The 144,179-nt window shown below is 40.9% G+C and overlaps 1 protein-coding gene across 3 annotated transcripts; it reads right to left on the bottom strand.

The window, feature by feature from the left end:
* Positions 1 to 38,197: 38,197 nt before the first annotated feature.
* On the bottom strand, positions 38,198 to 125,764 carry SLC7A11 (solute carrier family 7 member 11). 3 transcript variants are annotated; one of them, XM_061584983.1, is made up of 12 exons: positions 125,017 to 125,764; positions 121,478 to 121,604; positions 113,382 to 113,497; positions 100,394 to 100,519; positions 96,354 to 96,453; positions 95,703 to 95,747; positions 50,334 to 50,457; positions 50,059 to 50,162; positions 49,212 to 49,308; positions 47,724 to 47,873; positions 45,889 to 46,066; positions 38,198 to 39,762 (listed from the first exon to the last, which is right to left on the bottom strand). In XM_061584983.1, exons 1-12 carry the CDS (start codon positions 125,291 to 125,293, stop codon positions 39,695 to 39,697), a joined length of 1,512 nt encoding a protein of 503 aa, XP_061440967.1. In that variant the 5' UTR covers positions 125,294 to 125,764; the 3' UTR covers positions 38,198 to 39,694. The 3 variants fall into 3 exon arrangements, with proteins under 3 accessions (XP_061440967.1, XP_061440968.1, XP_061440969.1); XM_061584984.1 differs by having other exon boundaries at positions 100,394 to 100,516; XM_061584985.1 differs by lacking the exons at positions 121,478 to 121,604; positions 125,017 to 125,764 and adding an exon at positions 120,974 to 120,989.
* Positions 125,765 to 144,179: the final 18,415 nt, after the last annotated feature.

The raw sequence follows: 144,179 nt of genomic DNA, 5'->3' as shown, positions 1-144,179 counted from the left end.
CAATTGTTCAGAAACACTGCATAAAGAGGAAGATCAGACCTATAAGGTAATGATTTGGGTTATCCCACAGTTGTAACCAGAATGCTTGTCCACATCATCAAAGTGATGTTTGTCTCCCATTTTAATTTGGGGGGGGGCAAACAGGCATCAAACGCTGGGAGAAACACTGAGCTAGGAATTTTGTCTGTCCAGTTTGAGTCAATGTCTGACATTACAAAAACCTGCCCTTTCATTCTGTAGTGTTGTGTGTGAGGGCAGTCAATCCACTGAGTGGACTTCTAGAAGTCCACAAAACACCAAGCAACAAAATAACCAATTTCACAGGGGGAGCAGACCAGGCATTTCTTCAAGCTCAGAACATCCAGCACTTAATAGCTCACATAAGAAGAATAAACTGTAATTGAATTTTTATGGAAAAATAAACAGGTGGCAGATTTACTTTGGCTGTGGAGATAGTAGGGGATGAAATGCTGTAGCCATATTGACCTGTTTTAATGTAATAGCCTCTATATGCCTTGCAGAAATAAATAAATAAATAAAATGTGTGTCACTGGTTTGGCAAGCTACAATTGTATGCCAATGTGCTGAATGGGAATAAGGCATTGCCAGGTTCCATCTAGTTGTCGTGTTTATTAATTAAGCAGCTGGAAGTTTGAGAAACAAAGTTTTGGTCCAACAAGAAAGACATAAAGCTTTATGTTAAATACAGGAGGTAACTGGCACCCTTCCCTGCAAAGTCAGGACGTTTTTTTTTCCATGATGAAGGTCTCAAAATCTCACACAGCCCTGCTACTTATTTAGTAGTTTTGCATTATGCTGCCCCCTAGTGGAGAAATATTGCCAAGACATCTGCAGTGAAAATTGTTCACATTATAGCCTCTTAATACTTTAATAACCAGTCAGAGGTTTGAAAAGATAGCTGGCCTTCTAGCCCTCAGACTAGAACATTTTCATGGGGAACATTTGCCTCCTAGCATTGAAAGAAAAAGAAAACATAATGTGTAAGGATAACATGGGATAATGTTACCAATTTAGCCTCTTTCATGCATTGTGAGAGTGAAGGAGCATCAACCATGTGAAAGAGGCTGGAGGGCCATGCTGCTGGCCCTTCCCCCAGTCAGCTTCCCCCAGTCACATCCCTGTTCCCAACATCCTTTCCAGAGGAAGACACAAGGTAATAGCCATGTCATGGGGTTGCTCTGTCAGTGCCATTCATGTGTGTGGCAACTGGGGTAGGCAAATCTGTCCATTTTGGTTTCTCTCCATTTCTAATTTGTCCAGTCTTTTTCCATTTCCATGTCAGTTTGCTTTTTTTTAAAGAAAAGGCCTCGAAAATTCATCATTCGGAGGAGTGTGCATTTCAAAAGATGGCTGTGTTTTGGTTTGCATCTTGTTTCAAACTAGGCAAGTTTGCCAAATTCAGTTGAATTTGTCTGCCATTCCTAAGTGGCAACTTAATGGCTCAAACTGCACAGTGTCTGCTATGGCTAGATGCAGGTTCGTATCTCCTTTTCATGGGACAACACGGGTCTCCCCTTCTGCCTAACCTGCCACGGGTGTCCTCTTACTGCATTCTACTCCATCCAAAGGCAAAACAGTCTCCAGGTTGCCAATATCTGAGGGCCTATTGCATTAGCTTGCTTGTCTACAGAGCCAGTGTAATGTCATTCTTCGCAGCTTTGTGTTGGCAGGCCAGTCCACACGTTTCATTCTGTGTTATTGTTCATATCACTGTGCCAGTGTACAAGTCCACATATCTTTTCTAAATCGTTTCTGTTCTAGGATTTTTGAGACATTGCCTTCTGAGCTGCATCTAGCTGAGCTACAAAAGCAACACCAAAAAGTGAAGTCTTCCAAGAAACACCATTGCCAGCTGTGCCTCAGTCATCTATTCCAGCAATGCAATTACTGATCATTTATTTAGAACAGTCTGCTGTGGTTTTCTTGCTTGCTTCTGGGATCCTTCTCTTTGAATGACCCATTTGTCATTTGGTATGTTTGGAATCTTGGAGCCTGATTCAGCATTGGGAGGAAGGATGAACGTCTAAAGAGAGCTCTAGTCTGCAGCTCTCCTTTCAATTTTAGCATTCTAAGAAAGGACCCTCCTGTAATAGTTTCTGTTCAGCTGTGTCATATTAAGAAATACACATAAAAGCTTCATAAATTTGGGATGGTCTGCCCTTCTCACATTTTAGGGATATATCCAACAGTGTCACTTAGCTGGCATTAAGGCTTCTGACAGCGGGACAGAGAGGAAAGCAATTTTTGGCAATCCCCTCCCTCTGTGTCGCAACACCCACAACCTGAATCTTCTCCAGAAGGTTGGGAACTCTCCACAGCAGATTGGGGGTGAGGAGCTGCAGGAGGAGAAGAATGGTTAGAAATTGCTTCCCTTCCCATTCAGTTGATAGGAGCCATACTATCAACTGAGCAATGCCATTGGATACAACCCCTAACCCTTCGTGTCAGCAGCTTTTCAGTTTTTATTATTTCTGCAATAGCCAATGACAGCGAGGTTGAACTCCCATTAGCTGGACTCCCAATCATATATCAAGAAATCATTTTCCTACATATGCTATTAATAATATAGATTCTATTGGCCAAATAGAACAGTTCCTGTGTAAAGATGCAATGCACTGATGCAACTCTGGCATTATAATAAGGATATATTGTTCTAATCTCATTAGAGCAAGTATGCACAAACCTGGCAGGAAAAAGAATGGAAAACTAGCCTTAGATCAACACAGAAATAACTGGTTGGATGCATTTGCAGTAGTCTAGGGGTTCCCAAACTATGGTCCATGGACCACCAGTGGTCTGCAAGCTTCATTCAGGTGCTCTGTCGTGAGCCTGTGCATTTGTGGTTGAAGATAGGAGACAGCACATCCATTAAATTAAATATTCATATAGTTTTTAAGTGTATTTCTTATGTTGTATTCTGTTGTATTACAATCTGAATACTCAATTTAAAATCATACAGCAACTAGCGCAGCACATTACAATGGCTATAAGAAGCAGAAAAATCGTTAAGTGGTCTGCCAGGACCCTCAGCAATTTTCAAGTGGTCAATGGGGGGAAAAGTTGGGGAATCACTGGATTAGTCAACACATGCAGTGTTGGTGGTCTCTGTCATGGCTCTACACACACATTGAGACAATGTGTAAGTAAAACGTCTAAATAGGGTTTTAGTGCTTCAGCATTTCAGATGGGTTTTGTATTCCTGTCAACTTTAGTTCTCAACTTGTTTTCTGTGCCTAATTTGTAAAGCAGGGTGGGAAACCTGTGGTCTTCCAGATGTTGTTAAACTCCAATTCCCACCAGCCCCAGACAGCATGGCCAATAGTCAGGGATGGTTGGGGTTTCAGTCCAGCAACATCTGATGGACCAGAGGTTCCCTATCCCTTCTGTAAGTTGTCTCAGATCCATACATATACCATTTCTTCTCTCTGCAGCACACACTTCCCCTCAAGCCAGAAGAGTCTTAGTTCATCCTGTTTGTTAATTTCTCTTATTAAATCAACAAACTTTGAGTGCAAGGTATGGAAGATAGGGACAATCAGTCAGAACCCAACATTCTCAGGTGCAAACTGGTCAGGGAAGTTGTCATTGGCTCTCACCCAATGCTTGTCCCATTTTCTTGCAAGAGTTCATAATTCCACTGCTATCTGAATCTTCATAGAATCATAGAATAGAATAATAGATTAGTAGAGTTAGAAGGAGCCTATAAGGTCATCGATTCCAACCCCCTGCTCAATTCAGGTAGCTATTATACCAGGCTTTCAGGCTTTTGCCACAGGCAGAAAATCTTTATCCAAGTCTGTCAATATCCCATAGTAAGTTAAATTTATCAAGACAATGAAACAATAAGAGTTAAAAGGAAATCTAAAAATGAATTTGGAGCATCCATATGGAACAACTCTATGTAACTGTCTCCTACAGCAGCTTTCTGAACAAGAGAGGTGTTTTGCAAAGTCTCTTCAGGTCGCTGACCTCTCAACTTTCTGGTGTAAGAACTATACTCCTCAGATTCTAGAGGTTTTCAAGGTTACAGCTGTACTAATGATGCCACCTTGTGGTCAACAGTGTCATAAAAATATGGAACAGAGAAGACAAAAATGTCATTCATAAAAGAACAATAAATGAGAATGGCTTTGAGCCAGACTTTAACAGCATACTCTGTTAGAAGACAAAGAAACATGCAAAAAAAAGTGGCAAATTATAAAGTTGAGAAAATTGTAATATATTTGAGATGGTCTTTCTTGAAACATATCTGTAAGTGGCAATACTTTTCTTCTGGAGATATGCTAAAATGTCAGTTTAAAATGTGCTTATAGTTTGTCAAAAAGTCAGATTTTAATACCACTGAAACATAAAATTCTCATTCCTGTAATTGGCAACAATAATGTATCAAATATTTTTTAAGTTCTGTCTGAATGAATGAAAGTCATTGTATTGAGGGCTTCTAGACCAAAAAGATCCACATTGGCAAAAAAAAAAAACTTGGTAAAAGTAGTTTGGGGGCAAACTGTGTTTTAACAGAAAAAAAATAATATTCAGCCTGATCCTACATATGTTTACTTGGGATTAAGTCCAACTAAGTTCAGTGGGGCAGACGCCCTTGTCGGATTGCAGCTTCAGTCTAAATAACAGTAAAACAGATGCAAATACAAACACACTGAGGAAAATTATTTGTATAAATGTCCAAATTGTACTTGCCCTTCATAAAATCATTTAAGTAGACCTAGCTGTCTGGAATATTTTCATTCTTTTTTTCTTTTCTTTTCTTTCCCCTCCCCCCATCTTTCAAATGGGATTTTCTATTTTGGCTGTTCAACATATTTCAGTTGTCCAATATTTTGGTGCCAGAATCCAAGTTAATGTTTTATATGAATTTTTCTCTTTTTTTCCCTATGGTATACGGTAGGGCCCCACTCATACGTCGGGTTACGTTCCAGACCCCCGCTGTAAAGCGGAACCCATTGAATAGAATGGCGCACGATGCCCGAAAACCGCCATAAAAGCGGAACAAGTGCCATATGAGTGGGGCTTTAGTCTAATTGCATCTAATTGAGACCGCTGTATTAGCGACTCTCTGTAAAGCGAAGCGCCATAAAGCGGGGCCCTACTGTAATGTATTTATGTTTTTTAAAGGTAAGTCACTTGGAGATCTTTTAGGTGGCAAGCAATTAATAAGTTTAACTAATAATAATATTGTTTCATAACCAAAACAAGATTAATTCAAATTGTGGCAAGGTGGTGCTTAGTTTGTTCAATCCTATATGCAACTCCAACAGTTAATTGGCACTATATACCCTAATGGGAAATAATTCTACATATACCAACTCCATCCCCGTCACCAATGGAGTCAGGCAAGGATGTATTTTAGCCCCCTTGTTGTTTAATCTGTTTTTAAATGACCTGAATGTCCGCTGCTGTTCCCCCGACTTTCACCCCCCTAAGGTGGCCGACCAAATCTGTCCTCTCCTACTTTATGCTGACGATGCAGCCCTCCTATCTTTGTCTAAAGTCGGACTCAAACGACTCTTTCGGGCCTTTATAAAGTATTGTAATGATAACCTTCTTTCAATTAACTACTCCAAAACGAAAATACTGTTCTTTTCCAAGCGTAAAGTAGTTTCCGATTGGACAATTAGCGACCAGAAGATCTCTCAGGTTAGACAATATAAATATCTTGGTGTCACCTTCCATTCCTCCCTTTCATGGATACCCCACATTCGTTCCGCAGTTCAGACCGCTCGCAACACATTAAAGAGTATTTTAAATTTTTATTTTACCAAGGGTGGACAGTATTTTCCAGCTGCCATCCAAGTTTTTAAAGCTAAAATCCTTCCCCAATTGTTTTTTGGAATATCACTTTGGATCCAGAGTTTTAATTCTTCAGTTGAATCTGTTTTATCTATTTTTCTCTGTGCCCTTTTTGGTGTCCCTAGGTGTGTAGCTGCAGCAGCCCTACGTTTAGAGTCTGGCATGCCTTCCCTCGAATCCGTCGCCTGGATTGCTGCCTTTAGATATTGGCTTAAACAAGTCTATACATCTACATCTTCAGACTATCTATCCTTTCTTTGGATTGATGCCTACCCAAACTGCTGGAATACAATATTCCAGCTTAAACTAACAAGTCTGGGTTTTTCTATAGAGTTCCTTGCCTCTCTAGACGTAGAATTGGCTAGACATTCCATCAAAACCCGCATCAACGATATAGATCTCCAAACTGCTTTTCCAATGGCTGCCAAGACCTGCTCCCCCACAAATTTGGGTCTAGGATTCACATTTCCTTTATTTGCTCGATATTTAGAATTTTTAGTCATTCCCAAATACCGCCTAGCCTTTTCTAAGGCTAGGTTTAACTGTTTATTCTCTGCACTCCTTGAAGGCCGTTTTCAGGGTATTCCCTTTGAACGGAGACTTTGTCCCTGTAACCTTGCAACCATCGAATCCCTATCCCACGTTCTTTTTGACTCCCCCTTTTATATTACTGAATGATCCAGGTACTTAGAATCTATAATTAAGAAACTCCCAGGCAAGTCACCTGATTCCCTGTTGAAATCCCTGATGTCTGGTTCTAATAAACCTCGTACTCTTATGGTTGCCAAATTTACCAATGCTGCCCAAACTATCCGTCAGAGAATTATATTGTAATTTATCCTTGACCATGTATTTTGCCATTCTACTTTTGTAAATATCATTGTTTTTATTCTTTGTACTTAACCCATTGTGCACTCTTTCCATTACGGGTCTGTGACCGCAATAAAGATACTGTACTGTACTGTACTGTACTGTACATATGACATCCCCCCCCCCAAAAATGTAGAGATAAACCTCCCCTCAAAAATGTAATTCAAGGACAAGTTCACCAAATATGGGGCAGTAAACACTGGGTTGTGAATATCTCTAAGATTTATCTCAACCACCATGGGCTCCCTCAGGAGAAAGGGTGGGCTATAAATCGAATCATCAACAACAACAACAATCATTCTTATATATTCTTTAAACCAAACAAGGATCACATCAAAATAGCATTTTTTAGTTGTAGTTTGGAATTTATACAGGGAGACCATGAGGGACATTTGTAGATTCTTGTAAGCTTTCCATAAGTGTCTGTTCACATGGGAAACAAGATGGTGGACTAGATAGGCCTTTGGTTTGATCTAGCAGGGCCTTCTTATATTTTGATGTTCTTATTATTTGGGACCCTTAAGTACATATGTCAAGCCCATATGTAGCTTCCCCATATATCTATGACTCAAACTGTAGCCTTCTATAAATATAAGAATCAGTTCCCAGCATTCCACTGCACACTGACATGACCAGAAGCACAATCTGGGCATGGTTGATGGGGAGAGACTGAACTTTCTCCAAACAGTGGGGCGGGCTGCACATTTAGCTGCCATCCCAGAGATGTGCCTGAAAACACCCATTTACTTGGCATCACACAAGTGAATGGATGTTCATTCATTTCAGTGGGGTAAAGTAAGCTGCAGCCCATATGGGTATAGTTATATGCCACTTCAGAGGGATGAAATGAGTCTCTGCATACAGAACACACACTGTATCCTCCAGGGCAAGCCCTATCATAAGGTGGAATGAGGCATTTCCCTCAGGTGGCAGATAGCATCCCCCCCATTGCCATCATAGTGCAGCCACCCATTTTGCCTGCCCACCTGCTGCAGCAAAAGCTGTTGCAAATGGTGTAATGTGATGAAGGCAGCTTCTGTGGCGATGGTGGCATGCCCACAACTGAATGCTGCTGCTCTGCAGCCAGTGGTGTTCCAACATGCCTCTCTAGGTCAACAACAACTCACTCTAATGGAAGAGTTCTTCTTCACAGCAATGCATTATGGGTGAGGTAGCCCCCCAAATCACCTGTGCCACTGCTGCTTCGCCATGACAGTGGCAAATTCTGTTTAAAGTTTAACAGTATAGCACCAACTTAGAAAAGAAACTGTATCTCATTCATTCATGAGGCAATTATTCATCTTGTCTTTCGACTGTCCCTTTTCTGATCTTTGAAACATAACACAGTGGAAGTAGATTGGACTATATTTCATGCCCATATATGGCTGGCACTAAGGAACATTCCATCTTTTTTTTCTCTCCTTTGCTTACTGATAAAAAAGGACAGGTTGTTGATGAGCTCTTTGAAGCAAAAGCCTCTTTCCGACAATTAGAATCTATAAATTATTCCTTTAGACAATATGCATGCATCTCTTACGCCAACACATTACTATTTCTAGTAAGCTAGAATTAGTTATACTATGCAGTTTTAAAAACACAAATAATATTGAAAGAGCTAGATACCCTTTTTTTAAAAGCACAACTAAATATATGTCCTATTACTGGGTTCTAAATCTGTATACCTTCCCTATAGTGTCATCCAAATATATTTACCACATAAACTGTCTATGAGGAATGCTAAAGGTTGAAGTGTTGCTGACAAAGCGATGGTGGAAGAATGGAAAGTGATCAATGTGCACAAGCTATAATGCTATAATGGAGGCCAGGGGCACAAGACAAGCACTGATACTCACAGACACATAGATCACAAATGTATTCCTACTTGTTTCCTACAGTGTTTAATACCACTAGCATTCTACTAGCCTTGGGAAAATGGGACAGAATGGGACACTTTTCTGGGCATTACAAAATGTTACAAAACCTGCCAATCCAAAATGATCGCAAAACCAGGATACTGTTAAAGGTGACATTATCCATTTCTAGTTCTAGGCAATATGATCAAGTATTTTTTGTTCGGAAAACGTGGTGCCTAAATACAGTGTCTCTGTTCTGAGATCAGTACATGAACTGAAAGTTAAGAGTGGTGATTGATCTGATCATTGCTTGCAGTGTCATAAAACATTTAAATCATACTTTTTGCATTATCTTATGTTGGTGTAGCTGTCAGTAGAGACAAGAATACAGTGGCAGCAGACCTGAAAATGGGTCCACTAGAGAAACACAGATCTCCAGATTCCTAATGCCTTTGAACACAAAGTCATTTTAGCAGCCTTCACGCATGAATTATATCAAAGGGTCATCATAAGATTACTAGGAGAGGGGTCACCAGACACCCATGCATTGACTTGGTCTGCCTAAGAAAAGTCTATGTGTGAACCACACAGATGTCTAGGGGCATGATTAGCAGTGTGCCTGACACCCAGTGTGGGGACACCAGCATGGACCCAGTCCCAATAGTTGGTGTCCCTTTCACACAAATAACAAAATGTACACAATTGGGTTTGTCAATCATTGTTCAATTTTTGCTTCTGGTACTGCTTTCCTTTTTTTCGTTTTGGAATTCTGTGTCCGTCTTCCTTGGTACCTTTAGGACATGCAGTTCTGTGTTAGGATCAATAGGGACTACTTAGCAAGTAGTAGCACTGCAAGCCAGCTCTTGTGCTGTACATATGCCATGTTCCTTCTTGATTCTCATTTATGCTGCTACAGAACAAACAGCACACATCTCCAGTCGATCTTCCACTGGGGAGTTATGAGACAGTCTGATCAGCCTTCTGTTATTTCCCTTTTACAGAAAGACATTTTATCATATTTTTCCTTCCTTTAGGAAAAAGCCACATTCAGAATGAGAAGGGATATAGCATACTGGCTTACAGTATAAGCTGGCAAGTCTTTGGTTCCAACACCACTTCAGCTACACACCTTTCTTTGGTCACTTCCAGATGATCTGTTTATTCAGCATTTGCTCTGATTTGTTTGCACAACATTTATGCAAAAGTTATATGACATCAGCATCAAGTGGTAGTTATCTCACACTTTCCATTACTTTCTCTAGTCACTATTCTTACAGCAAAAAAAATAAAAATCCATTTTAAAAAGGCAGATTTGTTGCACAAGAGTGCTGTGGCACTGCTGCTATTTATCACAACGTCCCCACTTTCTTGGGAATGAGTTATGAAGGTGCACTATTTCATGAAGGCCATATATTTATTATTTATTTACAAAAGCATTTCTGTACCACCATATCATAAAAAAACCAGGGTGGTATATAGCAATATAACATTTTAAAACAATACAAGCAATAATTAAAGTGGCTGGCTAATTAAATAGCTACAAAGGTCTGTCAGCACAGGAAGGTCTAGAGATGCCTAGGAGTCAAAAGTGAGAATGCCTGCTAAATCTCTGCTTGAAGAGTGTTCCACAGCATAGGAATAGCAACACTAAATGCCCAATGTCTAGCTGAGGCCAGTAGGACCTCTGTAATATTGGGGACAACTAATAATGCTCCTCTGGATGATCTCAGTGACTGAGCTGGAATATAAGGTTTAAGGCGGTTGGCCTTTTGGGTATCTTGGACCCAAGATCTGCATAGGATTGCTCTGCATATCCTTCCTTTCCATCTACATCCTTCATTCAGTGAAGTCAGCAAAATTTCCTGTTACTGCTAAATAATGTGATGTCTTCAGAGGCCGTTCTGAACTCCTCCCCAAATAATGCTTGGCTAGTCAGACACAATTATTTTCAGAATGTTTTTTTTAAGAATGTCAATAGATTCATTTCATTTGGCTGACTGCCTCAAGACAGACTTTCACAGAGGAACCAAACAATGGAAGTCTGTTGTCTGAAGCAATTTGTGCTCGATTATTTCCTCTATGCCGGGGGGGGGACTTGTGGCCCTCCAAATGTGGTTGGACTACAATTCCCATAATTTCTGATCACTGTTTATGCTGGCTGGGACTGAGGGGAGTTAGAGTCCAATAGCATCTGGAGGGCATCTGCCTTCCAAAGGAAATTATAGATTGCCTTTCAATGCACAGGGAGTTGTTAAAAGTGGGAGAAAAGCAATGAAGTTCTCAAGAACTGAAAATACCAGTAGTCTAGGTAACAAAGCATCAACTGATTTATGTTGTGGCAACTTTAGGAAGCTGTTATAATACACAAAGTTAATTATATAGAGCCCTTAGTCTGCAATCTTATAGAACACTTACTTGAGAGTAAATCCTACTGAATTCAGACAGCACCAGCCCAGCCAGCAATGTTCAGGCTCCCTGGTTTTGTTTCTCTACATTTTCATCTGAGATATGGTATAATTATAATATCCCAAAGTGCAATCCTATGCATGTCTACTCAGAAATAAGTCCTATTGAATTTAAAGGCCTTCTTCCAGGCAAGTGGGCATAGGATTGCATCCTATAGTGCACATACATCCTAAATGTTGCAATCCTAAATACACCTACTAGAGAGTAAGCTCCACTGAATACAGCAGGACTTACTTCTGAGTAGGGATAGAGGAGAAATTTAGTTTTCATTTCAAGGTGAACTTACCTAATCTGCACTTTTCAAAACAATATGCAAACTGAAATGATTGATTGATTTTTATTTACGCTCATAGACCAAACTGACAAACTGAAATGCAGCCATCCTTTGAAACTTGTGCTTTTCTGAAATTTGCAATACAATTTTTCAACTAAGTAAAGAATACAAAAATTCATATACAAGAGTAAACTGTATATAAAAATGAATATATTCACAAAATGTGTTATATTAAGAAAAATTGCTTTGCAAAAATGGTTATATTAGGCAAAATTGCATACAAATGTGCATATTAGGAGAAATTTACACTTAAATGCTGAATCTTCACGAATACTTATTTTTTTAAAAAAAATGTAAATTGTTATAGAAATGTGCAGAAGTGAAGTTGAATGGAAAAATGAGAAACTGAGTCTGGCTGCTTTCACATTGCACTTTATTCTGTAATTCCAATGATTTCTTAACTGGTAATTTGTGTATTTTATTTGATCTTTCATAAGACATAAAAGCTAGTTCCAGAAATCTAGTGGAATACAGTGGAAGTTTAGTGATCATTTCTGTGATAAATGATTCCAGAAATAATCCATTTGTAAGCTGGGTAACCCAGAATTCACAGGAGTTTTTGCTAGCTGCAGCCACTCATGTGACAGGTATTCCAGCATGCAATGCATTCCTCCTGTTTAGGCATGTGTCAATTTTTTTCCTTTTTTTTGCATTGGACAAAAATTATATGCATTCTGGTGTAGGCATGGGTAGCAGCATTCTCTTCTTCCCCCCCCCACACCCCTGTATCCAGACACTAACTGATGCAGTGAATTGTGGGCAACTACAGTGTGCATGTGTATAATGGGTGAGGGATGAAAACAAAACAATTATTGCAGCAGTGTAAAAGACATTTGCACAAAATGCCAGTATGCCAGCTGAAAAAGTTACAGTTCCATAGCACAACAGGCATGCCAGTGAATTAAAAAATGGCAGACACCACTTCCTGGAAAAAGAAAAGGAAATAAAGATTTTGCAACAAAGGTCCTTTTAACTCTTGCTAGTTTGCAGGCACACCAGGCTCTTCTGAAGAGCCCCTGAGACTAGCAGAGCTCAATCACTGTCTTTCTGCCATCCCCATACACCCTAATCCTTCACTTTTCCTACTTGATTTCCACCCCTCCACCAGTTTGCAACATGGCTGTTGCAGTCTAAGTCACCCAGGGAAAGCAGAGGAGCCAAAGTGTACATTTAATTGAGTAAACAGACCTGTTCTCTGAATAGACAAGGTTGTCCTCACTGCTGCTGCTGGGATCACTTATGTATGGTGTTCCAAATGTGCTTCAGGTGAGATATCACTCCAGGCAAGTATTCAAGAATCCAGCAAACAAAGATAAGAAAATGCTGCAACAGGATTGATTGGGAATGCTGATTGGGACTGTTCTATCTTTATGGTAATTCCTGTGTCCTGAAGGGGGGAGGAGAAAAAGAGGTTAACAGAGGAGTTTTCATTCCAGGTGCCCTGCCTAGACTTTTTCAATGTAATTGCTTTTTTAAAATATGCCCCCCATGCTGGCTGGGGCTGATGGGATTCATAGTCCCAAATATCTGGAGGGCATAATGGTTACGTCTGATGGACATAACACTGACCTGCCTTATAGGTCCATTGTAAAGGTTTCTGAAATAAAATATAAGAAACACCTGGGACACTTCAAGTGTAATTTATTTTATTTATTTATTATTTATTTATTATTTGATTTATATCTCACCCTTCCTCCCAGCAGGAGCCCAGTAATATATAAATGCTGGATATTATTAGAGTGTGGTTTTCAGGAACCTCGTAAGTTAGTCTTTACTCATTCAGGGACACCTATTTAAAGAAAATTCACAAATAGGCAAAAAACCTTGCTGTTTAAGAATGTACCTATAGCCAACAGGTATTTCTATCAAACTTTTAAAAGCAGGGAAATTGGGCAGCTATAGTGAATGCACCAGGGGAGCAGGAGACCTGACCTCCTCCCTGAGATATTGGACTGCCCTAAAAACTTGTAAAAATGCGTACACAATTTGAGTTGGTCTGTCACAGTCCAATCCACTTCCTGTGTAGCTTAGAAGGATTTGGTAACATGTGCCTCTGAGCATATGGTAAGTTTTTTGCCTGTTAGTGAATTTCCCTGCTTTTCAATCTGGGAGGTAAGAAATGGGCTCCTGTGCAAATTTGCTGAGAATGGATTGATCATTTGCATGCTTATTGAGTTCAGTGGGATTTACTTCCCTGCAATCATGCTTAGAATAGGTGAAACTGACCACAGGGGATGGGGAGGGGAGGAGGGGGAGGGAAGCAGGCAGGAGGTGAAGGAGGAGGGCAGGTCTGATCATTTGCATGCTTACTGAGTTCAATGGGATTTACTCCTGCACAATCATGGCTAGGATAGGTAAAACTGACCATGGGGGAGAAAGGGGAGGGAGAAGGGGAGGGGGAGGGAAGAAAGAAGGGGAGAGGGAAGCAGAAGGAGTGGGAGGGGGAAGGAGGGGATTGGAAGGGGACAGGTGAAGGAAGGGGGAGGGGAGGGGCAAAAGGGAGGGAAGGGAAGGAGAGGGAGGAGGAGGGGAGGGCAGAATTGATCATTTGAATACTTTTTGAGTTCAGTGGGATTTATTTCTGTGCAATCATGTTTGAAAATGGAAATGGACTGCCTTCAAGTCGACCAGACTTATGGTGACCCTTTGAATAGGGTTTTCATGGTAAATGGTATTCAGAAGAGGTTTTACCATTTCCTTCCTCTGAGGCTGAGAGGCAGTGACTGGCCCAAGGTCACCCAGTGAGCTTCATGGCTGCATGGAAATTTGAAACCTGGTCTCATAGTCCTAGGATAGGTAAAACTGACAGGGGAGGAGGGGAAGGGGAGGGGGAGGGGGAACGAGGGAATTAGAAGGGGAGGGGGAGGGGGAGGAGAGAGAGAAGGAGGAAATTGGATGGGAAGGGTGAAGGGAGGGGGACAGAGAAGGAGCGGATGGGAAGGGAATGGGGAGGAGGTGAGGGAGGGGTAAAGGGAGATGGAAGGGGCAAGAGGGAGGGGATAGGAGGGATAAGGAGGGGAGGGCAGGACTGAACATTTGTATGCTTTTAGAGTTCAGTGGGATTTACTCCTGTACAATGATGCTTAGGACAGGTGAAACTGACCTGGGAGAGGGGTGGGGGTGGAGGAGGGGAGGGGAGGGGAGGGGAGGAGATTGGGTTGGTTGGGCACTGGGCAGAGGGGAAGCCCCTTTCCTTTCCAAAAGGAAAACATTGTGAACAGTATTATTCTTTGTCAGCATTTCCCCCACTTTTTATTCTGCAGAAGGCACATGTAGCCACCCACCCAAATTTAAACCAAAGCTGTCCCTGGCCACATCCACACCACACCACACCAGACTGTTATTTCACTTTAGGCAGTCATGGCTTCTCTCAAAGAATCTTGGGAAGTGTAGTTTGCAGGGTACTGAAAGTTGCTAGGAGATGCCCTGTTCCATTCACAGAGCTTCAATCAGAGGGGCTGACTGTTAAACCACTCTGGCCACTGGAGCTCTGTCAGGGGAGTAGGAGTCTCTTCTCAGCACCCTTCACAAACTACACTTCCCAGGATTCTTTGGGGGAAGCCATGACTTTCTCACGTGAAATCAAATTCTGCTGTGGGTGTGGCCCCCTGATTAGACAAGCCCAGCAGCTGTGAGTCTGGCTTTTAGAACACTGACAGTTGGTTCTTACTGAGCATGCCTGACATTATCATTGAGTTCAAGCCAAATTTTCTTAAATTAATTAAAAATCAGCCAGGCATTTTTTTTTAACTTTAAAAATTCAGAAGATGAAGGTCAGAGTATGGGGCAAGATCAGTAACAGGATTACAGGTACTCTGTGAAAACAGCTGATTTTTAATTAATTTCAACAGATTATGAGAACTCTGACAGAAAATGGTCCAAAAGGGGTCTGGTTTTCTCTCTCTCTCTCTCTTTACACTTTGAACTCTCAATTCTATCTGACTGTTTTGTGTATCACCATGAAAATTTAGCGGGTTGTTAAGCAAGCGTTTTGCTATAAGTTTTGTAAGGTTTTGTTTTGAAATGAGATTATGGGAAGGATCAGAATGGCATGGGGGTATTTTCAATTTAACATTGCAGAATGCGAAAAATCCATGGTGACTACATTATACAGCCACTCTCATGGCTGTATAATTACTTGAATGGGAGCATGCTCTCAGTGTTTCTATTTCTAATTTGTAAACCCTGGTGGCAGTAACTAATTCTTGCTTCCACTGTCATGATGATGTTAGATTGCCAGCCAGTCCCCAATAAGGAATGAACCATCCTTTCTTGTGAGCCCTCTGTTTCAAGTTGTGTATCCCATGACAGACAGCTTATCCACAGGGCTGGGAAACATGAAACCAAGTTTGTAAGCAATCACCTTTGCAACCTTAGCAGGTATACAGGAGAAAGGCATGGCATGAAGTATCTAGATAAGGCTAGTCTTCTATCTTACAAATGTTTGACAGGTAGAAAATTAGATCTTTTATGTTTCTGTTTACCACTCCTGTCCTTGAGACAGCAGGAAGGTAAATGGCTAAGAAGATGTTTAATGTAAGGAATGAAGACATGAAAATGAGTTTTTCTATGGGAGTGGTTCTTAACTTTTTGGGGGGTCACAGACTTCTTTGAGAATCTGATGAAAGTTATGGACGCCCTCCCCAGAAAAATGCACATGAACACATACACACAAAAATTTGCATTCAATTTATTTTATTGCATTGGAAATTGATTTTTATTTTGTTGTTGTTCATGGACCCCATGAAGCCCATAATGGACCACAGGTTAAGAACCCCTGTCCAGGGAACGCATATGAAATGCTTTTAGATATAATCTTAAAGACAGTGAAACAGGCATGTTGCTTTTATGTCTCCAAGCCACATAATGTGTGTGTGTGTAATTACCTGTGCTTGAAATTATTCCACTAGTTGATTACCTAATATCAAAAACAAATCAGTGCATCTGAAATAGACTTGTCTGGCATACATATTGTTAATGTATGCCAGCCAAATCTATGGTCTATTTTAATGTTCCTCAAAGTTGCCTTACATACTTCTCTCTTGTACTGCCAACTTGTATAAGTGCTATCACTAATGTTTTAGGAGCATCTCCAAAGCAAAACAAGGGACTAAATTTCATTGCACTTGATAATGTACTTATTGGAAGTTTTCAGTATTTGCCTTAAATATATATATATATAATCTTGATTTGTTGACAGTGACATTGGTCAAGAATGAGATTGGTCACCTCAACTCAAAAAATATATTGCAGAGTTGGAAAAGGCACAGAAAAAGGTAACCAAAATGAGCAAGGGGATGGAGCAACTTCCTTATGAGGAAAGGTTACCACGGTTGGTCTTTTTAGTTTAGAAAAAAGGCAACTAAGAGGAGACATGATAGAGGTGCATAATATTATGCATGGTAAGGAGAAGACAGACAGAGACAAGGTTTTCTCTCGCCCTCATAAACTCAGGGACATTCAGTGAAGCTGAATATTGATAAGATTCAGGACAGACAAAAGAAAGTACTTCACACAGCTGTTTGCTTCTGAATACCAGATGCTGGAAGCCACAGGAGGGCGCTCTTGCGCTCAGGTCATGCCTGTGGACATCTGGATGGCCACTGTAAGAACAGGATGCTGAACTAGATGGGCCATTGGCCTGATCCAGTAAGCTTTTATGTTCTTATTAATAAGTTTATGGAGCTGAACTGAGGGAGCATTGTTGGGGGGGATAATTTCAGTCAAAACCTTAATACAGGTACTTCATAAGGAGTATATTTATTATTACTGTTATTGGTATGAATTTGAGTTGACTGTGAAGGACTCAACTGAGCACTTCTTGCATTTAAGCCATTGAAGAAAACTCTTGAGATCAAAACACATTTGACTAGTAGACTTTCCATTTATTGCTTTCACTTAAAACCACTCTGTGGTTTCATTATAACTTCTCGGAGTGCTTCTTAACAATATGTTCAGGAGAATAACATTGTTATACATTTTAGCTCAAATGGAGTTTTCTGGATAACTTTCAACTTTTGTTTCCTTGATTATTTTTCTTCACTGTTCATTTTGAATATTTTTTGTGTATGTTTTATATTGAGGTATTTTAGTTTGTGTGACCTTCACATATTTCTCCTGATTATTAATGGTTAGGGATATCCCCTTTTCTGCCCCTGTGCACTTACAGAGATCCCTATGCTTAGAACATATCCAAGGTGGATGAACATGCATAATCAACTGAATGTCTGTGTGGAAAATCAGAAAATCTTGAGGTAAAAATTTGACAGAATGTTATATAAATGTATAGGTGTGCTTACTGTCCTTTTAGTATGCGAATAGTTAAAATATTGAGGTTAAAATATGGGTAGTTTTTATATATATTTGAAGTACAATTATATTGTATATTGTGGCCTTCAGTTGGCAACTTGCCAAGAAGTGGCAGACCTGAGAGATATTGTTGCTTTAGGGAAGGAAGTCACTGTCACACTGTTACAATTATGTCCTAATGACTAGACGTCCTCTGTTTTCATATTGGATAGTGGCATCAAAAATGGGGGCAAAGGACTGATAGTTCCAGGGGTGAACATTCCATCATTCCTCACTGGTCATTTGGAACTTCCTCCTGTTACACCACAGACAGGTGTCATTTCTATTGTCTCTGTTTGGCACCTATTGAAGACCTTCCTTTATCTACAAGCAGTTTAAATTGAGATATTTATCCTAGTCTTTCAATTTGAAATTGTTTTTATATATGGAATTGTTTTTAATTCTTTTTAATATTGTATTTTAGATTTTGTAACGTGCCATGGGACGTACTGGTAAAGGATGGGCTAATAACAACAACAATAACAACAACAACAACAATAATACTTTCTACATAGGGAATTGTTTTTATTCTTTTTATTGATGCTGTTACTGTGAAATCTCTTTGAGAGATTTTATGGGCAGCGATTCTTAAATGTAAAATAATTATAGGCCAATGAATTATCAGTCAGTCAGAGTTTAACTTTTGAATATGGGGTCAGGCAAGGTCTGGCTGGAGAGCACAAAAGGCCAGGCTGAACCAATCCCTATATATGTGTGTGTGTGTTTGTGTGTATAATGTATTTTAATTGTATTTTATGTATTTTAATTTATTTTAATGTTTTTGTGGTTTTACTGTTTACAATTTTATTATGTACATGTTTGATTTTATTTTTGTAAGCCGCCCTATAGGGTAGAAGGGCAGGATAGAAATATTTTACATAAATAAATAAACATTTTTATTTATTTACTGGATGGGGTCAGGGAAACTGAGGAAGAGAGTGTGGTGAAAGATCTAGGGAAGAAGTCAAATGGAAGCATAAAGGAGCCAGAGAAAAAATCAGAGTGGCGGCAATGTCTCTGTTTGATAAGCAGTGGCTGTCCGGGGGAAGAGAATAAGACAGAAAGAGCATGAGAGAGTTGAGATCACAATGGCAGAAGCTGAGAAAGGGAACTTGCAGGGAGAGAAAAAATTCTGAAGCAGCTATTCAAGGAAGCAAAAGCCATGCCCATCAACTGGAAGCAGCTGAACTAAGAAGCTATGGTATCTTCAGGGATCTGCAACTGATGAAACCTCTTTTGTACTATATGACCTCTCTGTGCTGTGCGTTCCTAACTAGCAAGGAGATTTCAGGCTTAAACATCTGAACTAATCTGAGAGTGTTAACGAGTGAGGAGTTAGGATAAGGGAATGTGGCTGTTAGCATTGTTTAAGAAACGGATGTAGCTCAGGATGATAGACATACCTTAAGGGTACAGTAACGATTAAGCAAGCAAAACCTATTTTTAATATGCAGCCTGCTAAGTAATATTCATCTTATGTTGTAAAAAAAAATAAAATGAATAATTATTATTGTATTTGGTTCACTTTAATACATCTTCTGGTCTAACTCACGCCTAAAGCTTAACCAGGCTACTGTATAAGAGAATCAGAGATTTTTTAAATATATATTTTTAAAACAAGAAATGATTGGTGGGAGTGGAAAATAAGGGATAAGCTGAGCCAGTGCATTCACCACACAGGGTCGCATAGTGTATGGCTTATTTAGAAAAGGAAATCTACACTCAATTTATTTAGAAAAGGAAATCTGTAATCAATTTATCTTTTTATATCAAGATGGGTTGAGTTGGATCTTGTTTTTATGTTTATTGTGAGTAGTTTAGGATGTTTTTATTGTTTTTACATCTGCTTTTAATTTGTCCTTTGAGTTTATTTTTGAAAAAAGTTATTTATGTTAAATATAAATAATAATGATGATGCTGATAATAATATACATAAGGGTGATAGGAGAAGTAGGATTCTTCCACAGGCCTTGTATTGGCTCTCAACTGTCTTCATGGAGTCTCTGCATATACAACTGTGCACATGTATGGATCTCTTCCCATGAATGGGAGCCCTGCCTTTCCAGCATTCCCCATCATGTGGACTCTTCATTGTAGAGACTAACATCTGTGCAGCTGTACAGGTGCACATGTCATGAACCACTCCACCCGGTGCAGTCCCAGGACTCAACTCCCAAATCCATGGGAATTGATCCTGGCAAGACATAAACCCGTGCCTCCTTTACTGGAGCTGAGTATACCAACAACAACCCCGCAAGGTAGGTAGACTGCCACCACCCCTTAAACTGGTCACCCACTCTGGGCCAAGGAAAACCCAAAGTGCCAGAAATAGACCTGCCAAGGATTCCACAGACAAGAGCCAAAAGAGCACTCCTTGTCCTGGAGCCTTAGGCAAATAACCAAATATACGGTAGTCCGGGGTCAGTTCCCAAGGTGCTGTGTTTAGGGCCACACTACTCCTGCAATGAACACACACAGGTAAATAAGAAGTAGTTTTATTAAATAAAATATATGTGCACAAATATAGCAGCAAATTGGTTCCTTAAACCCACACCCTTGAGAGCCAGGTTAAAATACAGAGAGCTACAGTCACAGACAAAAATAACAAAACTGTCTAGCCTAGTCTATACTTACAAAGAGGTAAACAGCAAAATAACTTCATGATTCCACATCTCCCCAGAGATGTATAGCCTGGATAGCGATGGTAAGATGGAACCTCAACATCAGGTAACACCATCACATTGAAGAAAAAAAGCTAAGGTTTGAATCCTATACTTATGGAAAGATCCCCAGCAACAGTCAGGAATTAATTAGTCAATCAGGGGGTTTTCTGATGATGAAATGCTTTCTGGAGTTTTTGCGCCTAACTGTCATGTACTCCCCAAACCTTCCCAGGCCTATGGTCTTGATGTACCAGGCTCCACTGATAAGCAGGTGTTCTTGCTTGGGCCTAATTAACTAGCTTCAGCTGCAAAACTGCAAAGTCATTGCCTTCACAGAGGCCCCATTTCAGACAAGATGAAATCCCCATAATTCTTTGCCTCTGAGCCATTTTAGAAATTAGGCGTTCGTGGCAGTATGCACATAGACACCATACACACATTCAGTAGAACACAAGCATAATGTGGATGGGACCTACCACTGCAGTCTGCTCCCATCTCTATGCAAATTTATTTGCCTTCAATATGTCATGAGAAGAAAAACAAGAACAGCCAAATTGGGGAGCCTGAACTTGCAGTACTCTATTAACCAGGTGAAGACAGAAAAGCAGACTGGTAGTACTGATTATTTATTTATTTATTTATTTAATTAATTAATTAAGCTTATATACCGCCCGACTAGCAACAGCTCTTGGTCAATCCAGAAGCTTCTTACTTTTCACTGAATCACAGCTGTTGACTGCCCCTATTCCATTCTGCTCATGGAAGAGCTCTGAGGCTTTAGCACACGTAGTCCAAAGTAGCTCATTAGGCTAGGTTCATAGTTCATGCTCCAGACCCCTTTGTCATCCAACAATCTTACATTCAAATCAGTGAGATTATTCCTCACAAATGATGTGCACCATTTTATATTACATTACATTATTCAAAGCCACAGTTCTGATTTCCACTGCATAATTTGCTAAAAACAGAGTAGAACAGCCAAACAGGACATCTATATTACAGGGAAATCTATCTGTTCTAAAAGTACGTTTGAAGATCACGCCAGAAAGAACATGCCATTATAAAACTAGACAGAGAGATAAGCCATATGTAGTGACTGTAGGAGAGGTGATCTTACTGGAACATCTAATAAAAAGGGAAAAATCGATTGAAACAGGTGTGCTAGCACATATTCCCAACATAAGAACAAATTATAGATTTAAAGCTATTATCTCCATCAGCCTGTGCTCTGTGAGAAAGGTACAATTTTCATCCAGGGCAGCCTTCATGCTTCACTCTTCTCATTATTCCTTCAAGCAATGTACTCAGTAGAGCAAGGCAATATACCTTCATCATAGCTTTTAACCCCGAGAGCTCACCCCTGAGCCTATGACAAACTGGCATACAGGTTTGCTTTTGTGCCATGACAAGTTTCATCAGAAATTTAGCACATATAATTGTTGGGGGTGAAGAGAAACACACTATGTGGAGTAGCATTGTTACTAAAGACCAAACTCGAGTTAAGGCGGGGGATAATCAGTGCTCAGTATTTGTTTTGCTTCTTGTTCCAAAGGATCCATGTGGGTCTCCTAATTTGATCATGGCAGCAGCTGTAGGGTTTAAGTATTTCCTCCTATGCCATTCCTACATACTTCCACCCCCACTGAAGCTGCTTTTTGACATGTTGGGGGAAGGGTATGACACATGCAAGATTCCACATGATGCTTATGTGCTTTTTCCCATGCAAATAGAAAGTCCCTCTTTTAAGAAATGTTAAAATAATATAGAAAGAAATGAATTTATGCAAAACTGAATACAATTATATAAACCCTAAATGAATAAAAACATAAAACAAACTTAAAATTCTGAATCTCCCTGCAAGATACAACATTCTGTCATAAGAATGTCCCCCTCTCATCGGTTACTGCAGATAGAAAATGTGCCATCTTCACAATTGCATATTTATCTTATCCACCCAGTGGATAAATTATAGACTCATGGTCAGACATCGCCACATTTCTCCCCCAAATTAATCTCAAATATTGTTCTCTAAATGTTATAAACAGCGTACTATATGTGGTGCGTGTGTGTGCACACACGGACATTCATGCACACAAGGTCTTCAGCCTGGTTTAAATCACAAGGAGAGGTATGCTAGATTATGGCATATTTTGAATCTTCCTCATGAAACAGCTGAGGGCATCAGATTTAACTGGGCTTTAGTACAGTTCATCCTACCTCTCAGTTTCTGCATTCCGTAGTACAAGAGGAAGGTAAATTCTTACACAGTGGTGCTTTTAAAGAGACTGATACTAGTTGCTATGTTCATCTGAAGGGATACATTAGTAAATTCTATCTTTAAATTCTTTACGTATAGTTAAGAAAAGCATAGTTTCACCAGCAGGGATGAAACAAACCCCTTACAAGAGTGAGTGATCATTTTCTCAAAAGCTACCATAGCAAGGTCCACTAAAGATCATTTTTAGCTCAAAATTTAACCCTATTTTATATGCCACTGTCTGAATTGTTATAGCCAGTTCAGGTCTACATACATCAGAAGGGACTGATGGGGAGTGTAGGAACAGTGATAATATGCATTTGTTTTGAACTATCTCCAATGGACTTAAATTCCCAAGGTCCATACTTGGGCCCCATACCACAGCTGAGGAATCAGTTTATTATTACACAGTTCCAGTGCTGGTGCTACCAGATATCTGGTGGCGTATAGGGCATCAGTGTAGGGCAGGTGGGTGTGACATGGATTAACTAAATGGGGAAGCTATATGGAGAAATCTGGCAGGCCAAAGACCAGAGGTTCCTCACCCCTGGTACAGGGAGCCAGAATACAGAACAGAAGACCTTTATCTATTGGCAGCTCCTCAACCTTTTCCCCAAGTCATTCTGCCAGGACTGTATCACAAGCAGATCTGAGATCAGCAAGCACATATTGAACAGTAATCATTTGGGCTATGGAGTTCCCAATCGGGGACTTCGTAGTGCAGCTGAACCTATTGGGGCTTGCTTTGTAAGCTCCAATCACCTTGAAGCAAGACCACTTTGGGCAGCAATGAATTGGGCTGTGGAGTTCCCAGCTGGCAACTCTGTAGTGCAGCTAATCTTATTTAGGCTTGTTGTCACCACTGATCAGCTGATTAGCGCTGGCATCAAGCCTCACTTGCTAAGGAACAATAAAGAGCTCACTCCAACCTCTCACTCGTTCCTTTGTAACTGCAACTCTTCCTGCCCCATACATGATCTCACATATGACACGAGGTGTGAACATGGTTTGGGGGAAACTGCCTTGCAGGCCAAATTGAGACCCATGCTGGGTCTAATTTGGTCCACAGGCTGGAGGCTCCCCATCCCTGTTTTAAAGCATCTTCCACACTTCTGGGTTGAGACTTTTTTCCTTGCCTGTGCTTTACTTTCAGGTTACTAGAGAACTTGCATTTAATTGAAAGAGCATGATACATGAGCAATTAATGCTCTTAACCCCCAGCAACCATTGAAAGGTCAGTACAACATGACAACATAACTCCTGGTTTAAAACCAACATTAACCTTGACCCTGTGTGTGTTACTGCCTGCTGCTTAAAATTTATGGTAGCGAAATGAAGAGCAGTCCTTATGCTGAATCAGCAAGACGTACTTGCAGTGTGGGCGGAAGAGTGCCTTGGCTATTTTTGAAGGAAGAACATGTCATCTAAATTAATATAGCTGAATTGCCTCATAAGTCATCTCTACAGCTTCGTTGTGCAGTACTAGAGAGAAGACCAGAGTTCAATACAGTGCTCATTTTGCAGATGTAGTACCTATTCATCTAGCTTGGAGCTTCATATCATTTCATGCAGTTGAGCTATAATGAGAGTCAGATTAAGAGCCCTGCTTGAAGAGCACCTGAGCTAGGCCATTAAACCAGCCATAAAACTTGTGCAAACCCTTCTAGGAGCCTGTTTAACACAGGTAGTGGATTAGGCTGTACAGAACTATGACAAACAAGCCCCAACCAGCCTTGCTAGTGTGAATGTCCAGAGTCCTGTACATTTTACTAGAAGAAACATGTTAGTCAATAAAATGAATCATCTCCTCAGTAAACATCACTGACCTCCTCATTGGCATGAAAATCATTGTTCCAGTCTTTATAGTTCAATTCTACAAAAAATGACAGCATTCACCTCAAAAAGGACATCATACAAGCAGATGTGTTTCTTCATTGAATTTGCACATTTTTGTACACAAAGCCATTATGAAGGTGTTGCACTTCCTGTAAAGTGTGTAGATGTCCATTATGAGACAAGTCTTGCAGAATAAATCTATTAAGTTGATGCGTGCTCAGCTCCAATATTGTCTCACTGGAAAGTATTGCAGAGTAGATGGCTAAGAATCAGATTCAACCCTTGTGAAGGTAGCCAGAGGAAACAGCACTGATACTTGATGTCTGGGAAGGGGCAGGCTATGAGTGCATGTAAAAACTGATTGCAAGGAGCAAAGGAGGCTAGGGCTAGATATGATCAAATCAACTTTTATTACTAGTCTAAAACCATTTTCTGGTGTGTTACAATTGCATTCCTGTTGAAATTGGGCACATTGTGATTACTTCTCACTGTGTTCACACACACAAAAAAGCACACACCAAAACTTGGTGCATAATTTGGTGCAGAACTCCCTGCCAGTGGGGGTTCAACAAGAATCATCCCTGTCTCCTTTTAGACATTGCCTACAAACAATGTTATTTAGACAGACCTATGAAATGTGAATTTTCTTTTAACCAACTAGTATTTGTGGTTATTTTTATAATGTTTTCAATGGGTGTTTATTATCACAACTTTATTATATACTGCCTTGTTCTGTTTCTACAAAAGTGTAGTTGAGAAATATTTAAATAAACAAATAAATATTGCCAGATAGGCCATGTGATAACCAGAACCAGGAAGAAGCAGGTGGGATGGTTGTACCTGTTTCCAGTTTCTGGAGTGTGTGTTCTCCAAGCCATGGTGGACTGGAGGTGGCAATTTGAGGTTCAACAAGCAAAATGTACTGTTGACCAAGCAAAGGCAGAAAGCCAAGCTTGAACTCTAAAGAGGAACTTAATACCTTAATTAATCAGAATTGTACCATTTATATTTATAACTAATGCATCTTAACATAATTTGACATATTGCTAGATACTACTAGAGACCTTGTTTTGCTTAACATTGAAAATTTGGAACAGTCTCCTCAGAGTCTCCTCAGAGTTGTTCCCAGCCCTCACCAGCCTGCCTTCTTACTTATAACCATTCCAGACGATGGCACCATCTGTCAGCTTTCTCCTTTCAAGTCTCAATGTTACCCTTGCAGAACTCAGCATGGCAGAGGATGGGAACATAACTAGAATTAGTTGACTCTGTCATTGGCTGTGGTTGTGCCTGTCATTGGCTCTGGCTCTGCCTACTGTCAGTCCCCCTGCCTTGCACCCCACCAGTCCAAATGGACACCAGCCACCACTGCAGAGTGGCTTAATAACTTCACATTTGCAATTTACCACTTATTATGCAGAAAATAAATGTGAAGTTCATTTAGTTTGTCTGTAAGAAATCTAGAAATGAAGAGCCTAGGATGCTATAATATGTGAAAGAATATTTCTGCCATTGTAAGCTAAAAGTCTGCCATTAAATTAAAAAAAAGACTTATGGCAGAGAACAGGAAAGGAATTTAGCAAGCAAATTAAAATAATACTGAGATCATCTGACGGCAGGGACAGAAAATCTGGAAACCATTCTCAAGATTTTAAATTATCAGCTAGTAAACATGGATATGTTGAAGGCTAAGAGAGAAATGAAGAAGTATTACTAGGTTTCCTGACCCGTATCAAGTGAACATGAATTGTTGTTTGGAAAACCTATTATATGTGGCACATAGTTATTTATAGCAAAACCAGCTCAAACAGAGTTGCAGTAATCAATTCTTACAATAACAGACTCATAAATCAAAAGAGCAGCAACACCATGATACAAATCAGACCGATTGTTTTGTTAATGAAGAGAATGGAGTTTCTACAAAATAGGATGTTAATGCAAAATCCATAATTAGGCTTCCCTCACAGACCACTGTTACTGGAATGGGATCTATAGATCTCCTTAAAATGCTGTTCCCAAATGTGAAACAATTAAACTCATCTGTATGCTGGGTCTTATTTCTGAAAACATTACCCACTGCTGCAGTGATTTTGTTGCTTGCTTGCTTGCTTTCTCCAAGAGTTTGTGTGTTGTGCAGACACAACCACCACAACAAGGAATCTATCTTGGTTGCTTTCATAACATGGGTAATTAGGTTTGCTTTAGAATTTGGGATCAGACTTTCAAGTAAGCTAGCACTTTGAAATCAATACAGTCCATAAAACCAAATTACATAAATGAGCCAACTCTATCCCTAGATATGAAATCAGTCAAACCTATGCATACCGAAATGTATGGATTATATTTAAGGATGGTAACCTTTGGGCTCCTTGACAATTGCATTTAACAATTGTAATTAACCATTTCTCCTCAAGAATCTGAAAACCTTTGTCACCTTTGTTTATTCCCTCTGTGTGTGGTGTTTTCACCCACATCCTCCTCCATAGCAAATAGTGGACAGGAAGCATGCAAGATGCTGTGAGCAGTATGCGGCATGCAGAGAAGCAGTTGCAAGATGCTTAAAGGAATCAGAAATGGGCATTATTATTAGTAGTAAGATTAGTAGTAGTAAAAGTGGGTGAGAGCACAGATGAAATCCAATAATATGAGGGCACATATATAAGAAAATACAAACATGAGACCCTTATGCTCTGTGGAAAATTTTACATGTGAAAAATCATGTAAGCCTTCTTAGCCATTGACAAAGGCAGTGAATGGTTTCTACGTAGCATAAGCATACATAGTTAACTGGAATAAGCAGAGTGCATGTCACAAGATTTCAGGTAGCCATGATGGTCCATTAGGAAGATGATGACATTGAGCAGGACCTACAGGTCTGCTTAAGACCTTGACCATTCTGTCACAAAACTATTACAATCTGAAGATCTTTCCATCTTTCCCCTCCCCTACTTTTTTCCCCCTTGCGTAATTAGCCTGGGGAAGAGTTTTGATGAACTCAAAAGCTTGCTAACTTCTTTGTGACTTTTTACTTGGTATTGCAGGTCCAGTTTCACCCAAGAGTTCAAAAACTCAAGTTCTACTAATTTTACCACCGGGTGGAATATCAGACTGCAGCAGTGGCATCTCGGAAATCACAGAAGGGCTTAGGAGAAAATTCACTGATATTAGAGCTTTTACATGAAAGTTAAATGGGGTAGTTCACCGGCTGCACTGCAATTATTCATTCCCTGTAGAGAGTAGCCTTCAGCCCAGAATTAGTGTATACAATGTTGCTCAATGTGCATTTACTTCACCAGAAAACCATTTTCTCTCTTCTACATGCTCTGCTCTACTAGAAAAAGAAGTTTTATAACACATTGGAGGATTTTGTTTTATTTTTGAACAGGGGCAGTTCTGTTTCTAAAATATCCATATAATTTAGAAAAAGAGACACTTTAATGCAGAAACATATTTCAACTTCCCTAATAACATTTCTCCTTTCCCTGCAAAAATTGTTTTTATTGATTTTGAATCTTTGTGAGCTTAGTATTCATAAAAGAGGCCAAACAGCTAGTTGGCAGGACTAAAGGCCCACAACTTAGGTACATAATAGTACAGGCTGTACAAGGTAATAATAATTCCCAGTGTTGTCCCCCCACCCCCATGCACCATAAACCCTTTCTTGTACAATGACTATCAATCCAGTGATACGGAATCCAAAATTGTCCAAAGGCTGTTATGAGGTTAGCTCCCAGGCTGTCCCGAGGACTGCTGCAGCTCCCACACACTCCCACACACACACTGTTGAAATAATGGCTAGAAACAAAAATAACATTTCAGAATTAGAAGGGCTTTTTATTTTATTTTATTTTATTCCTCCCAAAGGGCAGGAAACACATCAATAATAAAAAACACAGTTAAAAATAAAATAAAAAACATGAAATTGTCTACAAACAATTAAGATCAGGTAAAACCAATCTTTAAACATCTAAAATATCTTTGTAAAAGCGTAATATGAGATATGATACACAAGTCCAGCTCAGATTTTCAGTTCACGGAGTCAATTAACATACATAGGGGAGAAAGCAGCAGGTTCCACACACACCCCGCTACATGTATTCAATGAACATCTGAACGTGGCCCCCACATATGCAGCTAAATGCCCATAAAACTGGTGGCAGATTTTGAGCATAGCTATGTCCTAAGGCTGGTATCACTTAGATGATGATGTGGAGGGAATCCTTATCAAATTTACAAATGACATGTCAGAAGACAGGAATAAAATTCAAAAAGACCTTAACAGAATGGAAAGCTGGGCTGAAATTATCAAACTGAAATTTTAACAGAGATAATATATATTGTCATATGTAACTTATATATAATATAGGGCTCATCCAAAAGGAGCGGGATAATCCACGTTTTCCATATCCAGTTTGTCATCTGACAGTCCTCACTTTGCCTGTTTGTTCGCTCTTTCCCAATAAAAAAACGCTTTTTTTGCACCCACACACGCAGCGAGAGGACCCGTACTTCTTCTCGCTTTTTCCAAGCTCCATCCATAACACTCCCCCCTATCAGCCAATTGGTCCGCAAAAATATGACATATGCTCCTCTCCCCCTTTGCAACAAAGCACAAGAAGGCACATGCGCTTGAATGTACGAGGGCGAAAGTTTGAATTTCCTGATGGTTTGGTAGTAGTGGCTGTAATGGAGTTCCTTGTCGCTCATCACTCTGGAGCAGCGCCGGCCAGGGGGGGTGTCTCCAGGTGCCCCAGACCATCCAGGGGGATTGTGGGCAGTGCAAGGGATCAGCGCTTGCAATCGCTGGGCGAATCCCCCTGTAACCTTTGGGCTCATTCACTGCAGGGTTCAGCCCCGGACTGTTATGCGGCTCGGCGGCAGGAATGCTGCCCATGAGGGAAGCAAACAGCCCCCCCACATGGGTGGCCGCTCTTGGCTTGGGCAGGGAATGTGGGCAAACAGCCCCGTGTGCTGCTGTGTCAATCTGCGCTGAAGCGACCAGCACAGGCTTTGCGGTGTTCCCTCTGATAAAAGAAACATGCAAACCACTTATATGCCTATAATTCCTGTATTTTTGTTTGTTTGTATTTGCAATATTTCACAAAACCGACTGTATGCTTTTCTACCTTTAACGTTTCTGGAGATACACATGATTGCAATTCCACTTATTTCTCCAGAACAGCAAGTAATGATGTGTCATGTCTAGGAAGATAGACCACCAGTCTCTATGGTTGCTCTAGCAAACCATATATATGCCAATAATTCCTGTGGGTTTTTTGCTTGTATTTGCGATATTTCGCAAAAGCAACTTTATGCTTTTCAGCTCAGCTGGGCTGAGGAGAACCTGCAGGCTGTGCCTGAAATTGACAAGACTCAAAGAGAGTAGCCTTGCAGGCAGGAAAGCAAAATTGACTAAGGGTGCGTGAGTGTCTGTAATCCAAGAGGAAAGCCTCTATTTCTTTTCTCACCCCCCCCTCCCTCAACTCTGGATGCCTGGAAGCAAAGACCAATATATTCAAGAAGGGCATTTGATGCGGGGGGTGAGGGGTGGGAGGTGGAGGTTAGGCAAAGATAAATATTTTCTCCCTTGAAAAAGTTTCCAAATAACCACAATTGCAGATCTCACCCTGAGCGGCTGCCCAGTTTGCAGGCTGGCTAAAAATTAACCGCTGTTGCTGCTTCTGCGCAAATGCGCTTTTTTGCATCTGCGCAGAAGTTGCAGCCCCCCCCAACACCACACCATTGCTCTGATAGGTTCTTTTTTCCCGGGCTTTCCCCGGACATTCGCACACATGCACAACAGTGGAAATACTTGATTGGCTGAGAATGAGAGAAGGGATATGGGGAACCGCCCATCTAACGCCCACAGCTGTAAAGTCTGCGGTATTGCATCCGAGCGCCTGAAGGTACAGCGGATCATTCCCGGTTTAAAAAAGCAAATCGCATGATTTGCGGTATTGCAGGAGCGGATTTAACCGCGCAAAAATGCGCAAAAGTGCACGGCATCATATGGACGACCGAAAAATAATGAAAACACAAAGCGATCATGTCACACATTTTACAGTCATCTGGATGAGCCCATAGTTAGTGAGTTGCTGTTCCACAAGCATGATTATAATCAGTGAGTTTCTTTATTCCTTTAGTGATCATGCACACGCATGTGTGTGCCTGTGTCATTTCCCCCTCACAGTTATAATTCTCACCACTCTTAACAAACTGCAGTTCCCATGATTCTGTGGTGGGATTCATGTGCTTCAAATGGGTGTTGAATGTGCTTTAAATGAATGGTGTGGATCTGCCCTAGGTATGATGTGCATTCAAGAGTGAATTGAAAAGAACAATTTTAAAAGATACTTCTTACTCTTACTCATTTCTCAGATCTCTTTCTGAAGTGAAGGGTCAAATCTGTAAAGATGTTTGGAGCAGCCACATTAAAAGATAAGGGCAGGGCATTCCAGGCAGGGGGTTGCCAACCCTGCTTGGATACGGATGTCTTTGTAGAGGAACCCTAGTCAAGGTTTACCAACAGCACAATCCAAACTATATCTACTAGAAGTCAGTCTTGTTGAGTTCTATGGGGCTTAGTCCCTTAGTAAGTGTGTTTAGAATTGCAGCCTTCAAGAACATCCATCTTTACTCCCCAAAGCTCCCATCTAACATCTCCACAACACTAAGCTCCTTTGTCCCTACAGTGACCTTCTGATGACTGGCCTGGCCTGAAGGCACTTAACCCTTCTTGCTGAAAGCAAGTAGGCTAGATTAAATGTTCGCTACCCAGGCTCCATTTTTTAGCTAAGATTTCTATCTATTAATTTCCAATCAGATTTTTTTAATTGTATGCTCCAAGCAACTGTGATTGATGCTTAATGTATCATGCTTAATGACATCACTAGGGCCCGCCCCATGACATCACTAGGACCTGCCCCTCAAATCTCAGGTTTTGGGATGCTTCTGACCTGGCAACCCTACACATGGAGGCAGTTGCACCAGAAAGATCAATGCACCCCAACAGCCCCTCTGAGAAGGAGTGCTCGGGTGCATGTGTGTTCTCTACAGTGACACTTAGTTCACAGAAGTAGGGTGCCCACCCCTCCTTACTTAAGCTGGGTGAGGGGGGGTGTCTAGTTGTTGCAACAATATCTGAGCAAAGTAAAGTCGTACCTAGTCTCTCCTAGTAATGCTGCTGAATTCTGTGTAATCTGTAAGATAATTCATGAAGCACTCTGAACCAAAACCTTCTATTAAAAGTACTAAAGAAAAGCACAGTTCCTTGTTCATGACTGACTTCAGGGTGTTCAGGCAGGACAAGTCCCTCATGGCATGTAGTTTCTCTGCACCAGTACTGCTATACCAGCAATGTGACTAATTGGCTTGGAGATTGTCAGGGAAAAAAAGAAGCAGGAACCCCACAGGATATAACCAGTAATGAAAAGATTTGAACGGGACAATAAAATGGCTGCCAAGATTTCAAAGCAGAATTTGAAAAGTACAAACAAGGGCAAATCATCCGCATACAAGCTCCCTGTTGTTAGACTATAGCTCTAGGGCTTGCTTCTAGTACTATAGGGCCATTTTAAATCAGCTGATTAATCTTAGATTGCTATATTTCCCATAGGCATTAGCCCTATTCATATACTACTTGAGCAGGACACTCATGGTCTGAAGCAGGAAGAGAATGTTGCATCCCTATGCTACTCCCACTCCCCAGAGTCTTAATGTTGATTATGGTTGTCTCCAAAGATTGTCTCTGTGTTGAGCATGGCTGCACAGGTATTTTCTTCAAGTGGAGCCTCTATGCACAAGCAACTGCTTTTCAGACAACCACGCTCAATGTGCAGATATCAAAGGGTGCCATTAGTATGGGAACCTAACATTGGGAGCAGTGTGAGAGGCACGGTCCCACTCCTGCATCAGCCCATAAATGCTCTAAATGTGTGGACAGAGCTAATATAGCCACAAAATGTAAAACATTGTCCTTACAGCTCTCTTTCCAGGTACAAGACCAATCAAGCAATTCAGTCACAGTACTTAAAAAAGAAGAAGCATATTTTGGTATTTTGAGTTTGCCATGTTTATAAGCAGTTCTATTTTCATTAAGGATTTTTTAGATGTGTTTGCTTGATACAGTAAAAAGAACATTTTTAGTTCTTTTCACTTATCTGTCTGGTTGAAAAGTTACTGATCAATATATATGCACTGTTTTGATTTGATATCATAATTAAGCTAGCAAAGCATGCTAATGGCAACAGTCTATAGTGTATTTTGAATCCTGTTAGACTATTTAAATGACCAAGAACAGATAATTTATTGCCTGCTAAGTTTTCCTCCCTCGCTCCCCACTTTCGAGTATCTCTCACTGAGACAAAGTGAGAAATCAGAAGGTATCTTGGATTTTTTTTAACAAACCTCTCCATTTTTGATGTTATAATATTTAAATCAGAAATAGGAAGATGAAATCCACCCAAATAGTAATAAAGGACAGCAGCACAATGGGCGGATCCACACCATGCATTTAAAACACATTCAACACACATTTGAAGCACATTAATCCCACCACAGAATCATGGGAACTGTAGTTTGTTAAGGGTGGTGGGAACTATAACTGTGAGGAGGGAAACTACACTTCCCAGGATTCTTTAGGGGAAGTCATGCACTTTAAATGAAAGTTGGATGTGCTTTAAATGTTTTGTGTGGATCTGCAATACATCAAGGAAATTCCATCTTGACTACTGCCCAACTGCTTCTTTAAATCTGAGGAGGCTATCTCAGGTTCTCAATATTAAGCAAAACAAGGTCTCTAGTAGCACCTAACAGTATGTCCAATTATCTTCAGATGCATTTGTTATAAATGGTAAGATCCTGATTAATTAGGGTATTACATTCCTCTTTAGAGATCAAGCTTCATTTCTTCAAAGAAAATTAGTTTCAAACTGACTATTCTTTACAAAACTGGTTAGCTTCCCCCATCAGACAGGGAGTTTGTTGAGGTGGCTTCCCATGTTTTCTTGATATAGTATTGCAGTCATTTTGCAGGCAAATCTGTACAGATGTTAGCTCCACTCTGAGGTTGTCAAATGCAGGGCACTACAAATACAAAAAGAGACTTGAGAGTACAAAGGCAAGTTGAATGTTCTCTTATTATCTTTGTGACATTAACAGGAAAGGTAATAAGAATAACCAGGGCTTCCCTACCATTTGGCAGAGTGAGGTAGCCCATTTGAAGTGTCATGAATGGATAGCAAATTGTGGTTATTTTATCATTAGTGTATTTCATTGCTAAAGAGGGGAAAAGATACTGGTGGGAGTTTCTGCCTTACGGTACAATTCAACTTGATTTTGCATTGGACTGGGGGGAGTTGGATGAGGCAGATCCCCGGCTGAGCTGGCAGGCTCCCAGTGCTGCCAGGCTCTGCCAGCAGAAACCCTGTCCTAGCTGAGCCACACCGCCACCAGGACCCTGCTGGAGCCGCCAGGTGTCTGCAGGGGATGGCCAGCCCAGCAGATACAGTGGAAGCCCTGAAAACTGTGTGTTGTGGGGGCATGACAGGGAACAGCCATGGGGGTAGACTTACGCAAGATCCAATTCCCCCTCTGAGTGCTTCCCTGGGTTCCAATCCACACAAGAATTCCACCGGCAAAAAGGCTGGCAGAGTAAATTACAGTGGTGGTCTACAGGGAGAGCATACTCCCCAGTAGGCCTATTCTTGGGAGCCAGCTCTTTCCATCCGGCTCCCACACACGGCTCCCAATGGAGCCTGCTTTCAGCCAGGCTGGCAGCTCCCAAGCAGCAAGTGGATGCCACAGAGCTTCCCGCCAGGTCCTCCGCTGCCGCCGCCACCCCTCCCGCCATCTACCTGTAAGTTGGATTACACTGTTAATTGCCAAAATAAGAATGCACCTTTACTGGGGGTGCAGTTGGTGGGGACCATTTGCTTGCCTGTCTCAGTCAGCAAAATATCTTGGGCTGATCCTGAAGACAACCCTGTCTTCAACCAATTTGATTTCTTGAGTTGAGCTCTCAGATTTCAAAGAACGTGGGCTCTGCCATATGCCAATACTGTACAGTCAAACCATAACTTGATCAAAAAGAAAGTACTTCATTTCATCCCCACTAAGAGCAATGGTACTGTATCAGTTTAAGGCACAAATACTCTGATTTAACTAGATTATGGATTGTGGTGGCTTCTGAATAAGAATTTACAATACTAAAAAAAAAATCACTTGATGAGCCCAAATCAGAGTACAAACAGCTAAAACCTCTGTTGTATAAAAATAAAGTATTTCTATATAATTACATTAAATAGCATGGAATCTCCTTTTCTTTTTTTCCCTGTTAGTGTTAGAAAAACATTGCTTAATTCAATCTGTCCTGTATATACACTTTGTGTAATGTATCTAGAATTGTATCTTCAGCTGCACAGTCAGAAGTTTTGTTGCATGCAAGAATATTATGAATGTAGACATGCAGAAGTTAAACAGAAATAGTATTTGAATTAATTTTATGCCATGCTAGACAAATGATTTCATGTAATCAACACACAATTCCTATGCAACAAACATTGGAATGGACAGGCATGGAAACAATGTTGGGTGTGCATATTTATTTATTTATTTATTTTGTTGTTTGCCTCATACCCAGAGGTTTCTCGATGACTTACAACACATTTTAAAAACATACAATATAAAACAAATTTAAAAACATACTCTAGTGCAAATACCTCTCCAAAATTAAGGTTCTGAACCTAACCACCGTTTTGTTGATGTGCATTCCATTAAAATCAGCAGAATTTACTTCTACTCAAATGCCTTTTGGATTAAAATGTAACCTGATCTGTAGCTTATGTCATTCTACAAGGAAAGGTTGTAGCTCAGTGATAGAACTGCTTTGCATGCAGAAGGTCTCAGATTCAGTCTCTGGCATCTCCAAGTAGGGGTGGGAAATCCAGGAGAGCCACTGCCTTACAGGGTCAACAATACTGTGCTAGATGGACCAGTAGTGACTCATGTGCAGAACTGGGGAACCACCATTCCAACACCACCGTCACTGCTGCACACTGAGATGGGATAGGGCCAGGCTGTGAGGTTACAGTTTGAGACCAATCCAGTGCTCCTGCCAATGCAACCACATGGTCCTGTCCTCGCTGCTTCCCACCCCAGCCCCATCCAGGTAAGTAGCGGTGACATTTGTGTCAAGAGGACAGCTCTGTGGTTTCATCCCACCACATGCACCACTACTGAGATATAATGAGTCATACAGTTGGTCTAAGGCAGCTTCCTATGTTCCTAATACTGTGGGTTGGATCCCAACTTAGCCATGTTTAGAGCAGATTCATTGAAATCAATAGGTCAGTTATGACTATCAGGTTACATTGATTTCAAGCATGACTAAGTCTGCATTCAATCCTTATCTATACTAGAGTTGCAATCCTATAACATTTCCCTGTGAATAAGTCTCATTGAACTCAATGAGATTTACTTTTGAATGGATATGCATAGGATTGCACTACAAATGTCTATTAATAATGTATATGTAGTTAATAATACTACTGGCCAATGTTTATAGTTTTGAACTTTGAATTACGGAATCTTAATCAGCCTTTGTATTTTTGCAGCAATGTTTTATATGGCTTTTTGAAAAGAAAAAGATTTAGACAGAGTTTGCTGCAACTTTACAGATACCTGTCACCTCTTACCATTTCTCACTGCATTATACCTGTAAAAACAAAACCAGAGTATACTCCATTACTCACTGTTGGTGACACATGAAAGTGAGATGGCTTCAGCAGTTATAGCAGAACATGATTCTAATTGCACTCTTGACCAACATGTACGCACTGTATAAGGCACCAGAGAATCAATAGGCAGATGGTAAATGGAGATGGACAGAACTTTGCAGCATTAGTTCTTCCCACCCTTCTTCAGCAGACTGGGTTCTAAACTCTTGGTGTGGATCTCTCTTGCTACAGTCCTGCATGCAGGCATTTACTTAGGGCTGTACAGATACTCAGTCCCTAAGTAAATGTGATGGTGGCAGACCTGCGAGTCTGCCACACAATTGTAAAGGAGGGAGTGATTTAAAGCAGACAAATGGCAAGTGGGACATGAGTACTAAATCCTTGTCTTGCCTGCCATTTTACTCCTAACAACCCCACCAACCATGTCTTCAGGCAAGGCTATGAGACTGATAGTAAGCCCAGCTGGAAGAAACAGGGTTGGTCAACTGGAGACAAAAATGGTGGTTGGAGGAACTTCTTCCACTCACCATGTCTCCACCTTGAATTACCTCATTCAAACCCCATTTTGGCTGTGGCACAACCCATACTCTAAGATAGCCTTCACCAACCTGGTACCCTCCAGATGTTTTGGACTTCAACTCCCATCAGTCATAGCCATCAAGGCTGTGTTCACTGGTGCTGATTGGAACTGTAGTCCAATGACCAGGGTGGTGAAGGCTGTTCTAATATATGGTTTGTGTTGCCATCACATGCAGTTAGAGACTTAGAACTCCAATCTCTAGCACCAAATTCCGATTTGTCAGTCTCTAGCACCCTGCTTAGCACTATCCAAGTGTTAGGATTTGTTGTATATGTGCAATGTAGTTTATGCTCTGGGCTTTGTATAGCTATACATTTCTTTGCAATCTACTCCCCTTGTTTTATCTTACAGTGGGTACTTCATTAATATGGCTCTGTATTATTATGATTGTAAATATTCATGCAATGGAATTATTAATTGGAATAATAAGTCTCCTGTGTCCTTTTCTAAAAGACACACTATTACTTTACAAATTATTCGTTGTGTACAGAATGTGCAGTTGCACAATTAATGAAGGACGCAATTTCTCTTAAGGACACAGAGCCTGTGAGGGTACCACTAATCCTATTAAAAAGTGATGTCTATAACAGTTTTTCTTAATGTTATGCTTACAAATGCAAAAGCAAACAAACAAGGAACTTTGGAACACAACAAAAAGAAACTCAACAGAATGCTGTCAGCATAAGCAACATCAATGATAACGCTTGCTACCCTGGTAGCTGCCTAATGATAACAAGCAGAAATGAGGCAAGTGTAACCTGTTGTCCTGAATTGGTCATCTTGTTTATAGTCATAAGTTTCTGGCAAAAGGAGGAAGGAAGTAGTTCTTCACACAGCGCGCATGGAATTTGCTACCATAAGTTGTAGTGATGTGATGGCCATGAGCTAGGATGGCTTTAAAGGGGGATTAGACAAATTCACGGAGGATGAGGCTATCAGCGGAGCTAGTCGACCACTAGTATCACAGGCTGAATGCCTATGAATCCCACTTGCTGTGAAACATGAGTTGGGAGAGTGCTGTTGTGCTCTGCTCTGCTCGTGGGCTTTCCACTGGAACTTCATTGGCTACTTTCCTGTTCTTAACATAAATCCTAGCTTGGACTATATTTAAATAGTTGAACTGTATGGATATTGAAAAGAAACTCTTTCTCAAACTCTTCCTCCTCGAGCCAGTTTACTTGCAGTTTCTCCTATTAAATATGCTTTCTTTCCCTCTAGTTTCCCCATTTCTTTCACATATAGTAATCTTAAGTGTTAACTTGAAAATAACAGTTATTTATTTAGCAAGCTTTATCATGCAACAGAGGTTTTAGTCAGACATTGCCGCTGCTTCAAACTAAATGCAAACTTCAAACTAATGCAAAGAACATATGATATTCAAAATGAATATTCATATCTCAATATTTTTGTAAAAGAAAGATAGGAAATGTTGGACTTTTGTGGCAGAGATTTATTCTGGATTCCAGTAGACATACTTTGATTAAAGCTTATAAGATATGGGATAGGGCAAAGGTACATAAACAAACACAAAGGGTTGCATACACCTAGTGGGTTGTGGATTTGGTTTTTGTTCTTATGCCTCTTTTTCAATGCAAAGTAAAGCCATGTAACATCTCACAAACTACTTTTTACTCCCCTGAGTAAACAGTAGTCCAAAGCCTTCTTAGGTGCACATAATTTGTTACATGGTTCTGTAGCTTCTGGCCATAATCCCCAAATTCCTAGAACGAAAATAACCAAAAGTCTGGTAGCTGCCATATTTGAAATATATTGGTAGGATTGGAAAATATTCCATATGCAAAAAGAAAGCAGACTAAATATTTTGTTATTAAGTTGCTTTACCACAAACATTGGGAAAATGCTAACCTCCTTTATGGCCCATGAGCTTAATTAAGTGTGCAATATCAGGCAGAAGGACTGCTGCAACAAAACAACAGCAGAAATGTTGCTGTTCTGCTAGGGTGGCTGAGGACAAGTTTGGAGACAATAAACTCCAATTCCCTAAAGGCTATTCAGTCACCAAAAAGAAATAAAGTGTCACCAATAATTCAGTTGCATCAGCACAATCCAGTGTATCTGAAATAATGAATTAATGTTGATTTGCAACCGAGAGACAGTACAGTGCAGCAACTTGCCCAAGTGACTTCACACGGGATGCTGCTGTAATTGTGTCAGCGTAGTTCATACAGAGAGTGCCTCTCTGTAACTCCATTGCTGTGTTCATCTAAAGTAGGGGTAGGCAAAGTGGGGCGCTCCCAATATTGCTGAACTCCAGTTCCCATCTGCCAAAGCAAACATGGTAGATGGTCAAGGACGATAAGTGTTGTAGCCCCACAATGTATGGAGGGCACCACAGTAGCTACCCCTGATATAAAGGATCAGTATTGCCATCCATATCACCAAGAACTAAGAAGGTAAATGGAGTGTACATATTTTTGTACGTGGTAGTGTTCTCAATGAAACAAGAAGGTGTGATATTAAAAAGGAATGTTGCATCGAACCACATTTTTTACTCCTGTCTTTCTTCAGACCCAATACACAGAATACAAACTTCATCTCTTCTATTATTTTTACCTCTCTTGAACATTTTTAAAACAAATGTTCATTTATATTACAGTACAAATAATCAATGTTAAAAAATGGATCCCTTCCCTTGTATGATAAAAGGGAATATCAGATCACATTGACTCTATTCTCATAAAAGAACATGCACTTTGTCCTACAAAGGTTTTGTAGCTGCTCCTTTCAAGACTGTTTCCTATGTCTATAGTACCAGATACCACATATAAAATTATTGACGCGATAAAACAGTTCCAACTACAGTCCATTATTTCTCCAAGTTGCCTAGGAAGGTAAAAAAACACTTTTCCTCAACTGATGAAGAAGCTGGATGCTTGGTCACACCACTTCTTCCAGCTATAGAAGATCATGATCTTGGACTCCCTTCTGCTGGAACAACTTCCAAGATAATTTGCAATGTTGACGTTGTCTTGTCTATAAAGGGCAAAAATATAGGAAAGGTTTTGAAAGGTTCTATGAAAGGGCCTTTTAGAAGAATAATGCAACATGCAAATTACTCAGTTGAATCTAGCCTAACAGGATAGCCCTAACCATGTCTACTCAGAAATGTCCTAGTGAATTTAATGGGGTTTATTGCTAAGGTAGTTGAGACTAGGATTGCAGTCTATATTAGTTGAATTTCAGTTCCCATTGAAATCAGTGGCATTTAAGTTATGATTTACTTGCCCCATCAATTTCAGTGGAACCCAGTGTAAACTAACTTAGGCCCAGTTTGAACGTAATGCTAAGCCAAACCTTGGTGTAGCATGAATGTACAAGTATATGGGCTCCCAGAGAGGAAACTGTGGTTCTTCTGTGCTTGTGAGCTAAGCTATGGTTTATTTTACTCCAGTCAAATCATGAACTGTAGGCAAGGTTTGTTCTATGGCTAAAACTTGGGTACAGCTCACATTTTGGCTGGAGCTAATCAAACCATGAGTCCAGGTCCAGACAATATGGCAATCCAAACTGTGGCTTAGCTCATAGCAACAGCAAGACCAGAGGAGGACCAAAGTGATCATAATCTCCTCTCTGGGAGCCCACATGTTCATGCTAAGTCATGGTTTGGTTTAGCCGATTAAAGCGCAGTCAGGCTGGTTCATTCCTGTCTGGAATCCTGGAGACCCGCTACCAGTCAGAGTAGACAATATTGGGCTACATGGACCAATGGTCTGATTCAGTATAAGGCAGCTTCCTATGTTCCTCTGTTCAGTCACTACGAGACAGAAAAATAATTCATATTCAGTAGCTTAGACCTTCAGAGACATGAAATCTAGAAAGACAAATTGAATATCCAGCCAAATATCTTTTGATGCAAATGTTTGTAGCAAAAGCCTTGTGGTCCATTTTATTTAACATGTATTTTTGCTCAGTAAAACAATATATTTAACAAAGCAATGCATACTTAAACAAACAGTAACAATGATATTTCAGTTAAAAAGGACAAAATATTTAAGCAAACTAGAGATATCCCAACAGTAAGCATCTACAGTGGAATAGACTAATATTCCAACAGGTTTATAATGTAATGGAGCTTTCAGTGTGTCCTCCATATCTTTATATCTACACAATAATCCCTTATCATTGTTAAACTCATCTGATGTCCCTTGCCCCTAAGCATGGAAAAGCCATTTCTGGTGGCAAGCAAGAGGGGTACCTAACCTTTTCCCCACTCCTCCCCCAGCAGGATTTGAAATGCATACATTTTAAATCCTGTTTTCCAGAAGGATTTTAAATGTATAAATTACAAAACCAATCAAGAACGTCTGAGTGCAAAGCCTGGGGCACAAAAATACTGTTGATAAACTGGAAAAAACTGATACAGGACTACTGTAATATAGCACTCTCAATATGAATAAATAGTCCATGAACCTTACAGAGTGTTATCTTCCTACCTATAAGTGCCTCTTTAACGAAACAGTCACTCCTAGGCTGCCAGTACTAGTATATTTATCAACATAGTGTTCTTAAGGGAATCATAACGACCAAATTAACAAGCTGTTTAACCCACTGAGTCATGTCTGTTAATATTATGTAAGCTGGGTTCGCAATGCACGTCTGTATCATGTACAGGTATTTGTTTTTTCCTGCCAAACAAAACAGTAATTTTTGTAGGCCTCAAAGAATCAGCTGCATTGTCACAGTAAGCAAAACTCAGATCTCTCCAATAACCACCTTGAAGGGAATGCTTTCTTTCTGCTTGAGAAAAATGGTTCAATACTGGCATCCTGTGGCCACAAAGATTTATAAAACTATGATTCAAAAGCTTTGGGAATTAAGTGAAAGATATCTCTTCCATTGCCTTATTCCCAGGCCGAGAAAAATAAATTGCTAGACATCAGTTTTAATTGCCGGAAGAATTCCTACAGAATACAACTTGCATTTTTATTTTAAATTCCTTGTATTCATACCAATGCTTTCAAGAAAAGCTGTGCAAATGAGCTATGGAGCTATGATAGCTACTAGTACCTAATTTTATCATGGTTACTGAAAATGGTAAAGGAGACAGATTCTTATTTTTGAATTTGCTCTGTAGAATAAAATTATATCACAAATTCTAAAGCTGATTTTGTTGAGAATTATTTTGCTCTGTATATCTCTTTAGTTACAGTAGGGCCCTGCTTCCCGGCATTCTGCTAACGCGGCGGCTTTCCTCCCCTCTTTAAAAGCTGATTTTGCTGCTTTTGCGGCATTTTCCCGCGACGTGCCCCATTAAAGTCAATGGGGTTCCGCCTTATGGTGATTTCCGCTTTACGGCGGGGGTCCGGAACAGAACCCACCGTATAAGCGAGGCCCTACTGTACAAGCAGAATTCTCTACCTCATACGCACTTGATTCTTGGTCTGCTTTTACGTAATTAGTTAATTGTGAAAGATCTAGTAGGCCTTGAAGTAGCATAGTAAGCAGAGAGGCTGAGAAGTTCATTTTTGATGAGTCAAATTTTGGGAACCCTCCCAACTTAATAATAGATTCTATTATACCAGTACATAGACTTCAAAAGCAAATTTTCACTGTGTTTTCACTATAGGGATGGCTAAAGGCACAATCCAACTCTTAGGAGCCAGTGCCAGCAAAGACAGAAGGGGGCACCATAGTCAACCTCTGTTTGGGCGCCACTGAGAGGGGAGGATGCTGACTGTGCCATAAGGGTATAGCAGAAGGAAGCGAAATGCATGTTTCCTTCCATCATCCCTTTTCCCAGATATCAGCTGCCAGGACAGAAGGCTGCAAGACCAAGCCAAAGGGGCTCAGGATGCAGCAGAAGTCACCCTCCCCTCAGTTCCACCCCCAAAAAGGCCCTTTTTTGGGCCTTCCACCTGCTCTACTTGCATTGGTCTCAGCTGAGCTATCTGGGTCCCAGCTGTGCCCAGGAAGGGGACTTCTGCCGGGGAAGCCCAGTGGCACCAACACCCTTACTCCTGCATCACAGCTCTGCCACATCCTGAAGCCCCTCAAGCCCAGCATATCTACCAGGTGGATTCCACCCTAAATTGATTCTGGGTGAGGCAGAATCATGAACCAGGTATAGATTTTTGTTTGTTTGTAAATTGCTTTTGGGAAATTGTGGCTGACACTTTTTATAATACTTGCCCTATTCCTTGCCACCCCTTTTTGTTTTGTGTTGCCTATTATTATTTATATATTCATGTTGAAGCTACACCATCTTTATTGTTTTGTTGTTGCTTGCTTTCATTGATTATTAGTGAAATTGTTTTATTGTGTGAATTATTGTGGTGATGCTTTTCAAAGCCATGTTATTGGCTTTAAAAAACAGTGGCCTCATCTGCATTACACTTTTAAAGCAGTATCATACAACTCTAAACAGTTATGGCTTCCCCTAATGAATCCTGGGAATTGTAGTTTGTTAGGTGTGCTGAGAGTTGCTAGGTTTCCTCACAGAGGTTTTTCCCAGAGTTTCCTGGGAAGAGGAATTGATTGTTAAACCACTCTCAGGACTGAGTGTTCCCCTCTGAGGGGAACAGGGGTCTCCTAACAACAGCACCCTTAACAACCTTCAGATCCCAGGATTCTTTGGGAAAGCAATGACTTTTTAAAGTGGTATGATACTGTTTTACATGTATAGTGCAAGTAACACCAGAAATAATTTGTTTTGCAATTTTTATATATTTATAAGACTACTTGTTAATTGAGATTAATTTTATTGTCAATTGGAATCATTATTGAATTCATTCTTGTGGTCTTGATTTTCTACATAGCTGTTGACACTATTTTGATAAGATTTTGTTGTGTTTTTAGTTTTGTATTTTTTGATATACAACCATGTTTTGTCACATGACTGTAATATTTTGCATTAATAGTGAGAGGTTTCCCCCCTTTTGTTAATGTTAACCACTTTAGATTTCCACCAGAAAAGAAAAGCAATTTATAAACAATGAATGAACAGTGGGGAAAATACCACTTATACAAAAAATCAGAATGATCAATATGACAAAATAACACCTGCTTTGGAACTCCCTGCCTATTGAGATTAGACCAGTGCCTTCACTGTATTGTTTTAGACGCCTGCTGAAAAACGTTCTATTTCAGCAAGCCTATTCAGACACATGGGGTTGTATTCAACTAAGTCCTACCCAGAGCAGACCCACTGAAATTAATAGACCTATGTTAGTTATAGCCATTAATTTCAATGGATCTACTCTGAGTAGAACTAGCAATGGATACAATCCTTAGGGCACAATCCAACTCACATTTATGCTGAGCTAAGGGGAGTTGGATGCGGCAGATCTCCAGCTGACCCAGCTGGGTTCTGGCTCAGCTGGGCTATGGTGGTGTAAGTCCCTCAGCCCGGATCAGCCAGGGCTCAGCCAGCGCAGCCGAGATTGGCATAAGTGAAGCCAGTGTAAGATGGCATAAGCCCTGAAATAGGGACATTCCAGGGGTGTGTGAGGGGAGGGGACTTAGGCCACATCCAGCTCATGTTCGGAGCGCTCCTACAGGTTCCAATTCAGGCAAAAGTTATGCCAGGAAAAAGCTCGGTCTAAGAAAATAAATACAATAGAAGTCAATGTAGGGTTTACTCCCCAGTAGGGGTATTTGGGAGAGCTGGCTTTTACTTCCTGCTCCCTGTGTGCAGCTCCCGGCTTAGCTGGTGTTCAGCCAACCCAGAGGTTCCTGAATGGCAATGGGATGCGGCAGAACTTTACGCCAGCTTCTCTTGCACCGGCACCACTTAAGCCAGCTTCCCTTGAGTTGGATTGCTCTGTTTGTTACCTATATTTGTTAAAAACGTTTTATTGATTTTATATTTCTTTTTAATAATGATGGTGTTATGTATTTTTTATGTTTATGTCGCCCTGGGCTGCTGCCGGGAGGAAGGGTGGGATATAAATCAAATAATAAATAAATAAATAAAATGTTTATGCACCACTTGAAGAAAGTTTTGATCAAGAAGTTTATACATTTTCTAAAAAACATCAAAAAAATCAAAGTCAAAATCCCAAGTCACTGCAGTTTTAGATGTTATCTTTTTACTGGCTGGTTCCTCTTTGTCCTTCTGCAGCATGTTCCAAGAGTTTTGCACCTTGTCACTTTGCTGACAGCACATACTTCTTCCTTCTGTGATTATTGGGTTACCCTTTAATTTTGAGAACATGGCATGTTTTTCTTTTTTAAAAATAACCATCTTGTGTCTCACAAAAGTATTGCTACACATGCAAAATAAATGAGGGGTAGTGCTGAAACCTTTGAGGGATTTTGGAATAGCCAGATATGCACAAGACTGGGTATAGAAAACCACACTTTTAAAAGTATTTGTTGGTTGAGGCTGATCAGCACTACGAGCTTGATTTTTTTTTTCAGTAAAAGGAAGAGGAAGAGGTATGAGATAAGGTCCAGAGTGAAGTATCTTTAGCACTAAGAATCCTGGACTTGGGCCATAAATCAAGCCTGAATGTGCCTTTAGGAATAATTTGCACAAATTTCTTGTGCTATTTAGTACTAACCAAGGATATATTAGCTTCTGTTGACATGTCCTAGCAAATTATGAACATTGATCAGACATTCATTGTATTCGCTTTACAGGGGCACATGGACAAAACACAATCAAAATGTTAGATATCAATACTTAGGACAATGATAGGAAAAGATTGGGTCAATGTAGGCTATAAGGGGGGAAATATGCCAAATCGTTCCAAGCATATGATCACATTATATGTAAATAAATTTTTTACAGTCAAATACTAGTTCAATATCATTTACTGCTTGGGCATGGAACTTGGTGCCATTGCTTCACTTAGATATATCCTACACTGGGCAATTCCAGGGAAGATTCAATAATTGGAAATAGATTTTGTTTTAAAAAAATATAAGTTATAAGTATTGCATTCTACTGGTACAGGATAACTTCCTAATAAGATGGTATTTATTTCAACAAACTGTACCATGTATACATCAAAATAACAAAGGAGATACCTTACTGTGCCAATGAAAATAGTAGATACAAAACCCCAAAATTAAAAAAACCTGCAGTTGGCAGAGTTGTTCTGTGGTTCAAAGAAAAAGACACAAAAATTGAATTATTTCCCATTGGCGTTCACTCACCTAAGAGATGTCTAAACCACCTTGGCTTCTTGTCCCATATGATAAAGAGGTAATAGGCAGGGACACCAGTCAGCGTAATTGCAAAACCAATGCCAGTATTGACAGGGTCAGCATAAAGTGATAGTGCAACCATGAAGAGGCAGGTGAAAGAAAACAGAGCAGGAATAAAGAGCGGCACCTGGAACACACACCAAAATACATTATTGCAGTACCCTGACCTTGACTATTGAATGACACTGGTATTTAATGTTCCATGAAATGTAAATCAGATAAAACACAGGGGCACACTACATGTCTTGCAGAAATACAGGTGTTCAGGACAGACAGTCAAAATGCAAGTAGCTAAAGAAAGCAAATTAAAGGCACTTTTATGCAATAGGCATCCCAACAGCTGCTTAATTACCCACTCAAACAAACACTACATTGCTATACACAATCTTTAAATTGGAAGACTTGTAAATGCATTTTCTAGTACCAAGTACCTTTCTCAGTCCTCTTCTGAAGTAGAAGACAGGAGCAGCTGCAGTAAAGATGGTGTCTTTTATAACTGCCCATTAGAATCAATTTTACAATCAAACAAGCTTCCTAGGTTATGGGCTGCCTTTTACAACTATTAAGTACATATTGACTTTCTTTCCCAAGTACAATAAATAACCTGGCAGGAGACTGCCAAATTAAATATCATTTCGGACATGGATAGTGATGGCTGATGGCATTATGCAACCATCATATACTTGGAAAAGTCTGTACTTTTGTCATCACAACTGATTTACATTATCTGAGGTGATTTTAAAATGAAGAAAAAGCTGCAAGGTTTAGATTAACAGCTTCAGTTTCCAATAGTAATGCTTTGCTTACACTTGTCACAACCACAGAACCAATTAAACCCAAATAAACTACCAAAAGAGCCAATTTGTAATTAGGAAAAAAATAGTAACAGCAAACAACATAACATCATAAAACAATTATCCACCAAGTGCTTAGGAGAATAAGGCAGTTTTAAATTGGTGCTGGACAGATTGTAGACTAGCAGCACGGGCTACCATTTGGTAAGCTGAGGCAATTGCCTCATGAAGCAGGTGTAGAGGGACACAGATTGGTGCCCCTCCTAGCTGACTGCTTGTCTTTGCTGGCCTAGATGGCCCAGCTGCCACCTGGCAAGGCTCTCTGCCTCCCCCTCTGTCTCACTCTAGGAAGGACCAAGGGGATCTGTCCTCCAAGCAAACCATTCTGGGTAGAGTGGCTGTGAGATTGCCTGTGCCACCACTGCAGCATTCTGCAACAGCAAAAAACTATGCCTAAAATGGGGGGGAGGATGACAGTCCCCCCAGAAAGCTTCACTCTGAGGAAGGACCCTGTTTGCCCCCCTTAGAGCAAGGAGAGGGAGGAGGTGGAAGTGGGTGGCCTCACTGGCACTAGTGCTGCTAAAGCAGCAGGAATATAAATCCTGTGGAGAAAAAACAGAAGTCGTCAGGGAGGAGTAAAGTGGGAGGATCACTGCCAGTGAAAGAAGATGAGGAGGGGTGGTGAGAGATGAAGAGGAGAAATGGTGAACACAGCAGCAGTGGTGACTCAGTTGGTGCAATCACTTGCACCGGTCCTGGTTGGTGCCAAATTAAACTTTTTGGGGAAGGCATTCCTTAACTGGGGCATCACCTCTCCAATAGCGTTTTTCCTGGTAGCCACCCACTTAACCTCTGAAGAAACTCAGAAGATGATCTTAGTAAATGGGCAAGTTTGCATGGGAGTAAGTGTGTTACTACAAAATAAAGTTTGTCATTACAAGGAAATCAAAATCATGTATTTATGTAGAACAGTCATATTACTGAAGTCACCTTGAATGGACGAGGCATCTCAGGGCGTTTGTATCGGAGATAAATCATGCCAGCAACTGCCAGTCCTATAAAAAGCCATCTGGCAAAACTGAGGAAGTTCAAGAGGCTGTAGAGATCACTGGAGAAGAGCATGATCATAGTCAGAGGGTGCTGCAAAATATATTAAAAAGAAAAGTGTGTTATTTTGTCCCAATTGTTGTTCCTCCCAGATTAGATTAGATTAGATAAGAGAGAGACAGACAGACAGACAGACAGATCTTATTGTGCTTCCATTGCTCTTAAACAGCTACACCTTTGGAACACAACTGGAAGACAGTGCAACGCAAAAGATTCAGAAAAGGGTGGTCGAGCCACAGGAAGCAAATAATATTTGCCTGATCTTTGAGAGGGTAGAATAGAGTAAGTTAGCACTGATATTTTATTCATCTGCAACATTTGAAGCTTGCAAAGGGGCACTGGTGAAATAGTGTTAACTGACTCTTATTAGTCCATGAGCAAACATGCAAGACCTGATTTCAGACTAATCATCACAAGTGATTGCAGATGTGGGGAGTGATTTATTTCTTAATTTCACTCAACCCCCCCCACAATGAATGCATTTGTGTGTGCAGTTTAAAAAGAGCTCTTTTGTGCACACTGAGTATTATATAGATCTCTCTTTGCAGACACTGTGTGCAATTCTGATTCTCATAGCCATACGTAAGTATGATTCCTCTGTATCCAGCATTTTCAGTCAGTTAAAAACATGAAATGCACATATATTCAAATTATATGCAAATATATACAAATTTGGAAAGTAGCACCATTAACTGTTGCTCCAATGGTGAAGATGTTTTTCTGATAAAAGTGAATTACAACCATGTAAACTGCATGTGAATTGTATTGTAAAAATACACGTGACATTTTACTTCAGCAGGACCAGAGGAGACATATGACCCAATCCTAAACAAGTTTATTTGGGCATGCTAAGGAGTATAGCATTGGAAAAAATATGGAAGAAATCAGAAAACAAACATTATTTTATAATCTGAAATCATTGCCCTGGGAGTGAGTACCCATTTATCTGTTACTGTTGTTTGCATTTTCTCTGCAAGATACTATCTATAATGTGACTTCAGGGTCTTCCTAGACAGTACACTTTTGTACAGTTTTTATGTAGAATTTTATTACTTCACATCTCTATATAGGAAGATTCATTCCATTGAGAGGAGCTCAGCTAATCACTCTCTTTCAACCTTCAAATAAAATGTAATGAGGTGTGATTTAGGTGCCAGCCTGAGAGTGTTAAATGCAACTAACATAGAGTCAAAAGGAGGCGTCTCTAGAATAGATCACCTCTGTTATTACTTTCCACCCCTCATACACAGTCAACCTGTGAAACAGAAATAAATAACTGAGATTCAACAAATATTTAAGTTGCATTTGAATCCTCCAATGCAGATTCATACTGTGCAGCCTTCTATAGGGACATTTGTTTGTATGAATTACCAAAACAATGACAGCTGGTAGAGGAGTGTGCTTGCGAACATGAATCATAGACAGAATTTCCGGAAGGTGACCCTCGCGGGATGCGACATAGAACATCCTGGTGGGAAAATAAATTTGGACAGCTTTTAAAGACACTCATTACCAAGATGAATGGAAGCAACTCACCAGAGATGTAGAGCACATTCAAAGTTATCCTCAGAAATACTATTTGTTACTATGTAAAGCATGCATCAGAAGTTCTGATTTTAAAGAATTTGAGAAAACAAATTCAGAAGCCCAGAAAACTGGCCGGAATATTTCTGTCTTCAGCCAGTCTTCAAAAACAGGTACTGTTGAGCACCATTTCAGTTTTATTTTCTCTCATTTAAGCTAAACTAGAATCACTGGCATATTACAGTGAGTAAGAAGAATTACCAGAAACGTCTCTTTAAGCTCAGTTGAAATGAAGTTCTATGGTAAATGTCCAAGATCATAGTTGTATTGTTGCCCTGCCTCTGTTCATTTCATCACTGAATTGTGATTAGTGATATCAAAGTCAAGGAGATAAAATGTGCAAAATCCCCTGCACACTAATGCTATTATTAGTGCTAATTATTAATAGTACTAATGCTATTGTTGCCACCCTGGGCTCCTGCTGGGGAAAGGGTGGGATATAAATCAAATAATAAGTAATATATATATATATATATATATATATATATATATATATATATATATATATATATATATATATATATATAGTTCGTATTCATTGATTTGTCCCCTTTGGAAAAATACATCTAGTGTACATGCTAAATCTTGATTTATTGCTTTACCCTCACCCACATTTATTATTATGTTGACTTACCTGGAGACAGCAAAGATACCACCATTCATAGATCCAAAGCAAGAGAGTGCAACAAAAATTGGGACAGCCAAGGAAAAATGTCCCAGCAAACGTTCAGCAAAAGTCTGCCAAAAGAGAGGAAAACATGAATCAACTTTACAGGTAGAAATGTTTAAATTCTTCTCCCATTCCGCAATTTTAAGGAATGTATCCAATAAATTCCATTTTCCACCATGGTCAAGGAAATTAATTTGAAATCTTTACTCACTTGCATTATATATTCTACTATGACTTACCACTGCCACTGCCTTGGAGGTGACCAGATCCTCAGGGCTAAGAGTTGTAAAATAGGCTACATTGGTTAACACATAGCCAACTGTGACAATAACCATCGAAGTGCAAATGGCAAGCGGTATATTTCTGAAAGACAAAAAAATTATTGTTCTCCATCTGCACTCCAAAACTGAAGCAATCTGGTTAGCAAAGATATTTGATTTATGTCATTGCACTTCTGTTGTGACTGGTGCTTTTATATACTAGATAAATCTTGACTACAAATATTAAATATTGCAGGTCAAATGAGCTTATTTCAAACACTGTAATATGAATAATCATGACTGAATAAATTGCAAACAGGACACAAATTCTGCCTTGGCATTATTTGCAAACACTATATCATGTGCCTGCTGTTGTTTACCCAGTGGAAAGGACCATATTAGGGTAAGGAATTGAAACTGGCCTTATTAGCCATGTCATTTTGTTAATATGGAAGGATGTGTAAGTTCAAGTTTCTCCTCAATACTTTTTTCTCTACAGGTAGCATAAGATTTGTTTCTGAGTCAGTGGGACATAGCCACTCTAAAGAATAATCTGCAAGTTATAAAATGAAAGGGATTGGATCTGGAAAGCCAGGATTAATATCTTAGCTCAGCTATGGGCCATTGGGTTGCCTTAGGCAAATCATTAGTGGCTTCAGTTCACCTTTCGAAAAATGTTAATATTTATCTCAAGGAGTTGCCTCAGTGATGAATGAGATGATGACTCTAAAGTGCTTGACACATTCAAAGTGCTCTATATAGATTATTAATAACACTATCACTTCCTGACAACTTAGTTGTGAATATTACCAGTCAGATATAAAGTAGAACTCTAATAAATTTCCAGCAAAATAAATGATTGGAAAATCAGGCCTGTGAGAAATATGTGTATGGTGAATGGGTGAGACCATATTCTAGAAATTCCAAAAGGGGCAGACACCACAGAATTAAAGACAAACTATCTCAGGGAGGAAGAAAAATGTTTTTGTGGTATTCAGGACAGTCTCATGGGTGCATCTCAAGAGTGCATGGATAGCACTGGACATAAGTAGGAAGTAGGAAGACACACAAAAAGGTGCCTATGACATTTCACTCTGGATAAGTATGATGATACTGAATGAACAAAATGTAAGCTCTTTTTGAAGTAGGCACACCCAGTTCACTGATATGAGCCCTAGAGATATTGTGGGGAAAGATGGTGGCCACAAAGGCTGGGCAAGAAATTTGATTCAAGATGAATCTGTCAAATCTGCAATTTCTGAAACAATTTGAGAACCAAGTTCACACCTTTTTTGAATTTTGCGATAGAGTTTGCCAAGCAAACAATGTTTACACGTTTGGGTAAAGTGTGCATAAAAATGAATGCATGAGTGAAAATAACATACAAAAATGCATTATATGATGAGAAATTGCTTACAAAAATGTGTTTATTAGGAGAAATGTGCACTAAAAGGTTGGAGAAGTTTCATGAGGATTTTTTTTAACCACACATTTATTTATTTATATCCTGCCCTTCCTCCCAGTAAGAGCCCAGGGCTGCAGAAATGTGGAGAACTGAATTTAGAATTGGAAAAATAAGAAACTTGAGAGGACTAAAACTGACAGATCTTTCCATTGCTAGTGGCCACTGAAGCCTCCTAGCCTGACACTTCTCTCGGTCTATGATTGTGCTGTGGGCAATGAACCTAGGTTGTCAGACTAGGGTTGTCATTAAAACCTGGAAATCCTGCCCATCTATTTAAAGCAGGGGTAGGGAACCAGCGCTGGGTGGGGCCAGAGACAAAAGAGAGTGAAACAATGAATGTGAATTTCATTTTTGTACAGTAGTTTCTACTCCTGCTCACACACTCTTCTCTATCATCCACCCAGGGAAGCAAGAGGCAAGACAGGAACACATGGCAAAACTGATGTGCCTAGTACAGCTTTTTTTCTTTTAAGGGCTCAGCACTGATAGAAATGCAAGGCCAGACAACTGTGGTAGCTGCCATCTTTTTTCTCCTAAATGCCCTGAAGTATGGGAGGGGAAGCTATCTGGGATGGGGCCCAAAACCATACTGGGGGTGAGAGCAGCCACTTCAGCCTCCCAGTCTAACACTTCTTCTCTCCCTGCTGGGCCCTGGCACTATGCCATGTGCTGTTCCTTGGGTATTATTTATTTACTTATATATTTGAATTGCTTTATACCTCCTTTCAAGGCAAAAACCTTCTCAAAATGGCTTACATGTAAAAGCCGTAATACAATAAAAATATAAAATATAACTAACCAGAAAGACCTGCACAAAACAATCCTATTTCAATACAAGACCCCCCCCCCAAAAAAAAGAAACTAGCAACAGTTATAATTCATAAAGTACAGACCAGGACCACTATTCAATTAAAAGCAGACTGAAACATCCAAATCTTTAACGCTTGTTTAAAACAATAAGAAAGGGAGCCAGCTGGAAGATGGCCGCACCTTTCCGACTATAACATCCAAAAGGAATCCACCTTTCATCTTGTGTTGCATCTGAGGGGAGGCTGTTAAATGTTAAACTCTGATTTGCAAGTTGCCAATAGCATTTGTTTGCACTGTAGTTGTTTAATGTCTTAATATTAAGGCATTCCATAAGAGTGGGGTTACCACTGAGGAGGCTATGTGTGTTGTGCTCCTGATGTTCTAGGGTGCAGCCTACACTTTGCTGAAGCTAAGCAGGTCTGGGCCTGGATGAGTGACCTCCTGGGAATCACATGTATGCCATTTTGGGTTCCATAATGGAAGAAATCTAAACTATAAATCAAAGACTTAATGGTTGGCCCTTGATCAGCCTCCATGGCAGTATTTCACATAAACTGATCCCAAGTCATTTAAGGTAGGTACTACCCTGAGGCATGCTTGTGTTTAGCCAGACCACTCTTTCAACTCCTTATCTCAGACTCTCTGCCCCCACATACAGCACATCAACCCCTTAGAGAACAAGCTCTACAGGACACCTCTAGTGCATACCTTAAAATAATCTCTACAAGGAAACGTGAATTTACAAATCAACTGGGGAGAAAGCACTCTCAGACTCTGTAGATATTTGGCACATTATGTTGAGGAGCACTAACCTTTGCGGATGAGGCGTGGGGGTACATAACTAGTCAGCAAGTGCCATTCATTACTCTGCTGAAAGACTGGGACTCTCAATGTTCACAGAAGCCTTGAGCAGAACAAGAGGTTTCGTGACCTCTGATGTACAAATGCTTTAATGTAAAAGTGTACCTTATCTGCCTTTTCCCACCTTTCCAATACAACTAAGCCCTTAGGGGGCTGCAATCCATTAGCATGTAACACCAGTCAGTGTTACTTGTTAGATGGTGGCACAGAGTGACAAACTGTAACAAAAATAATAATATGAAAGTCCGGGTTTCATGGTTACAGCAATGAGCCATCCAACCCATATTCATTTTCATCTAAAAAGCTATACTTTCAAATACTAGGCAATGCATTAGCCCACATTGCAGCTCTGGTGCTAAAATGCTGTCTAGCACCTTTAAAATACACTAATTCTGCCTCCTAGGTAGTAAATTGGCTAGTGTATACTTTGTATACTAGCACAGCCAGTTGAAGCTAAAATTCCCACCATCAGTTACTGATTCACCAATTAATTTCATTGGTAAATTTCTTTCTGGAAAGGGGAGAAAAAGACCCACATGTATGACAGGAAGGACTCAACTTACTTGGTGGTCAGAATAACCTTATCTAAAAAGGAATGCTTCTCTGCTTTTGAGGAGGACAAGGAGAAGAAAGCCCAAATGGAAGATGAATATAAAAGGGAGATCCTTATCACACAAGGTAAAAATTCTGGATGGATCTGCTAAGCCCTCATTTTCAATATTCCATTCTGATTATGGGCCTGGGCTTCCAAAACTTAATTAATACCCTGTGTCTCCAGAAGCATTCATACAAGTAAGTAATAAGTAGCACTGTCTGTTCCCTCCCAACCACCCTGAATGTGCATACAGTGGATAAAACAGATAGAACACTTGCTGGGGCAGAGGCTAAAGCCTCTAAAGGGAAACACAGAAACAGAAATTATGTAAAGAAAACTGTAAAAATGCAAAATACCTAGTTATTATCTACTGAACCACTTTTACAGAAACATGCTCTGTTCTGCATATGAGACCCAGTAACCCAAGCAGTTGTAAAATAAAATGGCAAGAACTACAGCTGCAGATGGTAACAAGTACATTTCCAAACTGCACAATAAACAGCTATTATCCCATGAGCACTCACAGTTTTATTATGGAGCTCTTTAACTTTACATTAAACTCACAGTATTCTGACACAGAAACCAGGCTGAGTCAAGCTTCAGCTCAACACACAAAGAGATCCAGGAGTCCTCCCCTTTGTTAGCTGCCACTTCCATACATTTTGCTGATTTACTTGTGTATAGGTCAAGAGACAGGAAGCCTGTGCCCTCTAGATGCTGTTGGATTACAACTTCCATCTACCCAAGTTAGCATAAAGCAGTGGTCCAGGATGATGGGAGTTGCAGTCCAATAACATCTAGAGGGCCACAGATTCCCCATCCCTGGGACAGGCCATTCTCAACTAATACAAGGCAAGTACATCTTGTAAATAGGGCCAGAGTCAAAACTCAGCATTGTTGGGCAGTTTCATGAGGTCCACAACCCAGTAGCTACTGGCCCTTGGAGCCTCCTGGCCCTCTGTTTCCACCTCTTTGCTCTTACTGCTTATTTACCTGCCCTCCAGTATCTTCCACTCTAGGCAATTGTGAGTTTTGGGTGCAGAGGGAGAAGGCAAGTGAATGAATAGTTGTGACAGTAGTAAAGAGGAGGTGGATCCACTTAGGGAGAGGTCCACTGAGAATATCTTGCCTAAGGGCTTCCAAAACCTGTAGCTGGCACTGTTCCATGATGCATGTTGAGAAGTACCCATATTGCTAGTTATGGTGCCATTCCAGAGAGAGAGAGAGAGAGAGAGAGAGAGAGAGAGAGAGAGAGAGAGAGAGAGAATATCCCTGTATGAAATCCCCAAAATACATTTGATAGGAATACAATCCCTCACGCCTTAGTGGGGAAGACTGCAACCAGATGAACTGAGTGCCTACTTGCAGGCTAGGTAGTGCTGATGGGCAACTTCAAGGATTCTGCTTCTCATGGTTCTTCAAATAGATCACTCTCTGCTGTAAAGGAGGACATGTGGCCACCCTATTGCTACTTTACCAACAGCACTTAGTGTCCCCCAATGGAAAATCTTGCTTTTCATTGCTATCATAAAGCAATAACCCATAGTCATTCAGCACTGGGATTTTAATTCCTGTTTTTAAATTAAGCAGGTTTGGGCTGATTACCCACTAAAAATTATTGAATCAATCTACCATGTCAAAATAAAACAAACCCCAAATAAATTGGGACAGTATCATTTGAGCTCTGTGGTAATGGCCAGAAGTTAATGTCACAGCTGAGTAAACCTTAATCAGCAAGCGTCTTATGCTCTTTCATGTAGCTACAATGACAGCAAATGAAGTCAGATTCCCATTATTCTGTACTTCCACACCATTTGCAACTTTAGTACATCAAAGAATTACCACCAGAGGCTTTTCAAGCTGTTTCGATTTAATATTTTCCTAAGGAACTTACATAAACTATCTGCAGAATCTTTTTATTATTATATTAAAGAGCAAGGCAACCATTCCTATGCACCATACATGCATATAAAAAAGCCAGCAAATCCTTCCCGCCTCACTCCCAATCATTCTAGCCAGAACAATGAAGCTATGATGGGAAGACAGCTCCATTCCTTTCTTGCAAAGAGGTACTATCCCAGATTATGGGCAACGAAGATGGAGGTCTGGGAACTGCCCGAGTCATTTTGACAAGAGCTGGTGGCAAGAAAAACTTCCTTGCCTAGCCAATGTTGATCTACTCATGCCTTGTTTAGTATCCTTTCAATTTCCCAGCAGAGAACACAAGACCTATAGGACACTGGCAAAGGACAGACCATAATCTGCATACAGTAGGGCGAGACACTAGTGTCTCATGTTCACACTAAAGTAACTATTCTGGTTAGTCAATCACTTTTTTATGTTCTCTTGAGCATTCTGGGTAGTGTTCAAAGCTACCCTCACTCTGGTTGCATCTGGTTTATACACGGGCTACCTGTAGAAACTCAGAGCAGGGCTTTCAGTATGGCTGCTCCTGTTTTGAGGAACATGCCTATTGAGATATGGCAGGTGCCCACTATTGGCACTTTCCAGAAACAACTGAAAACATGTTTTTTCAACATGCTTTCCCAGATGGGACTGCCCATCCCAGACTGCTATAAGTGTCAATTTTGTGTTGTTTTTTTGTGTTGTTTTGTAACTGTTTTTAGGTGTATTTTTCTTACACTGGAGGATCACTTCATGATAGTTTTTTGTATAGATAATTGTATAAGAATTTGTGTAAGTACTTGCAATAATAATAATTTTAATCACATATGTTGTCTGTTCATTCAATGCACCTTTTAGCTGATCAAAAACATCAATCAGTTAATCTAATGAATTAATTAACACCACAATCCTATGCATGTGTCCTCAGAAATAAGACTCGCTAAGCTCAATGGAACTTACTCCCAGGATAGTGTGTTTAGGGCTGCAGCCTAAATGTTGCAGCTCTAGTTTTGAAGAATTTTGAAATGTCTCTCTGAAAACTCTGTTCAACTGCTGCTAGGGCTAAGAAAGTATCAAGATTTAGATGAAAACAGAGCATAACACCAGCTCTTTTCAAAGCCTGCTATTCTGTCTGCACACAGAATTTCAATCCATAATTCTACCTTGCTTATTTACAGTAAAAGTGAGATGGCTCTCTGTTAGTCTAAAGTCTAAGCTCACTCCTTTAAAAGAGAATGCATTATGAAAGAAGCAATTACAGTAGGTACCATTCCTCCCACCCATTCTCTTGAGTAGCGTCTTTCCCCCTCACCTTTTGCAACAGTAAATTAAATGGAGTATGATCATGAAGGACATTAAGTGCAACCCTCCATGATAATCTCACACAAACGAGCTAGTTGAAAAGGAATGTACTGTGCATTTTATAAAAAAACAAATAAATCCCGAATTCCTGACCCTTCTTGTTGCATATTTGAAATGCTAATGTATGTATTTCCTGTATTTTTAAGTCTAGTGGCCTTAGGCTATAAGTGATTATTATTTTGATTATTACAAAAGTGTGAAAAGAAAAAAAACATTTTTCTTTTCCTTCAGTGACTGTCAATACGTTTCATTGCTAGCATAAAGGAGTTTTAAAGTACAATGGATGTTTATGGCCTTGTAACAGCTCATCCGCTCTTTAACTAAATTCAGGAGGCTGTGCTAAATAGCCTTTTCTTGCCCAACATGAAGAATACACAGAAGAGGGAAAGGAGGAAACAGGATTGCATATGTTGTTCCTACTTCCAGCTTCCATAAATTCAGTTGAATATACAGAGTTCAGGGGCAGCAAGTGTAATCCTGCCCTCTGTATGTCCACTAAATATGAACATGTCATATGAACAGATAGCAGCACTGGAACAAAAGAGGGGCAAAGAAAACTTTGAGCCCAAACCACTATGGCAGGGATGGGGAACCTGCAGCCCTCCAGATGTTGCTGCACTACAACTCCCATCATCCCTCACTATTGGGCCAAACTGGCTAGGGCTGGTGGGGAGTGGGAGTCCAACAACATCTGGAGAACCATGGGTTGCTCTGCTCTGCTGAAGAAGCTGCACATGAATGACATTACGTGCCTTCACCAGTGGGCTTCACATTTCCTGCATCCAATTAAATCTTGCTGTGCAACCCTTTTGCGTTGTGGAAGGCCACATCCAGACTATGCATTGAAAGCACTATGATACCACTTTAACAGCCATGGCTTCCCTCAAAGAATCCTGGGAATTATAATCTCTTAAGGATGTTGAGAGTTTAGGAGAACCCTATTCCCCCTCACAGAGCTACAATTGCCAGAGTGGTTTAATAGTAAATCCACCTTCCTAGTAAACTCTGGGAATTGTAGCTCTGTGAAAGGAATAGGAGTCTCCTAACAGCTCTCAGCATCCTTAACAAACTAGTTTCCAGGATTTGGAGGAGGAAGCCATGACTGTTAAAGTGGCTTTAAATATACAAACCACTAGTCTAGAGCTGTGGTACCTCAGGGCATCACCACACTCCCAGACACCCCTTTTGGCACCTGCCATGGACCTCTCTGCCCCTCTCTATTTTTTTTAAATGAGCCTTTCAGGGTTTGTTTAATTTGGTTGCTTGGTTGTAGAGGTGGACTTTTGGGGGGGTGTCTCCTTCTTGTTTGTTGCTCTTTTATTTGTTGGATACAGGGTGTCATTTTTTGCCTGCCTTGGAGCAAGTTCTGAAATTATTTTCTGTGAAATGGGTATTTTATGGTACCCACAACCATTTCATAGATTTCCAAATGTGCCCTCAGGTCCAAAAAGGTTGGGAATATAGAGCAAACAGATATAAAAGCTTTGGGTTGTATCCAACAAAGTTGTCCTGTTAGCATACTTCTGCCTGTGCAATGGGACTTCCTCTCCCTTTTCTCTTCCTGCATGTACCCATGCCCCCCCACCCCAAATCCACTCCAGAGGATTGGGAGAAACCGCCAAACAGATTGGGGGGGGGCTTAGGGTTGCGCAGGTAGAGAAAGAGAAAGTTCCATTGTGTAAGGGAAGTCCTTGCACAAATGGGACGACTTTACTGGATACAAATCATCATAATCATCTTCTAAGTGGCTTTGAGTTTCACTTTTCTGAAAAAGTGACTTTGTTATTGCTGTTGTTTACCCACCCTTCACTCTAAGGTCCCAGGACAGGTCACAACAATTTAAAAATATCTTAGCTGTCTTTATAAGGAAGGCAATCACAAGACTCTTTTAAACAGAAATGGGGCTTATATGTACAAGGATCTGGGAATTTTTTGAATAGATGCTACAAATGTCATATTTTTCCAATTCTTTTTCTTGATCTAATCTATAACGTGTTTGTTAATAAAGCATGTAAAGAACACCAACTTGCCTACTAGAAAATATTGTATGTATATTTCTTTTTATTATATGATTATTATATAATTTAGTGTTATTGTTGGAATTTTAAGGCTCTAATGTGAACTATATGTTTTTATGTTGTGCGTCGCCCAGAGTGGCTGGACAACCAGCCAGATGGGTGACCAATAAATTTAATAAATAAATAAATAAACACACATTTATATTTGATTACCTTTTTCTTTTTTGTGAAACCTTTATTAGCCATGACAGTTTTGTTGATCTGTTGTTACTTTTGTATTTGATTTTGTTTAAATGAAAATAAAAAATTTAAAACATGTTAGATACATTTAAAGGCACACCAATGGAGTAACTTATTATTTCCAGAATACAGTAATACCCTCTGCAACCTTCCTTTAGCAAGAACTTCTACTGTCATATTGTTTGAGGGGACATTCCAACATGATGATACATAAGCTTTTTCATTCAGGCAAAGCAAGGCAGGGCAGGGGAGCAATAAGAAGTTGTGTTGCAACTACCTGGAAGATAGTACTTTGCATCTTTAATGTATGACTAGCAGATTTCCCTCTCTATTATATTCCTGGTCAGTCTCCCAGATCTTTTGAGGACATTCCTCATATCACAGAATACTATCTTATGACATATTGAAAGTGGGCTTTCTTAGTAATGGCACCCACCCCCTCTCCAGGACACTCTCCCACATGCTGTTTGTGAGATGGAAACAGCGGCAAGTTTTAAATACATCTGAAGAATCATCTATTTATGCAGGCTTTCCTTGGCTCATAAGATTCACCACACTGCTCCATTTTGTTTTAATTGATGTTTTACTGGAACTTTTATTGATAGATTTTCTGTTTTACTTGATGTATTTCTTTGTGCTTTTGGTTATAATGCTGTGATACAGACTTTTAAAAATGATCTTATTGTGTTCTATGTAAACCTGATAGAGATTTTGAATATTGTTGTAGTTATGTGCCTTCACATCTGAATATTAAGTTGTACATAAATATTATTCATAAATAAATAAGACAAAGCAATTAAAAATAAGAGATGGAAATGGGACAACTGGAAATGCAAGATTTTGTTTTTTCAGCATACCAGAGGGCATTTTCATTGAAACACTACAATCAGGGACACAAGGATCTCAATCAACTTATCTACCTTCCATAGCCGCAGACTTGAATGCACTTAGTACCAGTATTGTGGCTTTGGTAACTTATAGTACACAGTATGATGGAAAGCTGGAATAATTCAGATATAAAGAGGGGAACCTATATATAAAAGGGGAACGGAATCTATAGTGGCAAATTTCCAAATCATTTCTTAAAGATGCTTTAGAAGTCCATAAAATTCAGACAATTAATCGAAACTGGATTAACCAGTTCTGGCTTTTCTACACTAAACAGCCCCAAGACATGGGGCTTCAAGCACAGATTTCCCAGGTCTTAAAAACAAATAAAAGTGTGGTGGCACAATTACAAAAAGAATGAAAGAGTGAACAGAAGGAGAAATATTTTATTGCACTAGATTCTCATGTGAATTTGGAATGATTAAGTCTCTGAGCACCTGATTTATGAGCAAGGATTACATTGCCCCTAGCCAAAATCATTTTAGTAGGGAGAGTGTTGGGATTGGGCAGGGGGAAAGAAATAGAAGCTTACTGAAGTTTAATATCAAACTTACCTGCAGCATTATATGAACAGTGCTAGGCAATGAACTGGCATTCAGTCTTGTGGACCTTAGAGGAGAAATAAGGGCATCTGAACTAGGGAAAGAGCAGATCGGGTCTCACAGCATTGGGAAGCTGAACCAAGAGAAACTGAGTGCCACATATCAATAATATCACAGCCAGGGGAAAGGGATAGGAGAACACAATAGAGGCGGGTGATCTCATTTAGAAATAAACTAGCCTGTCAGATTCCAATTTCCTGCTGCTGTAATTATTGCAACCCTTTGACTGCCAATGAACTTGTGACATAGACTGTTTTTCAGGTTGGATTTATCAAGGTAGTGTGTTTCGAATGTTTGTAAACGGCAAAACCCTAAACCTGCTCATTGTAATAGAAGAGGCTAGCTAGGCTGCTCTCTCTGAAAATGATTCGGATGGAGCTTTTGAGATTAGCAATGGAGATAGAAAACATTTTGTTCCAATGCAACGTAGTAAAGCAAAGAACATATTTCTTGCACCTGATCCTTCTCTCTTTCTTTATAAAAAGCTGCACTGTATTTTAACAACAGATTTTGATGGCACAAAAAAACCCCCACAATTGCTTGGATTCATATAAGTAAAAACAAAATGGAGTCACAGTTTTCCATTTTGTTACATAATGCTAGCGATGGGCTCCGTTTCTGCAATAATCGAATTTGCCACTGGATTATTATACAGCCACAAGAGTGGCTGTATACTATAGCCAGCATGGATCTTTCACATTCTGCAATGTTAGATTGAAAATACCCCCATGCCATTCTGATGCTTCCCATAAGCTCATTTCAAAACAAAACCTTACAAAACTTATAGTCCTGAACTCAGAAACGCTTGCTTAACAACCCTCTCAATTTTCATGGTGATACACAAAACAGTCAGAAAGAATAGAGAGTTCAAAGTCTAAAAAGAGAAAAACCTCAGAGCCCTTTTGGACTTTTTTCTCAGAGTTCTCATAATTTGTTGAAATTCATTAAAAATCAGCCATGTTCACAGAGTACCTGTAATCCTAATACCGACCTTGCCCCATAGTCTGACCTTCATCCTCTGCAATTTAAAAGTTAAAAAAATGCCTGGCTGATTTTTAATTTATTTAAGAATTTTTGGCTGGAAGCCTATGATAACGCAGGGTATGCTCAGTAAGAACCGTCAGTGTTCTAAAAGCCTCACAGCTGCAGAGTTTGGCTAATCAGGGGGCCACACCCACACCAGACTTTGATTTCACTTGAGACAGTCATGGCTTCCCTCAGAGAATCCTGGGAAGTGTAGTTTGTGAAGGGTGCTGAGAGGAGACTCCTATTCCACTGACAGAGCTCCAGTGGTCAGACTGGTTTACCAGTCAGCTACTCTGATTGAAGATCTGTGAGGGGAAGAGGGCATCTCCTAGCAACTCTCAGCACCTGTCAGGCCCAGGATGTGACTCAGGAACCAGACCAACGGCTATAGTTAATTCGTGTTTTATTAGGGTAATGTCCAAACAAAGATTGCGTTTTCTCATGAAGCAATACAGGGATACAGGTCCTGCAGCATTGGGAGAAAGTTGACAGAGCAAGGGACTTCTTCCCACCTGTTCTTTAAGAAGGGGCCAAACGGGCGTGCAATCTTTCACTCCTCCTTAACTGCCCCTCAGGTACTGCGCGCCTTCCCCCCTTCTCTCCTGTCTTTTCAGCTGTCTGCGTGTGCGCGGTGAGGGGGGAAGCATCACCCCTCCTCTTCTGAAGTTTCCGATTCCAGGATGGGGGATAGGGGAGGGGCTGATGGTAAACTGCCTCCCCGCTTTTCGGCTGTGAGCAGCCCTCCCTCTTTCCCCTCTTGCTCTGAGCCTGAAAGAGGGGGAGGCGTGAGAATGTCCAGGGAGGGCTCAGGCTCCCCGTCGCTAAGCGACCTTATCACTGGCAGTTCCTCTGTTTCGTCTTCGCTCCAAAGGGGGGAAGTTCCTCCCCCTTCCCTCTGCCATCCATCCGAATACTCTTCTCCCAACTCTCCGGGATCCAGCTCCCCGGAATTGGGACCCCAGCTCTGCCTTCCGACAGCACCCTTCACTAACTACACTTCCCAGGATTCTTTGAGAAAAGCCATGACTGTCCAAAGTGATATAAAGGCCTGGTGTGGATGTGGCCAGGGACATCTTTGGTTTAAATTTGGGTGGGAGGCTACATGTGCCTGCTGTAGTATAAAAAGGTGAGGGAAATGCTGAAAAGCAATGATACTGTTCACGATGTTTTCCTTTCGGAAAGGAAAGGGTTTTCCCCTCTGCCCAGTGCCCACCCACCCAATCCCCTCCCATCCCCGGGGTCAGTGTTGGACTAGGACCTGGGAGACCAGGGTTCGAATCCCCACTCAGTCATGAAGCTGACTGGGTGACCTTGGGCCAGTCACTGCCTCTCAGCCTCAGAGGAAGGCAATGGTAAAACCACCTCTGAATACCATTTACCATGAAAACCCTATTCAAAGGGTCGACCTAAAGGCAGTCCATTTCCATTTTCAAACATGATTGCACAGAAATAAATCCGATTGAACTCAGAAAGTATGCAAATTATCAAACTAGGGTTGCCAGGTCCAGCCTCCAAGAGGTCTTCTGTATCTTTAAAAGTCATGCGGGGGGAAGGAAGAATTTTACCTTGAGGTTTTTCCCGTTACAGTGTTGCAAGAAAACCTGTATTTGGCTGAATCAATCTCAGGCCCTGAGCCTGGCAACCCTAGATCAAACCCACCCTTCCTTCTTCCTCCTTGCCCCTTCCCTCCCCCTTCCTTTGCCCCTCCCTCCCCATCCCCTTCCAATCCCCTCTTCCCCCTCCCCCTTCCCCATGGTCAGTTTTACCTATCTTAAGCATGATTGCACGGAAGTAAATACCATTGAACTCTATAAGCATGCAAATGATCAAACCTGCCCTGCCCTCCCCCTTTCTTTGCCCTCCTCTAAAATTCTCCTTCCCATTCCCCCTCTCCCTCCTCCTCCCCCATGGTCAGTTTTTCCTATCCTAACCATGATTGCATAGGAGTAAATCCCATTGAACTCAATAAGCATGCAAATGATCAGACTTGCTTTTCCCCTACTTCACCTCTCCTCTTTCTTCCTCCTCCCCCCTCCTCCTTCTTCCTCCTCCCCTGCCCACTCCAGCCCTCCCTCCCTCCCTCCCCCTGGTCAGTTTTACCTATCCTAAGCATGATTACATGGGAGTAAATCACACTGAACTCAATAAACATGCAAATGATCAAACCTGTCCTCCTCCCCTCCCCCTCCTGCCTGCTCCCATCCCAGTCTTCCCCTCTGCCTTTCCTCTCCTCCCTCCTCCTCTTTCTCCTCCTCTCCTCCCCATCCCCTGTGGTCAATTTCACCTATCCCAAGCATGATTGCAGGGGATCAATGCAAATGATCAATCCATTCTCACGAAGCTTGCACAGGATCCCATTTCTTACCTCCCGGATTAAAAAGCAGAGAAATTCACTACTAGGCAAAAAACCACTCACCATATGCTCAGAGACACATGTTACCAAATTCTTCCAAGCTACACAGCAAGGGGATTGGACTGTGAAAGACCAACCCAAATTTTGTTTGCATTTTGACAAATTTGTAGGGCAGTCCAATATCTCAGAGAGGAGGTCAGGTCTCTTGCTCCCCTGGTACATTCACTATAGCTGCCCAATTTTCCTGCTTTTAAAAGTTTGATCGAAATATCTGTGGGCTATAGGTACATTATTTTGCCTGTTAGTGAATTATTTCTAATATTCTCTATCTTTGCGGAGAGAATTTTGAAGTAGCAAGTCTCCACACCTGGTTTCTGATTCATTTTTCTTTTTTTTTCCTGATTTTTTTTAAATTGCTTTGAAATCATCAATAGTGTGAGTGATACTTTTACCGATCTACTTTCTATGTGAACTCTTCAAATGTGTATTCCCTTTCACTGATCTCAATAAAGTGTGATTGTAACTGACAGACAGAAAGCAGTGTAGTAATTATTAGTTCACTTTGAAATTGAATTAACTGTGCTGCATTGATAAGCATCAATTTAAGGGGGATGGATTACATTGAAATGGATGGATTAGGATGAACTTTAACAATCAAAAGGCAAAGAGGACTTAGAACTATGATACAGAACGTGCTGTTGAACTGCAATAGGAACAAGCCTTTTAAGTAGAGACCTTATCCTAGTCTGTGTCTGTGTTGGAATTGCTTTTTAATATATTTTTAAAGATGCTTTGTTTTAATATGTTTTAAAGAATGTTTTGTTTTAATATATTTTAATGTCTGTTTTTATGTTTTAGAGTGTTTTTAGTGCTTTTGTTTGCTGTCCTGGGCTCCTATGGGAGGAAGGGTGGGATATAAATCAAATAAAGAAATAAGACAGCTGTCAAGACACCTACACAGTTTCCCCACTGAAAGCCTGCCACAGGCTTCTATTTTCCCAAAAAGGTGTTATTTATTCCAAACAAGAGTGCATAGTAACTGAAAGAAGGGGGCAATAAACCATGGGAAAACCACTATGGAACCCCAGTCCAGATCAGGAACATTATTCACATTGGGATCCACCCAGAAGCTTTTCCTTTAAAATCAAAGTAGCCAGCTTAACCACTTTTTATTTATAAAAAAATGCATAATGTAATATGTATTTTACTGAAACTCCTGGCATGAGAATAAGCACTCAAAAATACATCCTATTGAAACTGATTCCGTGCACAAGAATGATACACACATTTGGATGTGCGTACAAATGCATATATACTGTAAATGCAGATTAAATTTCTCTGCAGTTTTACTTTCAATGGATGCACATCCCAATGTGAGGAAGGACTAGTCTTGTTGCCTGCTTCCCTAAAATATGGAAGAGTAAAATGTAAGGGTTTTTCCCACTAGCAATTTTTCACTCTTTAAAATGGCACCTTCTGTACCAAAAGTGGAACTATACTAAAATCCTACTGCTTTTTGTAGACTCCATGGAAACAGAAATGTCATTTACCAAGAAAAAGCAGTTGCAATGAAAACATTTCAGATTAGAAAAATGGCGACCACAGATGCCTAGAGGGGTGTTTATTAGTTAGCATTAAAAGTGGTTTCAAATGAAATGAAAGCAAAATTTCTTAGTAATAATGGGCAGCAGTAAAGGCACCCATCCAGCAGACAAATAAATAACCCTGAGCCTGAGAAAATGACACTTCAGACATTTTTCAGCAATTATGATGTAGAATTATTCTGTTCAGAGCACAATGAAATAAATTTTGCAAGAAACACTCCGCTTTTTTCACAATGCACAACTGCCAAGAAATTCCAAGAGCAGCCTACTATATGCTCAGGGAATTATGATATAGAATTAAGTGAAATATAGAGTATAGCATACATTGGACAGAAATATGCTTTAATTTTAAGGAGTTGCCAGCTTTCTTTGTGAGTCCCTTTCCTGTTAGTATTTTGCAGCATTGCTAAAAATGAAGTTTATAATGAGCCTACCTCAGTTCAATTACACATGTGCAATTACTCTTCACAAGAAGCAGCATAGTTGGCTGGGACAGAAATGTGGTCCTTTATTCAAAATCAGAGTGTGTAAATGCTGTTGAATCACACACACATGCACACACACCCATTTTGACCCTTGGGAACAATAAGATATGATGCAGCAGTTCTAGTATTAGGATTTCTCACGGGCGGGGCGGGGCAGGGCAGTGGGGGTACTTCCATGCTGGATAATGCAGTATAGATTAGAACAGCTGGACATTTTGCTATTTATAAAAGCTTCTGAGATAACAAAATAATGATTAATTGTAATTATACAATTCAGTTTGCAAGTTTTTCGCATCATGTCCACTCAAAAACTAAAAACTGATTTCATTGACTTGTAATAACATTCCTGAGCAGCACAGTCAAGTCTGCATAATATCAGCCCATGCAAAACACGATTGCATTGGAACCAAGGTGAAGCTGGCTGCTGTTTTAGAACAGGGCTGATGAGCCATAGGAAATTGTGAAGAGGGCTCCATGTGTTTGTGTTCACAGGCTGACATTAATGCCCTGTAATTCAAGCAGATTTGGAGACCTGGCAAAGTAATGTATTACCAGTTAGTTATGGAGTAAACTGGTAATACATTACTTTGCCAGCTCTCACATCTGAGAAAGACAGGACATGTCAGCTGTGGCGGTCTTTCTTCACCAAGATCAGTGAATCAGTTATCAGTGGCTTTCAACTGATGGGTCACTGTGATCCAAAACTGGATTACAACCCAACTACAGGTGGGTCACACCAACAATACAAACACTCTGCTGCTATTTGAATAAAAAAAGAAAGACAGAGGGAGGATAAAGAAAGAAGGGGGTGGAATTAGGGGAGATGGAAGAAAGAAGTACAGTTGGGAAGACAGAAAGGGAGAAAAAAATATGAGAGGAATTAAAAAGCAGGTCCCCATGCCAAGGCTGGATTTAAAAGATGAATCACAGGTCTGAAAAGATCAAAGGCTACTGCTGTAGTTGGCCAACACAGCAGTAGTGATCCTTATGTTATATCTGTCATTGATAGTATTATGAGATTGTGATATGAATATTGTGTGGGTGGGACTATCACTATGGTTTCCATGACGTAACCAAAGACTGGAACTTTGCAAAAGGAAAGCTAATGTCTTCAAATGGTTGGTTGATGTTTTCTCAGTGGAAGAGATTCTCTGGAAGGTTGGGAATGGAAAAAGCCATCTGATGTGTGGAGAAAGGGGCACACCTTTCCTGTCCCCCTCCCCGCCCCCCCCCGCTAAAGATGATACTTACAGATCTGTATGAAGAGAACAACAGAAGCATTTTAAGAAGAGAGACAAAAAGTATGAAGCAGAGAGCAGGGAAAGGCAGAGTTTGTGAACTGAAAGCAACGGTATGTTTGCAGGCATTTCTCTTTGAGGATCCGATGTGGAGTAATAGGTTTCTGCTGACAGGATTGCTTAAGCTGTTTGCTTGCACTTATGTTTGACATATATAAGTAAATAAACCTAAATATGACAAAAAGCCGTACGTATCTAACAATCTTCCCTTCGAAGGAAACCAAACACTGGAAAGCACTGCCCCTGAGATTTCTCACTACTTGGGGAACATGTAATAATAGTATTATTTTGTTTGCTGTAGCTACCCCTCCCACCCTATAGATGCACAATAAAATAGTAAAAGAGACCCCACCCACCAAACCTAATTTTCCTTTTCCCATCTTTCTTTGGATGTCCAAAAATGAAGGACCAATTTTTATATAATGGTGGGGGTTTGCTTCAGTAAACCATTACAAATAAATTTAAGAATAAAATAGACACCAGTGCTTGGATTACAGGGCACTAATGTCAGTCCCTGAACACACATGCAAAACATATTGAACTATGTATACGACTCAGTTATATCCTCTGATGTAATTAAAGTTCAAAAAAAACAGAAGGATGGGGAAGAGAAGGGCAACTGTGGAGAGAGTGGGAGGGGAGGTTTTTTCTTTGTATCATGAATATAGGGAACAGATGCGTAGAAAGACCGGGTTCCTGTACTTTTAAGAATTGCATAAAAGAGGGAATTTTGTTTCAGCAGATGCAGACTTTCTCACCTGTGTGACAAGCTACACCTGTCGAAAAGCTCCTTTGCTAGACATCTGTTAAAAAGATTTAAAAGTTAAAAGTGCAAGTACAGAAATTGGAATAAAGAGGCAGGTCCTCCTTTGCACCTGATCAGCATATACTATTGGGACAGCTGCTCCAAGCTCTACAAAAATTAACAGATTCGCAAAAGCTATCAAATATGTGATATTTATTCCATGTAGAGCAATGCATAATCTCTCCAGAAAGCGACATAATAGATAATAGTTCTTCCAAGAAAGCCTTCTTATTTACCACCCCTTCATTCCAAAGTAAGATTATACAGCCACGAGAGTGGCTGTATACTATAGTCAGTAGGGATTTTTCGCGTTCTACCATGTTAAATGAAAATACCACACACACACCTTTCTGGTGCTTTGCATAGTCCCACTTCAAAACAAAAACTTACAAGTCTTATACTGTTGGATTCAGAATCGCTTGCTCTGCAACTCTGAAAGTATTCTTGGTGATACACAACCCCCCCCCCACGGAGAATCCACAGGTTAAAGTGAAAAACGGGAGAGAGAAAAACAAGAAGCCGTTTGGACTTTTTTCTTGAGAAATTTTCATAATCTGCTTCATTAAAACTCAGAGATGACTGTAAGGTATCTCTAATTAAATCCCTGAGCTTGCCCCAAACACAGACCTTCATCTTCAGTAGGTTTAAAGTAAAAAAACAGCATGGTTTGTTTTTAATTAATAGATTAAAAAATGCATTACCGTGGGTGATAACGTCATGCAGGCGCAGTAGAAACCAGTTCTTTCGTTTCACTCCTCCTCCCCCCTCCCCTTCCAGTTACTTGGAGGAAGCAGGGGAAGTCTGCTCCTGTGATCGGTGGGCAACAAACATGTGATTCACACTGGCCTTCTGGTCAGCGTTGCTCTTCCCTCATGCTCTGTTTAAGGAAGCACGAGGAGGAAATGGACAGCCAGACAGGAGAGAGAGAGAGAGAGAAATGGACGGTGGAGGGAGAAAGCCAGAGGGCAAGGATGACGGAGAAGGCAGCAGCAGAATGGAGGTGAGTGATGGTGATGTGTGTGTGTGTTCCCACCCCGCTGTCTCCCGCAGCCTGCTATTTCCACTGGCTCAATCGCCCTGCCACCCCCCACCCCCTATCCTTAAATGGGTTTATAAATTACAAAAGCTCAAATACTTTTTGTCTGCAGTGTGTGTGGCTGTTTGACCTGTGCTCATAACATTGCTGTAGTTATTTTGAGATTGTATGAGACTCTTTGTTTGTAACACTTTAATCCTGAATTTAGCTCTTGGTTCTTAAATCTCAATCTCTCACTCTCTTACTCACACACACATACACACAATCATTAGTATATGCATAGTGCAGCAGTAGGGAGGGGTGGATATATGCATAGGTTACAGCAGCCAGGTTACAGCAGCCCTGCAAAGTAGCCTAGTGTGGCTGTACAGATATTGGGGGGGGAACTGAGAGGGAATTGTGTATGACAACCCTGAAGTGTAGTCCAGTGTTGTTCAGTCTCTTGGTTTTGTGTTTTTTCTTTTTATTTTTTGAAAAGAACTTTTAAATTGACTGAAGCAGCAGATTTATTTCTTTAATTTATTTAATTTATATCCCACCATTCCTCTCAGAAGGAGCCCAGGGCGGCAATGGGTGGAGGGATCATTGCTTTCCCACTCATGGGAGAAAAATAGAGGCTTCTTGTGTTTGGGTTGATGCTGGTGGTATAAATCCTTAAATGGGTTTATAAATGACAAATGCTCAAATACTTTTTGTTTGAAGTGTGTGTGGCTGTTTGACCTGTGCTCATAACATTGCTGTAGTTATTTTGAGATTTGATGTGACTCTTTGTTTTTAACACTTTAATCTTGAATTTAGCTCTTGGTTGTTTAATCTTAAATCTCTTTCACTCACTCACTCACTCACTCACTCACTATCTGAAATTAGTCCTGTGTTGAAGCCCCCATCTGAAATTAGTGGTGTGTTGGCTACTGCCTCCCACTTTCGTGAAAGCCTTTGCTGTATAGGGAAGAGGCATTTTCCTCTTCATCTTTTGCAGATAACAGAAGGTCTTCATCAAACATTTGCAGGGGCATCAAACATTTGCAGTTAGTGTAATACCATATTACACTAGTGAGATGGCAAAGTGGTTTTTCTGTTTGTGACCAGTAGTGCAGTAGCAAATTAAAAAGTGCAGGGTTTCTTCATGATAGTCACAGCCATGCCCCTCCTTTTTTTGCTGCTGGGTTGAGAATAAGATCTTTTAATGCCTTCTCCTATAACAATAGGCGTCCCTAGCTCAGTACTGACTGACAAGGTTTCAGATAAGGATCTCTCCCAGCCCTAATTGGAGATGCTGAAAATTGAATGTGGGGACTTTTGCATGCAAAGCATGTTCTGTGCCACTAAGCCATGACCCTCTTGTAAAAGTAAATGCATTCTTGATGGTAATATAACATTTAAAATACACTGCTGAACTATTTCTGTTACTGCTGGTGCTAACTTGCACAGGATCCCATCTCTTACCTCCCGGATTAAAAAGCAGGGAAATTCACTAATAGGCAAAAAACCTTGCGGTTTAAGAATATACCTATAGCCCACAGCTATTTCTATCAAATTTTAAGAAGCAGGGAAATTGGGCAGCTATAGTGAATGTACCAGGGGAGCAGGAGACCTGAACTCCTCTCTGAGATATTGTACTGCCCTACAAATTGGTCAAAATGCAAACACCATTTGGGTTGGTCTTTCACAGTCCAATCCACTTCCTGTGTAGCTTGGAAGAATTTGGTAACATGTGCCTCTGAGCATATGGTGAGTGGTGGCAACACCTGCAATCAGCCCAAAGAATAGAAAGAAGACATGTGCTGTGCTGATCTTGTTTTAGCAGGGAGGAAGCAACATTATTAAGATAGTTGATATAGTTCAGATGGTCACTTTGAATATGTCTGATTTCCTTTGCAATTTTAGTGACGTTTCCTATAGGAAATCATTTTCTTTTGTTTCTATTTCTGCGAATATGTGAAGTACAGCAACACTTTGCAAAATTTACACTAAAAAAACTCCAAACATAATAATGACACTGACTTCTGCAGAATAGTCTCCAGTGGACCTCAGGAGTGTGTCCATTTGCACAAGATAAAACAGTGGGAGGTGAAATATATTCTAGCAAAATGCTAGGTGCGCTCTATGTTTTTAATTGACCTTGCCCACCTTGCCTTAAATGAAGTGGTTTAAACATAGCAGGCTGAAAACATGCATCCTCTTTTTCCCAACAGCTAGAGTCATTGCTGAAGGAGCAACATATTGGGATCAGTCTGATTTTACATCAAACTACATTTTCAGATTCCACTGTTAATGCACCCAAAATAGAAATAGAACATAACCTCCAATTTGAAAAACAAAAGGCTGTCTTCACCATCATATGACACTGACCAATAAAAAGGCTTTGAAATTAATAAAAATAAATTTGACACAGATTTGCCAATTAGTGAATTCTTCAATGATCAGTCCTTCTCCTTCTCCCTGGCATTCTTAATCTATACTCATACCCAATGAAATTATCCCGAAGAACCCAGCAGGATCATAAGCTTTCACCTAAAAGCACTGTTAATTCAGTTTAGCCATTTATTCCGGTCTCTCTGAACCTTCTTCATCTTTTGTATCAGGGAGTTAGGTGTTCCAAGTTTGGCCCAATCCTGCACTAGGGATTGCATAGCTGAGAACTATCAGAAATAAAAAAAAAAATCCAGGAGTTTCATAATGCCAAGATAAGAACTATTTATCTGTGATCGGCTCAGCATAGTTGAGAGAAACTTAGCCTTCGCTGTTTAAGTGAGAGAGAATAGCATGGCCATGGGCTCTCAAGGGATAAAATATGAAGTCACCTGTCCTTCAGTAGTCCAGTGCTGCTGTATAAAACCCAACAAGTAACACCAAGTTCCCTTTTTAAATGGATATTCTCAAAATCCAGACTTTTTTTCCCTTTCTGTGCAAAATTTATAGCAGCAAGTCATCAGGCACATCCTGCTAGGGAAAATGAGAGACATGGAACATAAGAGGTTGTGTTGTGTTTGGCTGTACACTTGTGCTTTTACCAATCCTGTGTGCAGCACTCATGCAGTGGTGGCCAAGTAAGTGATTCACTAGGTCAGAGGTGGGGATGTTATTGGAATCCATTGGCCTTGGCCTATATGGCCAATGGTCAAGGATGATAGGAGTTGTAGTCTGGCAACATCTGAGAGGTTCCTTGCCCTTGCACTAGATGAGACTGCTACTGGCCACCTCATACCAATGGAATTGGGGCAGAAATTCCTGAGCTTGGGTGGTGTTCACTTTTAGTAAGATTCAAAGTCCATTCACTGTAACAGGTTTTCTCTTGAGTGTGACCGATGTTAGATATCACTCCTTACCTTTAAGTGTTAGGAGACAGTAGACCATCGGCTATGGGGCGGTATATAAATAAATAAATAAATAGCTCAGCAGCAGAGCACATACCTTACATTCAGAAGGTCCCCGATTCAGTCCCTGGTGTTTCTGTCTGCCAAGTCCCTGGACAGCCACTGCCATTCAGAGTAGACAACTCTAGGTCATGTGGACAAATGGTGTGACCTGACTGGTGGTGTGTGTGTGGCAGGGAGCAGAGGCAGTGGTGTCCTGGCAGCGGTGGCACAGTTCTCATTGGGATGAGGATGAGGTGGGATGAGGCAGTGGCAATAAGGTCGAGTGGGAGGCTCCAGGTCAGTGGGTATATCTGTGGGGCGGCTGCCTGGAGCTCCCCCAATGTTGCTGCTGCCTTGCCCCACCCCATCCCTGTCCTGACAAGGGATGGCACTGCTTCCACCTCCCCTCACAAGTTGCCAGTGTGACCTGGGATAGGCAACTTCCTATGTCTGTTTCTAATTGCTGTATAGCAATTGTTGGCAGCTTTTGAGTTGAGCAAAACTACCCTCCCAAAGTTCTTCATGCTATTTCTGGGCAGAAAGATTGTAGGGCAATATTTCCCATAAATGCTGGGGGGGAGGTGAAATTCTCTCCCCTCCCAAAAAAATCAGCATATTCTCCTTTGAGAAATTACAGCTTGCTTTATGTTGAATGAAACTCTATTTTTATCTGTCCTGTGCTGAAAATGACTTTATTAACTACTATATATCAAAAAACAAGAAAAGAAATTGCATTTGAAAATTATCAAAGTAGAGAGAAGCTATCCTTTGTTCTTTTTAAAAGCAGTTTTTATACCTTTAAAGAAATTGGTAGAGAAAGATGCTTTGCAGAGGAATTACTTCACAGAAATAAAATCAGCCAGTGTACAAATCCTGTGGCCTCCCTGTCTTCCTGTTCTTCAATTAAACCTCAGTGGAAGACCTCATAATTCCCCCATGGGATTTTTTCAGATCAGGAAGCACAGGCAGCCAGAGAGGCCACAGAATACTGGAGAACTGCTTAATGGGATGAAAAATGCACACCCCTCTCTTGGCCACTTCGCAACGATAAAGTAAGCTCAATGTCAAGGTTTCGTTCCAATCAAGCGATATATAACATTCGTTAAATAAATAAACTCAGTGTCCACTGAAATGATACCCTGCAAATGTGGCAGGAAAACAGAACCCTTTTTTGCAGGGGAAGAAAACTCAAGAAATTGGAAGCAGGGCTGGTGTCAGAGGGCGGCCAGGTGAGGCCCTGGCTGAGGGCCCCTGGGTCCCAATGGGTCCCTGAAGGGCCCCTCCTTAGGGTGGATGGGTAGCGCTCCCCTTCCATGATCCGCAGCACAGATCGTGGAACAGAGCTCCCACATACCCCCCACTGCTGCACAGGCCCGCAACAGCCACCTGCAAAATGCTCTGCCTACCTCTCCCTTCACGTCAATGCTGGTTGCCAGGGCCAGCGCCAGGCATGCTGGGGCCTGTTGTGCTGCAGGTGCAAGCCTGCCATCAACCAAGATGGCAGCCAAGATTTCCCTAAGGGCCTGATGCCTCCGCTACCATCTTGGAGCATGTTGCAGGTGGCCGTTATGGCCTGCATGCCAGTGGGGGGGTGCGTGGGAGCTCCCTCCCACAATCCGTGGTGTGGATTGCCGAAGGGGAGTGCTATCCATCCACCCTATGGAGGGGCCCTTCAGGGATAGGTAGGTTGGGCGGGCGTGTGGTGGGGCCTGAGGTAGGCTGGTGCCCAAGGGCCCCGGAATGCCTGGCGCCAGCCCTAATTGGAAGGCAAGTTTCAGCATAGCACTAATTGGTAGTTCATGTTGGTGGATGAAAGAACTAATGGACTAAGAGAGAACTGGAAGAAGTAAAGGTCAAGCCCATTGCTTTCTTGAAACAATTTTTATGTGTGCATATGCGTGCATGTGTGTGTACAACAATAGTAAAACAGAATCCACAGTTACATGCAAAATGTATTGATGGCAAAATTAGAAAGGCTATTTCACTGAATATTCTCCAGGGGACTGAAATTTTCCAGCAGTTCAAGAGCAAAGAAAAAAAGAAAAAGTTTGTCCTAGCAAACTACTCACTGACTACGAACAACCACAGGAGCAGTGTGACGTTTCACTACAGCAGCTCAAGACCAGAAGTCAAGCTTAGTGTTCCCAGCTCTCTGAATTTTACCCGAAAACTCTGGGGATCCACTCCAATCTCTGGGGAAGGGAGGGGGTCACATGAGGGGTCACACAACCCCACAACCTCTTTCGTGACCTCTCACAATCTCGCACAATTCCATAACCTCGATCCATCTGAGTGACAGTAGCAGCAACAAGTGAGTGAGCCCAGGCTTCCCTGAAAGGTGAGTGCGAGGGAGCCCTAGTAAGCTCCCACTGCAGGGCACCGATGGAAAAAAGTGGTGAGGGAGAGTAGGAAGGAAAGTGCCTGGGGAAGTGAGTGAGTGAGGTGGTGGGAGTGGGTGGACTGGATAGTGGGTGGGAAAGTGAGTGGGGTGGAAGTGGGTAGGGAGGTGCCATGAGAATGAGTGGGGGGCAGGAAGGAAAGTGCCTAGGGGAATGAGTGGGAGTGAGTGGGGTGAGGGTGGGTAGGAAGGTACCAGGGGGAATGAGTGGGTTGGGTGGGGGTAGGAGGGTGCCAGGGGAGTGCCATCACTGGGGCCCCTCTCCATGACGACACTAGGACCTGCCCCATGATGTCACTTTGGCCTGTCCCTGAAATTTCAGGGTTTAGGGTTGCTAAGTCACAAGCAACACAGTCAAGCTAGACTTACACAACAACAAAAATACTGCAGAGGTTCAAAGTTGGCCATTTTGGACCATTTCACACATTAAAGCAAAAGCAAGCTTAGCTTTGCTACAAAGTGTGCACTCAGCAAGGAACTGCAGCCAATCACAATCTGAGGAATTGTTATACATGCCAGGGAGAAGAGTTCTAAGAATTTGCTTGCTAGAACAAATTCAGTCCAGCATGGTACAAGAGATAATGCAGATGATCAATTTGTATGTTTGTTTTTCATTTAAACTATTTGCTAGAATCCACCACATCTGCAGGCAAACAGGAATTCAAACTAAGGACTGAGAGATGCATACACAATATACAGAGTCATTTATTCATTGAAAGAGTGCCCAGGCCAGGGTTCAAGGGTCTCTGCAGCAGCTTAAGGATGTTGCCTGCTGATGCTAGCTCTGACTGTGAGGATGCAGTTCTTCCCTGAACTGCTGAATGTTGCAAATATTGGACACTTACCAAAAGGTGTGTGCATAGGAAGTTGCTTGCAAATAAGGGACCACTTTTACAAAATAAAACTTTGTGGATGCCCATGCATTTGACTATTATTTGGATTAATGAATGCTGTGGGACATGATCTTGTGGTTTTTGACTGTCTCAGTTGCATACTATTACCATGTTTCCAAAATGTTTTAATCTTGTATGGACTTGTTATCACTGAAACAAATAGATCTTGACTGAAATGAATATTCATACAGCCCACAGTTTACACTGATCATGGACTAAAGATTGGCATGGTGACATTTGCAACCTTGGCAGGCATACTCAGCCTTTGTCACAGATAGCTCATACAGAGGCAAACTATCTGTTTAAGAGAGCCTACCCGCCTGTAATTTTTGCATTAAAATACAGAGACAATTGCTGTTAAAGCTGAAAACAGGAGGTTAGAAAGTCATCTGATCTTAAAGTGCTTTGGGCTCTTTTCTCAGAAAACCAATTCAAAAAAAGAAATCATCGGTTTTTCAGAAGGTACCCTCCAGTGACTGAGATTACCAATCCCTTAAAGCTGTGGCTGGAGATAATCTCCATTTCCCATGGTATGGTATTACAGCAAATTACTCTTTACACAGGCATGTTTCCAAAAAATCCAGAAAAGGAAAGCAGAAATCAGGAGAAGAAAACAGGAAAACAAACACATTTAATAATCCCAACTAAATATTATTGGCATATGTCAGGTTTGCTCAAATTGTGACCTGCCAAGTCAAAACAGCCCACCAGCTGTACACCACATCATCCTGCCAGGGCCCATCACATGCTTCCTTTTGCAATATGAGGCAGGCAGCAACAACAGATGGTTTACTGAGCTTTGCTGGATCACCTTGCATGGCAAGGGGGCCATGTTCAACTTGGTGTAGCACAAGTTGTACAGGCCTCTTATAAGACATTTCTATAGTGCCATTCACACAGAGACAGGGTTATGATGCAGGGCTCAGACTCCCCATTCTCAGGGGAAAGAGGCTTGGACCATAAGGAGGATTTGCCCTCAGAACCCAAGTGCCTTCTCTAGCACTGTGAAGCCTTCTTAGCATACTAGGGAATTAAGGTCAATGAAACAGGCTGGATTATGGCTGTAGTGCAAGTGGTGCAAACTGCACTGCAAAGCTGACCAAACATGAGTAAAAGCACAATTGTGCCTACTGTGTGGCAGTCAGGACAGCAATGAAAGCCCACTTCTCCATCTCCATTGCACCCTCAAGTAGCCACCCAGCAGAACTTTTTTATATTGCCTGTTAATATCTATTTCAGGGAATGCAGAATATCACCATCATGTTATGCCACTGCTAAAAAACATGCAATGGCTGCCAATTAGCTACTAAGTTAAATTCAAGGTGCTGGTACTAGTGTACAAAGCCCTACACAACTTGGGACCAAGATACCTAAAAAATATTCTCACCCTTTGTATACCCAATATATAAGGACCTCCCTGCAGATATCATCTCATCAAGAAGCTAATTCTGCACAATGTAGGAATTGGACTTTCAGTGTGGTGGCACCTATCCTTCGGAAATCTCTTTTATTATTTATCAGACAGGCAGCATCTTAATAGTCTTTTCAGTGACCGTTGAAGATCTTTGTCTTCCAATGAGCCTTTTAAGTGGAGATTTTTGTCTCAGTCTTCATCTGCTTTGGTCTAAAAATTGTACTTATAAGTTGTTTATTGCTGATGTCTTTATCATCAAATTGCCTCAGGCTGTTTCATGTGAAGAGACTGATAAATGAAATTTAAAAAATGAAATAAATGAGTCTGTGACATTTCCAGCATCAGAGGAGCCCATGATGCCAGCACAACTCAGCCTGATGAGGTCTTTTATCTTCCTCAAACTTTGAGGACTCCAGCTCAGAGGCCATAGAAGATCCCCAGCATCCACTATCCCACCAGGGTAAAGGGATCATGACACAGGTTGAAAGCCTTAAAAAGTAGAGCCGCCACTCCGCAGAGGAAGGGCTAGGTGGAAGCCACAGTCCTACGTTAGGCTCAGGCTCAGTTTGCTTACTGTTGGAGCAACATTCAAACCTACCTTATCTGATTACCAGCCTAGGCTCTTCTTGGAACTCTCCAGGGTGCTACCCACTTCGCTTATTTGTCTTTTGGAACTCAACTTCTGCGTTACCTAGACCTTCCCTCTGCATTGTTTTACTTACCTCACTGAACCTGGATCTCTGCTTCACGTGAACCTGCTCATCGGGATCTGCTTCAGCTCATTTGCTTTTGCCCTGCTGAAACCCAACCTCTGCTTGACCCAACTTTGATTTTTGGATCTTCAACTGAGACTAGCAGTGCATAACTTTGCATCCCTGAAATCTATGCCTAGTGCATGCCCCACTTGGTAGAACGCCCCCTCCCAGCTGAGATCATTGTCTGGAACAACATACAGACATGGGAAAGCTCACAATGCAGTTATATGTGGCTTAGGGTCATCTGTGAATTACTTGATCAGATGGGCATAATGGATCATGTTGGTTTTGATTAGGCAAGTGGTACTAAATTATGAAGAGGACCTCCAATGCAGCTGTGCATGGAGGATACCTTGATCCTTCAATAGGTGCATACCCAGCACGAGACAAGGACACCAGTTCAAGTAGACTGCAAGGATCTGACTGTGCCTTGGATGCATAACAAATTCCCCCTCTGAAATTGCCAAACAGATGCACCCTAAAGATACACATTCTGGTCAAGTGGGCATAGCAAAAACATTTGACTCTCCTCCCAATATGCATACGCACTACTTTCTCCCTAATTTTGGTTTTCTTGTTTTGTCATGCTAATTGCCCCATCAAGCTTGCCCATCTGGTTTACACAATCTGCTGTAATTACAGTTGCTGCCATTGGCACTAAGTTGTTGCCACGTCCATCTGTGCTGTAGCATAAACTACCACTGGCTCTTTCTATTGCCTGAGTAGGACAAAAGATATATTTTTAAGTGCTTAATCTTTTTTTAAAACCAATAGTACAATGTTCTCCTTTCTTGAAGCAACAGAGCTACATAGGAAAATTAAACTCCCTGCTTTCTCACATTCTCTTTCAATACCAAAAATGAACACAAGCACAAAAATATTAAATACTTTACCAATGCTACACAGCTTGTGTCACACTAAGGCCACAATCCTACATTGGCAGGATTAAGCCCCATTAAATTTAGAGGAACTGACTTCTGAACGCACATGCCTAGGATTGTGCTGTAGGTGAAATTCAGCCCACCAGCCATGTACTGTGCTGCACCATATGCTTCCCCCTATCTGTTTTTTGCAGCCCTCCCAAAATAGCAAAATAGGCATATGGAGCCTCTGGTAGGCGGGCTCCATTAAGCTTGGAAGATCTCAAGTTGTGCTGGCATTGCTTACGCACAGCACTAATGGTCTTATCAGCACCTTGGACTGCTCCTTTAAAGTTTAGACTAAAACCCAGGGTGGATCCCACTACCTCACTAGCATGGAGCTATCAGCCGCCTCTGGCTTTAGATGATGGTATTAGAATCAGAATAAGAGGAGGCTTATAGGTCATCTAGTCCAACCCCCTAAGTGATACAGATAATCCAGAGCTAGAGCATCTCAAGCAGACAGTTGTCCCATCTCTGCTTAAAAATACCTACTGAGGGAGAGCACAGCACACCCCTGTGTAATTGGTTCCATTGTCAAACTGTGTGGAGATATTTTTCCTAATGTACAACCAAGCTCTACCCCCTTGCAACTTAACTTCAATCAACACACTCCATTTTTACTAGTTTGTAGACTGTCTTGGTATTATTGTTGCCCCTATAGTCAATGGCACTGAAAGTTTGGAGTACTCATAACAACACCAAGCAAAGCCCAATCAGAACATCAACCCCCACAACATGCAAGAGGCCTTTAAGCATGTGTGATGTTAGGCTGATGAAGGTGAGAAGATTTCAGAGCTGCTGCATAACAGAAGTTCTATTCTGGCAGAGGTATAGCTGGAAGCCAGTAGTGAAGTGGAAGGGGAAGGGGGTTGGGGCATAGTTCATTGATGGACATTCTTTGCTCTAGCAAGTGAATGAGGTGATAGCAAGGCTTTCAAGTTTGCTTGTGACAGATTAACATAGACAAAGTCAGAGAATGAGGAAAATAATCAAGCATAGGCTGAATACTTCATTCCTTCTCTTTGATGGGGATCCTACTTCACACCAGTGCTCTAAATGGTAACACATCTTTACAAGATTGTTCGCATTTTCAGTTAAAAGGCAGAAACTGCACTTCAACATGCTAAAGATCTTTTATTATTTAATTTTTAGCAGTTGAACCCATGCAATAAGAAATGAGCATCACTGAATTAAAGTAAGTATGCATAGGATTGCAGTCATACAAATGCCAGTGAATTGACTATTTTGCTGGGAGGGTTAAAATGGATCAACACAATTTTCTTTATGCTGAATCGCTGTAGGGCCTTATCTTGACAGTATGGCTCAGTACTGACAGTGGGAATGGTATATGATCATGCAGTCAGAAATAATTGGTTTAAAAAGATACTGCTTTGTGCTATCATCTAAAAAATTTTATGGAGTGTTTAATCCTAAACTGGTCTATGTTTTGGATTAGATGGTCTACTCTAAATGTTACATTAAATTGCACTGAAGTACATGAAATCTTAAATTAACATTACTGTAGTCAGTTTTCCAACAAATTATCTAATCTCTGGTGGCCTTTTAAAAGGCCAGTTGAAGCTCAGATGCCAACTTGCAAAAGGAGTTTATTGGTAAATTATAACGTTCTAAAGATAGAGAGCTGTAATAGAAATGCAAACAGATCATTAATATCGCTGGTATTGGGCCACCTGCCAAGTCTGTTGAGCAAAAATATACATGAATGCTCCTTTTGGAAAGAAAGATTTTTTTATTTTAGCAAATTAGTTTCACTTGCTCAGTTTCCATTTGCACAGCTATATATGAGCATACAATGATCAATAACAATGACCCAGTTATATAGGGAGAAAATGTACTTGCCAAGATAATCTGCTTTGTTTATTATAATAGGCAGGTTCTCTTTCTGGTTACTATATTACAGGTACATGAAGACCTGGCCACTTGTGAAACTTCAGTCAAAGCCTCCTTGATTTCTTATGATTTCAAGACTATTCATCTTCGATCAAAAGCTGGCTTTTTATTTTTAGAAGTCAAGCAATTAAAATTATATTTAAACTATAGCCCTCTTCAGACATTAGGAAGAGGGCAGTGTACACATATGAGAGGACAACAGGGACAAGCACACTAGCCCCAAGTATGCAGGGTTCTAAAAAGCACAGGGGGCCTGCATGGATATAAACAGCTCCCAACTTCAGACAGTTAACTTCCATGAACTGGAAGGCAATGAAAACAGTGACGGGGCAGAACTAGCATGCTCCTCTCCACTGCACCCCTCAAGTGTTTGGTTTATCCTCTTGCTAACGCTTCAAGAGGGCTGGGTTGAATCCAGACTGAGGGAGCAATCCTATATTGAGGAAGCCGGCATAACTTAAGGGCACAATCCTGTAAGGTTAACTCAAGCTGACTTAAAGTACACCAGATCCTAACTCCACTCAGGATCCCTTGGGAGGAAAGAACACTGGCTGAGACAGCAGAGCTTTTTTCAGCATAACTTATGGAGGTCACATGACCAAGCTGAATGGATGCAGGATACGGTGCAATTCCCCTTCCCCTCAGTCCTGACGCCACCACACCCCAAGAACACCCTTTTTTGGGGACTTATCCCAAGCATAACTTATGCCAGTCTTGGCTGAACCAGGATGAGGCACTTAAACTGGCTCAGCCGGAGGTCCACCACATCCTGTATCTTCTTAGCCCAGCATAAATACCAATAGGATTGCACCCTAGATTAATCAGAGTTATGTCACATTGAAATGAATGTGAAAAGTTAATTACACTGACTTAAGTCCCATCAATCAATGGGAACTAAGTGCTGCTAATTTAGGCTGCAATCCAATACATCATCATCATCATTATTAAAATTTATATCCCACCCTTCCTCCCAGAAGGAGCCCAGGATGGCAAAAAACCACTAAAACATCTTAAAAATAGACTTTAAAATATATTAACACAAGACAACTTTAAAAACATCTTTTTAAAAAAAAACGTTTAAAAACATCTTTAAAAAAACGTTTAAAAACATCTTTTTTAAAAAAAAGCTCTAAAAACATCTTAAAAAGCAAGTCCAACACAGACACAAACTGGGATAAAGTCTACTTAAAAGGCTTGTTGAAAGAGGAAGTTCTTCAGCAGGTGTCGAAAAGATAACACAGATGGTGCCTGTTTAATATTTAAGTTGTGCGAAATGGACCTCCTGATAAGATGGTATCTGCGGGAGGCCCTCATTGCAACCTTAGTCTGGATCCAATCCCATTGACTCTTGGAAGACTACCACAACTTGTGGTAGTCCTGAAATTACCCCACCCACCATACAGTAGGACAGGGATAAGAGTGGTCAAGATTCCATGCCTTAGGACTATGATAGAGGCAAATTGGATGCATGTTTTATCCCTACAGGAAGCAATCCAGATACTGCCTAAGAATGTTTGTATAATCCATCGTCTAGCTGTTAAGGGCCAGTCCATGGTAACAAGGATGTATTTTTCATCCAAAATTCTACATAAAACCTCTCCATGACAATACTATGAACTCTAAAATAACAGCCCTGTCATACAGACTTTCTGACACCAACAAACTGTGCCTGCTATTGTGAAAAGTGCCACAAAAGTCCCTGTAAAATTAAATGAAGTTTTCAAAGGCCCTGCTCTGTGTTCCATCAGCAAGGCATCTGACATTGGTGGGGATGTGGGACCAGGCCACCCCAACATATTTTGCTGCCTGATGCAAAAGACAAAAAATGGCTCTGTGGGTAAGTGAATCGGTTAGTTTTGGTTTCTCTCCATTCCAATCGAAGTTCACATTTCCTTACCAGTTTGTGGATTTTTTTAAAAATTAAGTACTCATGAAAATTCATCAGTGCTCCAGTGCAAGTTTCTAGTAATATACATTTCTAGTAATATACATACTTCGTATGCAATTTTGCCTAATATACACATCTTTGCAAAACAATTTTCCCTAATATAATGCATTTTTGTCTGTTATTTTCACTTATATGTATGTTTTATGCACATTAAAATGCACTCAGTAAATGCATTTACGTACACATTACTTGACTGGGCTCCTACTGGGAGGAAAGGTGGGATTTAAATCTAATAAATAATATATAAATAAATAAATAAATAAACTCTTGCAAAATTCAGAGAAGTGTGAATCTCAAATAATGGGGTGTGTTTTGGTTTGCATATTATTTTGGAAAGTGTGAATTTGGTAGCCTTGCTTTTAAATGTGAACTGAATCAAATTTCTCCGCCAAAACTAGATGGCACTCCCATTCATTCCATGTACAAAAGCAATGTACAGGATTAGCAGTTAAATCTTACTTCAACACTGGTGAAAGGACAGCATCCTCCACTACATCTGAGGGCAGCATTCTAGCTTAGGGGACACACATCAGGCTGTAAGGGACACACAGTTCTGTATCCAACACCACATTTTCATCAATTACCATCCCCCAAAACAGGCCACCTCAGGTGGCCACTTCACTCTGCCTAGTGGAAGGGCCAGCCCTAAGTGGGATAGGGCCTTTTCAAAGGCAGCGCTCTGAAGAACACCCTACAAAGGGAGATTAGACTAGCCCCTTCTCTGTAGTCCTTTAGGTATGTGTTTAAGATATTCTTGTTCCACCAGACTTTTAATGTGTTTATCTAGAAGTAGTTATTTATTTATTTTATTATTTTATTTAATTACACTTATGGCCTTGTTAACTGTTTTATTGTGACTTTGATGCTCTTCTTAAGTATTTTGTTGTTGTAAACCACTTTGAGTCACTTTTTAGAGCTAAAAGGTGTTTTAGAAAGGTTTATAAAACAAGATAAAGTATATAAATATATATAACAATGTTACATTTACCAAACAGAACAAAACAAAGGTTGGCCTGGTTTGCACATAATACCAAGCCATGCTTTATTAAACCATGCCTTGGCATTATATGTGAGCCCTGCCCAGAAGCTTAACTGTAGCATACTTACTGTCAACAAACCATGATTTGAATCCATGGTTTGTTTTTAATTACAAACCTTGGTTTATTTTAACTATGGCTTGGTATTATATGTGAGACTAGCACCTTTCCTTAACCATGGTTTGTTTGACCATCCTACTCCATATGATCACCACATTACAAAGGCACAAAGCAAGAACAGCTCAAAAACAAAACAAGCCTTAGAGAAACAAGCCATGGTTTGTTTGATTGTCTATGGGACAACTCATGGTTTGTTAAACAAGCCATGATTTCGCCTGAACCACGCCTTTTTTTTTGAGTCTAGGGCTCTGATAAAACGTCATATAATGGTTTAGGACAGTTCCATGTGTGCCACCTAGGTGACAGTGGACATTAAATTAAAACATCTATGTGAAAGCTTTTTGCTTTTGTTTTGTTTGATAAAAAACGAGTTATATCCAGTAGGGTAGTTGCAAATTCAGAAGTGCAGGGTCTCTTCATGTTATTCACAACCGTGCCCCCTCCCCCCTTTTCTTGCTGCTGGGTTGAGAATGAGATCCTTGTTAATGCTTTCTCCCACAACAGACATCCCTAGTAGCCAATAAGCATGAAAGGGGAGAATGTTAGCTACTGAGAAGACTCTTCTCAGTAGTTGACTCACCTCTTTTCACTCCATTGGCTCCAACCAGCAAGGACAAGGAAGCATGTTAGAAGACTCTTCTCAGTGGCTAACACACTCCCCTTTCATACTGATTGGCTCATAGGATGCTAGAGACATACAGACCCTGCTGGGACACTGCTCCCAAAAAAGTAAGCGGTCTAAGACCCCTGCCCCAAGACCCTGGATGACTACACCCCTGGTTATATCGATCATTATATTAAAACCTAAAATACCATAATCTGTATTGAATAAAAGTAGAAGGAAATACTGACACAGCCTTGCCCTTCAATTTTATTTGAAGATACCTGGACACCTTTCACATTTACATGAGCAAATGAGCTTTAGAATAGCATTTGAGGGATTAATGTATGTCACTTTTGATTACCTCAAGATAAAATATTACAAAGTAATCCTACCATTTCTGCACCACTTACTTGGCATTATGGCCTTAGAGGAATGAACAAATTGACTTTGAGCCAAATATAAGTTTTATGCATATATGAAGCAGAACAACACACACAAACAAACTAAGCAAAAGGTACTCCCTTTGTACCTTAAGAGAGGACACTGCAGTCTCAAAAAGAAGTTAAAAAGGCAAATATATATATTTGATGATAGCTCATGGGTAGCATGAATATTTAACACATTATGCATGGAAATGCCCCTTATATTAAAGGCATTAAGAAAAAAATAGCTTGCTCCTTTCATCAAACATTTCAATAGGTAACTGGAAAAGGAAAAAATAATTTTGTTCATTAAAGAGCAGTTTATAATTCATGTTATATCCAGCTGATATTTGGTTTATATGCTCAATAGATAAGAGTAATATTTTCTTTTTGGAAAACAGTAAACCAAACTGTTAAAGACATTTATAGGGTTTTATCTATACCTGCTTAACTCTCCCACTTAAATCAATAGGCCTTACAATCCAATCTTATACATATCGACTCAGAATTAACTCCCATCAGGTTCAATGGGACTTACTTCCAGGTAAGCAGTGATAGGCTTGCAGTCTTGGTGAAGTAGTTAAGAACATAAGAACATAAGAAGAGCCTGCTGGATCAGGCCAGTGGCCCATCTAGTCCAGCATCCTGTTCTCACAGTGGCCAACCAGGTGCCTGGGGGAAGCCCACAAGCAGGACCTGAGTGCAAGAACACTCTCCCCTCCTGAGGCTTCCGGCAACTGGTTTTCAGAAGCATGCTGCCTCTGACCACAGCCATCATGGCTAGTAGCCACTGATCGCCCTGTCCCTCCATGAATTTGTCTAATCTTCTTTTAAAGCCATCCAAGCTGGTGGCCATTACTGCGTCTTGTGGGAGCAAATTCCATAGTTTAACTATGCTCTGAGTAAAGAAGTACTTCCTTTTGTCTGTCCTGAATCTTCCAACATACAACTTCTTTGAATGTCCATGAGTTCTAGTATTATGAGAGAGGGAGAAGAATTTTTCTCTATCCACTTTCTCAATGCCATGCATAATTTTATACACTTCTATCATATCTCCTCTGACCTGCCTTTTCTCTAAACTAAAAAGCCCCAAATGCTGCAACCTTTCCTCGTAAGGGAGTCGCTCCATCCCCTTGATCATTCTGGTTGCCCTCTTCTGAACCTTTTCCAACTCTATAATATCCTTTTTGAGATGAGGCGACCAGAACTGTACACAGTATTCCAAATGCGGCCGCACCATAGATTTATACAACGGCATTATGATATCAGCTGTTTTATTTTCAATACCTTTCCTAATTATCCCTAGCATGGAATTTGCCTTTTTCACAGCTGCCGCACACTGGGTCAACATTTTCATCGTGCTGTCCACTACAACCCCGAGGTCTCTCTCCTGGTCGGTCACCGCCAGTTCAGACCCCATGAGCATATATGTGAAATTAAGATTTTTTGCTCCAATATGCATAATTTTACACTTGTTTATATTGAATTGCATTTGCCATTTTTCCGCCCATTCACTCAGTTTGGAGAGATCTTTTTGGAGCTCTTCGCAATCCCTTTTTGTTTTAACAACTCTGGACAATTTAGTGTCATCAGCAAACTTGGCCACTTCACTGCTCACTCCTAATTCTAGGTCATTAATGAACAAGTTGAAAAGTACAGGTCCCAATACCGATCCTTGAGGGACTCCACTTTCTACAGCCCTCCATTGGGAGAACTCTCAAAGAATTCTAATAGGATACTGAGACAGGACTTTCCTTTGCAGAAGCCATGCTGGCTCTGCTTCAGCAAGGCTTGTTCTTCTATGTGCTTAGTTAATCTAGCTTTAATAATACTTTCTACCAGTTTTCCAGGGACAGAAGTTAAGCTAACTGGCCTGTAATTTCCGGGATCCCCTCTGGATCCCTTTTTGAAGATTGGCGTTACATTTGCCACTTTCCAGTCCTCAGGCACGGAGGAGGACCCGAGGGACAAGTTACATATTTTAGTTAGCAGATCAGCAATTTCACATTTGAGTTCTTTGAGAACTCTCGGGTGGATGCCATCCGGGCCCGGTGATTTGTCAGTTTTTATATTGTTCATTAAGCCTAGAACTTCCTCTCTCGTTACCACTATTTGTCTCAGTTCCTCAGAATCCCTTTCTGCAAATGTTAGTTCAGGTTCCGGGATCTGCCCTATATCTTCCACTGTGAAGACAGATGCAAAAAATTCATTTAGCTTCTTTGCAATCTCCTTATCGTTCTTTAGTACACCTTTGACTCCCTTATCATCCAAGGGTCCAATCGCCTCCCTAGATGGTCTCCTGCTTTGAATGTATTTATAGAAATTTTTGTTGTTGGTTTTTATGTTCTTAGCAATGTGCTCCTCAAATTCTTTTTTAGCATCCCCTATTGTCTTCTTTCATTTCTTTTGCCAGAGTTTGTGTTCTTTTTTATTTTCTTCATTCGGACAAGACTTCCATTTTCTGAAGGAAGACTTTTTGCCTCTAAGAGCTTCCTTGACTTTGCTCGTTTACCATGCTGGCATCTTCTTGGCCCTGGCGGTACCTTTTCTGATCTGCGGTATGCACTCCAGTTGAGCTTCTAATATAGTGTTTTTAAACAACTTCCAAGCATTTTCGAGTGATGTGACCCTCTGGACTTTGTTTTTCAGCTTTCTTTTTACCAATCCCCTCATTTTTGTGAAGCTTCCTCTTTTGAAGTCAAATGTGACTGTGTTGGATTTTCTTGGCAATTGGTCATTTACATGTATGTTTAATAGCACTATGGTCACTGCTCCCAATCGGTTCAACAACACTTACATCTCGCACCAGGTCCCGGTCCCCACTGAGGATTAAGTCCAGAGTTGCCATCCCTCTGGTCGGTTCCATAACCAACTGGTCTAGGGAATAGTCATTTAGAATATCTAGAAAGTTAACTTTGACTAGATCAGGAATGGCGACCTTGGTGTCCTCCAGATGTTGGACTCCCAACCTCATTTCCCCCAGCCATCATGGCTAATGGTCAGAGATGCTGGGATTTGTAGTTCAGCAACACCTAGAGGGCCAAAGGTTCCCCAACCCAAGACTAGATTGTTACCTCATTTATTATCATCATCATCATCATCATCACTATCAGTTTCACTATCACTATCACTATTTACATTCAGAGAGAACTGAACAAAGAAAGTGAAAGGGTAGTATGGAAAGTCTCAGTGAATAAGTTTTACCCACATGCCAAGTCTGAATGATCAGTGTTATCTGAGGCTGAAAAGAATTTCCCTCAAATTAATTTGGTTAGTGACTGACACATTTAAAAAGTCTTGGCTCGCTTCTCTTTAGCATGTGACTGGAGCGATTTGCTCTGCAGGTACTTGTATATAGGGAACCTTTATTCCTATGGTTTACTGTGGTCTTGCCTTGTGACAAGGGGAATTTTAGTCTTTTCTATTGTATGAGTTTGTTGCCAACACTACTTCTCACTATAGTGAGCTGACATCTCACTTTACTAGCTGGGTGAGGATACATACAGACCTCCATGTAGGAGCCAGTGTCTGAAGATAGAGTGGCAATATCTGACAAATTCCTCAGAGGCAGTCACAGGAAACTGCAGAGAGGTCTGAAGAGTTGAAGATAGTGTTGCCAGGTCCATGGCCTGAGACTGATCCTGTATCTTTAGGAGAAGAGAAGGTCAGCCAAGTGCAGGTGTTCTTGCAACTCTGTAATGGGAAAAACCACAAAGTGGAATTCTCCCTCCCCCCTCCACAACCTTTAAAGATACAGAAGACCTCTTGGAGGCGGCAACCAAGAGTGACTCAGACAAGGGAAACGCCCTTAAAGTTTGACTTGCAAGCAGTAATTGTGGTCTCTGCAATGTTTACAGTAGTCCCCAAGCTAAAGGTTATTAATTTTACAACTGTGCCCCCAAACAGGCATGTCTACAGAAGCAGAGTTATGTCCACACCATACATTTGAAGCATGTTTAAATCACTTTAACAGTCATGGCTTCCCCCCAAAGAATCCTGGGAACTCTAGCTTACCCCTCACAGAACTAATTCCTGGCACCCTTATCAAACTACAGTTCCTAGTGTTCTTTGGGGGAAAGCCATGTGCCTTAAGTGTGCTCTAAACATGTTTTAAGTGAATGATGTGGATGTAAGTAGAGAAAAGGCAGAATGTTAAGCAAAGTAGTAATGGACAAAATATTCCTTCTCTGTTCTCAAGCAGCCAGTTATGCATTGCTAAAAAAAGAGGATTTGCAAAATCCAAAAAGGAGGAAAAGTAGTGCACAAATATGCATATTGACATTTATAGACACAAATTTAGAAATTACTATAATTTACATAGGAATACATCACATCTCCCCAAAATAGGAAAATCACCAGGTGACTTATGTACCTGCTCAGTCTGCTGACCAGGTGCTGTTGTTGATGGGCAACTTCAAGGCTTATCCTCTCCCTATAGCCCTCAAGTAAAGGACACCTTCAAATTAGAGAACTGTCCTCTGTACAGTAGGACACTTGGCCACTCTACTCTTTTCTGGCAACCCCATTCCAGCACTTGCTACTGAGAGCGTCCCGTAGCTGAGTGCATGTGTATAGAAATTAGGCACTAAACTGCTCCACCCTCTTCCCCCACATCCATCAAATATGTGATGACATGGCTCCAATTAGAACTGCTGTAGTACTTCTTTGCCCAATGTGCTATTCTTAAGCAAGATTTATTTGCAGCGCTGGGCTAAGACATTTTGGTGCCTGAGGTGGAGCCCAAATGGCACCTTCCCCTTTTTGGGGACAACAGTTCAAAAAGTCTTACTGCATCAGTTCCTGCCTTCTGAAACAGATTGCTTCACCTTGTTGCATGGCAGAGCCATCCCTGTTTATTTGCATCCCTTCACATAGGAGCCCTGCTGCTGCATCAGGCCTAAAGCCTATCTAGTCCAGCATCCTGTTTTCCACAGTGGCCATTCAGGGATGCATCCGGAAAGCCCACAAGCAGGACATGAGGGCAATAGCCCTCTACTGCTGCACTTCCCCAGCTATTTATATTCAGAAACATGCAGCTAACACCCTATGGAACTCTCTCCCGAATGATCTCTGTCATGCCCCTTCTGAGATGACCTTCCGCCGGACTTTGAAGACCTGGCTCTTCAGGAAAGCTTTTAGGATGGGTTAGGCTTTTATTGTTATGTTTTAAATTTTAATGCTTAATGTACAGTTTTTATCTTGTATGTCGCCCAGAGTGGCTGGCCAACCAGCCAGATGGGCGACTAATAAATTGAATAATAAATAAATAAATAGTATAGAGCCATCCTGACTAGTAGTAACCTTGTTCGCCATAGGCCCCTATATTCAAAAGAAGTCGTAATCAAACTTTACGTCCCCAAAATATGAATAAATCTTCTAAAGGCAATCTATTACCGGTCAGGCTCCAAACTAAATGCTGTTTCTAAAACACTGAGCACCCAACAGTTCCCATTCTGGCACTGCCCACCTTTCAAGAGAGCTCAGTGCGCGTGAGCAAAGTTAGACCTATGAGACTTGATATTTAAAGCAGCATGTGAGTTATTGATTTAACTAGGAATGAATGTACATCAAATAGCAGCATGCCAAAAACTTTAAAAGGCTGGAATCCACCATTGTTGGATGCGCTGTGACATTTGGGAAGCTGTTTGCCTCTCATTTATCTGTGTCGGCATCACCTTCCTTAAGTCTAGAAATATCGTCAGTCTTATGCCTCATCTTTTCATTTCTCATTGAGTCAAGATGTTTTGACTTTCAGACCTTAATTAATATAAATCGGAAGCAGACAGTGCATTAATTAAATAAGACACTCAGATTATTTAAATCTGATATTTAAAAAACCACAAAGATTATTCAGGCCATTCTGATATTCTGCTTTCCCAACATGACTGATTATATCAAGCCTGGCAACTTGCTCCAAGTCTGCTGCATCTTGGCTCCAAAGAACAGGAGGAATAAATGAAGTGAGAAGAACACTGGAAAAGTCTAATAGACAAACTGACTAATCTCAGACCCCAAGGTCATAGCAAAGCAATTCATTCTCTGTATTCCAACAGGCAGTAGACATGATTTATCAATCTGAGAGTAGGCTTACAAACACTATACATCTCAATAATACATTCTTTGCACAGTGTAACTTTTTAAACAATGATTGATCACCTGGGTGGCCTCAAACTTATTTAACAAATGGAAACAGAACATCTGCAAACTTTCAAAAGACCCATTTCATGTTTAAACAAGGAATTACTCTATACATATTTTACCACAAATTCTAACAGGGCTTTTTGACAAAGGAGTTTTTGAAAACATGTTTCCAGAGCTTTTAGCTATGAAGAACTTTTTTACCTTTGGGTCTTTTCATTTTATTTATTTTTATGCCCTTATTCTTTTATATCAGCAACATTATAGCTAAATATTTGCAGCACTTTGGTGAAATTTCCATTTGAAGGTTTCATGTCTCAATTTATTGTTATCTTTAAAAAAAATGCCCTAAAATGTGTAGAAGATATATGCTTCTAAGTTGGTAGTTCATGTATTTCATTATGTAAATTAACAGTTTGCATAATTTATTATTGGATAGCTTGTTTTTCATTCACTTCATTAAATTATTTCATTATTGTATTCTTCATTCATTTAATTGAAAGGCTGTAACTCCTTAGCAGAGCGCATATTGTGTAAACAAAATGTCCCAGGTTCAGGCATCCCAGGTAGAGCTGGGAAGGATTCTGTCCAAACCCCGCTATCAGTCGGTGGTGACATTACTTAACTAGATGGACCAGTAGTCTGGCTTCCTATGTTCCTACGTAAACAGTTTCCTATGTTTCTATGTAATTATCTTAGATTTCTTTGCTCATGTCACATGAGAAACGAGGAATTAACAAATACCAAGATACCAAAGTGGCATGTTCCTTGTGAAACTTTTACAAAGCACCCAAATCTAAATGTAGTCATTTATTGAACCTCAAATGCACCTGGACTTAATTTGTGAATTCAAAGTAGCCAATGTTCTTCATTCTTCTACAACAAAATGTTTTGTGGAAAATACACCTATAAGTTTATATACCAGCTTCTCCCATGCTTACGGAGAGCTCACTATAACAGACAAAAGCAGGTAACAACCTGATACTAAGCTCAGTACATATGCTGTAGCTTATGGTGTTCCATTTTCCTTTTAATGTCACAGGAAATATATTTTCCAGGTATGAACAATGGCTTTTAAATTATGGTACTGAAATCAGTTCATGGAAACTACATTTCCCTTGCTGTTAGACAAGATTGGCATATATCGCAGAAGAAAAATCCAGTAATGGTTTCCACATCCCTATACCCCATGAAACAAACTCAAAGGAGCTGGTCCTTCCACTATGCTTGTTGTAACACAGGTATGAGGAAGGTCTAAACCGTACATTAGGTAAAAATACAATAATTGTAGGGCTACTTTGACAGCAGTCTTAAAAGGTTTCCCAATATGCCAGTATTCTGATAGATGCAGCACTGGTTATGGGTTATGAGTAAGAAAAAAAGGAACATAGATATACTGTAATTCTTTAAATGATTCCACATAGCCTTATGCCAGATTTACTGATCAACATATCCCTATGCCATGGGGATTTACTCTTTTAAGTTGCAAATAAATATCTGTTTGCCACATAATTCTTTTCAGGCATGCTGTCACCCTACATGTTGCAGAAGGTTAATTATCACTGTGTGAGCATGAACTGATTATAGGAATACCAGCTGCCAGTTATTCTACATGGTGAAGTGCACCTGGAAACATACAACTGTGACTGATTTTGAAGCAAACATTTACTTTGGCACAGCACAAGACAGAAGGATTCATTATACACTTTCTTGTTCCAGGCAGTAATTTGCATCTATAGCTCTTCACAAAATATTACAAATTACCCATCTGGAAGAATTAGCATCCTTTTTACAGCAACAGCAATGGTTTCACAAAGAAATTCTACCAAGAGGTCCTCTACAGTGTGAACTTCTGCAGAAGATTTAAACAAAGCACCTACAGCGAAGCAAACAAGATTGCGATACAACATGCCTGTGACTGTGAGCCTCGAAGACTGCCTGTTCAAATAGTCAAGCTGTAGGCCTCCAGTTGTTCAGCATTAGACACCCAAAAATGAATGAAGTCAGTAAAAAGACTAGTGCTGATTTTGATTGGACATTGGAACAAAGCTGTTGAATTATCAAGTGCTTTTCCCTCACTTAAGTTGGACAAGAACTTCATTCTTCTTTATCACTAGAAAAAAATTCTATCTATTTGGTTACGGATTTGCTGATAGAATATTACCCTGCATCTTCCCATTAGTGCATATAGAATCTGAACTGAAAATACTACCCACCACTTGATTTAACTGGTTCTGTTTCAGGGCTCTACAATGAAGCCAACATTTCAGATTTACTGCTACTACAAAGACCTCTGTTTGCATCACAAGTAGTAACTGGAGTAGTCTGCTTAAGACTATTAAATAATCTTGAGAAAATTTTTGTTTGGTATTTTAAAAATATAAAATGAAATAGGAACTAAGTTTCATGGTCCTATTTCTTAGCAGAGATATAAATGCAAGCAGCAGAGTGAGAATGTAAACCAGTCCACACCCTTCCCTAGGCACAAATAACAACAGACACAATCTTCTTAGGTAAAAGATAAAGAATATTTACTCACGACCATATGTTCAGAAACATAGGCTTTAGCTTAGATGAAAGAAAAAGTAGAAGTCTTAGTCCATCTTAGTCTTTAGTAGTGATGCTCTGAGGAGAGCATCTGCCATACGGCCTTCCCCAGAGGTAAAAAGCTCAGCAATGGAGATTATTCAGGAATCCCCAGGACAAAGGAGGAGGAAGCCAGGTAACTAACCCCACCCATTAGAAAGTTACATCATGGTAAACAGTTACATGGGATATTTCCCCAAATATCCCTTAAAGGAAACATCTCCCTTTTTACAAGGGAACATGCAAGTTTGCCTATTCTTACTATTTTCTTCTGTATTCAACCTTCACACAGAGAATACTTTTCCAAATGCAGAATTAAAACACAGTTGCTTCTACTTTATTTTCTATTCAATAGCATTCAGCTGAATGCATCATAGTACTTGAATGGCTTTCTAACAAAAGACAGGCAACAATACATATGTGCAGCTAAGCTTCTGTCAAACTCCAGCTGGACTCTTGTTTTGCTAGGTCCTACCTATTTTGACTTAAACAGCCAGATAAGGATTAGATATGCCCAACCTGACCCAATGTGATGGGATAACATGGAGATTATACACTAACTGCCACCATATAATCCACCTACATGAACTGGAGGGCCAAACCATAACGGTAGCCACCAGCACAGGACAGCAGATGGCTCTGTCCAGCCCTATGGAAACCTAGCATGTAGGGCACTGGAGATGTAGCAAGCAGTGAAGTTCCACAGAAAAGGCAAGCAGTGGTGACTGCCATGGAGCAACAATAAACAGTGGAGGTCAATGTAGTGGGAACAGAGAAGGGCCAAGAAGGAAAGGTCAGGGCTGAATTGGAGGGCCTCCAGTTCCCCACCTCTCAGAAATAAATCCCATTTATTTCAGTGGGACTTACTCCCAGATAAGTATGCATAAGATTGCAGCTGCAGTGTTCTGCACAGCTAATGTCTAAATTCTTATTGCATATATTGGGCTATATTCCACATAGGCTGCAGACTGCTAACATTTGGCCTGGTGGATATGTTGCTTTTTAAAAATAGGCAGCAGGTACATAGAACATTTACATGAGTGTATTCCACATGGTGTGTTTAAAATGGGCCTTAGTGCGGTCACATTAAGACTGAGCCAACCTATGCACAATGTATCATTATTAGTAGTTTGAATCAATATTTGAGCAGTCAAAAATCTGCCTTAAAATCTGCATTCACAGCCTGATCTTCATTCAGGGACATCATTCAGTGACATCCACTGAATGATTCCCAGAGAGAATTACTCACATGCTATAAGGGAGGAATCTGAACTCTAGAGATCTACTTTCTTTTTTGACTCTACCTGGGTCAGGTCAAATAAAAAACAAAATTTCAAGCAACACATTCAAATTGACATTGTATTTACAGGGAGAAAGCAACCTGACCAGCATGCAAGATAATCTGAAATAGAGTATAGGTTTATTCATGTATTTTCTGGAGCAGCAAGAATTTTACGATCATTTTTAAAAGGTGGGGAGGAACATACCTTTCAGGGTTCTCCACTTCTTCAGTAACAAAATTGAGGTAAAACCTACAAAAGCAAAGTATAAACCAATTTTATTTGTTTATATAACATATTATGGCATGCAACACAATTGTTACTTGATCTTCAAAATCAATCTGTCCACCAAATTAGGCTCTTCAGCAAAGTTTAGAGCATATGAACAACTCCCAGAAAATATTAAGGGAACCCCATCATGGGAAACATCCGTTAGGCTGCAATCTTGTGTTTACTTTTCCTGGAATAAGCCCTGCTGAATTCAGTGGGGCTTATGTCAGAAAAGACACATGTAGAAATGCACTGCAACAGAGGTGCCAAGTCCAACCATTGGTCTATCTAGCTCAGTATTGTCTACTACATGGACCAGCAGCATCTCTCCAGGGTTTCAGACAGGGTTTCAGACAGGAGTGTCTCCCAGCCCTACCTGGAGATGCCAGGGGTTGAATTTGGACCTTCTGTATGCAAAGTATGTGCTCTATGACTGAGCACTTGGGTATTTATCTCACAGGTTTAATGTCTATATCACAGGCTGCCGTTGTACTCCAGTTTTTAAAAATGGCACCAGTTTGCCTGGGATTTATTTAACAGCGTATTAAACTTAATGATCAAACACCCCTTCAGTATAATCCAACTTACCAGCCTGAGTAGGCATACATTCCTGAATAAAATGCAAGAGGCAATCCCTTGACACTGGCTGCATTCCCAACAAATGCATCTTTAAAGTGCTGAGTTTCTCCTGAAAACCAGATTTAAAAAATATATTTACCAATTACGAATAGTGCAGATTACCAACATCAGCATCTACGAGACAAATACATTTGCAAAAAGCATGCTAAATAAAGGTTATTAATCAGCTGCTCAGACTTTAAACAAAGAAGACACCAAAGGCAGATAAATAAGGAGATAGAAGGAGATAGTGACTGTTGTATATGCTTTCCTTTCCCACCTCCCTTTCTTGAACCTGTGTGCTCCAAGTGAACACCATCCATTAACTTCCAACAAAGCTACTGCAAGTTTGCAATAAATGTCACACAGTTAAGCTAATGCATAACATAAATAAAGAAGTAACAAATACTGAAGTACTGAATGCAAAGGTAGTACATTTAATAAACAAGGATCATAATCATTCAGATCCTGTCTATCCCCACTGCCACTTTTATTATATATATATATATATATATACTATATAATTAAATATATACTGTACAATACTATACTACACAATTAACCAGCACTCTTAATATTTGTCTAAGATTTTTTTTCTAATAATGCCTAAAGTCTTGCAGGTGTTGCACATATTACATGGCATTCAGTACTACAAGCCACATTATATTTCAGCAAGCATCAGTACCATCAGAACAAACATGTAAGGGTAAACATATTGGAAATGGTGCCCAGAAGGCAGCTACAGACACATAACAACAAGCTACGAGCCAATGTTCTTCAAGCAAAGTTATCTTGTTCTCCTTATTATTAACCTACATTAAAAAGAAAGACCCGGCATGCTACAGCTGAATAAGACCTTATTGTTCAAACAAGGCTCAGCTGGAAAAGGGTGGTCTTTATTATTTCTTCTTTCTAGAAAGATTCAGCGGTGGACTGTTGGGTCAGTCTGGAATAGGGTTGCCAGGTCCATGGCCTGAGACTGATCCTGTATCTTTAGGAGGAGAGAAGGTCAGCCAAGTGCAGGTGTCCTTGCAACTCTGTAATGGGAAAAACCACAAGGTGGAATTCTCCCTCCCCCCTCCCCAACTTTTACAGATACAGAAGACCTCTTGGAGGCCAGGCCTGGCAACCAAGAAGTCTTCTGTATCTTTAAAAGTTGTGCAGGGGGAAGGGAGAATTCTACCATGTGTTTTTTCCCATTCCAGAGTTGCAAGAAAACCTGCACTTGGCTGACCTTCTCTTCTCCTAAAGATACAGGATCAGTCTCAGGCCAAGAACCTGGCAACCCTAGTCTGGAAGGCTTTTCACAGAGAATGCTATCACCACAGGGGGCAGCCACATACAGACTGATCATGCTAGCTTCTCCTGACACTATTCCCACTTCCCTTTGTCCTCCTATGCACACAAAGTTTCCATTGACAGTTTAGAATAAAGTGCAATTTCCTATTACGTCTAAATATAGGAAATTGTGAAAGTTAGTGGTTTCAGAGCATGGTTTGTTAATTAACTGTGGCTTGTACAAACCATGGTTCTTGTGTTTGGATGTAACAGGAAATTGCATTTATTCCAAACTGCAAACAGGAGCTTTACATTTCCTCCCCTCATGCACAGAGGAAGAAGGAAGAAGAGCACAAGTGAAAGGCATGTCACAGTGCATTCTCATTCATCCGAACTGGGTTGTAGTGAAGGAAAACATTGCCATGCTGAGCACTAGGGAAATGGCTGAAAAAAATATTAGGAATATTGGGAGATATTACTCCTCATGAACACAGAACATGTTGCATTACAGTTAGCACCTGTTTAATTAGGCACTAACATGCATGTAAAACTGAAAGTTGAGCCTTAATTAGAATGATTAATTCCAACAATGCTGTACTATAACACCTACTCACACTGCATCCAGATACAGATCATGTTAAAAACAGCTGGTGCATGCACAGTCTTATTATACCCAAAGCAAACCTTAAGGAAAGGACTTAACTATCTGTTTAAAGAGCATAAAGGGACAAGCTGAGAAAAGCTTTGAGAGTAAAAGCCAATCAGTGTTGTCTTGAAGGAGTAATATGGGCAATTTTAGATCAAGAATTTGGTTGTGTTTGGACATGACACTGAGCCATGGATTAGCATTATAAAATAATGCTCACTGTCCTGAGGTTCACACACTCCCCCTTCCTGTTCCTCCTCTAGCATGGCCACAAGGAGGAAATCGGAAGCTTTGACATTTCTTTTACATTAACCACACAGTTCAGCACATCATCCAAACCCTAAACTATGGTTAATCTTAATATGCTTTTGTTTGAAGTTGGTTTCTTTCAACTAACCATAGACTGGTTAGGATTATCCAGTTTGTCCAGGTTCTGATGACACAGCAAAATGCATTTAACCTAAAATGGAAGCTTCTGAACTCCACATAGCCACATTGTAGGAGAACAGGACCGGATGGAGCATGCAAGCCTGAGTCTGACTGCAGCAAATTTTCATAATGCTATGAATTTTCATAATTCTATTAGCATTACATCTAAACCAGACTTTTTCAGTCAAGGAACATTGAAACAAATCAATCAAGTATAGGGAAATTAAAATTAAAAAAGCTCTAGCTGAATAAGTGTTTTTAAGATGTGGTACCTATGTTACTTAAAAACTATTTAAGCTTGCTCCTGATCCAGCAGGGTTCTTCTTATGTTCACAGGTTTTCTTATATTTGGTTTACTATAAAACCAAATATGAAAAACATGTATGTCATATATGTTCCATTGCCAAATGCTCTAGCCTCATAGTCATTTCCTCTCTATGACTTGCATTCAGTTGTTTAAAGCTGCAATACCTAGGAGATTCTCTGATACATCATTAAAATTGTCATTGCCACTTTTTAAGAAAGTTTTCATCATTCAGGATTCATAGAGTCCAAGAGATTACAGATGAGGCTGCTCTTTGTCATTAAGATCTATCACTCTGCTCCCAGCATTCTAAATTGGTGCAGGAAACTTTTTTTTAGCCCAAGGGCCACATTCCTTTATGGGGACCATCTGCAGGTGGTGGGTGGGTTCAGAGGCAAAAAGAGGACAGAATAATAGATGTCCATGAAGCCTGCAAAGGTTGCAGTCACAAGTCAGAGGCTTATATGGGCACATCTCTCTATCAAGCAACCAAGAGGAATGATCACAGCTCAGGAACACTTTCCAGCCAGGCAAAAGCATTTAAGGAGGGCATAGAGCAGGACTGAGGAGGGGCATGGCTTGGGGAAAGTCTTGAGATAAAGAGGCCTCGAGGACTGAATTTACCTTTCAGGTTTGAAGTCCCCCACCTATGTCTTAAATTGTACGGCAATGAGCCTTTAATGGTATATGCAAAAATTAAAAAACACATTCTGCAATGGAATTTGATTACCTAAGGAAATGTATGGTGAAATAGTTTTGACTACACACTATGTATTCTCTTCTCATAGATTTTTCATATTTTTATTAAGCTATACACAGAGAGAGAGAGACAAGGGGGAAAGAGTTAAATGGAATACAGCAGTTGTGAAGAACCTGTGGCCCTACAGATGTTGCTGAACTACAATTTCCTTCAGTGTCAGCCATTATGGCCAATGGCCAGGGATAATGGGAGTTGTAGTCCAGCAACATCTGGAGGGGCAAAGTTTCCCCACACCTGGACTACAGTATAAAATAAGTGGATGAGCATCTTGTTATCACAATCAACTTTAAATTCCCTTCCAAAGTGTTTACCCTTCTAATACGTTTTCTTGCAGAGAGGAGCACCTCATTGGTTCTTCGTTTAAAAAATTATGGATTCAGACTCTGTATGTTCTCATCAGCATGCTGCTGTAAATACAAGTTCTTCACAGCATTGTTCCACTTCCAGTTATTTACCTGACACTATAAAGCTGAAGTTGAACAAGCAGAGACTAATTAAGAGATTTTGCTGGCCTAAGCATTATTTGGAAGGGACACGGGTGGGAAGGGGGGAGATAAAAGCACTTAAAATAGCATTTACTTTTCAGTTCATACCTTTAATTAGCTGCATAATTCCAGGGACTATAATTATCAAAATTGCTGCAAGCTTGCAAAAGGTTAGGAAAATCTGGATGCGGGCACTCCAGCTGACACTCATGCTATTCAGGACCATTACAACTGCTGGAAGAGGAGAAAAAAAGAGAGAATAGTTAAAGGAAAGTGCTACTCATCCCTCCAAAAGCACCACAAGCTCCATCAAGGGACAGCTTTCCCCAGTATGTATTACAGGCACTTGTAAAAGAACTGGAGTCACCCTTATAAATGTTCCCTTCATTAGTTTTCTCGCAACTCACTTTTTCCACCATCCCACACTCTCCTCAACATGCCTTTGGTAACGCATTCCCTTTCCTCCACCCCATTGTACCAGCCATAAATCTCTTTGAAAGCTTTCAACAGCAGATATTAAAGCTTCCTCCTTCCCATGACAGAACCGTTCAGCATTGATAATTGATGGACTGGTATAACTCAGACTTTAAACTGAAAATTAATTTCACTTTCACTTTCAGTTGTAATCTTTGATTGATCTGAAAACATTAACAAATGAATAAACAATCAAAGCTCCAAATCCTCGCCATTATGGGTCCCCACAAAACATTGCCTTTCAGCTCAGCGTTCACATTAATTTCTTCCTGCTGCTCTGTGTTCTGTGTTCTCCTAAAGGTTCATACAGCTTCCTCTAGAGAGACACCTTATGGATGAGCATTCATCAGGGTGGTGATAATGAACCTCTCAGCTCTCTAAAGGAGCCTGAATTACTTTGAGTTTTACCCCTTTAAATGACAGTGGCAGCGTCTAGCCAAAATGCAAGCAAGTACAAGAATGAATGTCTATTATCTATTTACAAAGTTTAATATCAGTTCAACTGTAATGGCATTTCCCACAGAAATCTGGAAGAATTCCCTGACAAGGTTTCTTTCGGACCAGGAACAGACTGTTAAAATACAGGGTGGCATCCAATGAAATAGATCTGCTAGCTCAAGGATTTCCACTTGCACAAAGGAATATCCCCTTCTTCTCCTCTCCCCACACTCCCCCTGTGCCATCCCCAAATCTGCTCCAGAGGGATTGGGAGAAAATGAGAACAGACTTAGGGGGATGCAAGGGATGCACAGGGAGAAGAAGTTCCTTTGTGACGCCCCAATTCCTTGGTCTTGTGGATCTATGTCACTGGATATTGCCCACAGTTTCACTCTGTAATAAAGAAAAGACTTCAGCCAAGCAATTTTATTTATTTATTTTCATTGCATTTTTATTCCACCTTTCTTCCTTCATAGAACCCAAGGTGTGGTTCCCAGATGGTTGCCCCATTCAGGCACTGATGATCCCCAGGCGTGCTTAACTTCAGCAAGTGGGTGACCTCAAGTGCCTCAGTCTGAGACTCACAGGTCTCTCCCGGCCCTGTTTGCATGACTATGCACACATTTTGGACATTTCCCCCCAACACACAAAGATTAGTTCCCATGTGAAACTGACAAGAACCTATGAGTTGTGTGTATGCACAATCTGAATCACATACTGAGAAAGATATAAACAACATGACAATTAGGAAGATCACATGTTAACTGATAGCCTGTAAAATGAAAAATGTAGAAGATCCAAGTGAGAGGGGGGATAAGTGCATTTTAGTGAGACCAGGAGCCTGGGGAGTGGGGGACAATATAGGCTGCCATTTCATTATCACGAGGTGTAAGCTATTTTCACCTGTATTTATTTAGGGTGTCAAGATCTCACCAGATTAACTGGAGCTGATCAGAAACAGTGGTGCAATAGACACCTAGCTCAGCAGGTGTTAAGTTTTCCAGTATACATTTGCTTAGTCATCTATACTAATGGAAGCATGATGAGTTGTTGGGTTTTTTTAATCTCCATATCTACTAAAGGTTGGGAGGCCTAATCAGGTGGTAAGATTTACCCACATTAACCACTTGGTGAGTTAACCATCTGCATTAGCAATCTGTGACAGGCAACATTGAGTGGGGAAGATACTTCCCTGAGCTACAGTCTCATACAGTCATCTTTTAAAGGAACAACTCAGCATCCCTGCTTTTTCTTCATCGTTTTCAGCTAGGATTTCAGATTTCTAATCCTAGCTAATATATTTTTGAAAGATATAAATATTTGCAGTTTTTGTAAGGCAAATGTTAACATTCAGTTAAATCAGGGATAGGGAACCTCTGGCTCATGGGTTAATTTGGGCCTCCAGGCCATTTTGGTCAAGCCATAGCCATTCAGGTGAGCGATGTGTCATTGAAGAATGCTTACACTTTGAATTTTATAGAATTCTATGGAAGTTATATTGTATTTTATTGTATTACAGTTTACAAAATAAAAGCAATAAAATACAATTAAAATGATACAACAACTAGCACAACGCATCAGGATTGCTACAACAGGCAGAAAAAATATTAAATAGTCTGCCAAAACCCTCAGCAATTTTCAAGTGGTCTGTGGAGAAAACAGTTTGGGATCCACTGTTTTAAAGCAATCATGAACAAGAAGAGTTCAAACACTCTGCCTTGAACACTATTATACAACTAAAGGATTGAGCAACCTCAGCATCTTTGCTTCTGTGAGAACTTAATAGCAACATTTTAATACAGTGACCGGCTTTGCAGCATAGGCGCTTGATTTTCTGTTAGTTAATAGCTGGCGAGAACCTGAGTTATGTGAATGACAAAAGTTCACACAGCATCTTGTGACCTTCTCTCTGAGCAGTCCAAGGAATGAATCATAAATCACTCTTCTTAAGTGAGTCATGTTTATTGCAATGAAAAATCCAGCATCTGTTTGAGCACAGTTTATCAGTATTTACAGCAAGGCTTCATTAGAAGTTCTACCATGTTCAGACTGGTCGTGAGGCTGCCAGCCTTTTTTGTGGCTGCTTTTTTGTGGCTTTGTAGTGAGTCATAAAAAGAGGGGGGAAATATTTAATATTACAACACGCAGGTTTGCTTTTATAGCTACATCTTATCTGTGTGCTCACTCACCTGTGCCGTTTGCACAATCTTCCTAATTTTAATGGTAGCTTTTTAAAAACTGAAACCCAAAGGTAAAGGTTGGCAGCATCATGTTAGGATAGATAGGATAGGATAGGATAGCTGGGTGCACTCCAAATGTCTTGAACTACATTAGCCCCAGCCAGTATGGCCAATGGTCAGGAATGACCACGCTATCCTCTTGGACCGCCTGCAGAGGTTAGGTATTGGGGGCACTGTATTGCAGTGGTTCCATTCCTTCCTCTCTGGGAGATACCAAAGAGTAGCATTGGAGGAGGAGGTTTCAGATCCCTGGCCCCTCACTTGTGGGGTGCCACAGGGTTCTATCCTTTCTCCAATGCTCTTTAACATCTATATAAAGCCGCTGGGAGAAATCATCAGGAGATTTGGGCTGCAATGTCATCAGTATGCGGATGACACGCAGCTCTATCTCTCATTTAAATCTTCACCAAGGTTGGCTGTGGAAACCCGGTCCAAGTGTCTGGGGTCGGTGAGTGGCTGGATGGGAAGGAATAAGCTGAAGCTGAATCCTGACAAAACCGAGGTGCTGTTTGTGGGAGACAAGGGAAGGTTGGGAGATATAGACCTGGTGCTTAATGGGGTACAACTGCCCTTGAAAGACCAGGTCCGTAGCCTGGGGGTCATTCTTGACTCCCAGCTGTCTATGGAGGCTCAAGTTTCAGCTGTAAGCCGGGCAGCTCTGTATCAACTCCATCTGATACGGAGGCTACGCCCCTACCTTCCCAATCATCTGCTCCCACCAGTGGTACATGCCCTGATCACCACTCGCCTGGACTACTGTAATGCGCTCTATGTGGGGTTACCCTTGAAAATGGTTCGGAAGTTACAATTGGTACAGAATGCAGCGGCACGTCTGATTGCAGGCAGCTGCCGTAGAGATCACATCACTCCTGTGTTGAAGGAGTTGCATTGGTTACCAGTTGTGTACCGAACCCAATTCAAGGTGTTGGTTTTAACCTTTAAAACCCTATACAGTTGTGGCCCAGCCTATCTGAAGGAGCGCCTCCAGCATCGACAGAGTTGCCACTCAACAAGATCAACCTCAGAGGGCCTTCTCTGGATCCCACCAATCAAGACAGCTAGGCTGGTGAGAACTCGAGAGAGGGCCTTCTCAATAGTGGCGCCCGCCCTTTGGAACTCTCTCCCTAGTGACGTACGCCATGCCCCGTCTATAATGAGCTTCCGCAGGACCCTGAAGACTTGGCTTTTTAGGCGGGTGTTTGAGATGGGCTAGTTTTCTACTGTTTTTAAATTTTAATTGTTTGATATACTGTTTTATCTTGTACATCGCCCAGAGTGGCTGGACAACCAGCCAGATGGGCGACTAACAAATTTAATAATAAATAAATAAATAAATAAATAATAAATAAAATGATGGGAGCTGTGTTCCAAAACATCTGGAGGGCACCAGGCCGGGGAAGGCTGTGATAAGGAAAAGGAAAATCCATTACAGAGAATTACATAGAATATTGGTACAGAAGATGAAAAGGATGGCACGGAGATGGAATCTCATATGATAGGAATATTTGTTGGGTTAAATTTGTCAGTCCAGTCTTATATTCCATAATGGAATATTACAGCAGCAGTAGCAGCAGTATTGACTTTCTACCAGTACCTAACAATGGCTCAGAACAGAATAGGAAGAATCCACTTATAAACCTGTTGTCATTTAGAGTATAGGAAGATGGATAAGGAGGGGTCCCAATGCCTTTTTAATCTGTGTCAATTTTGCATTTAGAAATCTCTGGGCAGAATTGACAAAGAAAATATTAGCTGCTTAAGATTTAGAAATTCAATTGTTAATTATTTAAACCTATTATAATCATTAAATCTCGACATTAGCTATCAGAAATATTCCAGATTTTATTACATCTGGGGAAAGGGACATAACTTGATGGTAAAGCATATGGGTTTGCATGTAGAAGTCCAAGGTTTAATCTGTCACATCTCCAGGTAGGGCTGGGAATGTCCCCAATCTGAAAACTGGAGAGCTATTGCCAATCAGGATAGACAACACATAGTTAGACAAACCAAGGGTTTGATTTGATATAAGACAGTTTCCTATATTCCTATGAAAAAGACCCACCCAGCATATATTTCAAAGTGGGGGGGAAATTGTCAACTGATACCATTGGAAATGTGTACTTCCCTGTGACATGAATTAGGTTGTTATACTGTAGTCCTCAATCTTGAGCAAGAACTGCTACAAAATAGTCTCAATGGTATTTTTAAACACCCTATAAGCTTTCTAAGATTTGTCACAATGGTTGGATCAGTGCTGGAAATGTGTTATGGAAAGAGGAGATTTTATCCACTGTTAATAGACCTGCACTAAAATAAAGAATTACTGGATGCAGATTTTATACATTGTCAAAAAGATATTGCAAGTCATTTTGTCACTAGACCCAAAAGTATTTTATTGACATTTAAAATGTAAGGTCTCCAAGGATAAATAAACTCTTCCGTTCCACATGATTCCAGCTGCCAGATTACTGAATACTTGAAACCTAAAAATACTCCACGTTTATTAAACCATAAAACCTTGCTGTTTTTAATATGTTTCCATAGCATATCTGTGTCAAAATATGGAAATGTGGAATTAACAAGTTTGGAACAGTTTTAGAACGTTTTGGAATGCTATATTGAAAAAGGTAATCATTTCCCTTTGTTATCCTATTTTCGATTGCATATTTGTTGTATCTGAATGTATATGTCCCAGCTGCTGTGAACAGGGCAGCCATGAGGCAATCTCTAAAGAAGCCTCACTTGGACTCCAGGGGTGCTTTCACACCGCACTTTATTCCATTATTCTGACGACTGACCTGGTAATTTGCGCATTATATTTGAGCTTTCACACGACATACCGGGTAGCTCTGGAATTCTAGTGGAATGTAGTGCAAGTGTAGCACTAATTTCCGCAATAAATGATACCAGAAATAATCCGTTAGCAAGGCTGGGAACCCAGAAGATTGCGAGAGTGTTTTGCTAGCTGCTGCCACTCATGTGACAGGCATCCCAGCATGCAGTGCATTCCCACCCTTTAGTCATGCAGGTTTTTTTGCCTGATGAACATGGTACCGGTATTCCGTCATCGGCGCAGATAGCAGCAGCATTTCCCCACCCCCACCCGTCTTGATACAGCTAAAACAATTTAAAAAGTCAGATCCTAAAGGGAGAGGGCTTGCATGGCGACGGGACGAGATCTTAGACCTCCTACAAAGTGGGGAACAGTGTGCATGGGTGAGGGACGAAAACAAGCTGTGTGAAAGACAGTTGCGTGAAATGCCGCTATATCGGCTGAAACAGTACTGTTCCTTATCGCAAGAGGTACTAATAATATAATAATAATAAAATTTTATTTGTTAGTCGCCCATCTGTCTGACTTAACAGACACTCTGGGCAACTTACACAATATAAAACATAATTTAAAACATATTCATACAACAGTAAACCACCTGTTAGTAATAGCCTAACCCACCCCAGAAATCCCATAGGCCTGCCTGAATAACAAGGTCTTTAAGGCTCGAAGAAAAGCCATCAGGGAGGACACATGTCGAAGGTCAAAAGGAAGCAAGTTCCAGAGGGTGGGGGCCACGACCGAGAAGGTGTGAAAGGGATTTTAGAAATCAGGACAGCAGCGCTACCTTTTTAATCCGTTAAACTAGCGCTATTAGCCCCATGTGTAAAAGCAGCCCAGGATTCTAACAGCAATCAGTCAACTGCAAAAATCCCCTCCATGGTCTTGAGTGGGTGGTTTCTATGCAACTCCAGGCACTATTAGATGAAACTGGTTATTTAAATCCCTATCCTTCTTGTTTCAGATCTGGCCTTGGAACAGAAACTACCTTGGTCACCCTGACCTATTTAGAGAGAACAGCCCTGCCAATTTTCTTGGATTTTTGATACAATTGTGAGCTTTACCAGCTGCTGGCTGTTCCTAAGCAAAATTCAAAGTTCTGGTGCTCTCATATGACTCATGACCTAGGTACTTTAACAACTGTCTTTCCCCAGATTTACTAATCTGAGCACAGGGATGGAGGAGAAATTAGTTTTAAATGGATTTATACACAGAATTTGATAAGTTACAAAGATTGAGCTTTGCCCACATCAGACCACCTCTTGCATCACGTGTTTGCTTATATCCAAGCCACTCATGCATTGTTTTTAAAAGCCCAATGAATTATATGCAAAATCATACACAAAAATTTGTAAATTGCATATGTGAAATATAGAAAAGAATCAAGATCTACATGGTGCTATATTTATGCAGCATAATTTTATAACACAGAAGTATTTTTACAGTTATATGTATCATTGTATTATAAGTTCAGGGCCGGTTCTAAAGGGCGGCCAGGTTGGGCACTGGCCCAAGGGCCCCAGAGCTACAGGAGCCTGAGGGGCCCTCCGGTCCCCTTCCCACTTACCTGTCAGCCGGCTTTTTAGCAATGCCCTTAATGAAGATGGCGGTCGCAGCTTCCCTAAGGTACTGAAGCTGCCGCCGCCATCTTAGTTGATGGCAGAGATGGCAGCAGAGGCTTCATTCCCCTTAGGGAAACCACAGCCGCCATCTTCATTAAGGGCAATGGTAAAAGACTAGACAGGTAGGGAGGACGTGGGGGGCACGGGGGGGGCACGGGGGGCACACACGCACACATATGCGTGCATACACCGGGGCCCAGGGCAAGCTGATGCCCAAGGGCCCCCGCATGCCTGGAGCCGGCCCTGTATAAGTTGATTATTTTAGGAAACTTGAAGTATAAATCATGCGTCTAATGTACAAGAATTGTTTATATTACTAGCAAAACTGGTAAAAAAACCTCACTTCTCATTGAGATCAAGGAGTGAGACGGGGGAAAGGCCACATTTGCACCATATATTTAAAGGACTATTATACCACTTTAACAGTCATGGCTTCCCCCAAAGGATCCTAGGAACTGGTTTGTTAAAGGTGCTAAAAGTTGTTAGGAGAATCCCATTCCCCTCACCAATTCAGCTACAATTCCCATAATGGTTTAACAATCAATGTTTCCTCACAGGGAACTGTGGAAATTGTAGCTCTGTGAAGGGAATAAGGGTCTCCAAACAACTCTCAACACCCTTTACAAATAACAGTTTGCAGGATTTTGGGGGGGAAACCACCACTACTAAGTGGTCTTTTTCAGCTGTTAGTGGAGCTATCACTTCAGAGCACCCACGTTCATGGCCTCTCAGAGCCAAGCAAAGACTTTTTAAAAACTCCTCAGGCATTTTAAATATAATTGAATTATTTTAGCTGCAGTTGCTGCTGTGTTAGTCAGGCTTAGGTATTTTATTTTTTGTTGCATTTATTGATTGGTTGCTTTTCTGTTCTGTTGTTTAAATTGTTGTTCTGCCATCCTGGGACTAATTTTTACCGAAAGTGCTGGGTATAAATTGTATAAATAAATAAACGGTTGCACAGGTTTCCTCATCCTCACCCACTTTTTAAATAAATTGGCTCTACAATGTAGTACATTTTTCTTGCAAAGTAATATCACCACATGAATTATATATTTTTCTCTGCCCTCACTGTTGCAAGAGAAGCTTGAATATGTGCAGGCAACCTTGACACAACACTTCTTCCATTTCCCAATAATTCTCTGCCACCCTCTTCCAGCTATAAATTTTCCCTTGGTCTTCTCCCTTTCACCTGCTGAAATAATTTACATTTTTTCAATAAAGCTGTAAAATATTGTTTCACTGTATATTAAATTACAAATTATATTAAATTATATAATAAGGACATTAAATTATATAATAAGGACATGAGTGTAATAGCCCTCTCCTGCTCAAGTTACTGAGCAGCTCATATTCTTGTACTGCCTGTGATGACAGAAGCAATATATAGCCATCATGGCTAGTAGCCATTGATAGTCTTACCCTTTATGAATTTATCTAAAGCCATCCAGGTTGATGACTTTCACTACATCTTGCTTCAAGATGCATCAAAATAAGAATTTCCTTTCTTCAGTAATTTATTCCTGATTTTTGGTATAATGGAGGATAGGTTTATCATTCTTACAGATAAAGGGAATGTGACATAACCTAAATGCTAGAGTACTGGCTACAGAGGGGGCCAACACCTTTTTGCTAGATCACCACAACAGCAGTTGGTGTGGTAGGGCTGCACCACTCACTTGGCCTCCAGCCAACTGAATCACTGCAGCATATCAGAGACCACACCACAGTGGTTCCACCAGCACATTTGCACTATGCCAATCCAGTCCCTGTTGTGTGCCTCCCCCACTCCATTCCAGTATGCTGGAGCTACTCAGCTGGATATAGGTCAGATGATCGGCACAACCCCACCACACTGTCCATTACTGGATCACCTGACTACAATTCTTGAGGAGATGCAAACTCAGGCTAGTTAAAGTGTAACACAGTATGTGTCTCATTGCATTCATTTAACTCAGAGGCAGCCAACATGGTGGCCTCTAGATGTTGTGGAACACAGCTCTCATCGTCACTGATCATTGGCCATGGTGGCTGGGGTTTAAGGGGATTTTAGTCCAACAAGACCTGGGGAGCACCAAGTTGGGTATCCCTGGTTTAACTTAATGCCTCTTCTGTTTATTCTCAAACTATTCCATTGCCCTAGTTTAGCAATTGATCCATTGGGGGCCTCTTCTTCCCCTAGTTCATTAGAGGTAACAGTTTTGTTATCAAATGATAGCTCTTACCTGTGTGCTCAGAGCAGGGCTGAGATACTACCATAACAGGTGATTGGTATTTTTGTTCTCCAAGGGCAATTTGGCTTCCCCTGAGGTTTTTAGCATGCCTTGTGCTCAAGTCATCCCAGTTCACCTTAGTATAATTACTCCTTCAAGCATGTCTTTCCGTGTCTCTCCTGACAGCAGCCTGGCTTATATTCAAAGGGCTTCCTAAAGGAGACTCCTTTCACTGAAGCAGCAACTCCTCCAAATCGCTCCCCACAGCCTATCATTTGGTCCCCATTTGCTGTTAACGCCTATCTCCCTCTGCATGTGTCATTATTTCAGGAGGACTCCACCCTCCTACCATACTGATTCTTGCTTTTTAATTATTGTTTAAAACCTGGCTTATCACAAAGATTTTCCCATTAAATTAATCATGATGAAATCCCATTCCAGATTATGCTTTCATTGTGGTCAAAATTAAAGACACTTAGGAAGATGTTTATAATGGAATCTCCTTGCATCCGACAATGCTACCAATGCTGCCTCAGGGACCATAGTAAAACACCTGTTTTACTATGATCTTTCCATGAAAGATTTTACGCATTAACCTCTAAAACTCGTAACTTTAATTCAATTACTCAGATAGAGCTTTTGGGATTAGCATATTAAGAGAGAAATAAATGCAATCAGGTATTGGTTCTTTCTCCATGTTTCTGCTTGGTGGAAAAAGCGCACTGACAAATTGTTTCAGGATCTGATAGTTCAAGGACAATCCAAGTAAAGAAAACGCAAAGTGAATTGTGTAACTAGAATTGTCTTGCATTATTTAACTCCTTTTGATGCCTTTAATTTCCCTTCTAATGTATTGCCTGGTTGCATGATTGTAATATCTGTTTATATAAGAGGCCAAATTACGTTTTTGGCATTTTACTGGTGCAAAGATTTCTGTTTAGATAAATGTACTATATGAGTAGCAGCTAAAAAATAAAATGGTAGATTTGTCCTTTTTCCTGACTCTTTAGGTATTGTCACCTGCCCAGGACTTGATTATACAATCTCCAAAAGATGTATACTTGGGTTGGATCCTGACTGATTCATATAGACCCATTGAAATCAATGGAACTTCAATTAAACCCTGACTTGTGCCATTAATTTTATGGGTCTACTCTGAGTATGATTAAGTCTGAATCCAACACCTTGAGTCCTAAAAATCCAATTTATTTTTCACAATAATTACATTAAGTTAAGGCAATATGGTCTTGTGGCAATAGGATACAGCAGGTATGGGAAAACTTTGGCCCTCCAGATGTTGCTTGAACTACAGTTTCCATCATCCCTGACCACTGGCCCTGCTTGCTGGATCTATTGGGAGTTATAGTTCAGCACATTTGGAGGGCCAAAGGTTCCCTACCTCTGGGATATAGGTAACGAGGGTTTTTTTGAGATGTATTCAGACTCAATTCATTTACGACTTTTTAAGTCAAACCCTGAAGATGTAATTGTGCTTAACAGGCTACAAGTAGTCAGAGGTTTCCTTTAGAGCATCTGTATAAGTTTATGTCCTGTAGTGGCTTCCATAAAAAGGACAAACCTGTCCTTATGGCAAGTGCCCATGCTCTCACCATTCTACAAGACCTGAATAAATTAATATTTCAGTCCTGACTGGATTCAGTTAGTCACCTTTTTCATATTCTGTCTCACACCTATATCAGTTCTCTGCATAAATTGCTGGGATTTGAAGAGGAAACATCAAAGCACCTGTCAGCTCAACAAACAACTGATGTCCAACAGTACCAAAGGTCACAGAAAGGACTTAGTATCCATAGTCTACAATTTGCACTGCTGATCTCCAAATACATAACATCAACTAGGGTCACAAGCAAAAGTTTAATGACATAAGACACCCTACCACCATGGGCCCTGGAATACTGTGTTCCCCAGGTATACCTGGGCCTACAAGGTGATCCCTCATTTCACTTTACACTAAAAGGGAAGACAAAACACAACAGTGGAAATATATCACAGGCTAGTGTGACTGGCACTGTCATCTCCTTGAAAGTAAGCAGATAAGTACTACTCAGACATAGGGCCTAGCTTTCCTCAATTAGTCTTCACCAATCTGGACACATAAATCCATGTCGGTATCTTCGTACATGAGAGCCAGTGTGGTTAGTGGTTAAGATGTTGGACTACAACCTGGGAGACCAGGCTTCAAATCCCCACACAGCCATAAAGCTCCCTGGGTGACCTTGGGCCAGTTACTGCCTCTCAGCCTCAGAGGAAGGCAATGGTAAACCCCTTCTGGATACCGCTTACCATGAAAATCCTATTCATAGGGTCACCATAAGTCGTAATTGACTTGAAAGCAGTCCATCATCATCATCTTGATACATAGCTAGCTCCTCCCTTTCTATTATACCTTAAAATCTAACCCATAAGTAGGGAAATGCCAAACAAGCTACACAGTTTTAGACTCTGCAGCTGAGTCACCAAATGCTAATTTACCATAATATGTGTTTTGTTTTTCCTGTCCATCTAAAACAATCAGAGTGTCATGTGCCAAGTGTCCCACATCCTCAATCATGAGAATTAGGCATCAGGTCCCTATTGCCTGTACCAGCATAGCAGTTGCCCAGGAGAGAAATTATTTTAATCCTGCAAGAAGCTGCCTTGGCAGATGAGGGGTGAATGCTCCAGCAGAGGCAGCAGTTCCAGTTACAAGTTTCACCTATGTAATAAGTGTGTTTACCATATCTACTCGGCTCTGCAGGCTGATCAAAAGGCATCAGCCTGCTGCTGTTTTCTGCCACAGCCCAGCCATTATATATTCTTCATGTTGTACCTGCATTTGTGTCTTTACTTTGCCAAACCCTGCTTTATTATTTTTTCCACCCGTAATAGTACCTCACCCCAACAGGCTTATCAAGCTGCCAATAGTGATCTACTTCAGCCATTGCAGCTCTTGAACTCCTAGCAAGGGTGTGTAGCTTTCATACTCTCTTCCTCTCTTTAAAATGTAGGTCCCTTGTGAATATCACCATCCCCTTGGCCAGATACAGAGATTTTCTCAGATATTCCAGGATTTTAGGGATACAATATGGTCGCCATGAGGTATCGTCAAGGATAATCTGTTTTGAGACCATTAAAACCATTCTGTTAAGAGTTTACATTTTAATTTGCCTTAAATTGGATATCAAGTCCAGTAACTGAAATGAATGCAGAATTTATTCTAATTTTCTTCTGCTTATCACCTGCTTCATCCCATTTCTCCTAAAATCTGGTACTTACTGATTCCCAGAGCTGTAATCAGTTTAATAGCAAGGTCTGGGATTTCACATTGCATAAAAAATGGTTCCAGCATGTAGCGTCCAAATGCCAGGGATATTACTGCTGTGGCAGCGGGTCTACAATACAGAAATGAAAAAAGACCAGTCAATGACATGTGAGGCTGTATCAAATACATAGTACATGGCAAATTGCCCATTAGCCTTTAGATGCCTGCGCACGCACACAAAATATAAATTCTCAAATAACTTGGTAGCTTAACCAAAGCAGAAATTATAATAACTGATAAAAATACACAAACACAGAAAGAAATGCAACATTTCAAGCCATTTATTCACAGGGATTTTGACCATTTCCCCTCTTAATTTACTCAGTGGAATGGTGAAGTGTGCCACCTTCTTAATCACTGATGGCTTAGAGTGGGTTCATCAGTTATAGCAGCAGCAAAGAAAGTCTCTTATCTGAGCCAAGGCTTCATGCATGTGTTATAGCCTTACCATACATGGTCTCTACACCAGCCTGTCTGGCCCAAAGGAATGATACAGTGCTGCTTTGCATGATATAGTGCTGCTCTGTGAGGCAGACCCATACAATATGTTATCACAGCCATGCACAGATCCTGAGAATAGAGAAGCAATTATTGGCAGTAACTTTGGTCATATTTTACAGACAATATAGATAACCAAGATGTTGTAACTCCCAAATAATTGCTGACTAGTATACAGCATCATAACCCATGAGATATCCATAAGATTTGTATTATAAAATTGGAAACATGTTTTGCAGGAAAAGGCATGTACTTGCCACAACAGCAATACTGTGATGTGTACATAGAATCTCTTCTCCATCCCCAGGTGTGCACACATAGAGGGGAAGAGCCATAGATCAGTGGCAGAATATCTGCTTTGCACACAGAAGGCTCCAAGTTCAAGCCCTGGTACATCCAGATGAGCTAGATGACTTGGTGTAAGGCAGTTTCCTGTGTAGGGGAGTTCTTCCATACAAGTGAATGAAGAACCTGCTGGTGAATGAGTTCGATATGTACACAAGGTTTATACCCTGTTCTGATATAACCTGCTACTGATATACATGTATCAGTAAAAAATAACATAATTAAATGCATTATATTAGGGGAAACTGCCTTTCAAAAATAAAAAATGTTAGGCAAAATTGTTTACAAATGTACATATTAGGAGAAATTTGCACCAAAATGCTGATATTTTTATGAGGCCTTTTTTTAAAAAAAAAAAGCAAATTGATGTGGAAATGTGGAGAACTGAACTTAAGATTGTAAAAACGAGAAACTTGAAATAAACTGAAGTCAACAGATTCACCCATCCCTACTTGCAGAACTTTGAGGCATTGCCATTAATGTACTCCTCTGAAACCTGGTGCAAACATTTTTGCAGCTGGGTAACCTTTGCAATTCTGAACTGCCTGTGTGAACAGTCTATTAGTGTGAGCAATTGAATGTCAAAAAACAAAACACAGAGAAAATTGTTATTCCCATTCCACAAGGAAGAAAATGGCAACTTGCACTTTTTAAACAATATATTTCTCATATGTGAAATGCACCTAAACAGGAAGTCATAAAAGAACAAGCTTTTTTGTTCTCTCAAGCTCTCTGTAGCTGAAATGCCTGTACTTTGAAGCTTTTTTTCTCTTAGCTCATAATCTTAAGACTTTCATAAGTGTCATTTCTGCTTCTTGTGAAGGTCACAGCCAATAGGTCATCTTGAAATGAGGAAATGTCCCTAAAGAAACGTACTTTGCACAAAAGAAATCACAGGCAGAGATAAGAAACAAGTTATGCAATTAAATACAGAAGTGGCTCATCACGGAAAAAATAAAAATTGATGCATCTCTACTGACATCTTTTTGGCACCTGGTTGGCCACTGTGAGAACAGGATGCTGGACTAGATGGGCCACTGGCCTGATCCAGCAGGCTCTTCTTATGTTCTTATGGTTTTACTTCCCCACTCCATCCCATCCCTTTTCAGCTCCTGCCACACTACTTCGACTATCTTATATTTCTTTTGACTCTTGCCCCATGACTCGTCACATTGCAACAGGTGGGGGGGGGAGAAAATAACCATATATATCAACCCCATAGGGCAGAATGCTTCATTACCATGGTTTGGTGTGATGTCAGAACTGATCCAATTGTTCCTTCTCTAAACTGGTTTTATGAACAAAATGTTCAGCTCATACAAGAAAAACAGATGTTGTTGGACTCCAACTACCATCATCACATGGCCAATGGTCAAGATGTGAGTTGCAGACCAACAACACCCAATGGGCATCATGTTGGCTACCCCTGCAACATTGGATGGAGAAAGTCTGTCTAGCATCTCAACCAATTACTATGTTCTGTGATCAGCCAGCAAACCAGAATTCATAGTTGTAAGTGGCCATGCAAACTATTATTTGTGCTAACTATAGTTTGATAGGATGTCTGAACTGTCAAACCATAGTTAAAGCTACCTCTAGAAGTCACAGTCCTTAATGACAGCAGTGCCAAACAGGTGGAGAACAAAAGACCAGTAAGGAACTCTAAATCATAGGATGCATGAATAATTGAAAGCTCAAGTAATGATTTAGATCAGGGGTTCCCAAACTATGGTCCATGAGCTTCATTCAGGTGGTCCATCGTATGTCCACATTAAATATTCATATTGATTTTTAACTGCTTCTTTTTTTCTTATATTGTATTACAATTTGAATTCTATAGAATATGAATTGTAATACAATAAAATACAATAGGTTGTATTCAACTAAATCCTACTCAGAGTTGTAGGATTTCAAACCTATTAAAATTAAGTTAGTAATGTCCATTAACTTCAAAGTATCTACTCTAAGTAGGACTAGTGTTGAATATCAATAAAAGAAGCAATACAAATATAATTACAAATCACACAGCATCTAGCATAATGCATTGCAATTACTACAACAGCAGGTGGTCCACCAAGATCATCACCAATTTCCAAGCGGTCTGTAGAGGGAAAAGGACATCTTTGAATTGCTAGCGCTTACTCTGTTTCCTCATTCAATTAGGCTTTTGCTCCCATAGTGATCAAGGACTGTACTGGGTAGCCACATCCCTGCTGTCACATGCACTGACTAGCCACACCCCCTGTGCAAACACAGCACAAACATAAATAGAATAGTGCCTTCACATATAAAGCTGTATGTGTGAAGGTTTCCATGCAATCTGGAACCCTGTACAATTTTGATAAATATGCTACTTTCTGAGCCAGCTGTAATGAATCCCATCATGTATTCTGCCAGCTCTATCCTATAGCAGATTACAGCCAGGGCTACAGTGGAGGCAGGTGCTCCTAGTACTTATGCTAAATTCCCATAAGCCATCCAATGTTCCAGAAGAGCTTATTTACTGAACATGTGGAAGTGGCTTTCAGACATATATAGGGACACATATCCCAGTGTGGTAACTTTGAGCCTGGTACATTAAGGGGAAAATGTGTAACTCAGGAGCCCAAACATTGTTTGTGCAAATGAGCCCCCAAGGCAAGGTTGGAGAGCTTAAGGCCCAGGGGACTGAACGCAACCCTCTAGGTCTCTCTCCATGGCCCTCGGGACTGTCCCCAGTCCATGTTCCTCACAGGTCCTGAGGGTATTGCAGACAGCTTAATTATTTTTCTGCCCTTTGTCTCCCAAACTTAAGCACAGGTTTGTCTTTTTTCTCCCCCAAAAAGCAGATGATCTCATGCATATTTACTCAGAAGTAAGCCGTACCAAGATGAATGATAGGTGTGCATGGGATGGCAGCCTTAGAAGCTTGATCCCATGCACCTTTACTCAAAAAGAAGCCTGTGTTCTCTAGGATGCTGCCTTGCAAGTAAGCATTATGGTTCACATACTGGAAATCTTTCTTGGTTTTAACTCTCCTTATATCCAGGCTGTTGGGAAGAAAAGAAAACTTTTGCTTCAAGGGGAGGGTGACATTAACACTACTCTAGCATTTTTAAGACAAACCAATTTAGACTGCAATCCTGTATGCACTAAGGCTGCAGTCCTATCCACATCTATCATTGTTCTGGGGCGGCTTACTTGTGAGTAAATATGTATGGGATCAGTTGCTTGATGCCCCCTTTCATGTCCCCCTGCAAGAAATTGGAGAAGTAAACAAACTGGCAAAGTGGGGTGGTGGGGATAAGTGTCCAACTCTATGGGGAAATAGTATCTCCACCACCCCACTCTGCCAGCTTGTTCACCTCTGCACCTTTTTTCAAGAATGTGGAGTAAGATGGAGGGGTATTAAGTGAGCTAGGACCTGGGAAACAAGGGTTCACATCCTCACTTGGCTATGAAGCTCACTGGGTGACCTTAGGCCAGTCACTCTCTCTCAGCTTAATCTACCTCACAAGGCTGTTGTAAGTATAAATTAGGGAGGAGGAGAACTTTGGGCACCTTGAAGGAAAGCTAAAAGCTAACATAATTGTTTATGTATTTTGCTTTGTAAATTAATTTGAAATTAATTAAGCAGAAACTTAGCAGCTGAACCTCCTCTCCTGAAGATTGTGGCTGCAATCCTATATTACTGAGGAGAGGCTGAGGTTGGACTTCTCCCGCCGCCGCCACTACCACCACCTCCTCCTCCTCTTGCTGCTGCTGCTGCTGCTGCTGGCCGCCCAACTAGCTGGTGCAAACGGAGACATCGGTGAGGAAGATTCAGAGGGGGCCCCTCGGAGGCAGGTCCTCCTGGCCACGGAACCAGTCACTGGAGCTATGCAGATAAGGCAGAGTGGGCCTCTGATTTTCCCTATTGTGGGGGTCAGATGCAGTCCCCCATCAACATCAACACGACGGCCACCCTCTTTAGCCCCCAGCTAAAGCCTGTCCTGCTCTCTGATCACAACCTGCCTCCCAGAGAGATTCTCTGCCTTCAGAACAACGGACACACAGGCCCACCGAGGCTTGAGTCCTGGAGCCTCATAGCTGGCGGGTTCTTCCATTGCCCCCCCCAGGAGGAAGGAGAGGCAAGAGAAATGGTGGCAATCTGCACCAGGGGAGCTATAACGTTTTACCTGCTTGTCGCCCTCCTCCATGGTCAACATAATTTCCGTTTTCTGACACTTTCATAGAGCGGGGAGGGCGGCTTACGGGCTTCCCTTGGTGAATTATGACTTTTATACTGTGTTTATGTATATGGATATTGTTTATGTATTTTGCTTTGTAAATTAATTTGATATGTTTTTTATTGTACCTTGTGTATTCTATTGTAAACCGCTTTGAGATCTTTTAGATAGTAAGCGGTCTATAAATGAAAATAATAATAACCCAAGAGTAGGCCCCATTTATTCCAGTTGATTTTACTTCTCAGTAAACATGCATAGGCTTGGGCAGTGACGGGAAAGTTTCAAGAGGAGAAATTGGGAGATAGGAAGGCAAGATAGCAAATGAAAAGTAAATGAGGAGGTTCATTTGTGGGGACCCTGCAGCATCAGCCATCATCCCCTCTCGCTGGACGGGGACAGGGGTGAGGGGAGAGAAGGGGACTTCCTGATACACACCATAATCCTTCCTCACCCATCCAACACCACTCAGGACAGTCCATCCCTCCCCTACTTCTCTTACCACCACTTCAAGGGAAAGAAAGAGGGAGGAGTGAAGATGGACAAAAGATCCCATCTGACCAGTCAGCTCACTGTATCACGGGGAGGACAGGAGAAAGGCCCTGGGGAGAAAGCAGCCACTGCCTCCACTACTGGCTTTCCTGAATAGGGGAGATCAGCATTTGCCAGGACTCCTAGCAGTGCCTGGACCCCCAGCCCACAGCTCTGACCTCACTGAAAGGTGGAGACTTGGAGCAGTCATGCTAGACTAACTCATTTCATGGAAATTGAAGGGAAGGGGTTTGGGATTTACTCATTCCAGCTATCTGTCAGCAGCCCTGACCACGTGCAAAGCCCAGGCTTACATTATGTTGGAGCAGCTGCTGCTATTGCTGCAGCTCTTCAAAACAACATGGCAGACCACCAGCATGAAGCTCATCCTGGACCACCATTTGGGAACTTCTGCCTTAAGGTAATTTGGAGTGCGAATGCAGAGGGCATAGAAAGAGTTAAGCACTTCATTCTTGCTCTAACTTCCAGGCTTACAAAGCTGCTTTTCTTTCATAAAAACAAAACCAGAATTGGGGCACATTAGCATATCATGTGTACTTAGCCACTGAATATTTGTCTCATCCTTTTTTAAAGAAAGGATGTCAAACATTAACACAACAATTATTTTAGAGCAGAAACTTTGGCATAATTTTGGCAGAAAAGGTGCTCTAACTACAGACCTGGACAAGCATGTCTCGCAAGTCACTTGCCAATTTTAGTAATTTGAAAAGATTTTGCCTTTATTTGTTTTTTGTGTTGGTATGGGTAAGCACTTGCTAATCGATTCAGTGTTCTCAGAGTGTTGCCAGGAGAGTGACGCATCCCAAATACACATCAAGTTCATAGTGACTTAGCACAATTGTTGCTTTTAACCAAATCCTTTGTTGCTACAGCTTGTTATGTAAGTGTACGGAGCGATAACAGCTACTGAAATGAGCTGTTTAGATCCATTGGGGGCAGGGGAGGAAATGATTCAGCATGTTTGCTTCACGTGTGAATTACCTTACGCAGCACAAACTCCTCGCAGAATTAGGGTAAATAGATCAAGAAGCTAAACTGCCTACAGATAAATGTATTAACTACCCAGCCTCTTAAGCTGTATTTGTTTGCTGTGATATGAGAGCAATTTAAAATAGCATGCTAAACACTGGGTAATTCACATAACATAACTGGGCGTTATTTACTGCTTGTTTACTAATATAGCAGACTTAGCAGTACAAACTGTAGTTTTACAATGTTGTAAATGGGCAGCTAAGACTCTAAGAATGGAAGAATATTGGGGAGGGGGAGGACTTGTAGTGTTGAACCAGTTTAGCCAGCTCTACTTCTTTTTCACACAGGGAAAATGGCAGAGGAAGTGTAGTATTCTCTGATCACCCAGGGCAACAGAACACAATTTCAGTCTTACATTTTACTAAAAGACACCTACAAGTAAAGTTTCAAATTTGTTCATGACTGACCCAGATGAACATGTCTTGCTCAGGCACATCCATCAGTCACCCTCTTCTTTAACTCTCTGGTGTTGTCCAAACCGCTGTGTGTCCCCCTCAGTTTCCACTGTCTATCACATCCAACCCACTTAAAAATCTATCTACCAGAATTCTAATGGGGATATCTTTCTTATCAGAGAAAGCAGGGCATGAATTTAGAGTTATCTGTGTCTCCTCTCCAAAGACTCCAAGACTGAATACAGAATGTTACTATAAAGTTAATATTATATCTAAGCAGAATGGCAACATGAAGCATATTGAAATGTTAACCCTACCCATATTTGCCATGATCCCAGACTCTGCATGCACACAGTTCCATGTGCATTTAGGCATTTGTGGGTGGGTGGTTTTTTCCCCCTGACAGAACACAGTTGTCTATGTCCACTCACATCACATTTTAAATTGCTCTTTGACTTTCAAAAGCATGCTGGCAGTAGAACAAAAAAAAAAAGTGGGGGGTATACAGAGTTGACTTACCGTATAATGAGCAGTTCTACCCAGTAGTCCTACCTGACCAAACTATCAAACCAGATTTGAAGCAAATGTGCATGTGAATTCTGTGAGTGCATCAAGGGATTTGCTGGAACATGATAATTCATACCTGCCCTTAAAAAATTAGCATGCACTATATTTAGGTTTGGGGAATTACAAGGCTTGGATAGTTTTAAACCATAATTGTGATGCCACTTAAAGTCTGGGAATTATTAATGTTCCAACTTAGCTTTCTAGATCAAACAAAATTAAACATTTTGTTTAAGTATTGCATTTTAGAGTTTCTTAATTTTTACAAATTAACAATCAGTAGCCCAGCAATGTCAATACATAAAATCTTGGGAGGCAAGAAAGAGAAGCACAGGTTAAGAGACAGAACATAGTTGTCTATGTCCACTCACATCACATTTTAAATTGCTCTTTGACTTTCAAAAGCATGCTGGCAGTAGAACAAAAAAAAAAAGTGGGGGGTATACAGAGTTGACTTACCGTATAATGAGCAGTTCTACCCAGACTCTTACAAAAGCAGGTAGCGGGCCAAAGGCTTCCAGAATATACGTATAATGCCCACCAGATTTCTTTATACTTGTACCCAGTTCAGCATAACAGAGAGCACCTATGTAATTATAATTAATATTAAGACATACTGTTCGAACGATCAATCAAGTTTGTTTATCTAAAAACTTCTATAATGAATAGGCAGACTCTTGCCAGCAAGCCTATTATCATTCAGCAATTTTGCTAGCATACATTTATTTATTTTTATTATTATTATTAAATTTATATCCCACCCTTCCTTCCAAGGGGAGTCCATGTAGAAATGACATTCACTTTTATCCATCCTCCACTCTTCCAGAAAATGTCAACACAAGGCCAATTCACGTGAATACTTAGAGAGATTTTGGGGGGGGTAAATCCATTGACCTATCTTCTGATAGGGCGAGATCAACTAAGGCATACTTAGAGGAGATCCACTAAAATTAATAAACAGAGGTACATTGATTTCAATGGGTCTTCTCTGAGTATGACTTATAGCACAAACCAAACCATACCTACTCAGGAGAAAGCCCTATTGAATTCAGTAGGGATTGCTCCCAGATAAGTGAGATTAGGATTGCAGTTTTAGGTGGATGTCACCCAATTCATTTAGAATCACAGTGCACTAAATATCTGTGCACGAAGTCCCCTTACAATCACGTCTAGAACTCCTATAGCTGACTGTGTTGTTTCAACCAGCTGATTGTGGTTGCTCCGAATCTCTGTGCACAAGTGGCCATTATTCAAATTGTATTGAAAAAGGAAATAATTATTGTGATTTGGGGGGAAATGTGGCCAGAGGGATTATATTAATTTGGATGCCATTACTTTTTAATGTATGGTGTAATTCATAGCAATATAATCATAACTTTTGGTATATTGTTTTTAAGTTGTTGATATATGTTTTTACTTGTATATTGGATGTTTTTATGTTGTGCACCACCCAGAGAGCTACGGCTATTGGGCGGTATAGAAATATAATAAATAAATAAAATAAATAAACTAATATAAGTCAACAGTAAAACTATCAAGGGAAAGCATATTTCCTTGTACTGGGAACTTTTATCAATGGTTTGTACCATTATATCATAATATTACTGGATGTTCTCTTGGTCACATTTGAGTATTTCTGTCTTTTTACATTTGAATGTCGCTATTCAAATATCATATCTAAGGGCCATCAGTGTGGTTAAATAGGCCTAATAAAGTCACTTGCCTCACTAATTGGTTTTTTCAATTCAGTCAAATAGCAGTTAAAAATGTAAATGTACTGCCTTCAGTGACCCTATGAATAGGATTTTCATGAGACTGAGAGGCAGTGACTGGCCCAAGGTCACCCAGTGAGCTTCATGGCTATGTGGGGATTCGAACCCTGGTCTCCCAGGTCGTAGTTCAACACCTTAACCACTACACCACCCTGGCTCTCTAAATAGCAGTTAGCAGGCCAATTTTGTATATACAGATAGTGAAATTATTTAACATGCCAATCAGCATAAACGCCTTTTCTGAGAAAAAGTGCAATTTGAAAGTTTTCCTCTTACGTTAACTTTAAAGAATTGTAATGTTTACACGCCTACTTTTTATTAATTATTTTAAGAATTCTGTTACTGGATCTCTTGTAAAATCTCTGAGGGAGAAAAATGGAAGATAGATCAGTTTGAAGGCAGTGTCAATCAAATTGTAGTCAAAACTGTGTAGAGAACATTAGAAGGACCCTTACTAGCCAAATGTTTTTAGGAGAATTTAACACAAAATGTTAATTTATGTGTTACAAATTCAAGAAGAGTACATTTTATTTATGCTGTTTCAATCACAGCAATCCTGCATGTTGACACTCAATTAGAAAGTACCATAAACAGAAGCAAATTCTATCTTCTGTACTACTTATAATGATATTAGTTTGTGGCTGACCCTTACACAGTCCCTGTACAGAATTGTTGGCTCAACAGCTATATGTTCTGCCTCTGATCAAAATCCATTTTGACTTCATCCAGCTGTATGTTTAGCAAGGGTGGATAAAGCCTTTTCACTGATCTTTTAAGTGCACAGTAAATTGACACAGGGCGGCATTCACATATTCTACTACTTGAGCAGAGATTTTATACTCCTCTCTAGTTTGTCCACTGTTCTTAACACCAAAAAAGTAAGTCATCCAGGCTAACAATAATGCCTAAATAATAATGCCTATAGTTACACAGGGTTCGTTTGTTTATTTATTATTTATTTATTTATTTATTATTATTTGATTTACATCCCGCCCTTCCTCCCAGCAGCCCAGGGCGGCAAACAGAAACTCTAAAAACACTTTAAAACATTATAAAAACAGACCTTAAAATACATTAAAACAAAACGTTAAAAACATTTTAAAGGGTTAAAAACACTATTTAAAAAAATATTAAAAAGCAGTTCTAACACAGACGCAGACTGGGATAGGTCTCAACTTAAAAGGCTTGTTGAAAGAGGAAAGTCTTCAAAAGGTGCCTAAAAGATAGCAGAGATTTCAGCTTCTCTGAAATTAGCTTATTAAGGAAATGAAGAGACCCACTGTTTGATAGGTTTAAAAGTCCAGGATATGCCCAGTCTATTTCTTCATCTATATAGATGATAAATATTTTAGAAAGCTGGTTTAAAAAATATATATTGAGGAAAAAATTGAGCCAACTATAAATGTTGGCCTACTAGTCTTAATTTGAGTGCTCCGGATCCTATTTTTACAATGCAATCCTATACATGTCTCCTTCAGAGTAATCCTATTGAGGTCAATAGGACTTACTCCCAGGTAATGTATAGAATTTCAGACATTTCATGGACCTGTGCCAGAACTACAGATGTAATGATCAAGAGTTTTTCTAAACATATACAAGATGCCTGGCTTTAGCCGAAGTCTTCTCTAGCATTCCGGTTATAGGTAAAAGGTTCCAGGTCTCCATTCACAAATTCCAGGCAGACATGAGCTTCTATTTTAAAAAATAAATAAATAAATAAAATCAATTAAGAGTCTTCCTTCTCTACTCCTTTCTTCTTGCCATCAAAAAGTTCAACAGAAGTTTACTTCATTCACAATCAAATCTAACCAATGGGGAACCAGGTCAATCTCAGTGTACATTTCACAAGTGTTCTGAAGGACAAGAGGTTTGTCTCCCCCAGCTGCCAGCGTGCCATTACTTGTTCTATGGAACTCACAAAGAAAACCAATACAAATGGCAAACTTTATGACGTGATAAAGGAAATTCCTATCTCTCCAGTTACTCCAGGGAGTCATCAGAAACACTAGTTTGGTCTTAAAGTCCTTAGAACACTGCTCCACAGAGTTTTGCATGACAATCTGTATAGCTTACAGTGCTTGCCAAGCAGCAAAATAACCCCCCAATACTGAAGCAGTGTTCATTCTGAGTCTCAAATCAGGCTTTTGATCTCCAGTATCAAACATTTTTTTAAAAAAAATCCACCAGCTGCCCCAAAGGATCAATTATAAACTTTCACAAACTTACCAAAGAGCGAAAGGATGCCACAGACAGTCCACACAGTCAAGGACATTCCCACACTGCCTGTGTGCTCAAGGATCCCTTTGGGAGAGATGAAGATTCCTGCTCCAATGATAGTGCCAATTATAATTGATATCCCTCTCAGTAAAGTTACTTTCTTCTTCAGAACCACTTTGTCTCCCTGGACTGCCCTGGTGTTGTATTTTGAGGACAATTTGCCGTTAGATTGCCCCTGAAGGTAGCTGCCATTAGAGATTGTCGACACAGGAGGCTTCTTAAACATGCTTCAGTGCTACTCACACACTCCAAGAAAGAATGATTTTTAAAACTCTCCAGCAGGCACTTTCGTTCCTCTTTCTGCCTTTGTCTAGCTAATTGCTTCTACACACACACACACACACACACACACATTCACTGCCTGTAGCCTTTAAACCCGCTTGTGCCAACAGGTATAAAACTCATCAGGTGTCTCTTACTTTTTGCCACTACCTAAATGCTAGAGGAACACCTGCCCTTTCACACAGCTACCTTGGAGCTATTCTATCATTGGAAGTCAGCTCAGCTTCCGCATGGTCTTCTATATAAGCTCTTGTCATAGCAAGTTACTCTTGCTGAATGATGATGCAAATTCTCCAGGTTTGCATCAGCCATAGAAGAGTGCTGTGGCTCTGGCATTACTCAGCGCTTTTCTCTGTCACAGTAGCAGGATATTGCACAACTCACTTGAGTTCCATCAAACAAAGGAATCCTAACCAATCTCTAGTTAGCAAGTTACTACTATCAGCACACACCCAAATATTTAAAGAGACTCCTAATGAGAAACAAATGTCTGTTTTTAAAATACAGAGCAGTGCAGCTTGTAATGGGAATACAAACAGAGCAAAGATAATGAGTCATATTTGGATTATTTTCAAAGACTTTTTTTAACCTCAGCTATCATGTGCTAACATAGGTTGTATGCATTCTTTCCTATTTACATAGTTTCGTTGGACCTATTTCAACATTTTACATAAAGACTGCATACATTTACATTCAAGAGCACATGCTGGCCTCTTTGCTTCCTCTGTGTTGCCTAGCAACACAGTCAGTTCCGGCAAACAGTGTCTTGTGCCTATAATTTTGTAATTCTAACATACGTTTTGTTCTGGGATTCCCCCCCCCCCGATCCCTCCGTATTAAAAATACTCCTTTGGTCAAGTCACAATGGTTGTTAGCAGCTATTGTCTCTTCTTGTAAGTTTTGCCAGAGTGGAGACAGAGTTACTGAAGCAGTGGAAGTGAAGTCTCACTATTGTGGTGCTATCATGCTCTCCCAAGCAGATTTCACTTCACTTTGATTCCTGCCTCATCTGATTGATTAGAGCCCTTTTCACACCTGAATGCATGCATAGGCTGAATGCACAGACCTGGAGCGGTATCATGCCTGCTGGTTCTGCCTCTACCTTCTACATACAGTGGAAGTTCTGAAAGGATTGCTAGGTCTGTGGCCTCCAAAATTATTGGGCACAATCAGGCTTCCCATTAATGTGATCTTAACCCACTAGTTAAAAAATAGGATGTAGACTGTGGAGCAGAGAAGAGGCACACCAGCCCACAACTGGATCTAACCCTCAGAGGATTCCCAAACAGCTCATGAGGCCTCCACAGGCCTGATCCTTCCTTGGTTTCCCTGCTGGCTGCAGAGGACACTTGTAGGGGACTGATATAGATTAGAACCCTGGTATGGGGGAGGGTAGGCTTTAACGCTTTACCTCCAATTGAATTAGCAACAGAATCCCTCTAAAAAGCAATAGAAATGTTTAACAATTCTTCCAAAACTTCGCTCTTTCTTAAGCAAGGTAGTTTAGCTTCTATTCTCAGAGAGCCCGATGGTGGGATTTTCTTCTTTCCCTCTGGCAGAAATGGGGGACCAAGGGTTGAACTGTTTGTGGGTTATACACATTGTGCTGTTCTCCAGGCAAGGTTTGCGAATTAACAGACCCTAATACAGCTGGTATAGCACAATGGGGAGGAGAGCCTGGCTGGGAATCCAGAGTCTGTGAGTTCAAATCCCCGCTCGTGTCTCCTGGGTATAAAGGGCCGGCTAAAGATCATCCCACAGTGAGTGGCTCGGGGGTTACGTGCCCTGCCACCTGTGCAGCTGTGGGCAAGCTGCATAGTCCCAAGGAGCCCAGTTGCCCCCCAGCTGGCAGTTGTGGACAAGGAAGGGGCTGGCTTGTGCAGCTGTGGCCAGCTGAGCAGGTCCTAGCCAGCTGGGGAGGACTAGCCTCAGAGGGAGGCAATGGGAAACCCCCTCTGAATACCGCTTACCATGAAAACCCTATTCATAGGGCAGCCATAAGCCAGGATCGACTTGAAGGCAGTCCATTTCCATTTTCAGTACAGATGTGGGTTGAAACAGGCCACAGCTTTATTGATTACATGGCATGGCATTGGAGGCAGGACCAGCATCCCCTCAAACAACACACCTCAGAACAACTACTGAGGAAACCCTCAGAGTTGGCCAGAGTAAAATGGACTTAATGTGGTGTTTGCCAGGTATCTGGTGTCACACTGGCAACCAGAGTTACACAGTTTAACATCCATCCTCCCCCGAAGCTCAGGCCATACTGCCAGAGCCATCCCTGGACCCCTCTGGGGGTCCCTCTTATGTTAATTCTCCTGTCTAATGCCTTTCCACCCTTACCAAAGTCATGAGAAATTATATACAGTATCGCACCTAACAATTCCAGCTGTTTACTAAGAGAAAGGCAAAAACGACCCCCTATTTGGAAATGGGAAAAATCCTTTCTGGACATGTTAACCAGTGACTGCATAAAACCTTGGGAAGCTGTCTCCCAAGGGTGGTTGGGTTGGGTTGGGTGACTTCAGCAAGGGAGGGAATCCAAGAGGCTAAGATGGCGCTGCACCAGGCCTTTTAAACGCCAAGGTGCTGCCCATCCATGAGATCCCATGGGAACTTGTGAGAGCTCTGGTGCTCTTGCAAAACTTGGTGGGATCTTCCCCCTCTCTCGTCAGGGCCAGCTACGCAACCCCAAAACTGGGTCCCCATGTGCAACTGTGCCTGGAACTTGATTTGTACATATAATTTCAGAACTTTCTACATCTAATTTTATAGAAGAAAACTTTTTGTGCATGCCAGCAAACATGCTTCTAGTTTTTACAGTGACAGAACATCTATTTCTCCTAGCACTGGGAAGACACCATTTTAAAAAGTCCTTTGCCCATCTTAGCTTCGGAGAGAATGTAGGCATAGGAGTGTGTGTATAGGTGAGTGTGTGCGTTAATGTCAAGTCTTTGAAATAAGGGGCTATGCTCGGGGTGGCAGACAGAAAGGCAGGTTGTGCTCCCAAGCCTTTGGTTACCTATTCCTAACCAAGGAGTAGAAAGTGAGACAACATTGTATCTAGAAATTAAATAGATCAAGTCCATACATGAATTACGGTCATTTAATTTCCTGTGTTGCATTATTTACAGAAAGTTTTATCTTTGAAGTGATCACAAATAAGCCATTGTTTGTGAACTGTGTGAGTCACATATCCTCAAAGGCAGGGATGACTATCACTCTGGTTAAAAGTGTTCCTTTAACATTTGCATTGATGTAATATGTGGCATATTCTGCGTTCCAGTCAGCTTGAGGAGCAGGGAATTCATGGCTTGCCAGCTGAAAGGCTGACAGGAACTATTCCTCAAACAGCTAATCCATAAAGAAGAACAGTTCCTCCCCCAAAAACTTGATCTCTGGCATACAAAGGTGTAACAATCTAGCAAATTTAGCAATCTATACTCATGTGTGCAGGCAAAACAGAGGGACATTCAGATGGGCTTCCCCCATGACTTGGTCAGTGTTGTAATCCTAAACTGGAAATGTGGAGAAAAGGAACTATTATCCTATGAAAGTAGTACAAACCAGTGATCTCGGACCACGCTACCTATGCTAATCCTCTTTGAGAGAATGAAAAGAATTATAGTTAACAAAGGCACTACTTCTTACTGTTTCTTCATTATAAATAGCAACTTGCCTATCAAGATCAGTCCTAGGACACCAAGTACTTCAGTCATTAAAGAATTGCAAATACTGTGCCTACTACCTTTACCTTGAAATGTCTTCTCAAAATCTCTGTTTCTACAAGCATATCTTATTAGTGCCAGGCCCTGAAAAGGCTATTATCATACAACTACTAATTAATTATACCGGCTGTATTTTACAGCCACAAAAGTGGCTGTCCCCTATAGCTGGCATGGATTTTTCGCATTCCACGATGTTAAATTGAAAATACCCCTCAATGCTATTCTGCTGCTTCCCATAAGCATATTTCAAAACAAAACTTTACAAAACTCATAATCCTGAACTCAGAAACGCCTGATTAGCAACCCTGTAAGTTTTCATGGCAATACACACAACAGTCAGAGAGAATGGAGAGAGTTCAAAGTGTAAAACAAGAGACAAAAAATTCCAGACACTTTTTTCTGTCAGTGGCCTCATAATTTGTTGAAATTAATGAAAAATCAGCCATGTTCACAGAGTATCTGTAATACTATTACTGACCTGGCCCCATACACTGACCTTCATCTTCTACAAGTTAAAAATTTAAAAAAATGCATGGATGATATTTAATTAATATAAGAAACTTAACATTGAAGTCTATTATTACATCAAGCATGCTCAGTAAGAATCAACTGTCAGTGTTCCAAAAGCCAGACTCACAGCTGTTTGGCTTGGCTAATCAGGGGGGCACACCCACACCAAGTCTTTCTTTCACTTAAGACAATCATGACTTCCCCCAAAGAATCCTGGGAAGTGTAGTTTGTGAAGGGTGCTAGGAGTTCTTAGGAGACTCCTATTCCCCCAACAGAGCTCCAGTGACCAGAGTGGTTTAACAGTTAGCCCCTCTTCTGGGGATTGCAGCTCTGTGAGGAGAATAGGGTGTCTCCTAGCAACTCTCAGCATAATTCACTAACTACACTTCCCAGGATTCTTTGGGGGAAGCCATGACCGTCCAAAGTGAAATAAAGGTCTGGTGTGGATGTGGCCAGTGACAGCTTTGGTTTAGATTTGGGTGGAAGGCTACATGTGCCTGCTGTAGAACAAAAAGGTGGGGGAAAGCCTGAAAAACAATGATACTGTTCACAGTGTTTTCCTTTTGGAATGGAAAGGAAAGGGGCTTTCTCTCTGTCCAGTGCCTGCCCTCCCCCAAGTCAGTTCCATCTATCCTAAGTATGATTGTACAGGAGTAAATCCCACTGAACTCAAAAGGCATGCAAATGATCAAACCTGCTTCCCCTCTCTCCCTCCCCCATGGTCAGTTTTTACTTATTCCAAGCATGATTGTATGGGAGTAACACCTGCAATCAGCCCAAATAACAGAAACAAATTGTGTGCTGTGCTGATCTTGCTTTAGCAAGGAGGAAGTAACATTATTAAGACAGCTGATATAGTTCAGATAGTCACTTTAAATATATTTGATTTATTTTGCAATTTTAGTGAAGTTTCCTGTAGTAAATCATTTTCTTTTGCTTCTGTTTCTGTAAATATGTGAACAGCAGCAACACTTTGCAAAATTTACACTAAAAAAACTCCAAAAACAATTGTGGAATAATGGCACTGACTATTCTGCAGAGTAGGCTCCAATGGATGTGAGGAGTATCTCAGTTTGCACAAGATAAAACAGTGGGAAGTGAAATATATTCTAGCAAATTACTAGGTGTGCTCCATGTTTTTAATTGACCATGCCCACATTTCCTTAAGTGAAGTGGTTTAAGCACAGCAGGCTGACAACATAAATCTTGGGCAGGCCAAGTTTCTTTTTTACAACAGATAGATTCGTTGCTTAAGGAACAACATATTGTAATCAGTCTGATAATACATCAAACTTCATTTTCAGATTGAACTGTTAATACATCCAAAATAGAAAGAGAGCATAACCTCCTGTTTGAAACACAAAAGGCTGACTTCACCATCATATGACACTGACCAATAAAAAGGCTTTGAAATTAATAAAAATAAATTTGACACATATTTCTGGGACGAATAATGAAATAAATATAATTTTCTAGGTCAGATTCTCCATAGAAACAGTAGTAGCACAGGAAAGAAGCAAAGTAAGAAGAACACCAACAAGCATACAAAAAATGGTTTGAGATGGCAGGTGTTGCCACCACTCACCATATGCTCAGAGGCACGTTACCAAATTCTTCCAAGCTACACAGCAAGGGGATTGGACTGTGAAAGACAACCCAAATTGTGTTTGCATTTTGACAAATTTGTAGGGCAGTACAATATCTAAGAGAGGAGGTCAGGTCTCCTGCTCCCCTGGTGCATTCACTAGAGCTGCTCAATTTCCCTGCTTTTTAAAGATATTTGATAGAAATATCTGTTAACTCTAAGTATGTTCTTAAACCACAATGTTTTTTGCCTACTAGTGAATTTATTTAATAATTCAACACAAGAATCAAGCACAATGCTAAGCAGATATGTCTCTGCCTTGACCGACTATCAAAACTAGAGAGGTTATAGAGAGATAAAATGCAAAAGAAAAGGGAATGAGGAACTCTCCATGCTGGATTACGATGGGAGGGGAAGGGTTGTGAGCAAATATATTACATTGATTCCGTACACAGTTTGGTTTACAAATTGTATCATTTTTCCTCCTCACTGCTATTCTTGCTACAAGTAGTCTCATTGAACCACTGACTTCACACTCCGGGAGCCACTGTCTTAAATTTACCAGGAACGTGCCAGCATTCTGCCATACACATGCAGCCACATACAAATGGGCACACAAGCACCACCATTTTGGGTGTGGCCATTAACTTGAGCTACAGCTGCCAAAGGTATGAAGCTTGGCCAAGTATCTTTCATTTGCGTAAGTGCAAATAGGTATTTAGAAGGGCCTTAAGTGGTAAAAATGGCCAACCCCAAAACAAATTCGACCATATGCATTGATGGTGTTTGAGTAAGTGTACAAGTGGAACAATCTGATGAAATCTTGACCAAAGAGGCGCTGAGGAAGAATATGGATGATGAGTCATAGTGACTTAGGTTTATTCTATTCTTTTCCAAAAAATATATGGGAATCTATGGGAATGCTCTGAGCAAAAGAACTTTATCCATGCACAATCTAATGGGGAAAAGCATACAGTGAAATTGATTGTTAAGCTGTGGTGTTAGTCATGATGCAACTCGGCAACTAAATTGCAATCATCAAACCACAGTAGGAAGAGAGGCAGCCAATCCTCCAAAATATTCCCAAGCACATGCTAGGATATTTCCAAATCTGCCCAAACATCCAGAAACTGGTCATCCTGCCTTTTAAAAGTTTTTTTTTTTTTAATCAGGATAGTTTTTACTCATTGATTTCTTTTGCCATTTCCTCTTTAGGGTGGTGTTAATTTGTATAGAAAGAGAATCTAAGACTTAAGACCTCTCTAGATAACCCTATTCTAAATAAGACTAGTTGTACCTAAATAACCTAAGTTCCATTGATTTCAACAGTATGTAACCATCTTTCTTTGGACTCAAGTTATTGTCTAGAGACTCTAGAGAAAGCCCCAGAGCCACCAAGCACCGCCTGCCCGTCTTCGCCACCACATCATTTTTTACCGCCACCCTCCCCACTGGGCCTCTCATTGTCCAGCCCGGCCATGATGGCGGACATGTACCAACTCTCTGACGATATGAGCTCTGGGCAGATCCAACTATACTGAGCAGGCCACCTCCCTTTCCTCTCAGAGCTCGTCATTTCCATCTCTCCCTCAGGCAGAACCACCCACGCCGAGCAGGCTTCTACTTCTTTCTTCTCCTTTCTTTCTGAGCCCGTCGTTTCCACCTTTGCAATGACGTACGAGAGCTGGAACGTCCACTGCTTCATCGCTGTGATCAAGTTGAAGTACTGCTTACTGTGGACACTGTCTATGTTGGCAAAAAGCTGGACTGCTATATTTCTATATATTAGGACTGGCAAATGCAGTACCAGCAGGACACCTCAGTGGTATCATGTTTTGATGTCAACATATTGATGTATGAACTAGTAGACATTGTCTAATTGTTAGGAATTTATTAGGAAAGTGTTAGGAAAGTGTGATTTGTTGTATTTTCATTGAAAGATGTTATTGTTGCTTTTTAATAATGTAATTAAGTTGTTAATCAAATTTTGTAATTTGTACTGTTTTTGATATGTATTTCTATATTTGTGTTTATTTTTTCTAATCCGCCTTGAGAGCCTTTTGGCGAAAAGGCATAATAATAATAATAATAATAATAATAATAATAATAATAATAATAGATGTCCCAAGTCTGAAACAAATGCATGTTTTCAATCAATGTATGGGGGGAAATTACCCGTCAGGACCTCCATGTGTTGATTATGTCTTGTGAACAGAGCCTAAATGCATCCAAGCTGTATTCAGTTTCTCTCTAAATGTGAACTATATCATGCAGACAGAGGCTGCATACACATAATACTTTATTGTAGAATCAATGGACACTTAATTCCTGTTTTTTCTACATAATCCATGCACAATCTAGAATAGATCTACTGCATATTTTTTGCCCCTGAAAAGAGCCTCTTGAGAAAATGGTTCCATTCTGAAAATAAAAGCTCATTGCAGATTGATTCTGCATTACCCCCACAGTGTGTTCATTTAGAAACAGATGAAAACAGATGTAGACAATCCTAACAATGTGTGTGGGGGGGTATCCACACCTGCCCAATTACATTGCGGGCGGGTTTATACTAAGATCGCAATCACCACTTGCTTCTTCATTCACCTGGAACATTTGCAGGGAGGAAAAGACATGGATAACCTAATCAAGGGGAGGGTTTTCAAACACGTAGCAGGTAACCAAACCCACCCTTGTGGATGGCAGGATCTAGAATCAATCTAGATTGAGAGTGAGCATGAACTATTCTGGACTGATAAATACTACATTTTGTGCTACAAATGGATTAATGTACACACAGCCAGAGTTTGCATTCAGGCAGCTTCTAGCTACATAAATTCTACTGAGACATGATCAATATGTGGAGATTGAAGCAGGGCCAGCAGGCACAGTCAGTCCCTATCTCTTTCCTATGTTGTCTTCACACACTTCTGTTGTGTACAAAGGGCTACAATTACACAAACTGTAATCATCAGAAGACTCTAAATCCCAAGTGACTGGCAGAAAATGAGAAAATGAGAAAATTATATTTTTAATTTTGAGAAGGTTAAAGGGTACAAAATTGCAGAACACCGCTTTAACAATTAGTTTGTCAAATTAAGTGGATGGTGTAAATTCCATTACATATGAATCTATGAGAACAACTGAGTTTGTTCTAGTATAGGGGTACAGCCTTCCAACATCTCACATTCTAAATGTTAAAACAGGGGGGGGGTACTGAAAGAGAGTATCATTTCAACCAGCATCACATCCTTACACACACATCATTGAAACTGAAATAGATGTAATCACCAATCTGGTGCATGGGAAACTGTAACTGGGTAGATCTACATCCATCCAGTTTTAACACATTTGCATGAAAAGATATATTAAATATTTTTAAAAAACTTTAGGAAACTGGTTCACTAGAGAAGCTAAGCTAGACTAGACTAGACAAACAAGAGAGATGTGGTAATTCAAATGCTCATATATAATTGACATGCCCATACTAGAATTGATATCTCAGTTCCCAATTAGTGTGGCTAGGAGCTTTGGTAAGATGCAAAGTAGCTCAAATGAGGATGCTCTGCGTTTTAGCTCTGAAGTTTTTCTCAAAGCAGGATCAACACTTGAGGAAACGTGCTTCTTTGTACTTTATAGAGCTGCTTTCTATTGCCAATGTTGTCTGAAAATGGGTCAGAACTAGGGATGGATGAGAAATTTGATTCAGTTCACATTTCAAGCTGAATCTATCAAATTTTTAGGAGTTGGCTTCTAGGGTCATAGGATCTATGTGACAGGGATTCATCTTTCTTCTGAATGCCCAAACAAATAATAGCTCTTATTCTTTATGTATGCAGCGTACAGGGCTGAGAAAATACAAAAAGTGTTGGGTCCTCAGCTCTTTGATACCTGCATGGCTAGTCATGGGGGTGCAACATGCAATAGTCATTCAAGTTTCACTTTTTTGATGGCACACAGCAGCAACAAGCTTATCTCCACTGATTCTTTATGTTGTGCCAGCTGTTCAAAACCTAGCAGCATGGCTAAACCAACTCAACACCAAATAGCACAGCTTAAAGTCACCACTGCTGTCCGAAAACTACAGTTACAATGCGTGCAAAGGATCATAAGAACATAAGAAAGCCCTGCTGGATCAGGCAAAAGACCTATCTAGTCCAGCTTTCTGTTCTCACAGCGACCAAGCAGATGCCTATGGAAAGCCTGCAAGTACTCTCCCCGCATGTGATTCCCAGCATGCTACCTCTGAACAGGGGTGTAGTCATCCAGGGTTGCACGGGATCATAGACCCCTTACATTTTTAGGAGCAGGGTCCTAGCCAGGTCCCTATATACAATCATGAAAGGGGAGTGTGTTAGCCACTGAGAAGAATCCTTGTCCATTTGTGCTGACCGGAGCCAATCAGAGTGAAAGGAGGTGAGTCAGCCACCAGGAAGACTCTTCTCAGTAGCTAACACACAGCCTCCCCTTTCATACTGATTGGCTTCTAGAGACATCTGTTGTAGCGGAGTGTGGACTCGGAGAAGATATGGAGAGCAAGAGAGTGGAAAGGGGACGTGGCTGCAAGGGGACGTGGTGTGACTATCATAAAGGGACCCCGCACTTCTGAATTTGCCACTACACTACTTCCTCCGACACTGGAGGGAGAGCACAGATATCATGGCTAGTAGCCACTGATAGCCTTATCCCATGATTACAAGATATAATTAAGATTAGAGGAGTAAAGAAAATAAGCACTTCCCAAATCCATTCTCCTAAAGTGGGTCAGGGCTCTTCAGAGGAAAGATTGTCAGACTACATGCTTCTAGAAGACTTAATTTATATGCTCTTGGAATCTGTAGCATGACAGTGGACTGTCTATTTCTATTTGATATGAATTTAGTTTGTAAATATTCTTTTCTTAATTTTTCCTTTCTCTGCATATAGATTGCCAATACTCTTTCCCTAGCAAAATGAACTAAGAATCTTGTGGCGTCCATTTATTATGGCATCATCTTTCATGAACTAGAGTGCACTTCATCAGATACATGAAGTGTTATCCTGAGTTACAGGTATATAAACAGTTCACATCCCACAAGACAAAGCACTTGAAGGCTGTGGGCATGGCCCATGAGCGGCATGATCTAGGGAGAAGGAAGTGGCCTGGGAAAGAATCGTGAAGGCCAGATAAAGAGGCCCGATGGGCCGCTTTTGTTCTTCAGGCCTGAGGGTTGCCCACCCCTGATTTATTTAGTATCCCGCCTTTCTTCAAAGGAGTTGGTGGTAGCATACAACCCTGTGGGGTAGGTTAGGCTGAGAGATCATGACTCAATCAAGGGCAGCCAGTGAGTTTTGGGGCTGAGCTAGGATTTGAACCTGCTCTAGCCACATTACCACCCTGGTTCTCACAGGGAAGTTGTTGTGCATCCACATTCACTTATGTGAGCCTTGTTTCATGTGTTTCATGAGTATCAGAATGATCCCATCTGGAAAAACTCCACACACCAAATAAATCAATGCAAATGCTAGTATATAACAGGCATGAAAAAATGAAATGTTTTGCTTCACATTTCCAAAATTTTAGCTGATTTCATTACCAAAAAGGGGAGAACACTTCAGGTAAAGTTTTTCATTATTGTTTTTGGCACATGATAAATTTGGGATCTTACTACCATTAAAGAAAGAAAAACCCCTCATATTTTAAACCAATGTGCAGTGAGTTCAGATTGCAGTTTTCATGAGATAAAACAACTGAGTTGTCTATCTTTTGTTTCTGTTGTTGTCTCAAATATGGCATAAAGCATAGTTTCTCATACATGGAGAAAAACAAGATTCACTCTCACTTTCCAGGCTAGTAGGTTCACCTTAAGAGAGACCTTTCTTATGAGTTGTCTGTAAGGGAAGCACTATTTCAAGGCCCAGGGTCACCATGACGCAGTCTCAAATGGCCATCACATCAGGTATTACAATTCCATTTTAGGAGACAACTCACAGAACCAATATTTTCCTCATGATTTATTTAAGAGCTCTGTCCATGACAGGTGAAGGGGAGCAGGAGAGAAGAGCCCAAAGGAAAACAAATCTACAGAAGCAGCTCTATATATCAACCACTGAATATAGAATAGAAATTCTCATTTCTTACCCATTTAATATTAGAAGAGAAATGTCCTAGAAAATATCAGATAGAGACCAATTCCTCATTGGTTGGGACCTAACTGTTAGCATTGGAGTTGAATGCTGGCAGAAGCAGAAATGTAACAGGATCCCAGTTGAAGGAGCACACTTTACCTTGGATACACTGAGACTCTGGCTTTAAGAAAAAAGTAAGCTGGCATTTTATTAAAGGAAATACATGTTTGATAGGAAAGATCCTTAGTTCTGGTTAACTAAGGTGGAGATGCAACAAGGCATGCTTGTTCCTGTGAAGAGAGACCCACAAAGTCTCCTCTCAAAAGGAGGGGTGGAAGAGAAAGTGAGGTCAGCAACCCTAACAGTGCCAGTCTAGCACTGGTAGATCAATACAGGTTAGAAGGGAAAGAACAGTCTAGGAAGCATGGTGTTTTTTCTCTCTGTCTAATGTATCCCTTGCAGACCCATCAGCTTTCAGTCCAAGCTGAGTTGCACCTCAACACTTCCAACATGAACTTTCTTTTCATGAGTGGAATAGGGACATTCATGGAACTGGGCTTTCCCACCTCTCTCTTCCCCTTGCAGCTTCCCATGCCCCACAATAATCTGCTCCTGGAGCTTGGTGGATTACCTGGAAATAATGTGAATAGCTGCAGATGGACGAGGAGTCAATATATACCATCCCTTGAATGGAGAAGCAATAGGATCCAGACCAATATGTCCATAAAAGACCTAAAGTGATAGTTAATACTAATCCTACTCAGAGTAGACCTATTGAAATTAATAGCACTGACTAATTTAGGTTTATTAATTTTAATGGGTCTAACCTGAATAAGATTTAGTTGAATACAACCCCCATTATATCAGCATAGCTCACGTCCAGGTTCAGGACCTTAAATTCCTGGTATTCTCTTCTGCAAGAGGAAAATGCTCAGCACAAACATACAGTTTCCATTGCAGCCACAGAACATTTGCATTCTCACAGAAGAAAAGCATGTGCATTCATTGAGCTGTGTGTATGCAATCAGAGCCACAGAATCAACCATCTACTTAAGACTATGCTGTATGATGTAAATAATATCATATCACTCTCTCTTATACCAAACTCAAGTAATGAATGCCCACAAGATTGGGGGCAAAATGAGACCACTGAGTAATCAGTAAGCTCAAGGGTACTCCAGGGTTTGCAAAGGTATGTAAAAAAAATAAAAAAATGAAAAATAAAACCTAAGGGAGCAATTCATTCCCTCCAAAACAGCTGAATGAGAACTGAGCATGCTCAATATCTATGGAATGTTGAACGTCAATTGGAAAAGAAATGTGGAATGGAACCTTGGAGGACATGTCTGGTTGACTGGCTTAAAAGCTTTATTTATTGTTTAGAAACAGGAGCACTTCCATTAGAAGATGAGAATATGAAAAAAAATGAAATGGACTGCCTTCAAGTCAATTCCAACTTATGGCGACCCTATGAATAGAGTTTTCATGATAAGCAGTATTCAGAGGTGGTTTGCCATTGCCTCCCTCTGAGGCTGAGGGGCAGTGACTGGCCCAAGGTCACCCAGTGAGCTTCATGGCTGTGTGAGGATTCGAACTCTGGTCTCCCAGGTTGTAGTCCAGCTCTCTGACCACTACATCACACTGGCTCTCTGATGAGAATATAGTGCTACATTTTGTTGTAGATTCCACATAAGCCCTATTCAGGCGTGATAGTGTCCATGTAGATGACCACAGGAGCAGAGAGCAATCCTATCCTTGACCTCTATCAAGCACAAGATCAGCAAATTAGCAGCACTGAATCTTTCAAATGGACTCACTGACGAGTTTTTTAAAAAGCATAGGCTTTTTTCATATGTCAGAACAATTCAAAACAGAGTGCATGATAGGATTTTGTTTTATAAACAGTTACAGTTTGCAAACAGAAAGCTAAACTGACCGCTTTATGTTGTTAGGTTTCAGAAATGAGAGTTACTTAATATGGGGCATAACAGAATCCAATTCTGACAAAAGGCATCCAACTGAGATGGATTATATCAATTCCCAATAAGGAAATGACATCCAATTTTGACATAAAGAAGGTGTACATCAATAAACTTTTGGAAATCAAGAATAGGAGGAGCCAATGACACCATGGAAGCATTCATCAATGAACTGGGCAACATGAATCTTATATTCAGGATGCCACATAAGTTTTCAGTATCTGTTGGGAATTGGCAGGGGACAGGAAGATCACCTTTTCCTCTGGAAATCTAAGGGACAAGGTACAAATGATGTGCAGTTGTGTGTAACTTTGCTTCAACATTTTAAAAACAAAAAGCATAAGAACATGAAAGCCTGCTGGATCAGGCCAGTGGCCCATCCTGATCTCATAGTGGCCAGCGAGACAACCATGGGAAGCCAGTAAGCTGGACCAGAGTGCAACAACACTCTCCCTGAAGTTTCCAGAAACTGGTATTCGGCAGCATACTGCCTCCAACGGTGGAGGCAGCCATGTAGAACCAACAGCCCTCTGAGCAGGACAAAAAGCCAGCAACACTGAGCTTCCTCTGATAACTGATGCCATTTAGAACAAATGACCATATGAACAGGAGACAAAAGGAGCAAGGTGACCTGCCACCATTGCCATTTCTATGTGGGAAGGTCCATAGGTTAGTGGTAGAACATCTCTTTTCCAAGCACAAGGGCCCAGATTCAGTCCCAGGCTTCTCCAGGAAGGACTGGCAGAGACCCCTTTCTGGAATCCTAGGAGAAGGAAGCCTATAGAAAGCTAGTTTTCAACACCACCCTAGCAGGAAAGCTTCAGGGGACACTGTAAACAAGGCTAAATTCCAGTCAGAGAGAAGGGGGGAAAGGAAACTCCACCGATACATACAGGAAGAGAGTCAGCTCAGTCCTTGCTAAAAAGGGCAGCTTCAGCCTTCCTTAAACACAACCACAAGCTCTGTTTCCCTAGGTTAAAGAAAGGTCAGGCTGTTCTAGGTGGGAAAACAACAAACAAAAAAGACTTGCCTGGAAGGCGCAGCCCCTTGCTTAGATTAAAAGCAGCCAAAAGCTTAAACAGCCCCACCCCTCGCTCAGGAAGGAAGCCTGCCTTCCTGCCTTCAAAGGAAGGAAGCCTGAGAGAATACTAAAGAGTTAAGCCCCAGCTCATAGCCATCAGCCTCAAGTAACACATCATTGGCTGGCAGCAGTAGCTGGGAGGAACCAGCCACACATATAAAGTCAGAGCACCCTAGCGAGGGAGTCTGCTCCACGAGCTAGAGGGAGCCCCAGCTGACGAAGCGAAGGGTCAAGGCCCCAGCTGACAAAGCGTCAAGGCCCCAGCTGACAAAGCGTCAAGGCCCCAGCTGACAAAGCGTCAAGGCCCCAGCTGACAAAGCGTCAAGGCGAGTTAATCAGCAGAGCGAGTTCAGCAGCAGGGCGAGGAGGCCAGGGCCCCCTACTCTGCCCGTCTGTTCCCTGACCTCAACTAAACCGCAGTCTCCAACCCATTAACGTAATAAACCTTAAACAAAACTATGCAGGTAAGAAGCCAGCAGGGGTGTGGGGGCTTTCCAGTGTTTTGCACCGCCTGCAGCATGAACGACTATCTGCCTGTTGGACAGCAGTCGTGGGTGTGCTCTCGGTGCAATGAGCTCCTGGCTCTCCGGGAACGACTTCATTTCCTTGAGGCCAAGGTGGCGGACCTGGAAAAGCTGAGAGAGGCAGAGAGGTGTGTGGAGGAGGCCTTCAGGGACGTTATAGCTGTGTCCCACTCCAACGATGATAGCTCTCCTGCTATCATGGAGAACGATGGTCTCGGGGAAGGAGAGCATCCAGCTGAGGAAGAGGGAAACGATCCCTTAGAAGGGACCCATTCCTTGGGGGATGAGCAGCTATCCTCTCGTGCCGAGGATATATCTCCAGGGGGTGGAGGGATCCTTGTAGTGGGTGATTCGATCATTAGGAACATAGACAGTGGGGTGTGTGATGGGCGTGTAGACCGCAAGGTGTTTTGCCTGCCTGGTGCGAAGGTTGCGGATATCGCCCGTCGTTTAGATAGTTTGGTAGACAGTGCTGGGAAGGAGTTAGTGGTCGTGGTGCACGTTGGCACTAACGACATGGGGAAATGCAGCCGTGAGGTCCTGGAAGCAAAATTTAGGTTGCTAGGTAGGATGCTGAAAGCCAGGACCTCCAAGGTGGCTTTCTCTGAAATGCTACCGGTTCCACGCGCAGGACCAGCCAGACAGGCCCAGCTTCGCAGTCTCAATGCGTGGATGAGACGATGGTGTCGGGTGGAAGGGTTTGGATTTGTTAGGCACTGGGGAACATTTTGGGACAAGCTGGGCCTGTACAAAAGGGACGGGCTCCACTTGAACCAGAATGGAACCAGACTGCTGGCACTTAAAATTAAAAAGGTAGCAGAGCAGCTTTTAAACTGACTGAGGGGGGAAACCCGACAGGAGCTGAGAAAGGTCCGGTTCGGAATAAACCTCCCCCCTGGGATAAAAACCAAAGAAATGATGAAATTTTAAAAGGGGTAGGCCTAGAAGTAGGCATTGTGAGAGCAGGGGCACAGGATATAAATTCAGAAGAGCAGAATTACCACAGGCCTAACCACAAGTGCCAAAGACACTTGAAGAGAGACACTGCTTACAAGTGCCTGTACGCTAATGCTAGGAGCCTCCGAACCAAGATGGGAGAACTGGAGTGCTTGGTCTTAGAGGAGAGCATTGATATAGTGAGCATAACGGAGACCTGGTGGAATGGAGAAAACCAGTGGGATACGGTTATCCCTGGATATAAACTATATCGGAAGGACAGGGAAGGACATATTGGTGGCGGAGTCGCTCTATACGTGAAAGAAGGCATTGAATCCAGCAAGCTCGAAATCCCAAAAGAGGCGGACTCCTCCACAGAATCGTTGTGGGTGGTGATACCATGCCCCAGGAGGGACTTAATACTGGGAACGATCTATCGTCCCCCTGATCAAAATGGTCAGGGAGACCTGGAGATGAGATATGAAATTGAGGAAGCATCCAAACCAGGAAATGTGGTAGTAATGGGGGACTTCAACTACCCGGACATAGACTGGCTGCATATGTGTTCCAGTTATGACAAAGAAGCAAAGTTTCTAGATATTCTAAATGATTATTCCCTAGACCAGTTGGTCATGGAACCGACCAGAGGGACGGCAACCCTGGACTTAATACTCAGTGGGGACCGGGACCTGGTGCGAGATGTAAGTGTTGTTGAACCGATTGGGAGCAGTGACCACAGTGCTATTAAATTAAACATACATGTAACTGGCCAATTGCCAAGAAAATCCAACACGGTCACATTTGACTTCAAAAGAGGAAACTTCACAAAAATGAGGGGATTGGTAAAAAGAAAGCTGAAAAGCAAAGTCCAGAGGGTCACATCACTCGAAAATGCTTGGAAGTTGTTAAAAACACTATATTAGAAGCTCAACTGGAGTGCATACCGCAGATCAGAAAAGGTACCGCCAGGGCCAAGAAGATGCCAGCATGGTTAACGAGCAAAGTCAAGGAAGCTCTTAGAGGCAAAAAGTCTTCCTTCAGAAAATGGAAGTCTTGTCCGAATGAAGAAAATAAAAAAGAACACAAACTCTGGCAAAAGAAATGCAAGAAGACAATAAGGGATGCTAAAAAAGAATTTGAGGAGCACATTGCTAAGAACATAAAAACCAACAACAAAAAATTCTATAAATACATTCAAAGCAGGAGACCATCTAGGGAGACAATTGGACCCTTGGATGATAAGGGAGTCAAAGGTGTACTAAAGAACAATAAGGAGATTGCAGAGAAGCTAAATGAATTCTTTGCATCTGTCTTCACAGTGGAAGATATAGGGCAGATCCCGGAACCTGAACTAACATTTGCAGGAAGAGATTCTGAGGAACTGAGACAAATAGTGGTAACGAGAGAGGAAGTTCTAAGCTTAATGGACAATATAAAAACTGACAAATCACCGGGCCCGGATGGCATCCACCCGAGAGTTCTCAAAGAACTCAAATGTGAAATTGCTGATCTGCTAACTAAAATATGTAACTTGTCCCTCGGGTCCTCCTCCGTGCCTGAGGACTGGAAAGTGGCAAATGTAACGCCAATCTTCAAACAGGGATCCAGAGGGGATCCCGGAAATTACAGGCCGGCATTTTGATCAGGGGGACGATAGATCGTTCCCAGTATTAAGTCCCTCCTGGGGCACGGTATCACCACCCACAACGATTCTGTGGAGGAGTCTGCCTCTTTTGGGGTTTCGAGCTTGCTGGATTCAATGCCTTCTTTCACGTATAGAGCGACTCCGCCACCAATACGTCCTTCCCTGTCCTTCCGATATAGTTTATATCCAGGGATAACCGTATCCCACTGGTTTTCTCCATTCCACCAGGTCTCGGTTATGCTCACTATATCAATGCTCTTCTCTAAGACCAAGCACTCGAGTTCTCCCATCTTGGTTCGGAGGCTCCTAGCATTAGCGTACAGGCACTTGTAAGCAGTGTCTCTCTTCAAGTGTCTTTGGCACTTGTGGTTAGGCCTGTGGTAATTCTGCTCTTCTGAATTTATATCCTGTGCCCCTGCTCTCACAATGCCTACTTCTAGGCCTACCCCTTTTAAAATTTCATCATTTCTTTGGTTTTTATCCCAGGGGGGAGGTTTATTCCGAACCGGACCTTTCTCAGCTCCTGTCGGGTTTCCCCCCTCAGTCAGTTTAAAAGCTGCTCTGCTACCTTTTTAATTTTAAGTGCCAGCAGTCTGGTTCCATTCTGGTTCAAGTGGAGCCCGTCCCTTTTGTACAGGCCCAGCTTGTCCCAAAATGTTCACCAGTGCCTAACAAATCCGAACCCTTCCACCCGACACCATCGTCTCATCCACCCATTGAGACTGCGAAGCTGG

Source organism: Rhineura floridana, chromosome 9, assembly GCF_030035675.1.
Source record: "Rhineura floridana isolate rRhiFlo1 chromosome 9, rRhiFlo1.hap2, whole genome shotgun sequence".
Taxonomy (NCBI): Eukaryota; Metazoa; Chordata; class Lepidosauria; order Squamata; family Rhineuridae; genus Rhineura; species Rhineura floridana.
This window is presented reverse-complemented; position numbering and strand designations above follow the sequence as displayed.

What these genes read in the sequence shown, in the direction of transcription:
- SLC7A11 (XM_061584983.1), bottom strand. Translation starts at nt 125,293, where the DNA reads ATGTTTAAGAAGCCTCCTGTGTCGACAATCTCTAATGGCAGCTACCTT. An exon ending in GAAGTGGAGAACCCTGAAAG is followed by an intron (nt 50,458 to 95,702) that starts GTATGTTCCTCC and finishes TTTGTCTTTCAG; the next exon opens with AAATATACCGCTTGCCATTT. An exon ending in AGATGCCTCGTCCATTCAAG is followed by an intron (nt 46,067 to 47,723) that starts GTGACTTCAGTA and finishes TGTGTGTTCCAG; the next exon opens with GTGCCGCTCTTTATTCCTGC.